The sequence below is a fragment of the Peromyscus maniculatus genome, chromosome 15 (assembly GCF_049852395.1).
Source record: "Peromyscus maniculatus bairdii isolate BWxNUB_F1_BW_parent chromosome 15, HU_Pman_BW_mat_3.1, whole genome shotgun sequence".
Lineage (NCBI taxonomy): Eukaryota > Metazoa > Chordata > Mammalia > Rodentia > Cricetidae > Peromyscus > Peromyscus maniculatus.
This window is the reverse complement of record NC_134866.1, coordinates 62,428,263-62,572,441: the sequence shown is the minus strand read 5'-3', so window position 1 is coordinate 62,572,441 and position 144,179 is coordinate 62,428,263. Positions and strand designations below refer to the sequence as shown.

At 39.0% G+C, this 144,179-nt stretch overlaps 1 long non-coding RNA gene across 2 annotated transcripts; it reads left to right on the top strand.

Moving 5' to 3' along the window:
* The first annotated feature begins 38,883 nt into the window (after positions 1-38,883).
* On the top strand, positions 38,884-130,908 carry LOC143268693 (uncharacterized). Of its 2 annotated transcripts, none has more exons than XR_013044797.1 (3): positions 38,884-39,079; positions 52,334-52,432; positions 130,680-130,908. It is a non-coding gene; the product is annotated as an uncharacterized LOC143268693 (long non-coding RNA). The 2 variants fall into 2 exon arrangements; XR_013044798.1 differs by lacking the exon at positions 38,884-39,079 and adding an exon at positions 39,650-41,584.
* Positions 130,909-144,179: the final 13,271 nt, after the last annotated feature.

Genomic DNA, 144,179 nt, shown 5'->3' with positions numbered 1-144,179 from the left:
ATTGTCATAAAAGTGCTTCGCATGTTATCTATAGACTCTGATAAAAATCTTTAAGATAACTTATTAAATAGCTCTCTTAATAAGAAAATAAAGAATGCATATGCCCAATCACATCTATAAAACTTAAACGCTGTTATTGGTGCTCACAGAACATACATAGCCTTAACTATACTAAATTATTTGCATTATGTAATTGAAATGAATAAACATGATTTTGCTGTTTGTCATTCATATTCAACTATGCTCATCTTTTAAAAAATATTTCTTTCACTTTTTTGAGATTATAATATGATAAGAACATTTATTTTTACCTTTTCTCCCTTCAAACCATCCCGTACACCCCTTCTTGCTCTCTTCCAAATCCATGGCCTCCTTTTTCATTAATTGTTGTTATATGCATAGATGTGCAGGAGTATATACATACATTTATTCCTAAATATAATCTGCTCAGTCTGTATAATGTTACTCACATATATACTCTCTGAGAAGACCAGATTGAGACCTCACTTGTCACTTAGCTCATGACCATGCTTGCATATCAGTCAAATCATGCTTTCCTCTTGGAAAATGTTCATTCCCTTCAAGCTGGAGCTGCAGATTCCTACCTCACAGCAGTGTCTCTGTGAGCAACAATTATGTCATTTGTAAGTTATTAAGAAATGCCTACTTTCCCCATTAGATGATAAAGTCGCTGACATGAAAATAGCTTTGGTATGAGTTTGTAACTGCCTCCATAAGTTCTCTTTGGACCTTGTAAACAATGACTCTGCCCTGATTACAGTCTCACAAGGATCTGACTTTTTTTTTTTTTTTTTTTTTTTTGGTTTTTCGAGACAGGGTTTCTCTGTGTAGCTTTGCGCCTTTCCTGGAGCTCACTTGGTAGCCCAGGCTGGCCTCGAACTCACAGAGATCCGCCTGGCTCTGCCTCCCGAGTGCTGGGATTAAAGGCGTGCGCCACCACCGCCCAGCTAAGGATCTGACTTTTATGTGCTTTATTTGAATTGATTAACGCTCATGTTGACAACTAGGAGCTGCCAAGACTGAAGCCAAATTGTACATGCACAGGTTCTGTTTGCATTTCACCCCATTGGACCTTCAACACCCCATCCCCACACAAACAAACCATATGTGGATGTCTCTGGAACCTTATAGGGTCATCTAGGGGCCTCCCCTTGGCCAAAGTGGAATTTCTTGGAATCTTGTGATTTGAGATTGTCAGAACAGTACTGCAGGTGATTTGATATAACTCAGATTGTTCAAATCGATAAAGGCCAGGGAAAGATGTTCTAGGCTCATGAACATACTGTGAATAGTCCTGTCCATTTTTATCATTATTATGTATTTTTAGTTACTCCAACATGAAATGACAAGGCACAACACCATACAGTGTGAAGCGATCTAAGGGAATGAGGGTCAGATGATTCCACCTTGGCACTGATAGACATAATCTTTGACCCCTAAGGTATTTGTGGCCACCAGGTGATCCTATGAGTCGTGATGCAAACCACAAGGATGACAATTCCTTGAGCCACACTAGTCAGGTAGTACTCTCCAGTGCGTCCACATTAAGGCCCAGCCTGCATTGCTCTGGAGTGTTCAGGACTCCCTTAAGCCTTTCTGTTTGGCTGATGTCACAATGTGTGCTTCACATGTGAAGCAGAATTCAATCAAAAGCTCTCCTTTTCCATCTAGAAATTGGTACTTACTACACTGAGCTGTAGCCGTGATGTCTGAAGGTAACATTCCATGGGGGATACAATGAGATGTGCTGAATCACAGTGAGATCCAAAACAAGTACATTGCTCTTTAAAATGACTCCAAAAAGAGCATCCTTTGTAACAAACAAGACTGTTACTCATGTGATTGTAGAAACCTTCGAAGTGTTAATCCAACAGGAAATAGTCTTCCCTTTTTCTCTCCTAGTCCGGCAGGACTAAGGTCCCATGGAAGCCAGGGATCATCTTTAAGCAGAAAAGTTACTGGGATAGTGGCTTTTGTGTTACAAGTCTCACAGTTAAGGAGACATGACTATAAGCACACTAATCCAGCAGTAGACTGGTTTATTTATGTGATTTTTCTCTCTGAACCATCTTGGTAAGCCAAGGTAATTCGATTAATTGAACATTTTTGTTTCCCTTACTTAGAGTTTTGGACTCTAAAGTTGTTAAAGAGCAACTTTGTGTTCCAAAATATCTAAGAAGAATGTCCTGTAGCTAATTTTCACTCTTCTGGCCAGAGCAGCCTCAGTGTCAAGACCATGCTATCAAGAGAATGGAGTCAGAATGGAGAATGGAGGCTGGGAGAACTTATTAAAGACACGTCACCTCTCCTTTGGAGAATACTGAATTAGGGTGTACCATGAGCTTGGTTAGAATTGCAACTCTAAAAGTTCAAAATTGCAGTCACTTGACATTTCTGGTCTATGATTCACCAAAATGTTTTGTTCCTAGATATTTGTTTCAAAGGTCAAGGAAAACCTCTGAGTTTTCCCTTTACCATTTATCACTTCACAATCATCTCAGGGAAACTCACTGTTGTTCCTCGGGACTTCTGACATTGCTTCCTATTGCTCTGCTTCCTTTACTTTGGCTCTTCATCAGATAGCATTCACTTTCCCCACGTGACCCTGGTAACTGTGCTTCCGAATGGACCATCGTAGGTTTTCCCACCATTTCTAGGCCTGAGCACTTGTGTCTATTGACAGAATTGGGTTCATTTCCTTACTTTCTAGCATGTGTTGAGTTTGAACCACAGAAGGGACATCAGTAAGAGACGATAGGGTGTTAGGAGGAACATGATGCTATGCCCACCATCAGGCTGTTTCACAAGAACAGTAAACCTTTGTGGAAAATCCAGTTCACTTGTGTTGCCCTCCATTTCAGCGAAATTTACAGCTCCGCCCAGGTTCTGAGTCCTCCTCATTGTCCCCACCCCCTAAATTCGGTGTCTGATGGGAGGAGCCGGTACTTCCTCCCTGCGAGGCCAACACCTGTCTCACCCCGTCCTGCTTTACACCTTAACCTTGATGCTATAGCCATGAGCACTTTCTTTACGAAATACTTTTTAAATTCAACCATGGTTGGATCATTCCCTGACTATCAAAATGTTAAAAGAAAAGTAATTTATATTATAGAACTCACCATTTTAAAGTATACCGTTCAGTGGTCTTTAGTTTATTCCTAGTATGAAACTTTCACAGTCTGATTCTAGAATACTCTTGAGACCTTGAAAGGAAAGCCAGCATCAGTCAACAGGCATTCTTGGGTTTCCCCTGTTCTGAGTATCTGGCTAACACTAGTCTGGAATTACACAATATCTGCCCTTTTCTTTTTTCAAAAATTTTCTGATATTCCTGTGTTCCAAGATGTATCTACATTGTAGTGTGCATTTTTATTCCTATATTTAAACTTGTGATATTTGGTTTAATGGATTGATCACATTTTGTTTAACCTTTCATTAATGGATGGACATTTAATGTCATTTCTACCTCTGAGCTATTGTCGATACTGCTCTTATGAACTCATGAACAATTCTTTTGAATGTAGAATTGCTGGCTCACAAGACTGAGAACTGATGAACTCTTTTCCATTATGATTTTACTATCTTACACTCTGCCAACAACAAATGAGCATTATAACTTTTCCACATTTTAACTTCATTTGTTATTTTATTTTATTCTAGTAATAGCTATCCTAGTGGATACTATTTGTGATATTTAACATTCAGCTTCCTAATTGCCAATAATGTCAAGCCTCTTTCTGTCTGCTTATTAGCTACTTGAGGAAGTTCTTGAAAGGACTGCCAATTAAATTCCTTTGTTTATTCTTTTACTGTGTAATTGTAATAACTTATTTTTGTAGTGCTGCGTGTTGAACACGGGCTGGAATATGCTATACAAGTTTCCTGCCACTGATACATCTGGCCTTTAATTGGTTTCCTGTTACTGAATTTCAAATATTTTGCCCTGTGCTATTATTGACCAGCCCCCCTTCTTGATGACATCCTTTAATAGCTGAAAGTTTTCAACTTTCATGAAGTCCTGTTGGTAACCTTTTAATTGTTGTTTTGGTTTTGGCATTGTATGTAAGAAACCACTCCTTAAACTGGGGTTATGAAGATGTCTGAATGGATCTTCATCTACAGAGTTTCATTATTTTTATTATGTAGATCTTTTGTTAACCTTCATCTGATTTTTGAACATCATATCATATGTTGTGGTGACAATCTGTTATTTTTCATATGGTATCCATTTTTTTCAGAAGATATTTTTGAAGATGCTGTTCCTCCCAGTGAATGACCATTCTTCTAAACATGAACTGACCATAGGTGCATTGACACTGTTAATTCCGCTCTGTTGATATGCATATATGTCCTTGCCCAACTTCACTTTCTCCTGATTGCCTTGGCTTTATGACAGGTTGGGAAACTCAGAATTAAGTTTTCTCCATGTTTGTTTTCTAAGAGATAATTTCAGCTATCCTTGGCCCCCTGTCACTTCATACGACATACAGAATCAGTCTTCCCATCTGTAAAATAGGCAGTTAGAATTCTGATGAGATTTTGTTTTATCTGTTATCAGCATAGGGAGTCTGACTTCAATACGTCCAATATTAAAATCCACAATCTATATCTCTCGATATATTTTCACTTATGAAGCTCTTCATTTCAATGAACACTGCTTAAGTTTTAAATGGAAAAGCCTTGTACTTATTTGGTTAGCTATTTAAGTAGTTCCTACATTATTGTATATGCATTTTAATTTATTTTTTACATTACTCATTGGTAAATGTAGAAATAAAGTTGATTTTCCCTATATTTATTTTATATGTTACAGACTTGTTGAACTTGTTCACAACAATGCCATTTTAAATGTTGACATACAGAAGCCTCATCATTAAATATTAAATTATTCATAGTCATAAATGAGATTTTGATATTTTCCCTAGAACTGCACATTTAATACTTACAACATGTTATTGTGTGAAACAGGCTAACAAACACCTTCCTGGTCACCTTGTGTAAGTAAGGCATCCCCTGAGTGCCCTTCTGTGCACTTCACACATGCGAATATTTAAGAGCATTGTTCTATGATGATTCCTGTTTTGCAGATGAGGAAATTGGAGCCCAGAGATGTTAAGTAAGTCAGACAAAGGGACATGGCTGGAAAGTTCTAGAAACAGCATTTGCAGCCTGACAACCTGGTTCCGGTGTCTGTATTTTCGTCCACTGTGCTGTATTGCCCAATGGAATGATCTGGGACTAAATCTGCGAAGAGTTATTCTTGGTGGCTGAAGCAGTAAGACTTTTTTTAGTGCTTCCATCATCCCTCTCCAGTTACACGGAACTTAAACCATCAGATGCCCTGAGTGTGATCATGCGGGCAGCAGAGGGGAACAGGAGAGGCAGAGGTTTGCACTTATCTTAGAACAGTTTAGGAAAATTATAAAGTAGTATTTTGAATCTCTGCGCATTTGCCCTTTCCTCCTAACAGTCACTCACATAGGTAATGTACTGTTTCTCTTTTAAGATCGTTGTTGTTTGCCTCTGGTTTTTTGCAACTCCAATATGGTAAGTGTACTTGTCCTGTGGTCTGTGGGCTTAATGACTGTCGTTAATATTGGAAATATTTTTAGCAACTAGTACATAAAATATTCTTCTCCCTCATTCTCTCTTCTACTTGCGTTAAGTTTTATAAATATTACAACTTCCCAAGTTGTCACACAGTTCTTGATAGTTCTGTATGTTTTCGTCATTCCTTTCCACTTGATTTCAGTTTAAGAAACACCTCTTGACCTTTTTCCAGTCCATTGATGACTTCTTTTGGTGTGCATGACCTGCTCCTGTCTATCAAAGAGTCTTCATTTCTCTGATTGGTCTTCTCTTAGCAGCTATTATCTGCCAGGCTCCTTAGCTAGAAGTAGGGCTTCATGCACACTTTTCTCCTCAATTCTGAGGCTTTGTATGGCTTTCACTGCACAGATCTTGTGCATGCTGTCATAACTGCAGTGGTTGCTATGAGTTCTTACATGCAACTACCATACTGAATCTGGAAAATGTGTGGAGGTCGGCCTTGACTCTTCTGTTATGTGTGTTCCATTTGGAATACCCATAGAGGTCAGGAAATTGGAGAAGGACAATTGGGGAGATTTAAGAGAAGAGACACAGGATGCAGTGGTATAAAGAGTTAAAAGAGAATAATGGAAACAAAAGTATTGAAAGGGATAAGAGGAGAAAGGGCAGGGTTGAGGAGGCAATGCTTAAGGGGATAAGTAATGCAAAAGACATTTTTAAAGAGTCATATGGAAAGCTACTGCTCTAGAAGTTTCCTAAAATATATACATATATAAAAATAAAAGAGTTCAACTGGAGTTACTCTAAAATAGGACAACAAAGCCCTTAGCAGACACCATAAGATAAAAAATAAAAGCCCAGTCACAGAAATGAGGTTATATCTTTGGGATTTGTTGGCCAGTGTATCCCATAATCCTCCAGACATGACAGACTATTGACAATAGTCTTATTGATCCTGCTCCCTGCCCCTCCCCCCAAAAAAACCTTGATGGTGAGACCATGCTCCTGAAGACACCACACACATGAATCTTAGAACATGGAGAAAATAAGCTGGTGCTGACCGAAAAGTTTCATCCTACTGACTAGTTTTCTACTAGAGGAGAAAAGCAATCACAAATCTTAGCCGACTGTGAATCCTGTGAGCTACAATAGCTGCTGGCCTGAAAAGATGTGCCCCCAGTTACAATAGCAGCATTAATGTCATAGCAGTAACCAGCCACTTTCTGATGAGATTGAAGGCTCACTGAACATGATGGAACTTGTAACTGTCACTGTTATATAGGCCAAGAACTGAAGGTCGATAGGTCATATTCCCTAAGAAAGCACATACTACTATTCTTCTAGATGGACATAGTATTAAATCAACTACCAAAGACTATCAGAGTACATATAAATTAGCAACATCTCTCAACCCTATTTAGAGAAGGTTCATTTTGTAGTCGATAGTGATTAATATGGAGAACCAAAAACTGCTCAAAGTACAGCAAATAAAAGACTGAAATTCTTAGCCCTAAGTGGGACATGTGTATCCCGAATCCCCTTCCCAAGGCTCAGAGATCACTCCAGAAGAGGGGACAGAAATATTGTAAGAGTCAGAGGTAGCAGATGACACTGAGCTTCTTAAAGTTATTTATTTAAATTCTCCTGGTGTAGTATATTGCTCTCTGTATCTTTGGGATCCACAGTGGTGCTTCGATTTATTTTCCCCCTCTAGAGCTATCATGTTTCAGTATGTATTCATTATCTTGTGGTCTGGCATACACCTGTGCATTGGAAGATGTAGGAACCTGTTTTATGTACTTTTAAGATGGGCCTTTACTTACAGTGCTTCAAAGATTATGATTGGTTATACTGGTGAGGCCTGGATGCTTCTGGAGTCTTTGGTGAGCTTGCTTGTCCCCTTGTTCGGCGGAATAGAGGGTTTTGCTTCTATGCCAACAGGACCTAGCTTGGCTTCTGGGTCTTAGAAGACACATTTGGAGCTTGGGTACATGTGGATGGATCTAGACTTAGCTTAACATGGGCCAGACAGAAGCCTTAGTTTTTCATTGCAGGCATGATGCCATGGTCCTCTATGGTAACCCGATGAACAGGTTTCATAGGCTCAGTTGTAGGCCTAGGTCTGTGGAGGCTGGCCTAGAATTGGGATGGCCTTGGATCCTCAGCCCATGATGGAAAACCAGAGGCCTGGGTCTTCAAGGACTGATCCAACACCTGAGGCCTCATGGGTCAGCCTATTTCTGGAACTGGCCAGAATCTTGAGGTCACAGGAATGAGTGAAGCCATATAGCAGACCTAAGTACTGTGTTTACAGGGTTGTTCTTGCTCTGACAAGAGCTTCACATCTGAATCTTTATTTTACTGGTCTCCTGCTAGGAAATGCCTATAGCTTAGCCTGGAGCTTGAGCCCATGGGAACAGACCTGAAATGTAAGTCCATAAGAACCACAAAGCTCTTTAGAGCTAGCCTGTAGCTTAAAGTTTGGGAGCTAGCACAGTTCATTTGCAGGGTTGGAGCCTAGAGCTATGAGAATCAGCCAAGTCCTTAACTTCTCTGAGATGGGTCTGTTGCTGGGATCCAGAGTGAGGTCTAACAGTGATTCTTAGCCATGTGATTCTGATTCTAAATTCACATTTTTTGTTTTGTTTTAAATAAATACCCCTTAAAAGTGGTAATTTCTGAGGTTTTTTTCATTGAAACAGATAGGAATATGTGTATTGGAATCCTGAAATATGCGATAAAGTTGGACATTGAAAAATTAACTAAGAATAGAATATAAAGACAGAGGGAGAAATATTTCTATCTTAACTATGTAACCACTGGATCTGCCGATGAAACTACAAACAGCACAGCAAGGCGGGAGAAAACTTATTTTTTCCCCATAAACTAAATTGATCCATATTTCTCATTTGGGTGATCAATACAATTTATTATTTATTATCATATGTATAAAGAATTCTGCTTTAATTTTTCTTTCACATGGTAGTGTTTTTATAAGAAATAGTGTAACACTGGATGATTCTGATAGTTTTTTCCTGTGACTTATTTTGTATAGATATTGTTATTTTGCATGTAAGAATGTCTTCAAGAGACCACAATAATGCCAGTTTCACTGAGACATCACATGTCTTGTGTTCCCACCACGGCTGCCTCTTAGTACATCAATTCTTAGTGAACGAACATCATTAGATCAAATGACTATAAAAGGTCTTAAGTGGAATGATTTTGATGTGTTCCACACATTTCCCCTTGGTTTTTGTCTGCATTATATAATCACTGTGCATTTGGCACAGTATGTTGCTTTTGAAAGAGCTTCTAGTTTAAGAAAGCATGAAGACAGGATTTCTCATAAAATCAGAAAGGAGACGTATATGTGTGTATGTGTATGCATGTGCATCTGTGTGTATGTGTGTGTGTGTGTGTGTGTGTGTGTGTGTGTGTGTGTGTGTGTGTGTGTGTGTGTTGCAAAAACTAAAACCTCCCACCTTTAGTATATACTAAAAGTTAATGCTTAGCTAAGGCTTTTTGATGAAGGACTCAACAAAAAAAATAGCATTAAAGGCTATTTTACATTATATGTCTTCTCATATGGTGAGGCTAAGAAAATCTATTTACTAAGAAATTAGAAAAATTCTTAACTTTATTCTTTGTGTGTCACACTACTTTTAAGAATCTTAGTGGTTTAACAAAGGCACTTATTAAAGGCTTTTATTTAGAATTTTTAAGAATGGAAACAAAGTGAAACAACTATCTAAAACATGCATAAAATGTTTCAAAGTATCATTTCCTGATTAATTTACTGAACGGTAAAGCATAGTATTTATTACATAGGCTTTTGAGGTTGTTCACGTCACGTGTGCCATGAGGTAGAAAGAGCTGCCAGTGTTGTCACTGCTCATGTTTTCTTAACTACCTGATGATTTCATTTTTCCATGGTAGAGGCATTTAAACCTTGAAAATCACTAAATGTTAGTAATTGGGACTGAATAACTATTTTATTGACTATATAATCTTGATTAAATGATGGAGAAAATGTTAAACCTGCAGTTTAAATTTAACTTTCTTCATATCCTGTACATTGTGAATAGCACAAAAATTAAAGAAATATTCTTCCAATATTTGAAAACTAGTCTTTAATTCATCAAGGTTGGTCAAACACATCATAGAAAAAAGAATACAAAGTCAGACATATGACCTTTCAGTTCCTACAGTCATGTATTTATTATTGGGAAATTAGATATTACCTCAAATGCTTGTGACATGCATAATGAGCTTGTATGCATGGTTAGATTCATTTGGTTTTCCAAAATAAGCATTGCTGTATAGGTAAAAAGGGTTCTAGAGTCCATGAGAGCTGTGGAGATGGGACTGCACTTACTGGGGCTCTCGTGCTCAGTTATACTGATGAGAGCAGGAGAAGGAAATTTCATGACACAGAACTACGTCCTGTGAAAAACAGCAAACCAACAAACTTCAGGGTTGCCAAACTGCTGCCTATTTTTCTTAAAATAATGTCAACTTCTTGTCCCCATGACTTTAAAGGGGGGTGTAGCAATGGGACATTGGCTCTACCTTCGAGGCTTCTCCCACAGCTGTTCTGGGGAAGGATTGTGGCATTGGAACAGTATCCTGAAACCTTCCTACTTAGAGTTTTGCCAGCCTGCTGAGCTATCTTTCAGGCTCCTTGTCTGTGATGCATGGCTTTTATCTATTTGAAGACGTGTATTCAATACTTGAGGAAATTTTCAATTTTAAGTTATAATAAGCTGCTTTTATACATTTTGGATCTCTTTTTGGGGAACAATTTCTTCTCCTCTAGTTAATCTTCTTTGTCAATATTCAGCTGTCTTTCGCATTTGCTTTATCTAATATATGGCCACACGGTTCAGAACGGGAAAAATACGGGTGAAAAGCAGCAGGTTTATCACACATTGGGTCACGAAGCTGCAGAGCTGAATGATAGCTTTGGCAGGCATTTCTACTACTTCATCTTTTCACATCTGAGCCGTGCAGAGGGTGCTGGGAACATGAGGACAAGCTTCATTCGAAGGGGCACCTCCCTCCCCTGGAAAAGAAAACTAGTTAGTTCAAAGTTACTGATGAAGATGTATCATTGTAGAGAGGACATTCTTCCTAAGCAGTATTGTTTGTGTTGTAGGAAACGGTTGAAGCTCGAACCAGAGCATTCTCAACTCTGCATAGATATCCATTTTAAAATGTTATACCATGTCCTTGGAGGAGAGAGCCGTTTGCTCGCTGTATTGTGAAATACTCTGGCAGTTATAGGAAGTGGAGAAAGTCCTCAGTGCTGAGTTTTCCTCAGAACTCCTTTCTAGTGTCTGGGAGTTTTAAATGTCTATTGGACTGCTTATAGGCTATGCCATGGTATTAGTGTTTCAGACATTTATATGGCTCTACTAAGAACATCCACATCATTCGCGAATTTGAGATGCCTTTGTATAGCTCTGACTACTGCAAACTCAATGAACTAACATACCTGTATTAATTATTTCACACCAAGTTGGGGTTATTCTCTTGGATTTTTACCTCTAGATCTCAATCTTGCTAGTAAAGAGATGAGCATTTATAATTTTCTCTTTGAATAAGTGAAATGCAAAGATGAAAATAAAAAAACAAATTTCAAAGGTATAAATTATTTCAAATGTGAAAAAATTCAATCTCATGCTATTTTCTACCTTAGTCCATGCCTTTTCTTAGCACAGTTCATTCACTTTTACCAGTTCTTATTCTAAACATTCTCAGATGTGTCTATATGTAGATGTGTCTGAGGAAATTGTAATATGAATCTGATGTGGCTTTTTTCTACATGTGCAATTATAAGGTTACTGAAAAATTAGTTTTGGAAATGTGTCCTATAGATTTATTTGTGCACAGTATGTAAGGGTTAGGAGGCTGTTTACTGCAGTAAAATAGAGAAAAACAAAACCAAGATTTATCAATAAGGTGCAGGCTTAAATAAGTTATGGTGCATATATAAATGTAGTTTGCTGCACTGTTAGAAAAATGTGGAGGCATGAACATATACTGAAATGCTAAAATGGAAATATAACAAGAATGAATTGTTACGTGAAAAATGTTAGTGAAACAGTGTGTCTAAATGCTAATCTTCATAAGAAATGGGAAATAATAAAGATTTTTTGGAATGCCCATATTTTTCTTTAACACACACACATACACATATCCTCAAGGAAAAAATCAAATGATTAAATTTGAGAATTGGAAAGGGACATTTTTATGGAAATCTCAATTTAAATGATGGAACAGATAAAAATTGAGAAAAATGGCAGATAAATTATGGTATGTCTACATAATGTGATGCAATTTAGTGTATGAGACTTAAACTTCGGGGAAAAAACTTTCAAAAACTAATTTATGGAAACAATGAAAAAAGTGGTCAAGAATGAAAATACTTTTATAGGGGCAATACGTATGTGATGCCATAATAGAACATATATATGATGGCTAATCACATTGTTTAAAAGAGGGACTAGTGGTGATTTTATTTTATTTATTAAATCATCCTTTATTTTCTGAAATGTATCACTTATTCCATATTGCTAGTGAAGGCAGAAATTAATCACTTTAAAAATTTTGATGAAATCTTTCTAGAAGAGAGTAATTGAAGAAAACAACTCCAATTTGGTGCCATTGTTAGTTGGGAGGAGGAGATGTAATTCGTTCTTGATATGAAGGTGACTTCTGCTCCTCCTCACCCCCTCCTTTTCCTATACCAAACAATTTAAGGCTAAATACTTACTTAGTTCAGTAGACTCAGTAGACCAGTAGCTAGAGTAAGTGACATGACAGAATAAATATTTACATTTATTACCCCACAGCAATCATGTTTTTCTAAAGCACATTACAAAATGCACTAGAAGACTGGCCTTATTCTATTAATTTTAATTATTCATGGATATGTTAAGCATCCTAGTGAATAAAATATGTTGCATTCCTGTAAGGCTAAAATTGGTTGAATTAGGCAAGAGGATGAAGAAATTTAAAGGTCAGTTATCCAAAATTTTCAAGAAAAGTATGCTATAAACAAAAATAGTTTAATCCAGAAGGAAGAGATGATTGTTAGCATTTACAGTTCAGTGGTTTGTTTCAGTGTGTAAGAACAGACTGCAAATTGATCCGACAACCGTTCTCTTTCTTTGTATTTGTGTAGTTTATGTCTTAATCTCAACAATGTTCAGTTTTTCATATTGAATTGAAATTGAGTTGAATTTCTATTTTTCGCTCTACAAAATGAATCTATAACTAAATACTGCGGTTTTACAACCTAGTCTTCTTCCCAAGACATTCTTTAGAGCTCTTTTACCATATCCTAATTCACTGACTATTATCTTTGCTTCAGATCTGGTTATAAATATGCTCTTACTTGTTACCCTTATCAGAGTGTAACCTTCCATATCTGAATGTTTTATTTCTACCAGTTTCCTATGCTATAACTTAATTCCTTTGGAAAATATAAGAATTGCTTAAGGAGTTTTATAAGAAACTCTACAACCTGAAGCAACCACTGTTTCACAGTGATGAACACCAAGAATGAAATATATTCTGGCCACACTATTTTTTTTTCTGGAGCTTTGTTCTTTTCATTAGAAAAGCTCTCTTTCAGTGAGTAATTCTTTAATGCATGCCCTTACAGTTAGACTGTGAAGCCTGTGTGGACAGAGGAATTAACCATTTGGTGATATAGAGTTATTCCTGGTTCAGAATATTCACTGAGTGAATGACTGAGCTGTTCTCCCCGTATTTCCTAGAAAGTCATGTTTAGGACTCATCCAGTGCTCTAAGTGAGTCTTTAGTCAATTTAGAAGTTTCCTAGACATTCTGTATTCTAATATTTCTTGTGTTCCATAATTTCTCATTAGGACTCAAATGTCATTTTTTAAGTTACAATGTTTGATCACATCCTATTGTACTTTCTTTCTGTGTGGGCTTTGGTTTGGATTTTTTTTTTCTGAATTTGAATTGAGTTCTCTATTTTTGTTTTCTGCCACGTACTATGAATTTGGCTGGATTAAGAAATGCCCAGAAGATCCAAGTGTGACAGTGCATGCTTAGTGTCCGAGCACCCTGGAGACTAAGGTTGGAGGACCCAGAGCTACAGGCCATCCTGAACTACACAAACCCCATTTTTATGAAGTGTTAGAATAACGAACAGTAGGTGAGGACAGAAGACAGAATAGTGATTACAGAGAGGTTAAGAAGTATGTAGGGAGGTCCATCTGAAGAAATATACACAGTCCAAAACTATGGGGGTGTTTATTATTTAAATTTTAATACAATTAGTTGATTTAACTGTACATAAAAAAGCCTGTATAAGAGCAGAAACACTGTCAGTTTTGGTTTTTGAAATATCCCAAGAACTCTTTGCTTGTCAGATAGAGTACACACTGAGCAATTTAATCCATATTTTAGTGAATGAATTAATATAAATATTTTTTGTCAAGTATGACTTATCTGGGGATATTAATTAGAGCATTGTGAGGACAGAAACTATACTTCAGTATGGGCAGCTAGGTGCAGACAGTGGTTGGCCATGAGAAGAACTGTGGAGAAGATCATGTTACCTGACAGATTGCTCACTACCCTGCTCTCCAAAGCAAAGCAGAACACAAGCAAATGCCATGGTTAGCAAAGGCTGTGTGCTGCAGACTCTTAAAAGTCACCTAATGTGTGACAGACCACCGGTGAGAGCAGTTCAGATGGGCCAGCAAATGGCTTGCTGAAGCACTTGTGAAGGAGAGAAGTCACTCCTGAAAGCTGTTCTCTGACTGCCACACTTGTCCTGTGGAGGGCGCATACACGGGTATACACACACACACACACACACACACACACACACACACACACACACACACACACACACGTCACATGTAATAAAGAAACAAAAGTAAGTTTTGCACCACAATTCTGATGACTACTTTGCCGTTATTCTGGTTACCAACACCATTATCACCACAGCAGCATAATCATCATCGCCATCTCCATTCCGGGCACCATTAGAATCACACACACGACCTGGCTGACCATTAAAAAATAATGCACGTATACAATGTATGTTTAAGACATGCATTCATAACTATTGCCTATGTCACTCATATGTTTGATAAATAAAATCACATTATTTGTATAATTTTAAAATTTGCCTTTTAGCCCAACTTATTTTTTAGATGAACCATGTTTTCTTATACACTAATGTACTTGGTTTGTCTTACCTGCTAAGTACCTTTCCATTGTAAAAAGCAAAAACTTCAGCTTGTGCTATACTGCTCACATTTATCTTTTCAATTCTGTTTTTCTACTCCAGTGACCACTTGAAAATACCATAGAAGAAATCATCAAATACACTAGATTTTTTAAATATATATGTCATTTAATCCATCTTTACAGCAAGTGCTATAAGTTGCCTATTTTGTTTGATGTCCCCCATTGTCTTGAGTCAGTGAAAGTCTACCTATCTTGATATCATTAATTCTTCCTTTGTTCTCTAAAGGTAGGTTCACCCAAGGCCCATCTTTGTCCCCTTTCACCTCACACATCTTCAGTGATTCAAATCTGTATTCAGTTTGTTTCCAATTGTCCACCAGACACCACCAGCTGGATGCCATACTTGACCTAAATTTGCTCTTCTTCCTCTCAAATGTGTTCATCTTTCTTTGCTTCCTATTTAACTGGCAGCAGCACCTTCTTAACAATCATTCAGGCTCAAAAGCTTGGAATGATTTATAAGTCCCTTGGGCCTCATCAGTTGCCAAGACCTGCAAATTACTGTTCCATTCATTCTGCCAAATTGGTTCCCACTGCTACTACCCTAGTTTAAACACCATGACTTCTGGGCTTCTCACAATAGCAGAGCTTGTTTTCCCACTTCTAAGTGTCTTTCTGCTTCCTAGGCATCCTGTATCCTGCTTGATTAATTTTCCTAACGCACAATTCTATTCATAATATTTCCCTGTTTGAAAGCTTTTAACAGCTTTCTGTTGCCTATAAAATAAATTCTATCTGCTTTAAGCTGGAATTCATGCTTCTCTGCAAACTGACTTGTTTACCCCTTCAAACTTATTACTACTTTATTTAATATGTCACATATGCCTATCAAATGAAGTATCTCACTGTGTCTCTACCTGCTTGTATACTCTAGGCTAATGTGCAACAATCAGCCACTATAAAATCTCTTTCTTAAAACGACTCAAATTTATTTCCCACAAAATATATGTAGTACTTTCATCTAGGCAGAAATTTCTTTGTTTACTGGAGCCACTTAAATGCAGATTATGGGAGCATCCATGCTCTTCATTGTTGCTGTTTGGAAATCACATTAGGGGATTCTACACTAACATGTTATAGCATGGAAATGACACTTATCACTTCAACTGACAACTCACTGACCCAAATTAATCACATTTCTAATAGATTCTAAGGCACACTAGAAAATTCAAACATGTAAAATAAGGACTCCAGGTACTGCTGAGCAATACTAATGACCATTCTAATCCTTATATCCATTTCTAGCATTTTATCCCAGACTATTGCTCATCAAACTTAAAATGCTTTTCATTATCTGCTTTCCTCATGTACATTGTCTACCTAATTCCCGGGTATGGCTCAAATTTCTTCAATGAGTTCATTCTAGGTTTTCCAGACATATATTCTCCCTCTGCTCAAATTTACTATAGTCCTTTACTGTTGAAATAATTATTTATGGCTTGGCATTTCAATCTTATAGACCAAACTGTATGCTTTATTTACAATGGAATATATGATCATTAGCAATGAACACATGGATTCATAAATTCAGTTAGTGTATTGTGATCACATAACTGTGTTTAAGCAGGGAGGAGGGAGGGCTGACTTTTATTACTTATTTATGAGGAGAATATTTTATTATTCTCACTATGTGTAAGGTTGGACTCTACACACATATAAAATGTGTTTCTACATGTACGGTGTATGTATATTTATATATCTTATGTATATACATATAGTTAGCAGATCTTAGCTAGTATGGTACAAATATAGAGTAAATTAATTATGAATCTGCCTTATTCTCACTCTGAAATTGCTGGCATTGCTATTATAACTCTTTTAACTCTTCTTTTTCTTTTGACAAATGGTCTATTTTACCATTGCCCTTGTATAGTAATAAGATATACAATCTAGGGGTGTTTTATAAGCAGAATATTTTATAGAATACTTATAAAAATCTGGGCAGAAAAGATAAAGTAGTGGAGTCCAGTTACCTTACCTTTCCTATCCCTTTATCACAGTGCTACTGGACAGGTTGTCTGTGTGTAGTCCTGTGGTAAGGAACAATGTTGGGTTAGGAGTCTTTGGAGGAACACATCCAGAAGACAATCCATTCATTCTGCTAACTTAATTCCTAATACCAAATCAGTTGGCATGTATACTTGCTCTTTCAATTACTGAGGTTAGAATCAGCATTTCTCAAATTGTACACCTCGACTAGGTTGATCAGGTTTTCATTCACAGCTTACGTGTTACATTATCTCAAAAAGCCTGTTTCATTTCCCAGACATTTTAACAATACCTGAGAGAGAGAGAGAGAGAGAGAGAGAGAGAGAGAGAGAGAGAGAGAGCAAAAAACTCAATTAAGTTTGTATGGTGATTTTTCAAAAATGTCTAAAGGTTTTAATTCTTCAAGAAAAGCAAAAATAAATTTGTATCAATTCATATGAAAAATGATACAGCAAACACAAATATCTATAAGTAAATCATTATTGCTGGAGCTTAGATTATTTGAAAAAGCTTACATAAAATGAAATTAACAGTTGTGTGGAGACCCAGTTTGGAATGGCTATATGCCAACAGGCTATAATGCCAACCACTAAAGAATGTCAAAGACTTCTGGATTATGGAGAAAGAACTTGATGTTGGAAGCAGGAGAACTTAAAGGCATCCTCAACATTTAAGAAAGATTCAAAGGTGATAAGATGGAAGGAGCGTAGTGAGAAGAAAACAAACAGAATTAGAGAGAGAAAAATACATTGTAACAAACAGTGCATATGAGCAAGAAAGCTTCTTGGAGTGGACAGAGTTAGTACAACTGGGAATTTGTTTTTTCCCCTAAGGAATCCTAATATGTAGCGGGGAAGAAAAAAGAGTAAGCGTTAGACAGATGTTTCCAGCAGAGTGAAAAGCTTTGGGTTACCACTGAGGAAACAGGCTTGGGAACTGATAGAAGAGACACACAACATTCGCGAACAGTCCCAAGAGTCAAGGTGAATTTTAAGGGTATAAATATTTAGTAGCTTCTATCTACAGATCTATACTGCACAAATACAGAGCCAAATTGGTAGATACTTTGTCTGGTAAGTCCAAGGTTAATGAAATATAGTAAAAAGATATGTGCAAAGGAGCTGAGACTATTTGAGTCTATGTAGGGAATTAAATGAGACAGAGAAGGAGGAGAATGGATTCATGAGCTGTTCCAAGTGGTATAGAGAAGGGCCGCTGGAGTCAGAAGGGTGTGCTCTAAAAGAAGAGCTAAATTTATCAAATCCAGGTTGAGTTTTGTTTCCTGGGTAGGTCAGGAAGAAACTTGAAAAGGGACATGGGGTAGGAAGAATGGAGGCAAGCTCCCTGGGACTGAAGTGGCTATTGATGGATATGGAGGCATATCAGGGAATTCTTCCATAGGACAATAGTATTCAGGATAATGATAAGCATTCAGACAAGAGGTATCTGCCTCCAGGGTCTACTCACCGGTTGTGTGTGTGAGTGAGTGTGTGTGTGTGTGTGTGTGTGTGTGTGTGTGTGTGTGATGGGCGTGGGTATCACTTGGAGGCCAGCCGATGCCACATGAAAAGAGGAGAAATGTTGTGAGAAACTGATTTACTTGCTGCTTGTTGCTTTTGGACAGATATCATTATCTATATAGTTGGTCTTAAACTTGTGATCCCTTTGCCTCTCTCTCCTAAGTGATGGTGTTACCAGCCTACACCATAATCCCATAGCTCAAAACTGGTCTTTGGAGTATGTATTAGTCAGCTTCCTATAGGAAATCCTTGAGTAGATAAACTTAAAAGGAAGAAAGATTTACTACTCCTCATAATTTGAGTGTGTATTATCTCATATCTGTGTGCTGGAGCCTGTGATTGACAGAACAATATGACGAGTGTGTGGAAAGACAAAGCTGTCTGTCCTGTGGGATTGGGAAGCAGAGAGAAGGGCCAGGGAGACTGGAGAAGCCACGACACAGGGACAGATGGAAGACAATTTCAATTAGAACAAGGTGTGAGAAGACTCTTCTGTGTTTGTAACGATGACTGAGGAGTTAGTATGTGTGCCCTGAGATTAATTTAAAAAGAAGGAGACCAAAGAACAAACAGACAGACAAACAAAAAAAGATATGTAAGTGGTCGAGTACAGTTCCTCACTTCCTTCTGTGATGCTCTGAGTACTTTGCCCTCAGCTTATTGTACCACTCAGATGCACTTGAGTCAAGGGTTCAGTCTCGGCTGAGAATCGGGAGGCGGGCGACTTTGGAAGAAACTGCTCCCTGGAGTCTTGTCTCTTCTACCCACTCCCACTCTCTCCCCCACTGCCACCCGGCATCAAATTTCCCTTGTCTTGTCTTTCAGTGAAAGTGCTGAAAGGGTGAGCTAAAATAAACCTTCCTCCTCTAAACTGTTTGTCTCTGGTATTTCGTCACAGTGATTGAAACCTCTTTATATCAGCCTAGAATAATCATCTCAAGAACTGTGAGGTTATCCTCAATTTCGTACTTTTAAGTGATGTAAAAACAGTCCAAATCATGTGGTTCCTGGGTTTTATATGATCACACAAATTCATATATACGCACATTAAGTGAAAGGAGAAGTAATGTCTAGGAAGAAATATGACTGATGGGAGGGGAGAACAGGAAATGAAGAGTGGGGACCAGGTGGGAGTGAGAATATGTTCAATGTTCAGTGTAGACCGGCAAGACAAAAAGGTTTAAAGTCAAAATAAGCACAAGTTAGCCCTTTAGAATCTGAATGATTTATATATACAAGCCATTTGTATTTAAAGTCTGCTAATAAGAGTTTAGAAAAACCGTAAACTCATGAAAGACCCCAAACTATTGCTGTGCCTTAGAGCTCTTTGACAAGAAGATACCAATTCAGTGATGTCATCTTGGCATGGAAGTCTTCACCCTGAACTCTCTGTTTCCTCCAAGTCACATATGCATTCCACGGTGGATGACTGGAAGGGAGGTAACTTGATGGGAAGAATTCTTTCCACTAAGCATCACCAAATGGAGCCTGATGTGTGCTGCCGAGTCTTGTGGTCCTCCCTCCTGCTATATGACCTTGGACTTTTCACAGCGCACAGTTGGTAGAGCAGAGAGTATGAGCAAGTTTTGCCTGCGTGCTGGTAGTAATTCTAGGATAGGGAGAAATGGTTGTTCCTGACAGACCTCACATTTCTAAACTTTAAGGCCTAGTTATTTGGGTACTAGAATCAGCTAAAACCTTTTTGTACAATACATGACTAGAAAAGGACTGAGTTCATTCTAATGCAGTTATAAAATATGAGCAGCAGAAACAATTTAGCCAAGAAAATTAAATGGCATCCAAGAAATAGTAATGTCTTTATTCTAGATCACGGTGAATAAAAATTTAGTAGAAAAAGATTGTAATTAGCATTGTATCTTCATATATTTTTAACCAAATTAGTGTTCTACCATATTTCCTACAAATTTATGTTTGGCCATCATCATTTGAATGATCAATTTATGTCAACATTTGGAAAAACTATGTTACTTTGGGGAACGTATAGGGCTCTTGAAGGAAGTCTATATACTTTCATTTGTTTTTAAATATAAGACTCAGAGGAAAGCTTTAAGACAATTCATGAAATTAATTCCATTCATACATAGGTTTAAATTAAATAAACAATTGAACTTTTTGTTCAAAACTTTTGTCATTTTATCTGGAAGAATACTTTCTCCTAACTTCCAATATATATGGTTGAGTATATTTGGGACTAAACATTTCATTTAGAAATATAATCTATGAAATCACTCTAGGTATATAGATTCAAGTTTATATATACACTTTCATATATGTGTTGTCAATATTATTGTATGTATTGTGATTATGTAAATGTCTGAGTGTGTACTTGTAGCATATAAATGTATATTCAAAGGGAACATAATAATGATATTTCCTTATCTCTTTACAATAAGAAGAAATATAAATCTTGTATTCAGAAAGAGTTCCAACTCCATTCTGGGACTGTGATGGCTGCTTTCTTTAGATTTGAACATGTATTGTTTTTGCAAAAAGCAAGCCAATTGGCCATAAAGGATGGATAAAGGAAGCCTGTAGTCACGTGTATTCTGACAATAGCCATCAAGTTATTCCTAGTTGACAGGTACTGGTTGGCAAAGCTTAGGTTTCTCAAGTGGAGGCCAGTGTAACTGGACAAGGTGAAAAGCCACAGTTCATGGTCAGATGGTGAACTTGTGTGTCTTTGCATCACATTTTCAGTTGCTCACCTGACCTCAAATTAAAGCATATAATTCCTGATTGGGCTTATATAACATATGCTGACTATTTTAACCAAAAATCAGCGTTATTGACAATTGCACAATTCTAGCCAGTATGTTTGGATTTGCTTTGATAAGACAGCAGCAAAGTCATAAATCAACTTCTTTGCTCTGCTTTCAATTGGTACTAGAAAATATGCTTGTGCTCTAATTGTTAGACAGACATTTTTCTGCATTTCCTTTAGATTTTTAAATTAGGTTGAATTTTCCATAAAGAAAAATTATTGTTTCTGTTTTTTAAGGAAATATGTGACTAGGTCACCATGAAGGTTTCTGTCACGTTTTTTGAAAGTTTGAATCCTTTGTCAGTCATTTACCACTCTTCCTAAGAATAGAATGCTAATAATTTCTGCCTGCAGAGAATCAGGAGGACTTGGTAGTAAAGGAAAATGAACTATGGAAAAGAACTAAATCCAACACTTTCAGATATCTAATTATCTCAGCATAATTAACTGTTTGCTAGATTTAGTGCCCAAATCCTTTTTTTTTTCAACTTAAATTTCATAGTCCTTTGATTGCACAAATATGATAGTCTATCATGTATGTGAGCTACAGAGAGCATATAAGGAATAATTAGATTCACCTGGATTTCTTTCTTTCTTTTTAACTTCATCTCCACCCCCTAAGCTTCAAATGCAAATTTAAAATATTGCTTCTCCACATACAATCACACCATCATTATTTCTTCCTTCTTACTAAATCGCAACCTAGAAGATGTGTCTAAATAAAAACAAAGAAATCACACATTTGAAGATAATTAATGCTTTTGCTTGAAGAAAGATGTATCCGTTCTCATGACATGTTTCCATGTCCACAGCAATCAGCATTAGTCACTTAGGTGCCTTCAACTCCTCCATCAAAATTCACATTTTTCTCAAAAGAAAACAAGTACTAGTATATAATTCATTAAATTTTTTTGAAGTTCCACGAAAGAGGGGAACAATTCACCCATTGAGCTTTCCTCCTGACCACTATTGCAAGCATTTGTGAAGCCATAGAAAAGGCCAGTAAATGGGAAAAATGCAAATATTCCTCACCCCCCTTTGCTGTTTTGACACAGCAATTAGATTTGTACAGAACAGCAAGATTGTTCCAATTCTATTCTCCCAAACATAAGTCTTAAAAAAAGAGGTTACATTTGTGACTGTAGCTCGTGGAGCATCCAATCTGGCATCCTGAAAATCCATATGTAAGCCACACTTATATCTTAAACCTGTCAAACAAATAAATGTACAGAAGCAGTAATTTATGTACTTTATAGACTGTTTTGCCCTTTTAGAGCAAAAGCCTAATTTTCAAGTGTTGCTATTTTAACTTCTGGCAGAGCCCGAGAGATAGCTGAGGTTCAAAATGTGAATTTTACAAGTAAAATGTGATTCAAAAATTGATTTGCCCTGTTCTCACTACATGTGAGACAGAGAGGAGGAATGCTGGGGCCTGTGAGCTTCAGGCAAGGGGAAACATATTGCTAAGTACAGAAGCCGCGCAGAACTTTGCGGGTTTTCAGTTTAGACGTGAACTTGAGCCTTTCTCAGTTCAAGTTCTGTTTGGGGCCGGCAAAACACGACTTTCTGATTCAAAGAAAAGGCTTAAAAAGGCTTATAAAACAGACTTGCAGGCTTCTTGTACATCAAATAGCTCTTACACAATGGCATTTAGATGATTTAAGTGTAAATGAATCAAAGACATATGGATTGCATTTCCCTTAAAATACGCATGGGCTTTAAAATGAGGGGAAAATACACTTGCCAAAATCTTTTTGGGTTATGCTGCATCAAAAACATTTGGAAAGGACTTTAAATGTTTGGAAGAACCCCAGACATTGGGTTCAGCCACCCCTGGAGATTAAATCAGTGTCCTTCATCCAATGATAACTAGGCCCCTGTTTTGCAAAGACATTTCTTTAAAAAATGTCAAGTTCCAAACCTGACACTCCTGAAAACCCAATTTCTCGATGCTTGAATTGCTAATTCAATGCTAGGGTCTTATTATGGAGTCTTCCCCAGAGACCGGGAATCCATTTTGTGTTAGTCAAACTACCAGAAGCATATTTCAGTTTTTATCCTTTTTTTTTTTTAAGTGTGGTTAAAAATGTAAGTTCTCTGTGTCCTGGAGGTAAAAAAATTAATGCTTCTAGGAAGCCAAAAGGAAATCGAGTTTTCAAGCTGAATGAGAGGACTGAATGATCAGGAGATAGAAATGGAAAACTTGTTTGTTATAAATGTATTCAGTCAGGAGTTCTGACATCATACGGCTGTTAGCATACTTAAAAAAAAAGAAAAAAACAAAGGAAGATTGGGGAAAATAGGAAAGAAGAATGAAAGGAAGAAGATGGGGTGGTAAGATGTTCTTGGAACTGAAAAAGATTTGAAAATGAAATGCAGAAACAAGTTAGATTTAACGGAAGCCGGTGGTTTTTGAAGTAACTAAACACCAGTAAGGTCAGAACACAAACTACCCCAAATCTAAATAGACTGATGTCCAGGAAGATGGTAAGCAGAATAAATGAAAACTGCCTTGGCAAAAGTGATTGACAAGGTACCGAAAGGAACGAGAAAAGAGGAAACACGCTGTTAAAGGAAACTCTGTTAGAAGGCAGAACTAGGAAAGGATGGAAACACACAGGGAATACCAAAAACTGATAGAAAAGCTACAAAGACCAAGAAAAGCGCAAGAGGACAAATGAGTGAGGGGCTGCTGTTTAAGTCTGTGCTGTCGACTGGCTTACATGAAAAAGATCCGATTCTGCAAGCAGCTCTGATGTGAGAGAAACAGCTTCCAAAATTGTTTAATGACCTCCTGATAGGAAGGTTAACAGGATTGTCATGCAGTTCACTGGAGGATGGACAGCGGCTCTCAGCATGCCCCCCAGTCACTGCAATCCCAGTATTCTCCTACACAGAGAAGAGTAAAGTCATTGTGCCACGCAAAGGCATTTGTTAGAAAGTTGGGACACTTTTAATGAGGGAAGTTCAGCATGAAAAGGAAATGAGGAAGGGGAGAAAATGGGCACAAAACCTCAGGCTCCTTTAGCTTCGTTCTGCCCTTGTTTTAACTGTGGGAGGGTCTGGCTGTGGGAGGCTGAATCCTCCAGATGTTTGCTTCTGCTGTGGTCCCCTCTCACTTCCGACTGAGCTGAGCTGTCTACCGCCTAGGTGACTAGGAAGTGGTTGTCTGCATGGCATGTTGCTGCTCCTCTGTTGTGCTCTCCAAGCACTTTCTTAGTAAAGCAGAATACTTTCCATGTTCTCCTCTGTAATCCAGACCTCTAAGCAACACTGTTACGCGTTGTCAGCACCCTGTGGGGAGTTGAGTGGGAAGGGTCTTTGTAATAATTTCCCTGCCTCAAGAATGGGCAGCATTCACACCAGCTGGACATGGGAAAGAGACAATAGAAAGGGAAAACAGAAGTCCAAGAATCCTCTGAGCAATGCTTATCAGTTGTCATTGTAGGAGCACAAATTTTAACTTTTCCATTTGATGATCCATAGCTTTTGTTCTTACATTCCCTAACTCTTGAAACACCTTACCAATAGGTAATTCGGACCAGTTTACATGACAGAAGATCTCTAAACTCTTGGTGACTTTACTGCTAGTGTGGTAAGCCGCTTTCAATTCTGTAGTCCCAATTCTAACATCCTGTAGTGGAATTTTCTAGGACCTCTTTTGAGTTCCTTTCTTGTATTGTTGTTTATATGGTTGTTGAGCAGAGTTAAAAATGATCATGTGATGCATTTTTGTGCCCATGGCTGGAAGTGATGTATAACTCCTATAATATGGCTTAAGTTGTAACTACAAAGCATGCTGGGAAATGTAGTCTTCATGGGTGGAAGGAAAAGTATAGCTAAGCATTTAGTCATCTGCCATGTTTACTAAGGGATTTTCCACCTCTAATGCAAATTAACCCTTAGCTGGTCTTCCTTTCCTGTCTTTTCCATGTATTTGGATGTGCCTGAATTCACAAACATTACTTAATGAGGAAAGTGAGACAGAATTTTGAGTATCCACAGCTATGAGACGACAGTACCAGAACTTAACACAAATTTGTCAGAATCTCATTGCATTCTCTCTTCAGATCTATGCTTTGGGAGTGGCACCAGGAATAAGATCAGAATGGAAGGAGCCTAACTTGTCTTCCCTGGACCATTGGAGTCCTCAGAGATACCAGAATTTCATTGGCATCCAAGTTTTGGTTCAGGAGATCCTGCACTTAAATTGGTGAGACATTCCTCCTGGGGTTATGGAGGAAAACCCAAGGTGACAGTGTCTCACACCAGGGAGATGAAGAACACGGAAGAATGCCCCTCCAATTTGGGCACAGGAACATGGCTTGTCAAATGCTCCCAAAAAATGTGTGTTTCTCTTTTGACCAGAAGGGTGAAGAAAAGTCAAGGGAAGACTGTCAAGAAAGAGTGAAACTTTTCTTTTTTCTAAAAAGAGCATTTGAGATTTTATTGATTTTTAACTTAACAGAACCACTTGTCAGTAACAATTAGGTCATGAAACTAGGTTTCTGAAGGGACAAGAATATAAAAACATACATTAAAAAATGGCAAAATATTTCATTTGAAGTCACGCTTGCAATGCATATACACCAGATTTCTTAGACTATTACAAATTAATAAAGAATATCATTTAAAAGATGTCATTGTTCACATATATAAAACATCTAAATTTTTTATAAAATATTACTTCCTTTAATTTCCTAACTATATTTTTAAAATTTTTAATTCTTTAATGTTCTTTGAAGGGCTGTATCAGCCAGCACGGGCTTTCATGATAACTACCACTGACTGGGTAAATTAGATACCAGTAATTTATTTTCCTACAGTTTTGGAGGGTAGAGGCTGGGGATCAGGCTGTGGTTCTGAGGAGGGCTCCTTTACTGGCCCACCTCATTGCTCTCTCCTGTAGCGGACAGAGAGCTCTGAGAACTCTTCCTTGCCTCGTGAGGGTCCCAGGCTATGAAATCAGTAGTCTAGCCTAATAACCTTCTTCAAGCTTGACCACTTCCTCAAACACCTTGACTCCAAATCCAGTCTCATGGAGAGAGGAAGAATTGACAGGGCTGGCCTGCTTGGCTATCCCAAGCAACGCTTCAGAGATGCCACAATTGAAATGAGCAGGTAGATCATTCTAATTGGAGTTTCATGTATATAAGCTTACGTCTATTTAAAACAGACTCCAATTTATCCTTTTCCTTAAATTCATGAAAATTCTCATAAAAAGAAATTCATAAATATTATAATTATTGCTATATTTTTAGAATTCATTCAGGTTTTTAATTTTAAATCTTAAACATTTTTTACAACTGTGTTGGATTTTACTTTTGCTTGCAAGTAGTAGATATTTTTCAAACTATATGATTTAGTCATGATGAATAGCATGTTCTAAAAAAGCTAACAAACAGGCCTTGTAACAATAAAACAGTCTTTGCTTACTGACTGAGGACAGTGGTGGGACAATCTGTAGGTTTTTGGTATGCGGAGCACTGCCTCTCTAATAAGCCACAATTCTAAAAGCTATTACATATGAAAGTTTTCTGGTCTTGACCTGATTAGTTCATGTGTCATAATGAAACTTATGTCTAGTCTTTGCATTAAGTTCTCACTATTTTGTTCTTCCCACAGCTACCCTGGACTATAAAAAGAGAACCTGGACAGGATATCTGTTGTTTTACATTGCTTGTTTCTACGCCCACTTAGAACTATCCCTGGGGAAAGGTTAGCCTTGGAGAGATCACATGGTGCTTTTTACCCATGCATTCTGGCATGGCCGTACAGCAGAAAGGATGTTCAAGTGAGCAGTGGAGACTCGGGAAGGGAAAAAGGAGTCACAAACGGGCCAAGTGCAGCTTAGGTGGTATGCACTAAGGAGGTGCTGAACGAAGGCAGCTTTGTGCTTGTGTGAACAAGAAGATGGACAGCCCTGACAGTGGATGGCACACTCTTGGTACAGCATCCATTTGACAAAAAAGTGAAGCCAGAGTTTCAGTTTCCATTTGTGCCTTTAAATTAACAACTGCCTAGCATGATTTGGGCAGGCCCCTGTTGAGGATGAAATTCAAATCATTTTTTTAGTAGTCCATTTGTAAAAAATTCCCTCCTGAATAAAACAAACAATAATCTCAGAAACCAAACACAAATCCATGTTATTTAGCCAAATTTCAAATCTAAGTAAATTTAAATCATGGACTTTCTAAATTTATATGTGGGATAGAATTATGTATTTTCCTTATGAAGTGAGATCAACAAATCTTTGAGAAAAGATTACTATTATGGAGGGCCCAGAGCTAAGACCATGAGTGTTGCCCACTTCTCACTGATAGACTTCTACCACCACTGTGAGGGCTGTTGTAATTTATGCCCAAAGGAGAACACGATGATTTTTCTCTTCAGAGCCAAGGCCAGCTACCTAATTTGCAGAGCAGTGTGTAGAATGGAATCTGGGGCCTGATATGGTAGGAAATTCAGTTTACCCTTCCCACTAGCTGTTGCCTAAGGGTGAAGTCACTCTGTTGAAAGGGTCACTCTGGGGAATTCATAGTTTCTGTTGGTGTAGTGTTAGACTCTTGCACCAGTGTTAGCGAGAGGTTCTGTCAGCCAAGGGACCAGACACATACCTGTCTGCTCCTCTCTGACATGCCGAAATCATGGGCAACTGTAATCAGAGTTAAGCTCATTCTAGTGGCATCTGAAAGTTTTTCATATTTCCTTTAGATAATCTCACTTCAACCATTCCAGAAGAGACAAGAGTGCTGGACGGGAAGAGATGCTGCCCAAGGGGAAAAGGGAAGCAATCTTGTATACGGATAGCTAGATGAGCAAGGGCCCTGGTGGTGGTTAAGCTGGTGATGGGGATAGCTGGAGTTGTTTAGGATGCTGTCTCTTCATTCCATACGCATTTTAAAAGGCTGACTAGGTTTCAGGTGCTGTGCTAAATGATACTGATAAAATGTTGGACAAATTCAGATATGTTCTTGATGTTCCATGGATTTCTCTGCTACTAGGGAAATGGTGGTCAGATTGAAGAGGTTTTTGAAGGTCACTTATAGTCAGGAGTTCTCTGGCAGTGTGAGACTTTCAAGTTGGAAACATCTGTCTTTTGTTATCTCAACTTCCACTGTTTCTACACTTATATTTAAATTATTCCTTTCCATGCAATTATTTACTAGTTCTTGGCTTGATCTCTCTAATGCTAAGGAATATAAATTTCTAAGCTTATTTTCATTCTTCATTCCATTCTTTATTAGTAGTCGTAGTAAGGACTAGAACAGGCTATGGGGGACACTTTTGCCAAGAGGTCACTTGTAGTTGGTTGGATTCAAAGCATATGACTCACTACTAAACCTTGCTACCTAGTCCCAGCACATATTTAGTGCAAACATACCTTGCAGTTAGTGCTGTCCAATATAACCACATGAGGAAATGATTCTTAGGAAGTACTCACTCAAACAACTTTGAAAAAATAAAAATTATGACTTACTAGAAACAAGTCTTTGCTATTATAGTGATATAAAGCATTCCCTTTTGATCATTTCCTATAATATCCAAGACTCATTCTATAAAGTGAAGAATGGGAGCTGAGATTAATTCCAAGGTGGGAAGGATGAGTCCAAGTTTAATTTTGTCCGTTTCCATAACTGCAACCAGGTTAAGGTTTTTGCCATTTTTTCCTTCCATGAATTTGGGTAATGATAGCATTTGCTTCCTGGTATTATTGGGAAGCTGGGTGGGATCCTACAAAGCCTTTCATATCTAGCATATAGCATGTGCTCAGTGTTCGGGTGACAGAGGCATGAGAACTGTGTTATGGGAAGGCTGTTCCCAGCTTTACAGGCAGGTTGAAGTCAGCCAGAGGCAAGAGCACACCCCTCTTGTGAGATTAAAGCAAGAAATGGGTTCTCTCTTAGAGAGTCTCCTTTAGCCATCTTGGAAGTGTGTGTGTGGCCCTAAGTCTGGCAGGGACAGCGCTGAGCAGAGCTGTTCGCAGCAAATCTGTGATGATGATCTTCTCATCTGTCTCCTAAGCTGTGGGCGGCTCCTTCTTTGGGAAGCAAGTTATAATCAGAACTTGGAACAGGCTTCTCCCCAAACAATGCTCTCATTGCCTCTGCTGCCATTTAATTAATGCCAGCCTAATTTTATAGAAAGTATATAAATATGATTTATGCATATTTGCACCTATATTTTGCCACAAGGCTTGCCACGAGGTATATAGTCATGCAAATTATATCCTTCTGATAAATACCATTGGCCTGAATGCCTAATGTTATTTTGATGGCCCCATTTAAGGCACATAGCAAACACATGGATAGACTAGACAGCACTTAACCGAACCTTCAAGTTACCATTAAGGACAACCAAGATTTGAACCAGCTGTCTATTCCAGATTATCTTTTGCTGGAGGAGTTAGATTTTAGCAGATAGGATGCAAGGGTCTTTTCCTAGTGCTTTCTTCCCAGCTTCTGTCAACCTAGCTGAAGAAACTCCAGAACCTCTAGGCTGCCCCTTGAAAGTTATGAAAACATGAGCTGCACGTTCTGTTTTTGCTGTTATCTCTAGAAAATGAAATCAGACCATGATGCAAATACACTCAAGTCCTGAGAGAGTTGCCTTGAAGGACCATGGGGCGCAGCAGGGAGGAGCTGCTTTTTTCTACAATGTCATTTTCGGTGAGTCTTTGAACATGCGTGTCAACAAGCAGATTTTATTAGAAGAAACTCTGAGGAATTGGTAGAAAAGCCTCTTCTTTTACCAAACACAGATTTTAAAAAATTGCAAAGGAATTAGCATTGTCAAGTGACACAGAGTGCCATCATAAGCAGGGGGCTGGACACCTGGTTTTGCTTAAATCCTTTATCTGATTTAGCAGAACAACAGCAGCAAATTGTTTTCCAGAGCATTTTTGATCCCTTTGCAACAGTGTTACTGCAAGAGGCCAGCCTCCAGAATACCCAGCGTTTTCCATGTGGGTCACTTTCCTGTAGGCTTCCCAGGTCATCCAGGGTTGTGCTTGTAAGTGCAGAGACAAAGAAAGCCTGGGCCCCTGGAGCGTGAGATGTGAATTGTTAAGAGGTGACTACAGCACAGATCTTAAAGTTCTGTGTTCTTGAAATCTTCTATGGAAATTACAGAATCTTAGACATGAAAATGAAAGTTTTCATGTTTACCACATTTAACCCAAACATTCCTGCCATTTTCTTCCTGAAATTTCCAGATAGATTTCACTTTTTACCCTTGCTCTACTTCTTCCCAAATTTTAACTCTAAATGGTACCTAAAATTTGCTGCTCAGTAGGAATATAATGGTAATTTCAGGGCCTTGAGTTGATGGATACATCTTGGGCTAAAATTTCACTGTAAGGATAATTCTTGAATGGCCGTAAATAGTCTTTTTTCCCCCGTTTTTCTGATGTTACATAAGATACAGGGCATCATTGTCTTCTTCATTCTTTTGCCAAAGTGTTTTCCCCAGAAGACATGACTTTAAATATTCCTCAAGCCTTTTATTGAACTAATTTATATTCATACTTAGTATCTATGTGGAAGGAGATATATAATTTTTAAAGTAACATTTTACCTTTAATTTGAAACTGTCTCCTAAATTGTCAAGGTAGGTGTCCCTGTGCTTACATGTGGTGATGTGGAGACATGAGCAGATCAGATGGCTTGCCCATAGCTCGCCCACATATTGGTGCCATGGCCACTGTAGAGACTCGGGTCTCCTGATCTCTGTGTACGAGACACTCTTTACTACCCTGCACAAAAGTAAACTGTCGAATTAGACAAACCTTGAAGTAGGTGGTTGGCCAATGTGATGAGACAGCTGCGGGGAGCGAAGGACCCTCATTCTCTGCAGTTTATTACGGCATTCCTGGACATCTGGCTCCCCGGACAATCTCTGGAATTAGCCTTAAGTTATAACGGTGATTTCAAGCATGCTGGAATATAGCATCGGAGACCTGGGGAGGTCCAAGTAGTGGACGGGAATAGCTGCAGCTATTAAATATCTAGGTCACCCTTTATATAGGGATGTAATATATACTCCAGCTTCTGATGTCTGTGCTGACAGAAAGAAAAAATTCCATCCTGCTAAAATGTAGTCAGATAACAGTTTGTCTTTCCAAAACATTATTAGGTATTATTACAGAACGGGAGCACCTTTCATTCCTGACAAACAGGAAATGTATGCTGCACTACTGGTATGTCAATCAGAGTGATAGCATCAATTTTATGGTTTTTAATTCATCCCCACCTCCTGTGGAGCCTTTTGCTCATCCCAAATTATGAATCTTAAAAGGTACATGATTAAGAAGAAGAAAAAAAAATATCTCTGCCTGTGTGAACTCCTGTGTGAAGAACTGGCAGGTAGCTATTTAAGAGATTTGAAACCGTTGGCTGGTTGCTCAGAGGCTGGACAAGCGACTTTCCGGCAGCCTGCAACGCCTTTCCTGCTTTCACTGTGGTCTTTTGCTAGCAACGACAGTGTATATTTCTAATAGATTGCCTCCTTTGGGTATTTAAGGAATAAAAAGAAAATAAATAACTTAATAAATGCTACAGTTGTCAGTCCATGACATTTCTGAGATCTCTTTCAATTTATGTTTTCCATGCCTTTTTCTTGTACTGGGATGTTTTCTTGCTTTTTTATATATTAAATAGTGAATATGTAGCCAATTTCAGAGCCTATCTTTCGATTAATTAGGGTCATTATTCACATAAACCTTTTTTTTCATCCATTTATTCTTCAACGTGAAGTGAGGCTGTGTAAAAATAGTGTATGCAAATACACACACACACACACATACACACACACACACACACACACACACACACATACACACGAGACACAACTTCACAACAGGGGATTCGGGAGCCTGGGGTGTCTGAATCTGTCCTCTCCTGTTCCCCTCTTGTTTCTGGTGAGGTGCCATTTTTCTTGTTTTTCCTGTGTAGCTCCACCTGGTCTCCATTTGTTACCACAAACTCTGTAAATATCACACACTTCTTTAAGTTTTGAAAGTGGGACCTGATCATCACTGATTGGAAGGTGAAGCAATAATTAGAGTTGGTGGATGCCAGTGTCCCCTCCCGGTGCTGACAATAAACTGAACGCCTCATTGTTGGCAGACAAGTCTCTACTTGCTGATAGTACCGGAGCTAATTTATAGATCTTTTACAGGAACTTTCACTGTATGGTTGCCTTCATGTTCACATCTCACTTGGTCATTTCAGCCTGAGCTTTCACAGCTTTGGATGCTTCAGTGCCCCAGCATGAGTGTGTGGAACTTTCAAGTGACCCACGTGGTACTTGCTTGTACAGAATTTCCCATTCTGCTTGTGCTACACCTTCTTTATGATTCAGAATTGAACTATCCCGGTCTCGGGTGAGAAGGAAACGAGAAAGTAACCAAGAACTCATAGTTTCCTGGTGGGCCCCCAGCATAAAACACCAACCTTGAGAGGGAGCGAGGGGTAATAAACGGGTATGTGTAACTGCTTAATGCTTCTTAATGCTTGCCTTCTAGGAAGGGCTTGCCTTGGCGGAAGGAAACGCCCCCAAGAAACGCTGTCTTTTCCAATGGGGAAGACGAAAGGCATCTGAGACTCTGTCAGAGGCCTTCCTAGGCAGGGCTCTTGCCTCACCTGTGTTTGTGTTTGTGGTGTTAACGTTTCCAAGGCGTATGTGCTCACTCTATGACCCCGAGTCCTCAGTCAGTTAGACCGCAGTGCCCTAGACACAGAGAGCAGAAAGCTCGGCAACCTGAACTACCTGCCTTGTGCTCACATAGATGGCGCCTGGCAGACGTCAGTTCTGAACCTGTTTTCTGACTCTAAACCTACTGTTCTTTGATCTATGTCTCCATACTAGCTAAGCCTCTCACTTGCCCCCAGCTTTTTGGCTTGACTTTCTATGTACCATATTTTATTATAAATTTATTAATGAAATGATTATATTTTATAACAGGGACTTGCACATGGTGCATTCTACCTGAGTAATTTTGATAACAATATTAACCTGCTTTCCTTTATGTGCAATTTAAGAATATGAATGTTTGTAATTATTTCAAAGACATATCTCTGACAATGGAAAAATTAGTTGGTTGTTATGGATAAAATGTTAATGTTCCCTCAAAATTCAAGTTTAGAAACCCCAACCTTTGGTGTGGCTGCTGCATTTGGAGATGGGAACTTAAGGGGGTGACTAAGTTAATGGAGTTATAAAAAGCCTTGACTCGATAGGGTAATGTCTTTGTAAAATGTGCCACCAGAGAAAGAGAAAGAGGGACTGGCTACTGCCACACACCCAACAGGCGAAACACTGTGGGTATAAAGAAAGAACTGACTTCTTTAAGACAATTTTTGTTGGAACAGTATAGTTATAGTCAAGAGAAATGAAATTAAAATGACTCTTCAAATATATGGACTTTCAGTGGTAACACAAAAGTTACGGTGTTGGACTGCTACACTCTGTCTCTTACTTCAGTAGGCCAGGAAGGTCACCCTCACCTAACAAGAACCATCTGGAACCTTCAGCATGGACTTTTGAGGGTCTAGATCAGTAAGAAAACAAGTTTTTTTTCTTCTTTAGGTGCACACTCTAAGATGTTTTGTTATAGCAGTCTGTATATGTATATTTACGAAGTATATGCAGTCCCGTTGAGATTAAATCTCAAGGTTGTTCTATCAGTGTGGTCAAAATATCCTCAATGCAAAAACAGCAAAAGAAAAATTGATTGAAGAGCCTATATTTTGTAGAATTTAATGTAGCAGTAGCTGTGACTGCATTTTTGACTAATGGGGACAGCATAGACCTCCAAGAGATGAGCCCATGCCTTTAAGAATAAACACTTTTCTGGCAAGTAGGGTAGAAGAATGTGCCCCTTTTACAGAGAGAGCAGTGGCATGAGAAACGTGCTAGAGCCTGGATTCCAGAGACTCTTCCAAACTGCTATAGCTGAAGTCAGAGCCCACGTGGAGCATCTGGGAAGGCAAGGCTGGAAGACTAAAAGCCAGTCCACTAAAACATTCTGTATGCTGAGCTTTTAAATCAGACTTCAGTGTGTAAGTAACATGGGTGACATCAATGACATCTGGGGCTAGGGAGATGGTTCAAAAGCGAAGAGTGCTTACTTCTCTAGTACAGAATGCCCTTTGGTTCCCATCAACACCAGCAGACACCTTGTACTCACCTTGAGTCTTGACTCCAGCTTTAGGGAATCCAGTGCTCTCTCCTGAACTCTGAAGACACTCCACTCAACATATATAAACACTCTTCTCTGACTCTGTCTGTCTGTCTGTCTGTCTTTCTCTCTTTCTCTCTCACATACGCACAAAACCAAACAAATGTGCATATAATTAACATAATTAAATATAATAAACATAATTAAATATTTTTGGAAAGGAAATTTTATTTACAATTTCAAAATTTACTCCAGGAACATTGGAGATTGTACTAGAATCAGTCAGAGCTCCAGGGCTTCAGAGAGTACCTCAGTGATGCTGGACCATAAATACCTTGCAAGTGGCTACAGAACATTGCCTTTGCTATTACTACCTCACCTAAAGAATTCAGCACAAAATTCCACCTACTTTATAGTTCAAATAAACTTTTGGTTTTTCTTTTATTACAGAATTTATTATCTTCTTTTTAAAACTAAACAAATAAGCACCCCCATACCTAAATTTTATTTTTGTGCTTGGATTTCATACCACATAGATGACACCCATGTAAAATCAGAGTGACTCCACATAGGTAAGCTAGTGCCCTGGTGGAGAACCTAGCCTTGTCTACTGATTCTGAACACTATTTGGTTTCATTTTTGTGAGGTACCACATTTTGCAATATTTTTAGCTGAATCTACTAAAATTACCTTAGTTTAATGTTTCAGAAAGCAGTAAAAGGAACAAATGAATATATCCTCTGAGTAATTATGAATGCCAACCCTGAACTCAGCATGATTGCTAGGTGTACAAAGTCATCCTTTCCTGGCCAAGATGTTTTAGATTGGAAGTAATTGAACTACGGGGAAAAGGTTGTGATTTTGTGATAGTCACTGGGCTTGCATTTTGTATGTGTGTCTAATGTACCTTAGAACTATGAATGAATCTTACCCTTAAACTCTCCTGAGAATCCTTTAGAAAAGGTGGAGAGATTTGTCTCATAATCAGTGTGCCTTTCTCTCTCTTTCTCTCTCTCTCTCTCTCTCTCTCTCTCTCTCTCTCTCTCTCTCTCTCTCTCTCTCTCTCTCTCTTTCTTTCTGTCCCTTCTTTCATCTTCAAGCCAATGACATTCTCAGTTCACTGGAAAGACCCTTTTGTGCAGCACACGGGGGCCTGGAAGGGACTTTACGAAGATGCGGTTATCGTGACACCAGCAAGGGTCCAGCTTCTTGTGCACATATTCTCAGTCTGGGAGTCTTGTTACCCTAGTTACCCCAGAATGTTTCCTTCTGACTGCATCCTTTCTATCTGTAAGTAACTCTTTTACTCAACAGGGAACAAGGGGCCAGATGGCATGCAGACATGTGCTTAAGGCTGGGCATGTCTCATTTGTTCTCTATTCCGTGTGACTTTCTGTCACTCCTTAACTAACCACACAGAAGGGACGCACCCTGTGGGCTGCTTTTTGCTTGTATATCTGACATATGATTATAGCAATGTGTTTTTTGTTAACATTATTGTTATTATGAGTTTCTTTTTTGTTATACTTGTTTTAATCTGCTTGAATTTTCTGAAAGGTGAGATAAAAATAAATTCAACAATATAAACAGGTCAGCCAGAAGACAGACGTATAAATACAATGACTCTTGTCCCTTCTAATGAATAACCTTGAGTTTATTCCAAAAGCAGCATTGCAGTTCAAAAATAATTTTATTTAGGAAGTTCTTTCTGGAAAGTTTCCTTGGGACCTCTGCCTGTCAGCCATGGCAGTCACAACCCTTTGAGGTTTGAGCTTTTTAACAACTCAGTGACCAAGTAAGTGTTAGGTGCTTACTAAGCGGCAGGCAGTACACCAAGGCAGACATGGTTTCTGCCTTTGAAGACATTTAGGATCAAATCTGAAATGAGCGTCTGAAAGCTGGCAATGCCTTTTCTGATAAGTACAAGATAGGACTCCAGAGTGACAACTTTAACTACCTCAAATGACAATTTTAAAGGAGAGATTTAAAACATTTTGAGTAATACAAGCATCTCTAGAACAACTCTCAGGCATACTACCCAGTAAGAAAATACTGATTTTTCACATACTGTGTGGTAATATGTATTATATCTACACTAATAGCACTCAGTCTCAGAGTATAGAAATTGGACTGTTAACTAAGTGTGATGGCTATTCTTGGTTGTCAACGTGACTGCATCTGGAATTAAGTAAAACCTAGGTGGCTGGGTACACTTGCTTCTGTGGAATTTTTTCTTAAATCATTTGAAGTGACTAAATCATTTGAAGTGATTAAAAGACACACTTTAATCCATATCCTTTGAGGTGCGAAGATATGCCTTTAATCCAGACGTTTTGAGGTGAAAAGATCCACTATTAATCTGGGCCACACCTTTTGCTGGCAGCCTATACAAAAGACATGGAAAGGAAGCTTGTTCTCTCTTTGCCTGCTTGCTCTCCCCTTGCTAGCAAGTCCACTGACTTAGGGAATTCTTTGGGGAATCTGGCATATCTAGTTTCATAGACTGAACAACTACTGGATTCTTGGACCTTCTATTGGCAGACAGCCATTGTTGGATTAGCTGGACCACATCTGTTAGCCCTTCTAAAAAAATCTCATAAAATATTCATTCCACAAGTTCTGTTCCTCTCCAGAGCTCCTACTAATACAAATTTTGGTACCAGAAGTGGTTTTAGAGCAACCGAAGTATAAGGGTAACATTTTTAGGTGTATGGAACAGTCTTTCCAATTTGCAAACACCTACAATTATTGAAGCTTTTCCAGTTACTGAAGCCTGTCTAGGAGCTTGCGAGTACTGAAAGCCCATGGTGTGAACTATTTTACAAACTTAAGGAGATAAGTACATTTTATTATACTGATTCACTAAATGTGAAAGTCAATGGATTTGTTGATTTTGTATATAAAACTTTTGGCAACTTGTAGAAAAATAAAGATAATATTGATTCTAGTTGGTTGCTCCTAGCATCTCTGGATAAATTGACAAAGGAAAAGTATAAGCTCCATGATAAAATCAACCAACTTTAAGCATTTTAGAATATGGTGAAGGCCAAGAGTAAACTCAGTGATAAAACTGACTGCTCCAGATGAACATAAATAGTCTAAATGTTTCTAAATGTGCCCAGGGAGACACCTTCTCTCCAGCAGTCACAGAGCTCAAGTTGTAGGAAATCAAACCAAAGCCCTGATTATAAGGTTGGCTGAAAATTCATGTCCCAGCCTCAGAGAGTGTCCGCAGTTAAAGTAAGGACATTAATTGGTAATAAGTGGAATCTGGTAACTTGGTATTAAGATGTGTAAGAAGAAGACCTTATTGAAGCTGAGAACTTTGAACCATCAGATTTTCAAGGGTTTATCTCACCTGAATAAGTGGTTTCCCACCCTGAGCAGGAGATGTACTTCCATCCCTATCCCTTGAAATTATGCTTTTAATGCCTTTGACTGAGGAAAATTAACTCTTCATTGTTTGCTAAACCAGCAGTGACTTTCAATGAAGAAGACACCAGGAAAAACAATACTGATATCCCCCAGGGCTCACCAATAGTTGCCTCTAGATGTAAATCAGACTTAAGGCAAAGCAAGCTTCTAGAAAGGAGGTAGTGCAGTCTGTGAGAAGGTGTGCTACACTACTAAAGAAATTAATGAACTTGTTCATTCACTCAATCAGAAATCTGGGGAGTATGTATAAGAATGGGTTTTAAGAGTGTGGGTGGGATAAAGGTGGAAGAAACCTAAAACTGGATCAGGTTCAGTCATTGATATGGGACCTCTGAGTGGAGTCTACATTTATATGGAAGCTTACCCAGTTAAGAAAGGTATCAAAGCTTGTTTGAATGGTTGGTTGAAGCATCTATAAATAGATGGCCTATGGAAAAGGAGTTGAAGATGTCTGATATCCCGTGCCTTGGTGTTGATGAAGGGATTTTAAGGCTCAAGGAAATTGCAATGCTGGAGTGGGTATGCTGTATGAAACCTAATTCTTTATCATGGGAAGGTCTGGAAGACCTGCCTTCACTAATCCTATAAGACACAAAAGGTAAGAGGGCACCAGCACATTTGAAAGGCTTTGTTGTCTCCCTTTTCCTTGTGCCAAACATGAGGTTTAGATACACTGCTGATCAGTTTGGTAATTAAATGTAATTGGTTTAATTGGACCACAAAGTAGCAAGGGCTAGGTGGCAGCACCCAAATCACCAAAGGCAAGGTGATCATAGTTATTGTAAGGGCAGCATAGGCAAAGCAATATCCATAATGGCTTAATCTATAATGATCAGCACAGGCAAAATGATTTTTTTATTGCCTCATGACTCGTATAGACCTTTGGTACAGGCTAATCAACCATGGTGTTTCTGAGCATGAAATAGATAAGAAGCTATATTGAATCATGGCAAAAGGGAATCTTGGGCTGTGAACCAGTTTCCAGACTTGAGTCAGTTTAGACCCAGAACCCCTTGAATGGAGGGTAGGTAGGTGAGATGCCACTGATGAAGAACCTTGGTACCTGTGAGTTTCACCATTATTCTTTATCCAGCCCTTCTCCAGAGGGACCTCCAGACTTATATAAGAGTAACTCAACAATGGAGTAAAGGAAACAATTGGACTTTCTACAATCTCTTGGATACTGGTTCTGAATTGGTGCAGATTTTAGGAGACTCCAAGAAACACTGTGCTTCTCCAGTTAAAGTATGGGCTTAAGGAATTCAGGTGATTAATGGAGCTTTGGCTGAAATCTGACTCACAGTAAGTCCAATGGATCCCCAAGCTCATCCTGTGGTGATGTCCCCAGTACTGGAATGTATAATTGGGATAGATATGCTTAGAAGTTGGCAGAATTCTTATATTGATTCTCTGACCCACAGAGTGAGGGCTATTATGGTTGGAAAGGCTAAATCTGAGGTTCTCAACCTTCCTAATGATGTGTGTGACCTTTTAATACAGTTCTCCATGTTGTGGTGACCCCCGACCATAAAATTATTTTTGTTGATACTTATTAACTGTGATTTTATTACTGTTATGAATTGTAATATTAATATTTTGGAGATAAAGATTTGTCGAAGGGATCATGACCCACAGCTTGAGAACCTCTGAGCTAAATGGAAGCTTTAGAGTTGCCTCTGACAGGGAAAATAGTGAATCAAAAACAGTACCCCTTCCCTGAAGGAATGGCAGAAATTAGTGCATCCATCAAGGAACTGAAAGGTGTGTAGAGATGGTGGTACCCACCAGATCTCCCTTTAACTCTCCTAGCTTCTAGTGCAGAGGACAGATGACAGTTGGAATCTTGGAAAATGACAGTTAACTATCAAGAACTCAGTCAAGTAGTGACTCCAGTTGCAGCTGCTGTACCAAATATGGTGTCCTCACTTGAGCAGATTAACACATCTCCTGGTACATAGTATGCAGCTATTGATCTGGCGTCTGCCTTTGTCTTGGCACCTATCCATAAGAACCACCAGAAGTAGTTTGCTTTCAGTTGGCAAATCCAGAAGAATACCTTTACAGTTTTACCCTCAAGGGTAAATCAACTCTCCATCCCTGTGTCATAATTCAGTTAGAAGGGATCTTAATCATCCGCCACTTCTATAAAAGAACACATTGGTGCACTATATTGATGCCATCGTGCCTGTTGGACAAAGTGAGTAGGAGATGGCAAATCACTTTGGACTTGGTATCCTAGATGCATCTCAGAAGATGGGCAATAAATCATCTAAAACTTTGAAGGCCTTCTACCTCATTGAAATGATTAGCAGTCCAATGGTGTGGGGCATGAAGAGATGTTCCTTCCAAGGTAAAGGATGAGTTATTGTACCTGGCCCTCTCACCACCACAAAAGAAGTACCATGTTTAGTGGGCCTATTTAGAATCTGGAGACAGCACATTCCTCACTTGGGTGTGGTACTCTGGCCCACATACTAAGTGACTTGGAAAGCTGCTAGCTTTGAGTGGGGCCTGGAAAAGGAGACAGCTCTTTAACAGGCCCAGGCTGCTGTCCTGGCTGCTCCACCACTTAGACCACATAATCCAGCAGACCTGATTATACTTGAGGTGTCAGTGGTAGACAGGGTTGCTGTTTTAAGCCTTTTGGTAGGCTCCTGTAAGCACATCACAGAAGAAACCTTCAGGATTTTGGAGCATGGCTGTACTATCATCTCCACGCTAGTCTCTGTTTGAAAGGCTGCTCTATTGGGCCTTGGTGGAAACTGCACATTTGACAATGGACTACCAAGTTATATGTGAACTGGGGTGTCTATCATGAGGCTGTTATCTGACCCACCAAGCCATAAAGTAGGATATGCACAGCAGCAATCCATTATCAAATGGAAGTAGTATATATGTGATTGTGCCCAAGCAATTCCTGAAGGCAAAGCAAGTTATATGAAGAAGTTGCCCAAATGCCTATGATTATGACTCCTGTTAACAACGACATCTCCTGCCAAGCATGAACGTATAGCCTCCTAGGGTGTGCCTTATGATCAGTTGACTGAGGAAAAGAATACTAGAGCCTGGTTTGCTGATGGTTCTGTGGGTTATGCAGGCACCACGTAGAAGTATACAGCTGCAGTATTACAGCCTCTTTCTAAGACAACCCTGAAAGAAGAAGTGAAGTGTTCAGAGTGGGCAGAACTTCGGACAGTACATGTGGTCATTCATTTTATTTGGGAGGAGGAATGGCCAGATATGGGATTTTTCACTTATTCATGGGCTATAGCCAATGGATTGGCTGAATGGTCATGGGTTTTGAAAGAGTGTAATATGAAAATTGGTCAGAAAGACATCTGGAGAAGAAGTGTGTAAATAAATCTCAAAATGAGCAAAGGATGAGAAGGTACTTGTTTCCCAAGTAAATGTTCATCAAAAAGTGTTTGCAGCTGAAGAGTAGTTAAATGATCAAATAGCTAGGATGACCCATACTGTGGGCAGCCACCTCTTTCCTCAGCTATCTCTGTCATTGCCCAATGGGTCCATGAACAAAATGGCCCTGGTGGCACAGATGGAGGTTTTGGATGGACTCAACAACATTGACTGACACTCAGCAAGGTTGACCTGGCTACAACTGTTTCTGAGTGCCAGATCTACCAACAGCAGAGACCAACATGGAGTTCTGGATATAACACCATTCCATAGGGTGCCCAGCCAGCAACCTGGTGGCACATTGACTACATTGGACTACTTCCTCCATGGAAAGAAAAATGCTTTGTCCTTATGGGAGTAGATATTTATTCTGATTATGGTTTTACTGTTCCTGTAAGTAATGCTTCTGCCAAAACTACTATCTGTGGCCTTACTGTATGCCTTATTCACCATCATGGTATTCCATATAGTATTGCTTCTGACCAAGGAACTCACTTCACAGCCAGAGAAATATGACTGTGTGCCCACAATCATTATCATGTTCCTCACCACCCAGGAGCAGCTGGTCTGATAAAATGATGGAATAGCCTTTTAAAGACACAGTTATAGTACCAATTAAGTGGCACTAGCCTTGAGGTCATGGGCAGGGTCTCCAGAAGGCAGTGAATACTTTGAATCAATATCCAATATGTGGTGCAGTTTCTTCCAGAGCCAGGATCCATTAGTTCAGAAATCAAGGGATGAAAAAGGGAATAGTTCCACTCATTATCACTCCAAGTGACCCACTATGAAAATTTTTTCTCCCTATTCCCTCAACTGTAGGCAGAGTTTTCCTGTGTCCTGGCAGCCGCTCCCAAATAACTGGCACAGAGACTTAATATTAATTATAAATGCTCAGCTAATAACTCAGGCTCTTTACTAACTAGCTCTTACAACTTTAATTAACCCGTTCCTATTAATCTACATTCTGCCACATGGCATTACCCCTCTTTAATCTTGCACTTCCTGTTTCCTCTCCGTGTCTGGCTGTTGACTCCTCTGACTGCCCTTCTTCCCAGCATCCTCTTTTTGTCTCGAGTCCTGCCTATTCTCTCCACGTGCACCTGTTGACCAGTCAGTTTTTTTTAATTAAACCAATCACAGAGATATTTATTTACATAGTGTAAAGGAATATTCCACAGTTCCCCCTTTAGTCTAAAGAAAAAGGAAGGTTTTAATTTTAACATAGTAAAATTATATACAACAAAAACTGTTATCAAGTAAGACTTATACTTATGATATCCAGTCCATTTGAATTTGGAAAATTTAAAGAAAATACTATCTATCTTATCTATGTGAGTCTAAAGTTTTATTCTTTACCTTTTTATTTACCTTTTTATCATAACTAAGGAAAACTTTAAGTCTGGTTATTTGGTTTTTAGCTCCATCAAAGACCCCAGAAGGGTGAAATGTTACCTAATGACAACAATACCTGGCTGCCTGACAGTCACTCTAAATTCTTCCATAACATTGGGGCATCCGTCTCTGGCCTATAGGCCTGATGTATCTGACAGACATTTCTGAGAAGCAGGGTATTTTGAAGGGCTGTCTGACCTTGTCTTGGCACAGTTTGGCAGTTGTTTTCTTTTGTGTCCCGCTGCTCCAGTTTGGACAGTACACTGTCAGCAATTGGGGCAAGGTCAGTTTCTTTGTCCAAATGGCTAGTTTCTGCCATAAAGAAAACAAACACCATATTGAATTTCTTTGATGCTCATTTTCATCTTTTGAAGTAAATTGGTGTTGTCAGGGGCAGACATGTCTCATTGTCATGAAAAGCTTTAGGTTATTAAACATATTAAATGCCATATTCTATAGGTCTTTGAAGTGTTTGAAGACCATCTATCTATCTATCTAAATATATCTGTATATGACCTTGAAGACATAGTTAGCATCATTATAAGTTTGACTGTTATAGATGACTATTAACCTGTATTTCTGAACTATACATTGCATTTTTAATGAGTTGCATAAGCATAATACCCCAAACAAGAGTAGAAACATACATACAGTACAACAAAATTAACTTTAAATTTGTGTCAATAAAACAAAATCCATACCAATGTCAAATATTTTGAGATTAGTAGTTGCTTCTTTAGTTTAAAAGTAGATTTAATAATCTACCCTTTAATTCTATCATTTCTATATCATGTCCCCCTTTTTTTCCTTTAGAAAGGGATCTTTGAAATTAACTCTTTTGTTTAGGGTTTTTATTCATTTATTTATTTTACTAAGACCAATAACAATTTGTAACCAGCTCCCCTTAAAGTATACTAAACATTCATAATTCATCTTTTGGGAATGTAGGTGTCAATCTTTAGGCTACTTACTGATATTTGGGGATTTGGGCATCTATGAAAGAACTCTGAGAAAATCAGTTAGGTCTTGACTGGAGTCATTTGTAAGGCTGGACCATCTCAGCCAGCAGCCTTGAAGGTCTTCTGGATACAGAACTACAAGGAAATGCAACAAACAAAGGCATTCTGAGATGTTGGATCATCTGGGTCATCCATTTTCACTGGTGTTTGGTCCCCTTGTTCTGAAAATACATCAACTTTTATAGGTAACATACATTACAAGTATGAAATGTGTGGTGTGTACAAGTCAGTTAAAGATGATTTTTTGTTTTATGTTAGATCAGGTAAAATATATGTTACATGTTTTCTAGGTTTATTTCTTCATGTCTGTAGCCAGGATTTCAAGGAGTCTTCCCCAATCCAACCTAATCCAATCAATCTGGAATAAATCCACAGCCTCTCATTTCTTGTGGAAATAAAAGCATGACCTCTTCCCCAAAGTAACATAGTTTTTGACTTCCATTTTGAAGTGGAAACATTTTTAAAACACCACATATAGATTAGTTTAATCCAGCAGTTTTCATAATCCAATATGTCTTAGCAGCTGTCATTTCTTTATTAACAATTAGAAAATCTAAAGACAACACAATAACATACAGAATTGTTATTTTCCATCTTTATGTGGCTTTTTTATATCACTTTATTCCCCCTTTAAGGACTTTATTATTTTAAAAATATATATTTTTTATGATTGCCTATACCCTTTTTTTCTCCCAAGGCTTTGCACATTTTTAAACACACTGTAACCTGTTTAAAGGATCTATCTTTACTGAGCATCTGTAACCTTTTCTGTCTGCATGAACAAAACCCCAAACCAGCCATGTAGCATGATGGCGGAGCTCACACTGGAGGCTCAAGTCCATAGGCAACAGCTGGGAGACACCTCTCTGTACTGTGGCCATGAGAGAGATTACAGGAACCTGCCATGTGGCTTAGCTCACAGTGTGCTGGCAGCTGCCAGGACATGTGTCGCTATACTACAGCCAGAATGTGAGACATGAGACTAGGAAGCCATGTATGTCTCCATTTTTGTGTGTTTTTAAACTCTTCTAAGCTTCCTCAGGTCTTATGTGGATGTAGTTACCCCATGTTGGGCACCAAATGTAGGTGAAATTTCTCTGTGTCTTGGCATTTGCTTCCAAATAACCCCATGGAAACTTCTTATTAATTATAAATGCTCAGCCAATAGCTCAAGCTTTTTGCTAGCTAACTCTTACAACTTAAAATTAACACATTTATATTACTCTACATTCTGCTGTGCGACATTACCTCTATTTCATCTTTCACCTCTGGTTTCCTCTCCACGTGTGACTGGCAACTCCTCTGACTCGTCCCTTCTTCCCAGTATTGTCTTTTTGTCTCAAGTCTTTCCTAAACTCTACTTGTCCAGTTCTTGGACAGTCAGGTTCTTTATTAAACCAATCACAGTGACATATATTTACATAGTGTAAAGGAATATTCCTCACATAACCTTAAGTTCTACTGACCTAGAAGTTTTGGTTCCAGAGTGGGAGCACTCCTGCCAGGAGACACATGAACATTCCATTGAACAGACTTCACCCTAGGCACTTTGGGCTTCTGATGTCCTTAAACCTACAGGCTAAGAAAGAGTTTTAGGAGGAGTGATTAATCCAGATTACCAGGAGGTATCAGATTACCATAATGGAGTTAAGAAAAGATTATGTCTGGAATGTAGGAGATTCATTGCAGTGTCTGTTGGTGATACCCTGTTCTGTGATTAAAATCAATGGGAAAATGTAACAACCTAATCCAGGCAGGATGATAAAGGAAGGAAGGCATGGGTCACTCATCCAGGAAAAGAGTCAAGACCTGCTGAGGTACTTGCTGAGGGTAGAGGAAATACAGAATGGATGGTAGAGAAAGGTAGTTATAAATACCAGCTAAAGCATGTGACCAGGTACATAGAATAGAATATTATAATATTATAATTGACATGAGCATTCCTGTCATATTTTGTTAAAAGTTTGTTTGTTCTAATATTTGTGTTTTCTTTCTTTGATTTCTTTATCATCAAATATAACATCAATGAAGAGAATATCAGTGGTCATTATATGTAAGTTTGAGACACTAATACAATGTCCCTTAAGGGACATTTCCACCTTTTCTAAAATTTATAATGCATTTTCAGTTGTACAGGGCATATTTATATCATGCTAGGCATAATAATAAACTGGTTAAGTACATAATCCATTTTCAATTGTATATGGATGGTTATATCATGTTAGGTGTAATTATGACCTTCGTTATTGTTTTCATTAGGAAATTAAATAAGACATAGAAAGATATGACTGTATGCCAAATTGACAAAGGGTAAAATTGTTATGATTATTCTTGGTTATCAATTTAACTGAGTCTGGAATTAACTGAAACCCAAGCGGTTGGGGACACCTGTGAAGGATTTTTATTAATTAAATAATTTGAAGTGGGAAGACCCCTTCTTAATTTCAGTCTTTAGAGGTGGAGAATGACACCTTTAATCTGGGTCACACCTTCTGCTCAAAGCCTAGATTAAGGACATGGAAGAGGGAAGGTGCTTCTTTGCTTGTTTGCCTTTTGCCTGCAAGTCCATACCTTTGCTGACATTGAAGCCTACTTCTTTGGGATTCTGGTGTATACTGAAGACCAGCTGAGAAATTCAGCTTTGTGGACTAAGTAGCTACTGGATTCTTGGACCTTGCACTGTTTTTTGGACTAGTCATATTTATAAATCTTTATATCTATCTATCTATCTATCTATCTATCTATCTATCTATCTATCTATCTACCTACCTACCTACCTACCTATCTATCTATCTATCTATCTATCTATCTATCTATCTATCTATCTATCTATCTATCTACAGATGATATAGATACAATCTGTAAGTTCTGTTCCTCCAGAGAACCCAGACTTATACACTAGGTCTGAAGGTAATTTTTCTCTCCTGAAAATGAATGATCTCTAGAAGTTTTTGTGGTTTGGTATACCTTATTCCATGCAGTCACACTGTAGCATAACTTCATCACTTTATAAAAGTTCCCTGTGGTCTGATTTTGTAGCAGAGATGAGAGTTTAATGTGTTTTTCCCAGAGGCCTGAGGCATATAGGATCCTGGGAAGGGCTGCACTAGACTCTCTCAGTCTCTAGTTGAGGAGCAAGGGGAAACAGGGCAAAGTTCTACATGTAAAGAATGAGGGAGATTCTGAAATATCAAATTCAAAAACAAAATCAAAGGAAGAAAGAAGACCCAAGGCAAAGCATTGGCTAGGCAGAGGGGGAGGCTAAGTGGCAGAACCTAAAAGGTTGCCTTAAAAAAATGTGGTTTCTTTTCATGGGGGTTGAGTCAGAAACCAAAAACCAACAGAGTGGTAAGCTCAAAGGGAATCTTTTAAAAACTGGCGTTCCCCTTATCCCATCAGTTAAACAACTAAAATAAAAAGAAAGTCTAGCTGAACTCTAAAGGTTTATGTATTTACCTCTTCCGCCCTTGAGATTTATTTGAAATGAAAATGCAATGCTCATCAAATAGAATATCTGGATAATTGACTGACAGATAAGTATTTAGAGGTTGAAGTTGACTTTTTTTTTAAATTTCTCTCCTGAGCTTTCTTTGTCTTTATCAAAAATAGAGATGTTTGTAAATCCAATTAGTAAGTAGATCCAAAAATGTTTTTTTTTTCTGTCAAATGTACACTCAGTAAAGATTTATAGGAAATTTGTATCAAGACTTTCTCAGTCCATCCAAATAACCACAGTCTTGAACTATGACATTTTAACTCTCAGCTACCTCTCCAGTATCATGTCTGGCTGTGTGTCACAAAGCTTCCTGCCAAGACTATAACAGGCTGAATCTGAAAGTGTAAGCCAGGCTCAATTAAATGGTTTCTTTTATGAGAATTGCCATGGCCATAGTGTCTTAATGGGCTATCCCAGTAGGAGCATGGAAGACAGTGGTGTTGAGGGTGACTTGAACTGTGGGAGCCTAGCTACAGAGGTTCCAGAGGAGAATAAGAGTAGTATGTGCTCCAGAGTGTGATCTTGTGATAGTTTGGCAAAGAATGTGGCTGCTTTCTGCCCTTGTCCAAAAAATCAGCCTGAGATTAAATTGAAGAGTTTTGGATTAATGGCACTGGCAGAGAAGAATTTAAAACAGTCTAATATTGACTGTGCTGCATGGTTAAGTGGCCAGTCTTATGTAGACCTATAATGAAAAGGTACAAACTGACCCAAACCAAACAAACAACAACAAACAAAACAAAAAACAAAAATAAAGCCCATAATGGAAAATTTGAGAGAATGAGGGCACTAGGAAGTGTAGTGGAGCTAAGTCCAATGCTCAAAGAGCTAAGTAGATTAAATAAAAGCCTGATACTCAGTGAAATAAAAGAGTGGTGACCTTAGGGTAAATTCCCACACAGCTAAGCTTCCAGTCTGAGAAAAAGAATTAAGGAAAAGCTTAGTGTGGTCCTTGGAAGCACATACCTTAAATCTCAGCACTCAGCACTTGGGAGGCAGAGATAAACTGATCTCTGAGTTGAAGGCCAGTCTGGTCTCTAGATCAAGTTTCAGGATAGCCAAGCTTAGGCAGGGAAGGAAACTGCCGATAACAGAATGATGGTGAAAAAGTATTTGAATGAGGAAAACCATGTTCTAGTCCCAACAAGCAGAACTTGGCATCTTTGGCCACAGGGTTCTAGCTTTGGCCAAATGATCTGACTACAAGCCTATGGGGGCCATGGGTAGACTGTGGTGGATTGAATAAAAATGGCCCCCATAGGTCCATAGGGTTTGACACCATTAGGAGGTGTGGTCTTGTTGGAGTAGATGTGGTCTTGGTGGAGGAAGTGTGTCACTGTGGAGGTTGGCTTTAAGGTTCCAAATGCCCAATTCAGGCCCAGTGTTTGTCTCTTCATGATGCCTGCCAATCTGGATGTAGAACTCTCCGCTCCTTCTCCAGTACCATGTCTGCTTGCATGCAGTCATCTTTCCAGCCATGATAACAGACCAAACTTCTGAAAGTGTAAGTCAGCCCCAGCTGTTCTCCTTTATAATAGTGGTGGTTATGGTGTCTCTTCACAGCGATAGAACAGCGCTAAGGCAAAAAGCGTCCAGTGAGGACTTCACACCACACACACACACACACACACACACACACACACACACACCCGACAAGGACACAGGAAAGAGCCCTTCCATCTGTTGAGGGTGTCGCAGACCCCTTGTAACTTACTGTTTCAGGCCCAGTGTTTTCTCTGACTTTGTCACCAGACTTCACGTTTGTGGCCATATCTCCTCACCGACAATAATTTTGTCCAAGTGAGACGAAAACAGTGCAGATGAATGTCCACACTCATAATGGGTAAAAGGAAGACATTCACAATCTATGTCTAGACTGTTATGCTTTCAGTTTTGAGTGTCCTTTGCTCCTAGACACAGTCAGGAGTAATTCGTCCCCAAATGGATGCTTTCTTTTTTTCCCCATTTTGAAAGGTTCCTCTGTAGGTACTTTTCCACTCAGCCAAGTTCTGGAAGTTTGACACCACTGAGGGCTCACAGCCTTTCATACTTTGCCGTTGTTGTTGTTTATTCCACTTGACAAATTTATAGCATGAGGTCACACTCTATGTGTGAAGCTTTACTTTCCATCTGCTCCCCATTTTCGCTCTATTATTAGGCTAGGCTTCTGGTATTTTGATCCTGCTTCATTTCCAGGACCCTTGTTGACGTCAGTGGGAAACCTAGGCAGAAGACAGCATGATACTCAGCATGGCTCCACAGACTGTTTCGAGAAGCACACTTGGTCCCCTTGATTTTGGACTTCCGTTGGATGAACCCCTGCTTATTTCCTACAGACAGTGGAGCCTATGCAGAATATTTAATGCGACCTCCAGTGCAGGATGATGTACTTGTTCCACCACCTACGTGTATTGACTTTCTGCTAAAAGGCTTTTAACATAAATTTTAAGGGATTAACCAAATACATCACAAGCTATTGCTGAGAATGCAAGGTTTTTAACTATGTTTCTCCTACATTGATTTCAGTTAATATATTTTAACCACCCCCTCATTTTACTGTGTCTTTTAATTTGTTATTCATTTGTTTCAAACTAGAACTTTACAGAAGCTCTCTAGGCCCACAGGAACTGAAATAGTTTGCTTTCATTATCTAGTAGACCTTCTCCAGTCAGTAACCCTGGCAGAAACCACAAAACTGTACAAACTGGCAAGTGTGGGTTTGTCTGTTCTCTATTGATTCTATTTCTGGAAAGAAACACACACACACACACACACACACACACACACACACACACACACACACACACACACCAGTGAACAAACCATGTGATTGTACCCTGACCTTAAGCAACCATCAGAAAGGTGACAGGGACCCTTTGCAAGCACATCAGGATGGGATCTAAGGTTTTTCTCCTTGCCTTTTATGCATGACTTTTGATAGCTTTGACTTTGAAGTTTAACTGAGTATTCTGCAACCAGAAATGCAGAAGACCATTATTTCTAAAATATGAGATTAAAATGTTGGAGTGCTATGAGTCAAAGTGTTTAAACATCTAATAAGATGCATAGTAAAATACTCATATAGGCTAGTTTATAAAGACTTCATTTTTTTCTTCTGAGAATTGCAGAGCACCTCCTCCATAGAGTTTTAAAGGAAAAAAAATACAGCTGTATTTTTCAAAGTCTAAAATTCTGACCCTTGAATTGTTTTCTTTCTTTAGTGATCAGTACTTATACTCAGGTAAATACGATGTAGGGTTTTTATTTACTTGTCTATTTTATTAATTAATTTGTTTATGTTGCATGGCCGAGTGAAAGAGTTATGGTCTTGACTTTAACAAGGTCCTTGGACCTTATTGGTTTTTATCTGTTAAATATTAAATGACCAAAAGACCTCTAGTGACTGTTCTAGTAGTCAAAATAAAAGCCAGCCTTTGAGAAAACAGGAGGACTCTCTGTAGTGGAGAACTTAGGTGGTGGAGAACAGAATTCTGTGAAAATGCACACACACACACACACACACACACACACACACACACACACACACACACGTACACACACATGCATTCACACACATATACACCCTCAACAGAAAATCCAAAATAGCTGCTCTCCCCTCCTCCCCCAACAATGACAATGCAGCCATCTGTTGGGTGTTCCACTTCACTTAGCAGCTGCTCTCAGATACAGAAATCTGCATTCCTGCAGCTTGTGTGGTATGCGGGCAGCATGTGTGGGTACAGGCCTTGGACACTCCCACCCAAAGGAATGGCTTTCATTGAATGAAAATGATCACAGAGCTTTCTGATTCTCCTATCTCCCAAATGCCTTCTTCCTGGCCATTGGTGTTTGGCCTATGTCTACTCTTTCTCCTATTAAAATGACGGCTTTAGACATTTCACATCAAAGAAGAATCTAAAGCTGAAGAGAACAACCAGGGAAGGGCTTTGGTGAAACCCTTGTCTTGCCAGAGACTTCCTCAATGAAGAAGAGGGAGAGCAGCAGCTGGAACATAAACCAGCATTTGACTTTTATTTTCCCCATACCCCCAGCAAAGTACTGAAGTACTGAAGAACACCCATTGTTTAAGTGGAAACCAGGAGCTTTTAAAAGCAGCATTAATCTTAACATCAAACCAAATGAAAATATATACAGTGAGTCTCAAAAAAAAAAAAAGCATAAAAATGAAGTTTTCTGAACATTCCCCTCCCTGAGCCAGCCATTTTTCCCATGCTGAAATATGTCTTCTGTGTGTAAGTTATATAAAGTGACATATCTTTTTCTTTCTTGTCCTTTTTTTTTTTTTTTTTTTTGGCACTTGCAGTGTGGACTTGGGGGTTGAAAGGAGCAGCAATTGCAAACACCAAAGGAGAAAGAGTTCTGTCCTGCAGGCTTCAGAAAGAGAACCTTGTGTAAAATTGGATCCTCTTTTGAGTACATAATTTAGGACATTTGTTACAAGATTACTGTGGTTTTCTATAAATGTTAGTTTGCTGTATTATTTTCCATGAACTAGTTTTCTAAAATGCAGAATATTTTGCCCCCCAAACATGGAAGCACTAAAGCTCGATGAGGCACTGATTCATGGGGTGTCACCCAGAAACAGCTGGTCAGCCATCTGCAGCCCCAGAGTCCTCTGATTTTTACTATATTCAGCTAATTCTTTATGTAGAGGGGAGGAAGACACATAAATCCTAGGAGAGAAAGCATGGCTCGTGTGAGAAATGATGACTAACTTCTGCCAGAGAAAGGGCTGGTATCCTGATGTGATGCTTAGAAACTGGCTTCTTCTGCACACTAGACTCTCAACTCTTTGCTACCTGTGCATTGCTTTCTCTGCATCCTGTTCTTTGGGGCAAGGAAAGAAATAATGATATACATTGATTGCTTTGTGGGAATTGGTCCAGATAAAAGCTCCCTGGAGAGCCATAACCGACCATTTCAAAGCAAGCCTAAGAGTCTGCAAGACCAAGGATAAGGCTGGTGTTCTGATCTGTGTATTTGCCCTCTCATCTCTCACGTGCACTAAACTAGACCTTTTAACAGTCGTAGATCTTGTGGTCAAACGTATTGGTCATGACAAATATTAAAAGGATTTTTTTGTCAGAAACAATAAATAAAATAGTAAATCTGTAGGCAGTGCTCATTTACTTTAAAATTTGGTATTAGTGTATTAAAGTGGTGCACGACCGGAATAACATTTGGTTTGGTTTGGTTTTTCTTCCTGAATAGGCAGAGGAAGGTGATGTCATCCCTTTCTCGTGCTCCCTGAGGCCATTCGTTCAGATAACAAGGCAGATGTTGGCAGGTGCCCAGGTATGTGCTGTTCAGGTACGTGTAATTGTAGCTTTGCCTTAACCTGTGTGTCTCTGGGGAGCATTTTTGCCATATCGTCAACTATTTTTCTTGGATCATCAAAGTCTTTTACCCTGTCTCCTCATAAGCATGGATATGCAACACACACACACACACACACACACACACACATACCTTTCTCATTTTATTTCTTTATCTTGGATTATTAACGTCAAGGTTTTAAATTACTTTTGTTATGTACACCATGACAAAACAAGATCAATCATCACTATAATAAAAAGGCAGGAGAGATAAACTTTCATCACTGCCTATAACTTGTATGGAATTACTAAGGTTCAGACATAATTTACTGACCATCTGTAGTTTTTCTAATATGTATCTATATAAAGAATATATGTTGAAGGAGCTCAGTTGGGAGAGCATTAGGCTGAAGAATATGTGCTAATTTCCTAGAACAAAAGATAAGAACACCTCTGATAAGGCAGAGCATTTTGTATTGTAAACCCATCTGCACTGTAAACCTCTGAGTTGTTTTTTTTTTATCCATTTCTATTTACTTTGCTCCTCAGTTCAAATGAACAGTGTTTTCACCTCAGCAATGCATGGATCACGTGTACCGTCCTCCAGGCTGTCAGTCACAGGAAAGATACACATATGCCCAGAGCATACATGTGTGCTTCTTCACAGTGTTATTTGGGGAAAATATGTTGCATGTTCTCCTGGCTCCCCTAGTTTTACATCTTGAATTAATGCAATTTATTCTAATTTATGACAACTGTTTGAGAGACTCATTCTCCACTTTCCCATGTATAAAGAGGTTTTTTTTACATGGAGGTGGAATACAGTAGGAAAAGGAATTGATTTGGAAAATCAGATTGATTCAGGTCGGGAAACGGAGTGGACTCTGTATTCTTTTCGAGTCAGCACTGTGCACCAGGGCTGGTGGTGAGGGCATCTCTTGTAACATTTTCTTTCTGCCTCTTTAGAAACAAGAATAAATTTATGGAGAGAAATTTTCCCTGCTTCTTAAAAAAGCCTTATACAATCGAGCTAATTGCCTCCCCTCCTCTCTGGTTCTCTATTCTTGTATTTATATAGCAGCTATCACAACAGTACCTACACACACTGATAGGAGAGCTAGTTACAAAGTGGCAGAAAGCCTGGAGCAAGAGGAAAGAAATGGTGTTGCTCTTCCTAGGGCAAGATTCCGGTCAGGTCAAAAGTCAACAAGAGGAACTGTCCTTATTGGACCCAAGCATTGCCTCAGGCACAGCAGGGTTTTAAGGAATCCTTGCTCATCTCCATCACTAGTGTCCATTCTTCTCAAATTCCTTGTTTACGACAATGTCCTCTCCCACAATGCTCCACCCTCTGCCATTCTTCCTGTTGGGGGCTCTCTTCTGAAAGGACCAAAGAGTGGAAAAGGAGTCTCCACAGAGAGAACAGTGAGGAGATCTCGGGAGCAGGGGAACCTCCAGGTGTCCACTGGACCACTCATGAAATTCCATTTCCTGTTGACTTGTGGCATTTCCCTTGACAATTCTATTTTGTGAATTTGTATAAACACAGCTACTAACCTGGAAAGTCACAAGCCACAAACTGAGAACTTACTATGTTCCAGATATGGTTCTCAATCATATGTGCATGTGTGTATATGCAAATTATTTAATCCTTATAACTTTTGTATATAACTTTTCTAATGCAGCTTTTCTCACTCAGTAACTTAGTGAGAACTGCTATTTGAACCCTGGGCCATCTCATTCCAACATGTGTGGTTTTCACTACTGCTCTGTTCTGGCTTGCAGTCATTGTAGTCTGAAGTACGCTTTGAAGTGTTAACACGTTAATTGGCAAATGGGGAGCTTTGTGAAGTGATTGGATCATGAGGGCACTAGCCTAACTGGTAGATTCCTAATTTGATGGCATTGGAAGGTGGTGGAAAGCAGGAGATCTGGCCTGGCTGGAGGAAGTGGGTCACTGGAGGCGGGACTTTAAAGGTCAGCAAATTCCTGTCTTAGGCTTTCCTGGCACTTCCTGTGAGCTGCTGTGTTCCAATGTCCCCACCATGTCACTACATGGATGAAAATGAATCACCATACAGCCACACAGAAACCGTGGTACCCAATGGTGATGCAGAAAAACTTCTGAAGCTAGGAACCAGAATAATCCCCTCCTCCCTTACTCTGCCTCCTGGGGTCACAAGGATGAAAAGAAGCAGATGACCAGCACAGACTTCTTCTTCAAAAACAAGCATATAAGTCTCCCAGGGATTCAGAAATCAGACCTAGAAACACAATGCGAAGGCCTGGTTTCTGGTTGGTCTAAGGAGAGAGGGTCGCTTTGGCCCACAGTTTGAGGGTGTGATCTGCCATGACAAGGAAGTCAGAGCAGCAGGGGCTTGAAGCAGCTGGTGACACTGCCTGTCTGTGAGGGAGAGAAACCTGCTCAGTTTGCTTCCCTCCTTTTCAAAAAAAAAAAAAAAAAGACTTTTTTGCTTAGCAGAAATGTTGCTTCTTTCATATCTTGTTTCTTTAGAGCTTTATGTCATTTTTTCTTTTTTAATTTTATTATTTATTTTTTACCTTTATGATCATTGTGGATTTCACACCATGCATTCCGATTCCACTCACTTCCCTGTCCCCTCCATCTGCCCTCTGCCCTTGCAACCTCTCCCCCAAATCAAAAGCAAATTTAAAAACAGAAACAAAACCAAACAAAAATAAAAACAACAACTGAAAAAGAATCTCGTCGTGGAAGCTGTACCGTGGCCCGTTGAGTCACACAGTTTACCCTTTAGTCCATTCATCTTTACTTGCAAGTGTTCATTACCATGAGTCATTGATCCGGCTGGAGGACTCTAGTTTCTGCTACACCACCAATAATGGGCTCTCTCTGGGGCTCCTCTTGGACATCCCGTGGTTGTCCTGTGTCCTAGAGATCCTGTTGTTTTGGACTTGTAGTTCGTCCCCTTCACATACTCCAACAATTCATAGATTTGGTGGATATTGGGGTGGACCAATGCGTAGCCCTGGGTCCAGGACTGGGTGGTAGCTGGGTAGGTCAGCTTCGTGGCTTTCTCGTCATCACTACCCAGGAGAGCTTTCCAGCACTACCTCTGCTAGCTCACCCAATGCAGCCTACAGTGAGGTGCCGGGCCAGTTCTGCTCTTGGGCCCTCAGATGCTGGGGCCAGCTCTACTGTTTTGGGCAGGGAAGGTGCAGGGCCCTCTCTCCTGATTTCTTTAGGAGGAAAGCCGGGTGAGGGGTGAGGGGATGATGGGGTCATGGGTAGGGGGTTCAGCTCTCCTGCTCTATGCCCTCAGGGCCTGCTCACCTGCAAACTCAACAACAGGATGTGCTCCAGTGTGTTGTAGCTGGTGTAAGGCAGAGCTGGTTCTCTGCCCCCCCCCGGGGGGGGGCAGCTCTCTCACCTGCCACAGGTGGCAAGGGGCAGAGTGAGGAGGGCATCTTTCCCTCACCCATGCCACAGCGTGGCAGAGGAGGAGGGCGGGGTCAGCTCTCCTGCTCTCACACCCTCAGGGCTGGCTCACCTGTGTCCCTGACATCAGGGTCAGCTCTAGTGTGCTGCCCAGACAGGAAGCAGAGGCTGCTTTCTCCTGCACTGCAGCCCGTGAGGGTCGGGGCTAGCTCTCCTACTCTTGTGACCCCAGGGTCAGCTCTCTCACCTGCCATTAAGTCAAAGAAAGAAGAAGGAAAGAAGGGAAGGGAGGGAGGGAGGGAGGGAGGGAGGGAGGGAGGGAGGGAGGGAGGGAGGGAGGCCAGAAAACCGAATTCTGTGCTGGAATGAAATGGGACACAAGAAGACACAGGCCCCGTGATGAGCTAATGAGAAGGGCATTCACTAGTGTCAGTAAGTTGTTGGGTATGCACATGGGAGGCATTTATTCAATGGTATTTATGAAATCTGTTTCCCCATTATATAAGCTATATGAAGACGATATATATATACACAGGAACCTTGGGACTGAGGGAACTCAGGCTTAGAGAGGAAAATGTCTGGCTCTGAGTCACCCAGTTCTTGTAGGCAGATCAAAGACTCCAAGGCTGCGTCCAAACCTTTCCACATCCTTGTGGCACACGACTCTGAAGTTTATGCAAGCATCTGGTGGGAACACAGCTCCCAGCTCTACGTGTGCCGTGGTTTTGCTCCCAGCCTACTCCTCCTGCCTCACCCTGACTCATCAGCACACACAGACATGGGGTAGTCCTTCCATTTCTCTGTTCTGTGCCCGTCATTAACGTTCAGGCTGGGGGCACCTGGAATCTGAGCAAACGTCCGTGTTCAGATGTGAGAGCTCTGTGCCTTCCTGAAGCTGAGTGTCACCTGGGTGGTACACGTGGGTAAGCTCGAGGCTAGCAGCTGGGTGGACCAGTCGCTTTTGTGTTGCTATGGTAACAATGCCTAATAGCAACAGCTTACAGAGAGGAGGGCTTATTTTGGCTCACTTTAGAAGTATCAGTTCGCCACGGGCCAGAAGGCATGGTGTTCACGGCAGTGGGGAATGTGGCATTCTCACTCCATGGCTGACCAGGAAGCTGAGAGTTGTGAGCTACAGCCCACAAAGAACTGCCTTTAGTAATGGCTTCTACCAAGCAGGCCTCACCTTCTAAAGGCTCTTCAGTCTTCCAAGACATTGCCAACAGCTGGAAAACAAAAAAGACTGTGGGGACATTTCACACAAGGGATGGAGACTAAAGTGTGTTGGCCTTTTCATGATTTAGTTTAGGTATTTGCATGGAGTGCTGAGACTGCTAGAGGACAGCATAAAGAAAATGCTTCCTGGGTTAGGTATTGTCAGGGAATCTCTGAGAAGGACTGCAATCACTCATTAAAAGATGCCACATGTGGACAAATGAGACCACAATAAAGTAAAGAAAGCTTCTCAATGAGTTTGCGGGGATGGCACAGGGGGTTAGATGAAAGGATAGGACATGGGTTTGAGTCCAGAGACGCCATGGAAAGTCACATGTTCGAGTACACATCTTTTTTTTTTTTTTTTTTTTTTTTTTTTTTTTTTTTTTTGGTTTTTTCGAGACAGGGTTTCTCTGCGTAGCTTTGCGCCTTTCCTGGAGCTCACTTGGTAGCCCAGGCTGGCCTTGAACTCACAGAGATCCGCCTGGCTCTGCCTCCCGAGTGCTGGGATTAAAGGCGTGTGCCACCACCGCCCGGCCCTCGAGTACACATCTTAATCCTATGGGTTTGAGTCTAGAGACGCCACAGAAAGTGAGGTGTGCCAGCACACATCTTAAGCCTAGTGTTCCTTCAGTCATTTGGGAGGTCAAGACAGAGTCTTCGAATGGGGGGCGGTGGTGGGGGTAGGGGTGCTGTCTGACTGGAATAAGCATTGTCAAGTAACAGAGAGCTTCTGTCTCAAATAAGGGGAAAGGTGGGCACTGACACCCCAAGAGGTTGACCTCTGGCCTCCACACCTATCTGTGGAATTCAGGTACCCACACTCATGCACACATTCAGGAATACACATAACATAACGCGAGCATGCACACACACACACACACACACACACACACACACACACACACACACACACTTGTAGAAAATGAAAAGAATCAGCAAAATGAAGAGGCAGCCTATAGAATGGAAAAAACATCTCACCAGGAAGTTAATATCTAAAATATATAAAGAACCACACAAGCAAGCAAGCAAATAATCCATACATCAAAAACTATCCGAAGAATAATTGGTCAAATGGATTAAACAGATATTTTTCAAAAGAAGAAAGTTCAACCTCTTTAGCTATTGGAGAAATATAAATAAAACCACTGTGAGATTCCCTCTCAGCTCAGTAAGTATAGTTCTCACATATAGCTCACATATACATATGTGTGTGTGTGTGTGTGCATGTAACAATAATAATCAAGAAAAAGAGGCTAGCAATGTGAGAGTGGGGGGGTATGGGAGGGTGCTGGCGGAGGGTATCTAAGAGAAACAGGAGAGAGGAAAGTGATGTGATTCTATTTCAACTAAAAACATAATAAAATAAAATAAACAAATGATGGTAAGGATGTGTTTAAAAAAGAACCCTTATATTATCAGTTGGGATGTAAATTGGTTATGCCACTATAGAAATAAATCAACACTGTGGTGGTTCCTCAAAAGAAAGAAAGAAAGATAGAGAAAAGACGAGCAAATACAACCATATGACCCAGCAGCTAAGCCATTTAAGTCAGTATGTCAGAGAGACATTTGTACAGCTATGATTGTGGCTGCATTATCCACAGTAGCCAAGAAATGGAAACAGCATAGACGCTCACCAATACCTGAATGGATGACTTAAATATGTTACACATATACAGTGGAGTTTTATTCAGGTATGAAGAAGAGTTAAGTCTTAACATCTGCATGAAAATTGATGCTTTATCTTGTATGTAGACTCTAGGTTTGTGAGATTTTTTTTATACACACATACACAAACACACAGATATGTATTGAAAATAAGTGAGGTACTGTGAGAAAAGAGGAAAATTCTAAGGGGAATAGGGTACTATTTTTGTAATTTTCTTATATTATGTACTTGATATAAATATGTATCATGCAGATAGATGGGGATGATTCGTGAATGAGCAGTTATGGGAAAAGACAGAGGTAGGAATGAATAGAAGAAAAGTACAATGATACAAACATATGCCCTGAAGTGTGAACTCAAAGGAAAAGAAGAAGCCAGGACTCTGCAGCTGTGGTGATGGATACCGAAGAGGATAGCCTTCAGTCATCAGACAAGTGCTGTGTACCGGATACTTGCTTCATTTACATAAGCAAGATGAAATAGCATTGGTGAATACATTGCCCCAAATCTCAAAACAAGTTGCAGCTGGTTTAATTCGCTGTCAATGGGACTCCAGCCCTGACTACTCTGTTACAACACAGGACCTACTTCAAGGTCTCTAAGGGATAACTCAGAAGGCTATCCTCAGTCTCCCACTTTAAATCATTCAGGACTTCACTGTGCTGCTCAGAACGTGCCCAATCCCCTGATCACCTCCTTCTGCTTTCCTGGTGCAAGGTCCCCTTTCACTTGGGACTGTTTCTCACCATTCTCCCCAGATCTCTGTTTCTCCCTTCTCATCACGAATCTCTTACTTAACAGGTCCCATCTCAAGCAGAGCAATCATTCTACCTGTCCAGTTCAGGAACACAGGGCTTATTCTTTTCATTTCCATGATTGTCAGTATTCCAAGTTTCCCAATGCCTAGTGTTCCTCTCTTAAAGTATTTTTCAACAGGTCTCTTTATTACAGGTATAGTTAAGGAAATAATTACTCCTTGCTTATACTCTTTGCATTAATCAGCCTTCCTTTGCTGTGACAAAACACCCAAGATGGGTATCCTATCAGTTGTCAACTTGATAAGATCTAGAGTCACCTGGGAAATGAGCCTCTGGGCATTCCTGTGGGAAAGTATCTTGACCAGGTTAACTGAGATGGGAAAACCCACCTACTGTGAGTGCCACTGTTCCCTAGTCTGGGATCCTGAACTGTGTAAAAATACGAAAGTGGCTGGTTATATGAATTCATCATCTTTGCTTCATGACTTTGAATGCCTGAGAAACGCTGCCTCATTTCCTACTGCTATCTATGACTTCCTCCATGGTGGACTGTAACGTTGAACCGTGAGTGCAAACCGACCGCTCCTTTCTTAAGCTGCTTTTGTTAGGGGATTTTATCACAACCGTTGGAAAGACTACTAAAATAATCCTGAACACACAAGAGGAGAAACAGATTATTTTGGCTCGGGTTTTCATAGGTGTCAGTCTATTTGTAGTTTGTTCCATTTTTCCTGGGCCTGTGATGAGACAGTGTGGCACAGTGGACATGATAGTGGAACAGAGATGTTCACTTTGGGACGGGGGAGGAAAGGGGAGGGGAGGGGAAGGAAGGGGAGGAGAGAGAGAAACCCGTCTTCAAAGGTACAGGCACAGTACACAGTGACCTATTTCCACCAATGAGGGCCTACATTCTAATGGCCCCCTTTGATTTTGAAAACATCAGTGGGTAGACCCCTTGGTAAGTCAGTGATCTTACAGTGTAATTCAATTACTTCTCCATGGTCTCACCAGCTAGAGACTAAGCCTTCAACACCAGCATCTGCGAAGGATGTTTTATATCCACACCATAACAATATAAATTGGAATTTATATTTATATAATATAATATTATATTATATTATAATATAATATATATATATATATATATATATATATATATATATATATATATATAAAATGAAAAAGGAATTCAACTAGTTGTACCTCTGACCGTGTGATAGATCTCCTTGACTGTTGATCCGACTTTGCCATTTCCCTGTTTAGATGTTTTAGTGGAGCCTGTAAAAATAGTTCTATGGGTAAAAGGCCTTGCTATGAAGCCTGACAACCTGTGTCCAGTTCCTGGAACCCAGGTGGGAGGGGAGAAGCAGCTCCACGAAGTTACTTTCTTGCTGCCATGTATATTACATAGCATACATGCCTGGCCACACACACATCACATACTCACATAAAATAATACTACATTTAAAAATGTGGATTCCTTACTAACAACTGGGCAAAATGCCATTTTCCAAGAATAGTTTGTAAGTACCTCTAATTGGGAGACCAGATAAATCTCAAACCTTATTTCCTCCTGCTAGTCAATGGGAAACACTCACGTTCATTGGGTAAATGAATGAACTGATGACAGTAACTTGTTTAAACTTACCCATTTAAAGGAATTAGAGGTGAATGTGCAATTCTCTTTTTTCCAATTTCACTAACCTAATGTAGCTAGCGATACTCACAATATTCATAAAGTCAAAATATTAATACTGAACAATCAGAATGTGTGCAAGCTATAAGCCATCTTGTCATGAACACCATTGATCCTGGCTGAACTTTTCTTTAGTGAGTAGGTCTTCATTAGAAAAAAAAAATCCCCCGAGGTACAGGCAGAACTGCCTCCACTCATAATTATCTGACACTGGACACTGTCGTAGAAGCCCCCTCAAGCTCCAGGGAGTTTTGTCTCCGAGGCAGGTTAAAGACAGTGAAGAAAGATAGAAGGTTCAAAGAAAGAGCCTATCTCCATATAATGTCTGGCTATGGGTCTCTGTACCTGCTCCCATCAACTCTTTGCTTAGTGGTTATTGTTGCTTTATTCCATGATAATGGGTAACAAGTTGATGTCTTTACCTTTGATTGAACTGCCATGTCTGAAATGTTTTTCACAACCACTCTGCAGTGGAGAGATGTGGGGAAATGTGTTTGTCTTTCTGGGTCTGGGTTAGCTCACTTAGGATGTTTTTTTCTAGTTCCATCTTTTTGCTGGCAAATTTCATGATGTCATTCAGGTGCCTCCCCTGAGGCTCACATACTCTGTGGAAGAGGGGGAGGGAAGACTGTAGGAATCAGAGGGGATAGTAGACATCAGAGTAAACGTGTCCCACTGCATCAACTAAGCAGGCATCACGTGGGTTTACAGAAACTGAAGTGGCAATCACAGGGCCTGCATGGGTCTGCACCATGTCCTCTGCACTTATGTTATGGTTGCTAGCTTTGTGTTTTTGTGGACTCGTAACAGTGGGAGCAGCCATGTCTCTGGCTCTTTTGCCTGCTCTTCTGACCCTTTTCCTCCTATTGGGTTGCCTTGTCCAGCCTCAATATGAGGATTTTTGCCTTGACTTAGTGTATCCTGTTTTGTTGTGTTTGGTTTTGTCTCTTGAAGATCTTTTTTCTGAAGAGGAATGGAAGGGGAGTGGATTGGGGGAGAAGGAAAGTGAGGGGCAGCTGGAAGGAGTGGAGGAAGGAGAAACTGTGGTGAGGATGTATGAGAGAGAAATCTATTTTCATTAAAAAGAAAAGAAGAAGAAGAAGAAGAAGAAGAAGAAGAAGAAGAAGAAGAAGAAGAAGAAGAAGAAGAAGAAGAAGAAGAAGAAGAAGAAGAAAAACGGGGTGGTGGGGGAAAGGAGCCAGCTGTAAGAGGTGAAAGGCTCAGACTTTCTGTCGATCTGACTCAGAAAACCACCTTTGACATCTGCTCATCCTTCAGGGTCCTGTGGGAAGACCTCGGCAGGCATACACATAGAATACATAGAATGCACTCCTCTTTCTGAGCCCTTAGCTTTCTACCTGTTTGTTAGATGGCCACTTTCTACCTATTCTCTCTGTCTCTGTCTCTCTGTCTCTCTCTCTCCCTTTTTCTCTCCTTCTCCCTCTCCATCCTCCTTCCCTTTCTCCTTCTCTCTTTTTCTGCTTCTTATGTGTGCCCCACCTTTCTCGTGGCTTCTCCTCTGTTCCCCTCTCTGAAAACCATCTCTGTTCCTTAACTGAACAAAACTATAATCTGCCCCACATGTTTAACTCATTCACTAAGTACATTTTCATAGCTAAGAATTAGGATTGCTTTGATTATTCATTTTTCTCAAAAACAAAATTATACCAAGCCAAAGAATTTCTTACTACATGCAGGGGAGGGGCTTAAAAGCTTATTTTCTAAAGTGACGAGGAACTGTAATAACTGAAAGAAAACCCCTCCTGTGGTCTGAGAACGTAAATCAGTTTCAGAAAGGGCAAATGAAAGGAAAGCCTGCTGTTAAAAACAAGAAGGGGGGGGGGACTTGGGGACCAAAGGTGAAAAAGGGAAAATATCACAATAGCAAGAAAAATATCTAGAAAAATACATGAGGATCCAGAACTGTCTCTCTGGTCCATGGCCTAGACTCAGGTGTAACTCCAATACAGTCCAAAAATATTCTGAAGTGCACACTGTGCCACTTTATAGTCTTATTTCAGTCAGTTGAGAATGTTATAAAACTGATACTGAGGACATAAAGTGATATAAATGACATATTTTATAAATGATATAAAAACTGATGCTGGTGTTAGCCTGACTGTGCTTCCTTTCATGTACAAAGCATCTTCTTTTGGGGGAACATTCTTATATTTTGCTACCTTCCCTTTTTCTAGCTATTGTGTGACACCTAAAGCCAAAAGCAAAAGGTAGAAGAAAAGCAAAAAAGTGAACTCATGCCCAGAAAGCTTCAGAAGGATTTGGATTCCGTTTACCACAGAAAGAAGTCTTAGCTCGTCTCCTGTTGTAGGTACATCTGCTTTTTCATCCCCAACAAGCACAGCAGAATAAGCCCCACCTTATGTGGTGGAAGTAATGCACAGCAGAAACCTCCTTTGTGCTGCTGGATATGAATGCTAATGTTTAAGAGTTAAATATAGCACAAAGCAAGTGTGTCAGAAGGGGAAAAAGCACAGAAGCCACCAGCTTGATTTACCCTGCGAGGGGCTGGGTCGGCGAGGCAAAAGGTAATCCTTGAATACCAGAATGAACTGAAGAAGTGCTAGGCTGGTAAGAGGAGACAGCGTAGATACACGGAACTCAGTCACATTGACCTGATGTACTAAACACCAAAAGAAATGCAAGAATATCACATCACCTGGTAGGGTACAGACAAGGTATCTAGAATAATGACACAGACCATGTGCTGATTCATAAGTTGGGTCAATAGGAAAGATGTCCCCTCCTGTTAAGTTTCTAGTAAATGCGGTGAGTCATCATATGTATAGATTCTATTATTCTGCCTAGCTCCCATTGCCTAATTGTGAGACACCACTTTGAAGACTTCTAGAAGAAATGCTTTATGGGTATGTTAGCTATTTTTATTACCACAGTGACAAAACACCTGGCGAATGCACTCAGGAAGGAAGGAAGCTTTCTCAACAGGTGATGAGAACTCTTTCAGGGTTTGCGATACTGAATGTCAGCTAAAACCGAAAGGCTACATACGGCCTGTCACTTACTCCCTGTTAACCACACCCAAGACAGTTCATCTCTTAATCTCTATGAGTTCAGTGCTCTTATAAAAAAGAAATCAGAGTTACCACTCTATCTCTTGAATATGGACATGAGCTTTTTGGAAAATGGTTTGATCAGTATAGCCCATCTTGGTGAGGAAAGCATTGTAGGCTGTGTGTGAGGGAGCTGGACATCCTCTGCTTGAAGTCAGGAATAGGGGCAACATGAATACTGGTGCTCATGTGTCCTTACCTTTTTCTTCAGTCTGAACCCTCAGCCATGGGAAGAAACCACCCATTTTAGTTTAATTTAGTACTATGTCCCATTCACAAATGTATTAAATGTGGTAACTGACTAGCCTGTACACCACGTTTACCTATGCCGTGGAGCTTGCTGAGGAGAAACCTCACTGTTTCTCCAGAAACTAGAGCAATTGACTGAATCTTTGCCTGAGTACAGCTTGGTCTCAGGAGCCACCATCTCTTCAGCTAGTAGATCTGTCCCCAGGGCTTAGGACAATCATTGACACTCAGGAAATGCTCAGAAAATTTTTGCTAAATGAGCAAGATTATGTCCAGGTAAATGAATGCTTTAACAAGTCTTAAAATGCCACAACAGATGATAACTCTTCCAGCACTTGCAATACTGAATGTTAACTAAAACCGAAAGGCTACATACAGCCTGTCAGTTACTATCTGTTAACCACACCCAAGTCAGGTCATCTCTTAATCTCTATGAGTTCAGTGCTCTTGTAAGAAAGAAATCAGAGTTACCACTCTACCTCTTTCATTTAGGCATCATGAAAATTTAAAAGTTAGTGCTTGGATGGATGTGGTAGTACTTCAATCTAACCCAAGCATTCCAGATGCTGAGACATGAGTGAATTCAAAGTTAGCTTGAGCTGCATAGAAAGATCTTGTCTCAAAACTAAGATAAGGGGAAAAAAAACCTGGAGCAGGCACTGTGTTATTGGCCCAGTAAAGGAAAAATAGTAAGTAGCCAACAAATCCTAAATGTCTTGAAACTGGGTTTGAGTTCTGAGTACACAAAGCAAAAGATGAGAGCTTTTCCCCAAAGTCAGAGTAGGTGCAAAGATCGTTTGCTGAAGTGTACTTAGCCAGCTACTACTCAACAGAAATGCAACACTTTGATAAGTCCTCCCATCGAACTAGATTTTGTTAGGCAATGAGGAGAACTGAAGACGGTATCGTCATCTCAAAGAAAATCAAGTTGGTAACTCCTATTTAAAGAAAAAAATCAATGAAGAATCCAAATTGAGGCTGTGATCTGACGTGAACTTTGGCTCAAGACACCAAGACAAGGATATAGAAGAGAATAAGCATGAATGTGTCTCCTTTATCGAGGACAGACTGCTCATGTGTCTGGAAAGTTGAAGGCCTAATGCCAGAAAAGATTGTCAAAGCTCATGGTGGATCCCAGAAATACAGTGGTGGTGACAAGAGGTGTGCACAGGATGTGCTGTTTGAGGCTTGAAGATGTCTTCTCGGTTGCAGGACACAAAGTTTCCCCAAGGGAATAACAAAACGGGAGATTACCATGAGGCAAGGAAGTTGAAATGCAGGGATGGCACAATTCCTAGAAGAAAGACAGAGGCCAGGGAAAAGCATGAGGTACGCATGCTTTAAATCCAAACCACTTTCTGGAGAACTGCAACAGGACAGGACAGAGCATTGGGGAGCACGCACCTCAATACAGTGAGTCTGTAGGGCCACGGAGTTCATTCTGCTCCTAGGTTCACAGTATCCTTGAGTGACAGTGTCCCTCCGTGTTCTGCTGTGACACTCATGGCTCAGAAGGTTAAGCTGACTTTAGAGACATGCGACACAGAAACTCGGCAGGAGCTGACAAGAATACTGTGTAGAAGAAGTAAAAGCAAGAGAGGCAGGAGGAAAAGGAGGAGGAGGAGGAGGAAGAGGAAGAGGAGGAGGAGGAGAATAACAAAACAACTACGGGAACCCCAGAATAGAACACTAAACTTAAATGAAGAATACATGACATTCCTTGGACTCAGGCAAAGCTAGTCGATCCAGTGATGTTTACAGACAGCAGACCCGGGAAAGGTAGAGAAAAGCAAGTCACCCCCTTTCCCCACCTGGGTCTCTGGTGCTCCTCTAAGAGGTTGGAGTGTCCACATCAGAACTAGGTTTCTGAAACTGCCTCTGCAAGGCCTCAAAGTGGTGGTTCTCAACCTTCCTAATGCTGCCACCCTTTCATACAATTCTTCAAGTTGTGGTGACCCCCAACCATAAAAATAATTTCTGCAGACAAATTTCTAAACAGTCTCATTAAATAAGAAACACAGAGCCAAATACAGAGGTAATAGCCAAAGAGATCAGAGAACTGCCTTATTTTATCACCTCATCACCACCGCTTCCCCAGAGAGGGTTTCTTCCTGTCTAACTTGTGTTTTTATTGTCTTCCTGTTCTGCCTTCTCATTGACTTTAAGCCCAGCCACACGACTTCCTCATCACTGCCTGTCTATACAGACCTCCAGGTCTCTATGGTTGGTACTGGGATTAAAGGCTCATGTCACCACGCCTGGCTGTGTCCTTGACCACACAGAGACTCTGTCTGTCACGTGATTAAGGGCATGTGCTACCACCACCTGACTCCTGTTTTTGGCTAAGTGACCTTGCTATGTGACCTCTGATCTCCAGGCAAACTTTATTTATTAATATACAAATAAAAATCACCTTTCAACACAATTAAAGTATCACTACAAATTTCATTGTTATTTCATAACTGTAATTTGCTACTGTTATAAATCATAACATAAATATCTGATATGCAGGATATCTGATATATGACCCCCCCAAAGGGGTCTCGACCCACAGGTTGAGAACTACTGCCTTAATGGGCTGTTAAGAAGGAAACTGATGCTAAGAGTTACTTGAGGCAAGCTTCTGGAGGGCAGAAAGCAGGAGCCCACAGTCAAAGGAGGAGAAATACCACTGAAGTCCATGAACACAGCCCAAAGGCAGAGTGTGTCCTCCTACAGCTAATGGTCTGCTGCTGGGCAACTGCCCCAGGAGAGATTCAGATCTCACGGTAGAAGCACAGGACAGTCTTGATGTGCCCAGCAGAAATACGATGAGGGGAAAGATTTCGAGTCTAAGGTGTGGGCTTTGTGATCAAAACTTTACAAAGTGTTCTGGGATGATAAAGGGCCACGAGAGCATGGGATTTGTGTTCTATGGTGCTGGCACTGTTTTCGCACCAACTTTATACAACTGTGCTGTTGCTCGCTGCTTGGTTTAATCGAATCTCTACTCTTCCCCTTGTTGGAATTCTGCAGATATAGACACTAATAGAATGGCTTGCAGTCGAGGTACTCTTCCCGTCCCAGGTCTTGCCTTCCCGCGTGGCTTCAGGCATTCTCAGATGCCAGCACTGCTGTGATGTGCAAGATGTCAAGCACATGGCTCATGCATGTCACTTCCATGTGGTGCCACTTGCTGGGAATTATCATTTTTGATCTCCGCTTTACCAAATGTTTGAGATCCAGGAACCCAAGAATTGGTGGCCAGACTGCGGGCCCGTGTTTGAGTGACAAGTAGGAAAAGCTTAGGAATACATAGACTAGTTCTAATAATGTCAGGGACTTTATCAAACATAAGATGAAAACTGGAATGCAAACATCCACAATCAGTCTTGAATTTGTTAAATTCCACTAAAATACAGATTCATAATCAGTCTCCAATTTAGTAAGTCTGACTACAATAAAGGACAAACCAGTAAAATGTCACATTCGAAAACTGGACTGGGGAAGAAATAAATGACTGAGAAATACCTTTAAAAATGTGCATTGTCCCTAGCAATTAGAGAATGCAAATCAAAACAAGGTTGAGATTTCATCTTCCTTCAGTAAGAATGGTGAAGATCAACAGAACAATGCGCAGCAGATGCTGGGGAGGATGTCGGGTGAAGGGAAGCCTCATTTGCTGTTGGAGGGATTATAAACTGGCCTAGCCACTCTGGAAATCGGTGTGGAGAGTTCTCAAAAAGCTACAACTGCATCTCCCGTAGGACCCAGCTACAACACTGCTTGGCATATGCCCAGAGGACTTGGCGTCCTATTTTGCTGACACTCGCTCAGCCATGCTCATTGTCACTCTATTCACAATATGTAGGAAATAGAAACAACCTAAAATGGCCCTCAATGAACAAACGGATAATGAAAATGTTACCGTGGAGTACTGTAAAGAAAAGTGACATCATAAAATTTACTGGCCGATGAATGGAACCAGACCCAGACAGTCAAACATCACATGTTCTTTCCCATATGTGGATCCGAACTCCAAACCTTCCGAGGTGAGTCTATAATAACCACAGGAACCGGGGCAGTAAAAACGGGGCTAGGGAAGAAGGAGCAATGCAGAGGGAATCATATAAGTAATGTGAGGGGGGAAGAGAAAAGTGGGAAGAAGGGTGCTTCATGTAGGAGCAGGGGAGGGAAGTAAATACAGAAGGAGAGGGGAGGAGGGAGGTAAAGAAGAGGAAGGATGTCTGAAAACGTCATAAGGCATCATATTGTTATCTACTTTACCGAAGTTACATATAGTACGTGTAAGTCTGCATACACACACACACACACACACACACACACAAACACACACACACACACACAGTTTATTTTATTTTTTAATTTAATATAGATTTTTTTATGTCTCCTATCTTGATTAAGGTTCCCCTCCCTCTACTCCTCCCAGTTCCTCCCCACCTCCCCTGCCATCCAAATCTACCCCTGTCTGTCTCTCATTAGAAACAAACAGGTATCTAAGAGATAATAATGAAACAAAATAAAGTAAAATAAAATGTAATAATATAAAACAAAACACATCGGAACAGGACACAACTAAGAAACAGAAGGAAAAGAGCCCAAGAAAAGGCATAAGAAACAGATATAGATGCAGAGACCCACTCATTTGAATATCCAGGAACCCCACAAAAAACACTAAACTGGAAACCATACTCAAAGGATCTTTAGGGGGGAGGATAAAAATTTAGATTTTTTTGTATTATTTAAAATAATTTTAAATTTAAATCTATTTTGATCATATTCTCCTTTCAGATCCTCTCCCTCCATCTACCTACCCAACTGTAAATTTGTTCCCAAACACAAATACAGTCTCAGATAACAATACCCCAAAATAAGAAAACAAAATAAAACACCCCCCCACAAAAAAATCACCCAACTGTAACCAAATAAAAAACTGTGGAGTCCAGTATCTGTTGGTCACCCGTTCCTGAACACGCGTTCTGCCCTGGAGTGGTTGATATACCCATTGTCACTCCATTGTACAAAACTGATTTTTCCTTCTTCTAACAGGTATATATGACATGTCAGTTAACCTTTACCCTAGTGGCTAGGTTTTCATTTATTCATTTATTCATTCATTCATTCATTCATTTCTTGAAAAAGTACAACAAAATAAAATATAATAAGATAGAACAAACAAAAACCATCACATCAAATCTGGACAAGACAAACCAACTGAATGTAAAAAGCATAGGAATCGGAGACCCACTAGTTCCTATATGCAGGAATCCCATGAAAACACTCAACTCAAGCCATGCTGTATGCTCAGAGGGCCTGCACAGATGCATGCAGACCCTGTGCGTGGCGCTTCCATCTCAAAGATCATCTGAGCCTTGCTCATGGTGATTGACAGGGCCTTGTTTTCTTGGTGTCCCCCATGTCCTTTGCCTGCGATACTCCTTCTGCCTCCTCTTCCAGGGGTCCCTGAGCTCGGAGCAAAGGCTTTTGATGAGGACATCCCATTTAAGGCTTCATGCTCCAAGGTCTCTCACTTTCTCCATGTCTGGCTGTGGGTCTCTGTATTTGTTTCCATCTGCTGCAGGAGGAAGCTTCTCTGATGATGGCTGAGCAGGGCACTGATCTCTTTAACCAGAATTTCAGTAGGAGTCATGTAGCAGAAATCCTAAATGGTCTTATAATAAAACCTGAAGCCAGATCTTGGGGTGAATGCTGAAAGATCAGAGGAAACAAGCCACAGCCACTTCTCACCTCGCCGACTCCACGAATCCTCCTCTGACTGAATGCTTCTGAGTCCTCCGCCAAAAGCTCCCTAGTTCCTGTCTCCTCACGCCTCACAGGCCTTTCTCTGCCCAGCCATTTCACTTCCTGTCTCAACTTTCCTAGTGCTGGGATTAATGGCGTGTGTGCTTTCCAAATACTGGGATTAAAGGTGTGAGCCACCACTGCCTAGCTCTGTTTCTTTCCCAGACTGGATCAATCTCACGTAGTCCAGAGTGGCTTTGAGCGCATAGAGATCCAGAAAGATCTCTGTCTCTGGGTGCTGGGATTCAAGGAGTGTGCCACCACTGCCTGATCTCTGTGTTTAACTCTGTGGCTGGCTCTGTCCTCTGATCTTCAGGCAAGCTTTACTTCTTAGAATACAAATACCATCACAGAGTTATAGTGTTACTACTTTTTTTCTTTTTTTAGACCAGTATTGATTGTTTTGACTCTAGGTCCCTGGGCTATCTAGTCTCAGGCTCTTGGTCACCTGAGCAGTGATAGTCACTCCCTCACAGGTGTGCCTAGAGGCTGGTCCCCTAGGTCACTTGAGTTCTTGTTCTGAGTCAGCATTTGCCATCACATCTGCTCATCATGTTAGAGAGAATGTCCGACATGCTTTGTCCTTCACTGTCCCTTCTCTCTCACACAACAGTAGAAAAATCAGACACTGTGTTCAAGATACAAAAAAAATTTAAAAATAAGTAAGACATGGAAGCCACTTTTCCATCCCTACCATAGTCCCTTATTTTGCACAGATTTACATTCTTACTTTTTAATCACTAAATCATGTAAAGAGTTTTATATTATTGTTGTAAGTAAATTAAGACTGAAACATTTCAAGTGCACTCGTGGTTTTCTTAACGTTTATTGGAAGGAAGACTCTTACTCTCCAGCTCTTCTCCCTGCCGTTAGTTAGGTTGCTCGTCCACGATGTGGCTGACCTCCTCACACAGCGTGGCCCTCTCTTTCCCTCTCATCCTCCTGTCTATGAATCTACAATAAGAATCTTGAAAACTTTAAAAAAAAATACCAGAGAAAAGAAAGGAAAAAGAAAGACCTTTCCTGGATGCCATAGGAAACTTACCTCGTGCCATTTCAGGGTCTGTCTTAACCACTGAAAGGCCTGCTGTGGTTTGAAGGGTAAGAGGTGAATTCATTTGGCTTAAATTGGGTAATTTGACTTAAGAAATGCAACAGCAATACAATACAAAACAAAGTGAAACTGTACTCCACCTGACCCTGTCCCCAGTTACCATTTCAGTGCCACCGGACCGAGGTAATTCGGTGACAGTTCCGCAGGCAAGCCTCATTTGGCATGTCAGCGAAGAGTCAAAACTACTTCCGATTTCTTTTCATTCTGGGGAGATGGATTTACGGGACATTCTGCTCTTTTTTTTTCACACTGTTGGGGAAATATATCAATAATCATGTCTCTATAATTGCTTCTAACGTTTAAAAAATATTCATTTAAAACATTCATTGTAAAAATGAATTTTATTATATCTTCATGTATATGTGTGCTATACATTGATCATATAAACTCCTATTCTAGCTTGCTTTTTTTTTTTTAAAGACAAGGTTTCTCTGTGTAGTTTTGGTGTCTGTACTGGAACTCACTTTGTAGCCCAGACTGGTCTTGAACTCACAGAGATCCACCTGCCTCTGCCTCCTGAGTGCTGGGAATAAAGGCGTGCGCCACCCTACCACCGCCCCCTACTCCCTACCCCTGGTCTTCTAGCTTGCTTTCTATTGTAGTAAACACCACAGCCAAATGCATCTTGGGGTGGAAAGGATTTGCTTGACTTAACACTGATCACTGAAGGCAGTCAGGGCAGGGACTCCTGGAGCAGGGCAGGAGAGTGTGTGAACACTGTTTAGTGGCTTGCTTCTCTTGAGTTGCTTAGATTGCTCTTTTTCGTTCAACCCAGAATCTCCCAGCCAGACTTGGGCAAGGCCCATTCACATCTGTGATTAATCATGCAAATGACCCATGCACTTGTCAACAAGACTATCCCATGGAACTATCTTCTCAGTTGAGGTCCCTCTTCCAAGGTTGTGTCAAGTTGCGCGCGCACGTGCGCGACAGACACACACACACACACACACACACACACACACACACACACACACACATTCCAGCACCAGCACACCTCTGTCAAATATCATCTTCCTGCCTCCCAACTCCTTTCTGTTGGAACTCTTCTAAAACAGTCCCCTCCCACTTTCATGTCTCATTATTATTTTTCAAATCTAGATTTCACATATGAAAGACAGTATGCTGTATTTGTCTTTGGCAATCTAATTTATTTTGGTCTGCATCATGATCTCTAGTTTCATCCATTTTTCTGAAAGTCACATAACTGAGCTCTTATTTATGGATGAAGAAAATTGTGCTTTGATGTGTCGGAACATTTTCTAATTTGTGCTTCAAACTTTTGTAAGTAGACTTACAGAGCAAGCAACCAAACTCCTGCTGATTTCTATCGAGGACTGAAAATTCTAAGACTCTAATTCTCTTTCAAATGAAGCGAGGAAACCAAAAGTGAACATCTTTGGATTAGGAAGAGCTAATTGTACTGAGGACCCTGTGGGCTTGTAGATGATGTTTTGGTTATGTAGCCACCACTGAAAGGCTACAGTAAGTTCTTGGACTAGTTGCCTACTTGAGCAACAGAGCCCTTGGAGATGTTCTGATGGCAATATGAAAGATGCTCCCATTCCAACTGGAAGGTTCTTACCAGCATTCTCTCTGAAGAATGAGTAGAAGGAAGAAAGAGAGCAGTAGAGAAAATTAGACCAGAAGAAACAGTCCTGCAGGGCAGCGATTAAGTTCAGTGGTACAAGAGGTGAGTGACTTGACTTCTGTTGGCACAGACATAGATTTCAATTAAGCCAGAAAGTTGGGCTGTGTTCAACTTCTTCCTAATCCCTTGAATTTAAATAATCACCATCCTCCTTTACCTGATTTCTAAATTGCTCTTTTTTCCTTTCCTCTCCTCTCTAGTTCTAAAAGCATCACCTTATTTCAAATATTTTTGTGTAATATATTTGTTTCCTTGACTTCGCTATGTCTCTGTCTCTGTTTCTCTCTCTCTCTCTCTCTCTCTCTCTCTCTCTCTCTCTCTCTCTCTCTCTTCCTCTCTCCCTCTCCACACATACATACATACACACAACTTACTTCTATTGGTGCAACCTTTCTATAGTTTCTTTCAGATTTTGTTAACCATTTGACTTTAAAACAATAATAAAAATAACAATAACAAACCAAAAGGTAGCCTTACCAGTTTCCTGTTACTTAATGGGCCAAGCCCAATTTTACAGAAATGTCTGGTAAGTTCACATCTTGGGCCCTAACCTAACCTTACAGGTTAGGCTCACCTTCCTCCACAGGAACCACTCCACAACCACATGCTTCTAGAACAGTAGCCAGAAGCAAACAAACAAAGGCCATTTCAGTTCTCTGAACTTGCCATTTATCTATAGCTTTATGCAAAAATGTCCTCTCTTCTATACCTTTGCAAACTCATCCTTAGACTTCTTTTTGCTCAAATGTCACATTTCCATAAAGCCTTTTCTGTAAAATCTTTGCCTCTTAGATGAATTTAAGTGGTCTCTGCCCTGGCTGTTCAAGTCACACGGCACAGTCTCTTTTATATAACAGCACACACTGCACAGAACACAACGCCCTGGTCTACAGCACCAGGGTTTGGAGTCCACAAGCCCTGAGCCTACTTTTCTTTTCACCACCAACTAACACAGTTTCTGGTACTGCCTTTACCAAGAATTGTCAGCGAATGCATGGACATTGCCCCATAATTGTTCCGTTCTCCAATTAAAACAAATAAGCAGACACTTTAGCACATTGTAAAATGCGTTTTAAGTGACCTGGTACTCTGCAAACATTGTCCAGCATCTTCTTGGGAAAGAGAGAAGACAGAGGGTTCCAAGACAAAGGCACTGGGTTTCCAGCTCCCCCTTCTACTGAGTACCACCTGTCACATGACAAAACTTCATGTCAAGAAATTTCTATGCCAAAAATGTTTGAAAACTACCATGAATGGGATGACCTTGCCTTCATCAGGGTCCCCCTTCCTCTCATTGCAAAGCAGTAAAAACTAGCTATTTCTAGTTGAATATGAAAATGTAATTAAAGAGTGAGGAATTTAGAACTCAAAGGTTTATTTAATTTTCAAGTCAAGCTATAGAAAAAGGCTTATGATTTTTCACCAGATCATCTTTCCAAGAAGTGTCAGTGATTTTGACTTTTTTACTCTTCTTCAGCAACTGGCTCTATCTGTTGGTTTTAGTGGGTTATGAACAACCTGTGAATCTCACCTTCATCATCCGTCCAATTAAAAAGAGGAGTTTTACATCCAACTGGCAGTTAGAAATAACATTATTAAAGCAGTGTCTAACTCATGTGGCACTGAGATCACAGGTTCACCAATATTTATCTTTTCTTCCTATACTATAATTCTTGTCTCCCACTCATGAGTGGGCACACTGAGTAGTATTTACCAGGAGACTATGAGCAGAAGCAGTCAACATCATTTCTAGGCTAAGACTTCTATAAGGAAAACAGGCTCTATCTTTCTTAAATAGTCCATTTAGAATAAAAATACAGGATAGGTAAATAAGATAGAATAAAAAATGCAGTAAAAAATAAAAATACTGTAATGATGAAGTAATTAGATCAAAGAATCCCAGGTCCCTGCATCACCATGTGAAAATAAACTGTTTGTCAGCCAAGAACATCCTCTTTAGGTTATCATGTGGGCAAGAAAGACAATTTATATTTCAGCCATGACATAGTTGTTTAAAAATTCTCAGCTACTGTTTTGTATCTTGATCTAATTAATTCAGTCACTGTATCCCTGAGATACAGTTGGGTACATGTTATATCACATTTCTGTTAATGACCTCTATGTCATCTGATCTTCATGGCAAAGGACACTGGGAAGCAAGCCACAATCTGTAAGTTTTGGATTTTCTACAGTAGTCTCATTTACATCTTCCAGTCATAAGCTGATGGCAGTACCAATTCTTTTCATTACGTTAAAGATTTATTAGCGTTGAAGATCATTCATTGCTAAGGAAAACTTGAACTTTGTGAAAGTTAGAAAATAGTCATGGCTTTTGTACTGGATGATATAGAAGAATGAGGCATTTCTCTTGGTAGTCTCTGAGTATATAAAAAAGGTTCCCTTCTATAGGGACATAGCTTGATAGACAAAGGAGGGTCTAGGAAGACTTTGATATTTAGAGAAGGGAGGACATATGAATCATTTAAATGGAAGCATGTGGACAAAATGTTAATATAAAAATATGTAAAGCTAGTTACCAACTTTACCTTGAACTCTAAGGCACAAGATGGGAACAACAAATAAATCAAAATATTATAAAACTCTTATTTTCAAATGGGTACCTTAATGTTTTTCACAAGGAGGATCCAATATAGTGATCACCTTATATGTGCTATAAACTATATGAGTTTGATAGGAAGAGTCTAGATGTTCATACATGTTAGGAATATGATTGGAATTATTTGGAAAAGTAATGAAGAGATATTGAATTAGGAAATTAACAGTGGGAAGAGGAAGACAGTTTTCAATATGCAGAAGAACAAAAAAGAGAGAAAGAATTAGGGCTAGTATTTAGAGTGTGTGTTCATAGACTGCACACTCTAGGGAGAGATTTAACAAAGACTGGAATGCCATGGAAAGCTCATGTTATTATTGTTTGTTGAGACCTCACTATCAATCCGGCCTCAGCTCACCATCCTCTTAGCACACGAGGTCTCTTTCACATGCCTTCCCAGACACATGTTCACAAAGGTGAGCTTGTTTGAGCTCCCTGAGCTTCCTTAGGTTTACATACTGACACAAGTTTATGTCTTATATCTATCTTTAGGTTAAAAATAGAACACACTTACACAGTTCTTCCTATACAATAGATAGTACTTTAGGGCATTTAAAATATATTAGCTCAATAAATGTTCAAGCAGCCATGAAGGAATTGCTACATTATCTTTGTTTGACAGGGAGTTAATTTGTTAAAACTCACACAACTATGAAAATGGCTAGGTCAGAATTTTAATTCAGAAATTCTGGCATAAAAATATCCATATTTTTAATTGTTATGGAACTCTCCTTCTTCTAAACTCACATAAAGAAAGAAACTTGAAGAAATGGCAAAGAATATCTAATGTTGTTTATGCATGCTTAGGGACATAACTAACTGTTATAAACCCACTCTTTCAGTGATTTGTTCCCCCTCAGTCAATGGCCAGCACCTCTGCAGTCTTCCGTACTAGTTAGTAAGGGAGTACCGAGTCAGTGGGCATTGCCGTGATGAATGGCTTCTCTAAGACTCGCTGAAATTGAGTTGCCACAATGATGCTATTGCAGGATGACACCTTTAAAAAGTGATTTGGTCACAGAAGATCCAACTTCAGGAATCCTGTCTGCCCCACAATCACTTGAGTAGGTAAGCGGTTGTATGAGTAAGCTATCCTGTGTTCTGCCTCACTGATCCTCTACCCTGTTATAAGTGCAAGAAGGTCCTCACTGTTACGTTCCCTTGTATTGGACTTCCTAGCTTCCATGATGTGATGAATACATTCTTTTCTTTCTAAATTGCTCATTCTGTCACATTCTCTTATAGAAGGAGAAAATGGAGCAGATAGTATTTTTTCTGGACAGGAGTATGTTAGAAAAATCACATGAACTTATATGGGGATGAAGATAAGGTGGGATCAGTGTGAGGTTCCATTGCAGGAGAGGAGATTTTAAAGCATAATAACATGCTAGTGTCTCACAAAGAAAGCCAAAATAGTTTGTCAGCTTGGGCTCTCACATCCGGCCTTTTTCTTTATGGCTGGCCTTCAGCCAGAGCAAATCCTCACAACTGACAGCTGTCAACTGTCACAGGTTACAGACTAAAGTGACGAAGTACTCAGAGTAGTGGATAAAAATACTACACACCAGAGAGTCTAAGCAGATTCCTCATAGCTAGACTCTGAGCATTTGGAGTAGACGTCCATCTCTCACAACTATATCTCAGAACAGTTTTGATGCCACAGTAATGCAAACAGCTTGAAGTAGCTCATTAGTGTTACTTTCTAGTTTATCTGGACCATTTAACTGTAACTGTTTTTTTCAATGCTAATTCATAGGCACAATTCTGCTATGGTTTGAATGTCTGTGTTGCTCCTAAATTTTTATGTTAAAATCAAACTCCCAGTCTGTTGATATTAAAAACTAAGGTCTTTGTCAGGTGACTAAGTCATTAAAGCCTTATGAATGGCATTAACGCCTTACAATACAGGCCTGTTTTCTCCTCTGCTTTCTAACATGTGAGACAACATAGTAGTTAACATACATAAACTATGGGGTATCCCAACCTCAACCTGCTGGTGCCTTGATCTCAGATTTGCCTGTCTCAAGAGCTACAAGAAATAAAAATATATAAATTACCCAGGCTAAGGAAATTTGTGAAGAAGCATGAGGCATTAGGAGACAAGTGTATATATGACTATAGTCCAAGTCCACTGTATTTTATTCATGCCATAACACATTTACAGTGAGATATAATCAGTAAATTAGTAAGACTAACTGACATCCACATAAAGCCTGGTTTCAATATGAGGGATGAACAGGGTGATGTCAGAAATTATTTTTTTTCCTGATAAGTCCTGTTTTTTTTTAATTGTCTGTTTCTACTATCAATAAATTCTTCAATAACACATTCAGAAAATTTATGATTTATAACATGAACAATGTGATCACTCTATTGTTAGAGAAAACATTAGGGATCTTGAGTCTCAGATTGGAGTCTTGGGCTCGTGTTCATTTATGTGATGTGGTGTGGTCCATGGTCTGAAGGGACTTAGAGATTCTGTCCAACACAGACAGACTATATCAGCCTGTTTACAAACAGCCTAGGGCTCTTCTCACTCACTTCGTCTTCTTCATTTTCATTTTGATTATAGAAAGATGAGATATTTAACCAATGAAGTCAATTAGAAATATATTTGAACAAACAATATAATCTAGCAAAGTAAACAGGCTGTGGGCTTCTCTCCCCAACATTGGACCCAACTCCTCAGTCTTCATTCAAAGAGTCTAAGTTTACTTGTAGTGATGATGTATCAAGTTCAAGACTACATTTCTCAGAGTAATTTTGCGATGAGATTTGCAGTACAACAAACTTCTGTTTAAAGAAATGTGATCAAAAGCAAGTGGCCCTCTCTAAAATTTTTGTCCAGAGAGGAAGAAGCATGCCTTTCTCCTCTTAGTCTGGGATGTACTGGAAAAACTAGAAGAGAAGGAGACATCTCCACCCATACCATGAAACAGGGAAGAGAAAGGAAACCTTGGCTTCCAAGTGACCCTGCAACCGCTGCTTAGTTCTGGATTGTTTGTCCCTAGAGAATTCTGCTAGAAAAAAACAAATATCTCTTTCTTGTTTTTTGTTTATTGCCTTGATTTTGTTGTCATGTGAACACACTGGTTTTTGTTCGTTTGTTTGCATTCTAACACACTTAGTTGCTATCTGACTTAGAAAGAAAGCATAAAATTTCCATATTTCTTAATATTCATGAGGAAATATAACCCACAACCTGCTTTGGATATCAAAATCCTTGTCTGACCAAATTTCTTATATAAATGGATTGATATGTAAATGTGACTGAAGTGTATCTTCCATCTCTAATCATCATATCTAATATGATATACATACTAGATAGAAATTTTTCCATATTTTTCAGATAGTATAAAAAAAGATCTGTACAGATACAGTTTTTAAAATATTTTGATCCAAAGCTGGTTGAATACTTATCTATTGAGAGTAGACTATGGAAAGTTCAGAATGGAGAACACTTAATGCTGGGAAACTGGGCTGTACTGGGCAGGAATGAAGGGGAGAATTTCCTTACGCTGCCTGTAGAACTTTTACATGGACAATTTGCCACTGGGAAGAGTTCTGTTCCTCAGAAAATCAGATGTAACTTATATGCAGCAGAGGTGATATTTCACATGTGAAGAGTGAAACACACAGAGTATGTTCAGATAATGCTTAGCTTTCTGAGCTGACTCTAAAACAATATGTATTCAAGTGCCAACACTTCAGTTTGGACTGTCTGGACAACTTACTTTAAAGAAAGGCTTATTATAAAGTAGTATGCTATCATTTGTCTACAAAATGCTTTCACAACTTCCCAGAAGAGTTTCAGCTCATTTCAGCAATACGACTGGGTAAGACTACCCATTATAATATGCTAGCACGTGAATTCATTATGTGCAGCGTCTAAGCCCATCAATGTTGATTTGAACATTTTGTTGACTGGGGGCTCATAGATCTATCTTAATTCAAAGTCTGAAGTTTGGACTTTCAGGAATGCATCATGGACACATTGTTGCTTTACCTCCTGTAGAATCAGAGGGCTTACACTTGGGTATCTAAGGGCTTGCTAGGAGTGGGAGCAGATGGTAGGTTTTATATGTTCTTTTTATAAATGCATTTTGAGCAGGTTTTTTTGCATGAATATTTCATTTATGACAGGGTGCTGCTTAGTTATATAAAAAGTAAATACATAACGAGTGAGGGGTAAGTATAGCAGCAGTGGAGTGTTGAGGCTAATGGGTGGAGAGGGTTTTAAAAATATGAAGAATTCTCGTTTTCAGAAGAGCTTTGCAAACTTCAGGAGCTTCCATTATCCCCGTTTCTCCCCCTGTTCTAAGTGCTTAACCAGGAAAAGAGAAGGTTTTGTACTCAAGAAGTCAATCATTTGATTTCCAATTTCTATTTCAAACAATATTTTTATTACTTGAGAAGAGAGAAAACAGTCCACACGATGTAAAAATAGCAAAGGCAAGTACCACAAATAGCAGCTTGAGGCTGGGAGACCTGGATGGTGGGGCATACAACCACGAGCAGAAAAAAGAGGCATGGAAAACAACAGCTGCCATAAGCTAAAATGATGGTCCTTGATCTTCCCAGGGGACAGGTGGCCAAGGCATGCCGCTCCTCATTGTGTGAAATGCTATAGTCACAATGTCCTAGGCCTAGGAAACTGTTGCCAAACTTACCCTGCCTAGAAAAAATGTTGAAGTCAATTTGAGAAAATACATTAAACCCACTTTCCATGGGATTGTTTTGCCCTAGGACAATACTAGATACTATTCAAGTAATTGACATGCATTGTTTCTCATTTTTAACTCGATTTAAACATACAGTGCTTTAAACAAATATACAAATAAACACATCAAAATAAACGAACAGTCTGTAACTTGAGCTAGTGTTTCCAACCTTGTATGGTAGAAGTCAGACACTTGGGAGATTTTGTGTATCACACTTGGCCAAATATAAACAAATGTCTTGATCTTAAAAGGCAATTGAACGGCATTCACATTTGTCATGATCTACAGACAATAAGGGCTATAAGAAGCTAACTCTCCACAGCAACATCCTCTTCTAAACGTTCATGGAGATAAGAACTTTACTTCCCCCAGTATTCACAAGCGATAACATAGTCCAAAGTTTGTGAATACCAGTTCGGCATGAAATTGCCTCCACAAAGCTCCTCCTTGACTGGACCATTTTTTTCTTTCTTGAACAGCTTTGCTGCTACTTCACTTTCATTACCAGAACTAGCAGCTGACTTTGTTTGCAGGGACGGTTTTTACAAAGAAAGTAGGTTTTTATCATGTCATGAGAATAGCTACGTAGTAACTTGACCACAAGCAGAAAATATATAAACCACTGCGAGAAGATATGTGGGCCAGTCATCTAGGCATACTCCAGCTAAGGGATTCTTGCTAAACACTGGTCGCTTGCCACATGTAATTCAATTTCATGCCTCAGCAAAATTACAAACTGCTACATGTCATGAACCCTTGACTATAGCTTGAGGGTAGTCAAAGCAGCAATAGTAAGTCCTCTTTCAGTAACATATTTATTTGTATTTTCTAAAGGTGTCAACTAGAACCACTTGCATGCAGTAGATTGCATTTATAGGTTGGTTGATGATCTGATTAAGTGTTTGATTTAACAAGGGCGGAAGGGATAACTGTTGGGTTGACCAATGGAGCACCCCACATTGACTTGCACTTTGGCCCCCTCTAGTGCTTCTCTAAGAGGCGACTCGGAAGTTTGAGTTGTGAGTAGCATTAGACTAATGGGCGCTAAGCAGTGTTACAGCTGTTGTGAGGAGAGGGAAGGATTACATGGAAAACAAATGTGGGCTGCATAGAAGGAATGGATGAAAATGTTAGGATTCCTTCTAAACTTTACTAATCTTCTGGGAAATTTTTTTAGACATTTCCAGGGAGTTGACATTAGCAATAAGTTAGTAAGTCAAGTAGCCATTTTCTCTTGAGGCTAGAGACTCATGTTTTTAAAACTTAGGAAAACACATGGAGATTATTTTGCTTTTGTCATAGATTTGGGGTTATCCATAGAACATTTGTTTTGTTCACTGAATGATGGAAGATATGCATACAGTACTTAAGATAAAAATGACAATCCTTGTGTCCAAAAGGAAGGCATCTGATGTTCTTGAATAAAGCTTTGCTTTCAGTTAACCGTCTTTAATAAAATTTTTAAACAATTAAAAATTTAAATGCTTTTAACAAAAGTCTTAATATTTATTAATTTACTTCTAACATCTACAAAGAAGACACTGAATTAGATTGGTGTTAGTCATGTGGTTATTTAGCATTCTGGAATCTTACCTGTGTAAAGATCCGTTTCAATACAAGTCAAGGAAAAGTGTCCCTTCCCGTGAAGCCTTGCGGAGGAAGAGCACAAACCGGGCACCTAGGGCATGCTGCCTTCTCTAGCTTCCTGAAATCAACATTGCACATTCACCTGGCTCTCCAGCGTCTTAAATTTAAAAATAATTTGTCAGTGTATTAAATAAAAATGAAAAACCTATTTGTCTCAATGTCCATAAAGAGTTCTGGATATATGGAAATACTGATTGAATGCATAAAGTAAGTAACTATATCAAGGTTTATTTTAAGATGTACTTGACTCTAAATTTCTATTTTTTTCTATAAAATCAGCCCTTACCACATTTAATTTTCTTCTTAATAATCTACAAACTTGATAGATTCTGGTAACAAAAAAAGATTTAATATTGAAATTTTCTCAATGTTCTCAAATTTGTATAAAACCAAGCAAATTTTGGTAATAAAAATGTATTAAAACTTTATTTCAATTTTAATTCTCACTGGTTCAGTGTTTGTTACTTCTAGGCTTAAAATCTTAAGGCTAATATCTATTTCCATGGCTGATTTGCATGTTATGTGAGCTGCTCCATCCTAAAGCACAGAGGGAAAGACAAGTTTTCTAAAATTATGAAGACTGATAGAAATAATTAATATATTTAGTTATCGATTACAGTGGAGCGCGATAACTCGAGAGTTCAGAACCAGAGGCAATGGAAGATTCCGGATCAGAGACTTAAGCCTAAGTGAGAACGGTGACCAGGAGTTAGAGACAGGATAGTGAGATCTGCAGGTTTGACTGAAAAGTGGCAGATGTGGCAGTAGAGGCAAAAGGGGAAGTAAAATCAGGGCTAGTCAGTGAGGGAACTTGAAACTGATGGCTAACGTGGTAGTTTACAAGCTATGGACCCACCAAAAACTTAATTAAAATACCCTTCTCTATAGTCTGAAAACACGCCATAAGAAGTGCGCTTAAAATATGTTTATGAGATAATTTCCCAGAGTCAGTTTTCCAACTGGTGTTTGGACAGTGATTTCCACTGCTACACAAAACTACTGAACTCTCCTCATAAATTGTCACTATTTCAACATCAGCATGAATAATGCATATGCGAGATCGCATAGGAAGAAGAATTCAGATTTGCAAAAGAGGAACAGTGCACGCTGGAAACCCTAATTGTGGTTATTGGGCAATGTTGTCTGGTCCATAGCTCAAGACTTTGACACTTACTGACTTTAACAGGGTTGTGCAATCCTTGGACATAGGGCTTTAGCTTGGCTAAAAATGAATGCATTTTACCTGATAGTTTTCTCAAGAAGATGAGGGCTCCCGATGTCTAACTTAATATTTTGACTGAATTCCACCCCAGATGCCTCATCTCTCCTGCACAATGGAAGGCTTGTGTTTGGGGTTGATTAACAGAGGACACAGGATTAGCCCATAGTCGACTAAATTGTAAATGACTGAAAAGAAGCTCGTTTGTGTCTATTTATTCATCCTTATTAATAGATTTGGGCACTTCGAAATGCCTCAAGGAAAGGCTGAAGTGCAAGTAAATATGTCCATGAATGCTCCCATTAAACCCCGGGATATTCAAAACACACAAAGCTGGGGGAAATTAAGGCCACTAAAATCTCAAGAAATCAGATTTTCTAAATTGTATGTATAACTCCAACTTAAATTTTTGCCTCTTGAATAACAAATGTTTATTAGTCAGCATGAAGGTCATATAAAAGTTCAATGAATTATTTGCTTCAATGTGCTTTCAAAATCTATGAAGAGAATTTTGTTTAATAATTTTCAATGACTTCCTTCATATCAAGCCACGGAATTTTGAAGATGATTATTGAACCTTTCCTTTTTTTTCAACAAGGTTTATGTTGGAATAACTCAGTAAAGAACAAAGACACCTGCTGAATAAAACATCCACTAGTGATGATTCAGAACACCAAGGTTTAGTCATGAGGGACGACAACTCCTTTTACATTACTTGGATATGAAAATATCATGGAATAAAGTGAGTGATAGATGAGCAAAGAAAATTATGAATAGTAATATTCTGATATTCCAGTTGTCCCCACATCCTTATATAGTCAGGACACACTCAAATTATCTGAGCCTCATTTTTCATATCTATGAAATCAAAGTAACATGAAAATCCTGTTCCACCTTTTACATGCTATGATATTATTACTCTGTGGCATAATGAAGATTCTTGCAGGCTCTTTTTTTAAAAACAAAGTTTTTTTCTTAAATTGTATTAGTTTGTTTCATGGCTAAATTTAAAATAACTATAATTGACTAGAAAATTGGACACTTATTTTTCTTATTACAATCTTTTCTTCAGTAATTTTTCTTAAAATGATGGCAGCTGCTACTATTTATCTTTATGAGTAAAACACAAACAATACTTGATGCAGCATAAAGCGTTTGAGTCAGACATTCTTAGTTTAACACATTTTGATGGCTCTATGACTTTTGGGTGAGAAGGTGATGCTCCAGTCTGCTGTTTCATTCTGTCTGAGCTCAGCACATCTTGGAGCCTCTCAAGGACTCATGTCTTCATGATCAGTTGACTCCATCTAATAATCACACAGCAACTCAACCACTAATACATACTCAGTGTGTCACTCAGGAGTTCGAACCTAGATGTCAAGAAAACAGGAAAGTCCCAGAGTTACAAGTCTAAAAACTAGGGAAAATGGGGTAAGTCCTTGTAGTACTTCTCAAAGCATATAAGTAAGTTTATAGATGATAATCAATAGACTCAGTAAAGAAAATAATTAGGACAATATTTTGTATTCTAAGTGCATAAAGAGTAACCTGCTTCAGCCATTAAAGTCTTCCCTAAAAGCACATAACCAAATCTTTTAAAATATATCTGTAAGCTGAGAAAAAAAAGTATATTTATGGTAATTTGTTGTGTTAAGTTAAATTTCTTCTGGTAAATATATTCTCACTAATCTTACATGATTGCTCAACTCAGGTAAGACACTGAAAAATTTAGAGGGTAAATACTGTCCTTATCATAAATGATTAAGTTCCCATGTTAATGTTTCATATATAATTTTACAAGCAATCTTTGTACTCTCTCTGAGTGTCTTAGACAGCCAATGTGACCTGAATTTGATGATAGCTGTCATAATGTCATGTGGTCTTGACTGTGCTGACATACAAAGGCAGAAAAGGGAATCTCACCTTTGGCACCATGGTTTTTCTTTGGTGTAGGTAGACTGTGAGCCAAAGTTGCCATTGCTTATCCATTAACTGCAGCCATCTTTTGCATGTACCATTGGGGAAGCAATGGGTGTCCTCTGTTATCTCAATACTTTGGTTCTTTACTTGACAAAGACAAACATGTCTCAAGTTGTCTATTGAGTTCAGTTTGGCCTTTTGCTGACAATTCTGTAAATGCAAAGCAAATAATCTAGTGGCTGTCTTGACTTGAGGGTGTATTCTGCATATTAACTATTGGTGAACTTCTTTCTTATCAGAAATCATAATGCTTTAATTATTTACCTCTGTGCACACTGAAAGATGGCCTTTGCTTTCAATAGCTATTTGCTTTTAGGCATATCCCTTTAAGACACATAAAGATAAAGTAATAGAGTGGATTATTGCACTTTTCTGTCAAAACAAGATTTCTATAAGAACTCAGCATAAGACATTGCTCTTTATTTTTTTTTTTTACAAAGAAGCATATCATTTTCTTTAACAACCATGTAATGACATGATTATTAATAACTATAAATAACTGGTCAATGTTTTCGAAAAAGGTTCTATGGAAACTTTCTCTTTATGATTTCCTTTCAAGAATATGTTCAAAACATACAGTAATGCTCTTTATTTATTTAATCTTGTTAAAAAATTTTACATTCATGTCATTTTTCCCCCTTGGGGTTTCTCTAAGCAACACTTATTAGACTTAATGCTTGTTTAAGTTATCAAGGTGCTTGCCAGTTATCTTTGCTTAAATACAGGTGGAAACCAGCACACAGCTGGGTGAGAATGTTTTGCTCCTAGTCATTGACTCAGCTCTTAGGCTTCTGACAACAACAAATGCCAGTTTCCTGTAAAAAAAAAAAAAAAAAGAAAGAACACAGATGCACATGGGTAAATGCTGCTCTTTGAACTTTTTCAGGGCTATTCTGGAGACTTTCTTTGCCTTGGTAAAATGAGTTACATGATCTAGTCACCTAGTAGCTTCCAGACAGGTACAGAATTCTGAGCCTTCATTTACAAACAAGGAAGCTCTTTCTCTACCTTCATTAACATGTCTTTAAATAAATGCTGTAGTTCTGATTTGTCCATCTTTTTCAACAACAGGGTAGTTACTGTTTTTTGTTTGTTTGTTTTGTCTTGTTTTTTGTCAAAATGCCTTAGTGAGATATTTTGTAAATGTATCAAACAAGACAGAGTCACTCTTAGAATGTGTGACCAGTGCTTCTATGTTCTCTATTTTAGGTCTTCATCTTTTACCAAGCTCAAATGTTGTACAGTCATGATACTTAGTTACGGTAGAGAACGTGACTCAAGGGCTTACTGAGAGAAATATGAGAGCGTTAAGTGGTGAAATAGGCAACAATTTGGTGCAGAGGCCAGCAGCTGGGGAACCTGGTAGTCCCTGGAGCTGAAGAAGAGTGTAGGTAGAGCTAGTCAGAACTGAAATTTTGTAGAAGGGATTAGTGGTGTAACCCAAAGAAGGACAGAACTACTGTCCAAAATGATGTGTAAAACAGGTGGATGTGGAAAACCAACCATGAGGTCTTTGCTGTCTGATATTTATATTCTCTCTCCAGAGCCTCCAAATGGTGAGTGTAAGACTGGGAGAGTCATGAACCTGGGGAGTCAAACAAAGAGCAAACGCCTACATCATAAGGACAGAGCTTTTCTTTGATTATGGTTTTAATTTGATTTTCTTTTCCTCTGGATTTATCAGCAGGACCATAGATTAAAGAGTAGGTGTTTTACAATAAAAACAAACTAATATGACCAAACTATGTAAAACTTAGGGTTTTACACTGTCAGTCAGCTCTGTCAGGTTTCTACAATATTAAGCAACCTCAAATTACTGTTTATAAATTATTTTTTAATGATCCAAACTCTCCCCTCCATTTTTTAAAGGAAAAAGCTTTTTATAAGAAGTACCTATATTAGAAGAAAAAAAATTGGAGATCACTGATAATAGCCCACTGATCCTCCACTGAGACGTCTAACCTCTATTTTTATCTAGAATTTACAGATCTAGTCTCAAATGTGTGGAAAAGCTCCTGTCTGCCGCCTCACTAGGCTTACATGTGTGTGCCACTGTGTCTGGGTCCATCTTGATACTACTTTCCAGTCTGTGTATTCTTACCTTAGCACACATTTGACAGTTTTTCAACTGTTCATCTTTTCCGTTCATCAATATTATTTAAGAAACACTTAATACATGCCAAATACTGCCACTAGACACTAGAAATATGAGGAGTAAGAATAAGTTTCCTTTTCTCTTGGAGATTACAATTTAACATGGGTTAGGGTAGTATATACTAAGCAAATATGTAAACAAAATAAACTATATATGTATATTGATATAATAGATACAAAGCAATTGACTCTATATTTGTAGTATTTATAGAGACATATCTAGGTGCCCCTTTCATGTAATGTGCATACACAGTTTTAAAGCATAAATGTAAAGAGAAATACTCCAGGAGACCTGTGATGACTTCCCACAGAATATCTATCATGCTAAAATGACAACCATGCCTTTTAAATCGAATTTTCTCTGAAAATTTCTCGACTTCCTCAAGTGGAATCAGTGTCTTCCATGCCACCTGTGGCACTATGTGGTCTTCTTTTTGCCCCTCCTGCCTGGCATGTCCCCGCATTGCTAGTATCTCAAGAATGCGTGATTTTGAGCTGTTTCCTAATTGAAATCCATCTCAGTTCATGTAACCCCATGAGCTCTCCGTGAATCACCCAGCTAAGGGTCACTCCTCCTTCCTCTGAAATCTTGCTGTCCTTGGTCATGTTTGTACTTAGTTCATGTATTATGTTGTGGTTGTTTGACTTACATTTTACACATTCATTTAATATATACGTAAGAGCTGCCTATTGTTTGCTAACAATGAGAAATAGATCTCTTTAGCAAAGCTTTCATTTTAGCTTTTTCATGAAACATAGCTCCTAAAAGTGAGATAACATTTGTATACCTTTGTAATTTCATGTTTTGAACAAAGATGCCTTGAAGTTATTAGAGAGATGCTGATTGAAATTTAGTAACGTTTTTGAAGTTATGTTCAGCTCTTAAATGTAGTCAAGATACTGAATGTGTGAAAAAGCTATACTGACTAAGAAGGAGAGAGAGAGGCGAGGAGGGAGACAGACAGACAGACACACAGAGAGAAACATGAAGTAAGATGGATGGGTGGTTGGGGGGGGAGGACCTGGGTTGAGTTGGAGTTGGAAAAGGGGGAGAAATAGGATGAAAATGCATTGTATGAAATTTTCTGAAACTAATTTTAAAAATTGCTATGTTGTTCATTTATTCAAATGCCTACACAACTTCCATTTACTTTAATTTTTATTGAAAATAAAGTTTTTTTTTCATACAATGTATTCTGATCACAGTTTCTCCTCCTTCATTTTCTTCCAGATCTTCCCTACCTCCTTACCCATCCAATGCCATGTCTTCTTTCTTTCTTAAGTAAACAAACAAGCAAATAAAAACAACCCCCCCCCCAAAAAAAAACCCAGTCAAAAGTAAAACCAAATTTAACAAACTAAGAAACAAAACAAAAAGAAACAAAGAAAGAGCATGAGGTGCTGGGCTTCCACTTACTTCTGTAACTTAAATACAGAGTAAAGCTACTGAAGAATTTATCTTCTAAAATGCACACACAGAACATCTGCACATAACGAGCATTGTGAGAATATGTGCAGGATATTGATTTAGATATAATATATGTTAAAAGAAGGCATTATTACTGGTATTGATATTTTACTTCATCTTTCATTAATTTAAAAAGACAAAGGTTTGAGGGGAATTTTGAATCTTTGATTTAATTTGCCACTTCATAGTATATGTGTGTACTGAGGTTTAGTCTCCTACCAATGCTGGTTCCCACGAATGTTCTATAGAAAACAGAAAGACCAAAAAGGAGAAGTAGGCACATTACATTTTGCTTAGGTCTGCTGACAGATTTCCATGATGTCAGCCCTATTTTCTCTTTGTTCTAAAAGCAGGAGCTTATGGGCTTATTTCTGTATTTCTTTAAGTCAGTTATCATTCATAATCCTGAGCTTCCTCCAACACACAGACTATAGATTTTCTGGATCCACTTGTAATTGTGAAAATTCAAAGAGAGGGTTGTATGCCTTTATTTTTCTTTGTAGTTGAGGAGTGACCCTAGTTGCATTCTGACTGAGCTCATGGAAACAGTACTGAGAAGCTGGCTATAAATAAGTAGTTTTGTTTACAGGAACTTACTGTGGAACTGGACTCCTACCACCTGCCATTAGTTGAAGGTGGAGACGTGAGAGGAAAGGGTTCCATTCCTCTAAGATAATTAAGATTACAGACAAGCCTCCTGCCCCCTCCCTTAAAGTAGATACCTTTCTCTTCTTAATGCGCGCCAGGGATGTTTATAATGTTTTATTTTTTCTCATTATACCTCGCCTTACTATAAGTTTTTTAAAAATCCACTGAATTTGACTAAGGTATCAAATAAAACTAGGATGAAAAGAGTATGTGGAGGCAAAATATCTAGAATTATGAGAATAAGTATTACAAAGTTTTATACTTACCCCAAATTCTTAATTTAAGCCATTTAAGAAACTTCAATCCTGTGAGCTAGTGGGAAACTGGAGTCCATATGGAGTTTCTCAAATGGTCTTGCAAGTAGGTGGGATATAAATATCATGACAGCATTTCTGTCATGTCCTTTCCATGGTCAGAGATTTCATCTTTTCTGTCTTTGGTGAATGGTGTGTCACAGCAGAAATCATCGGTGCATTTATTGAATATGGCCATCATTCAGCTAATAAATAACTGAAGCCAGACACTTGTTTTTCTAAGTTATATTTTGTAAACTTAAAATGTCATTAGAAAAGTAGGCAAGTCTACTACTAATTTAAGGCTTATTGAAAACTTGCTATTAAGGAAACTAAGAAATGAGTAGGCAGAATTTTCTGTACATCCTATAAACATGGAATAATGTGAAATAATAGTCCAAAAGATAGTCTGGGGAAAAAAGTCTTTCTCTCTTCCCATTTACCCTGCTAGCCCACACTTACCAGTGTCAGAGCCCACGCTGACTCTGATGGTTGGGAACACATCTCTAAGAAGAACTAGTACTGTATTCTGAGTCACATTTTCTATTTTTATGTAAAGTCCTATTTAGAGCTTGCCTACTATTAGACTTGTCCTGATTTCCCTTAGTTACTGTCTTTAGTCAGCTGATTATTTGCAAAATGCACTTTAGGAGTTAGAGATAGTTTTTGATGGATGCCCAAGGTTAGAGCAACAAACAAGTAACTTTATAACATAAAAGCTTTAGTCACTTAAAAAATATCTAATTCATTCAATTAGGAAACAGAATTATATTTTCTTACTGAAAGTAGGAGAGAATTATTTAGAAACTTTCACCAGAAACCATCTGTCAAGGGATATAAAAGAACTGAAGTAGAATTCACCTCTCTGCTCACTGCCTTGTTTTCATTAGTAATTATAAGGAAGTGGATCCGGAAATAGACACGCGTGATAGGAAGACAGGACTGCAGTAGCCAGTACTTTCAGACATCCCCACAAAAACATGCACTCAATATTCCACAATCATCATACCCTGGCAATGTCACAGTGCTGCCTCAGGCAAGGTTCTTCTGTCCTTTTTGGGTAAAATATGCTCCTCCTCCTATAAATCACTTTTCTTGAAGGGCACACCGAAGTTTCTTGGTTTCAAAGCCATGCTTGCCGTGCTGTGGGAAATCCTGCTCCTGCCAATGGAAAGCCACCTTACTGTTTGTGGTCGGCTACAGAAATCTTGAGTAGCACAATTCCTGGCAACCTCTGTGTTCATGCATGGAGCCCTAGAAACACAACCACAAGTGATTTACTAATCAGTCAGTTTACATGTCCTTGTACCCTGAGAAAGAATTCAAGTGTTACTGTTACTTTCTTGATTTCTTGAGCTGCTGATAGAACTAAATTTACTATCCTCAGTAAATTTAGTTATACTTGTCCTTTCTAAGTCCCTCTTGGCTTTCCCTTTTTCTTCTAGGTTAGCAAACAATTAGTATGTTTATCAGTTTAATTGATGTTAAAAGGTGAAAATAAATTATAAACTTTCACTTTGAGTGTTCAGTGGGGGGTTAATTTTACAAATGAATTGAATAGATGACAGCTTGAATACAGTCCCTATTTAAAAAAGCTTAAAAATAGTGACAGTTTTCACTTCCGGCTACTACTATAATTTAAAGGAAATCACCATTATCCCACACACTTGTGAAATTAAGGACAATGCAGTCTACTCAAATGGCCAGAATCAGGCATCTGAATTAAATATTTCTATAGTTGTGCAGCTTGGGAATCCTTACTGAGAGAAGCGATCTAGAGTTTCCTACCATCTAGTCAGCAATTCTAGAAATTCATTGCTGTAGAACCACTGTGAGGAGAATTCACGAACCCAGGTACACAAAACAGAAACTATATAAAAGGAGACTTTATATCTAAAACTCACCAAAGGACAAACAACATGTCAGAAAAGAAACTTACCCATTTGTTATTTTTCTATTTACTTATTAGTGATAATATAATAAATTCATTTAAAATGTAAAGTATGATGGTGTTAATATTATATATTTGGTGGTAGAGGTATATTTCAAGATCCACTAAAAATGATGGTGATTCTTGTATTCAAAAGGAAAGGAGAGAGGATTGAAACATCCATGATCTAATCTACACTCCCCTGGTGCTGGGATTCGATGGAGACCACCACACCAGACTCTGCCCTGGAACAGGGGATTGGGCTCAGGTCCTTGTGCTTGTATTGCAAGCATTCGACTCTCTGAGCTGTCTCTCCAGACCCACTTTCCCATGTTCTTGGTAGAAAGTGGTCACCAGAGCCGACTCCCGGTCAAGGGTAGACACTTACACAAGTGTCTGAACACCTGAAGTCAGGGACCATTGGGGGCCATCTTGATAGTTCCTACTACTCCTCCATTATCTTCAACAAGACAATGAGAATGAGACACAGTAAATACCCTGTGACAAGGACTGGCCTTATTCCCTTCTAGTGTGGACCTCATCTCTTGTCCTGGGTGGTTTCTTCCAGAAAGTTCCTTTTTCTTTCTTTCTTTCTTTCTTTCTTTCTTTCTTTCTTTCTTTCTTTCTTTCTTTCTTTCTTTCTTTCTTCCTTTTTTTCTTTCTTCTCTCTCTCTTTCTCTCTCTCTCTCCCCCTTCTTTCTTCCCTTCTTTCTTTCTATCTATCTTTTTTTCTGGAGCTCATTGGCCAGCCAGTACAGCCAAATCAAGGAGCTCCAGATTTGGTGAGAAACCCTCAAAAGATTCAGAGAAGTGAGATCAAGGAAGAAAACCAGGATTGACCTCTGGCCTCCATACCCACATGTACATATCTGTATGCACACCTGTGTGTACATGTGCACACATCCATAGGAACATGTACATACATCTCTCTCACACACACATGAACACATACATGTATGCATATATGTAACAAAACTGATGGGATATCACATCAGATATTAAGTAACCAGTAGAGTATGACCCCGAGGGAAGCCACCTGGAAGATTTTGAGCTGTGGTGTTGGAGTCTAGGGTAGTGTCCAAGTAAAGATCAGCAGTCACTGAAGTCCTCAGTTCAACAGCTAGTGGTGAATGGACCCTTGTCGGTATCCACATGAGTAAACTTGGAAGTAAATCCTTCCCATGTGAAGCCTTAGTCTGAGACATCAGTCCCAGGAGACACTTTGGTGGAAACAGTTTGAGAGACTCCTACGAAGTACCCATATTAGCTGGGTTAGATTCTTGACTCATAGAGCCTGTAAGATAATAAAGCTTTCTTTATTTAATCTCCAAAAAAACCAAAAAACAAACAAAAAATCCATGATATGAAGCAGTTTTGACAATTTCACTCTCACCAAATTCTGTCTCTGTCTTATAAGAAAATAAATAAAGCCAAGTGGTGGTGGCACATGCCTTTAATCCTGGCACTTGGGAGGCAGAGGCAGGTGAATTTCTGTGAGTTTGAGGACAGCCTGGTCTACAAACCAAGTTCCAGAACAGCCAGGACTGTTACACAGAGAAACACTGTCTCAAAAAAAAAGGAAAGAAAGAAAGAAAGAAAGAAAGAAAGAAAGAAAGAAAGAAAGAAAGAAAGAAAGAAAGAAAGGAATAAAGAAAAGAAAGAAAGGAAATAAATAAAATTATGCTTCATTTGATCATGTATTAAACATTGAATAATTGATTTTTATTAGATATCAATTTTTAAAGTTTTGTAGCTCAATTCACTAAGTATGATAACTGATAATTTATTTCTGAAAGAAATTAAGAAGCCAAGTTTAAATCTAGAGCTAATTTTCAGGAAAAGTCCTGCTTTCTCAGCTTTTAAACTTTAGATTAAACTATTGTCAATTCATTTGGGAGAGAATACACAGAAAGAAAATGAAAAACTACAGATAACTAAATTATTGGTAGGTTTCTTCAAGTAGAAAGGGACTCATTCTTTAGAACACAGTAGAAATTATTTTCTTTTCCAAGAATATTGTTAGTTCTTTTGAAGACAAGATAAATAGAGTTGCTGCATTATAGCCACATGTCTTGGAGGAAACAGAGAGTTAAGTGGAATATGTGATTAAGGCCTGTGTATATTGTAATCTCCATGAAGACTCTTCTTCCTTGTTCTCCCCCTCCCCCTCCTCTAGAGTCTGAACAGAAGATGGAGGCTGGACGGGATGGAGCAACTACTTCTCCAGTTAACTGATGCTTTTGTATAGAGCAAGAAATTAGTGACCTTAGCAGGTTGTACAATAGAATCTTTACTGTGTACTTTACCAATCCATCAACACTTTCCAAGGATGAGGATTGGGTTGGGGAAGATGGAATTTGTTCCCTCCCTCCTCCCCTCCCCCCTCCTCCCCTCCCTCCCTCCCTCCTTCCCTCCCTCCTTCCCTCCCCCCCTCCCTCCTTCACTCACTCACTCGTTCATTAATTCTATGAGGAAGTTTTATGAACAGCGACTATTTTGCACCATAGAGTTGTAAACAACATCAATATAACTTGACACATTTATGTGAGTTAAGCTATAAATATTTAAAAATTGATCTCTAATTTATTAAATATGGTATCCACAAAATTTCTGGACAAATTAGTTGGCAGCAGATAAACTTAAGCTGAGTGTATTCACTGTAATTACAGGAAACAGTGGGTTGTCTGAAAATTTTGGATTCACTACAGTTTTCAAATTTCCTAACCCAATGTACACAGAAATATATGTACACGCTTATTTAGTTCTTTTCTTTGCAGCTACAATTAACACATGAGGTGCACTTTTGTTTCTTATGCATGTTAATGAAAAATAATAGTCTATATCATTGAGGAATGAAGTGAAAACGTTGTCTAGCACAGAATCTGGTGCAGAGAAAATGTTCAAAAAACCCCTTCTCAGCAATTGGATGATATATCATATATATGTGCATCTTTATAAAGGTTATGTTGTAAATTCAGGGCTTATGAATCAAGAGTGGAATGATTTGTAAGTAGTCATCTGAAGTCACTCAGAAACAGCACTGATTGTGTTGGAGAACTCTATCCCAGGCATGAGCCAGCAAGCCAGTGTTGTCTGAGAGTGAGTTCTGCAGTCAAGAGGGATCAGATCTTTTAACAGGGGAAACAATGCTCCTTCCAACTCAGCCTCTGTCTTCTGCTGTAACTCTAGTGAGAAGTGGCAAAGAACCAGGGAAGAAGACAAGTCATTGTTTAGGCTAGCTCCCCCACTCCTTCCAACATATTATAGTCACCGATTAGGCCAAATTGTTGGGTGACATTTCTCTAGCTTTTGTGGGCCTTTTTAATTTGGGGAATGCTGTTCAAAATGTAGGGTAGAATTTACACATCTAACACTAGGTTAAGGGTCCAGGTTAGGTTTGACCCCCGAAGCTTAAGCTCCACTATCATTGCAAGAAATTTACTTCATTGGCAGTGAAGAAAAGATCATTAACCTGGGTATGAAATACTTTTTATTTAGTAGAGGCTATACTGAAAGAAAAGGTTGACTAAAGGATATCAAAAATATTTAAATATGTAATATTTAGAAAAATAATTTGTAACTTTATGTGATAAAATCCCTGAATTATCTCATAGCTTTATTGACAACCAGTAGATGAAGTATTTTCTTGGTGTTGTAAATTCTCAGAATGGCATAGGTTTCTTATTTTAGCCAATAAACCACCTGAAGATAAAGCTATCTTCATATGGCTAGCAAGCCCTAAGAGCCTAACACACTGCTTATTGTGAGCAAGTACTCAAGTATATTTTTGAAAAAAAATCAGTGAAATCACCACCTCAATTATCAAAATATGTTGGAAAATAGATATTAGTTTATACAGAAAGCAAGAAGAAAGATAAAAAGAATGTAACTTTGCATTTTGACAAATAGCCATTTTTGGTAACTGTCAAATATTCTGAGGCTGAGGAGATAGCTCTGTGGATAAAATATTTCCCTCACAGATGTGAAGAAATGAGTTAGAGTCTTCAGTACCTATGTAGAAGCTGACCAACCAAGGTTAGTGGCTGTCTAAAACAAAGACAGGTGATCTATGAGACAATCTGGTTAGCTAGAGACTGTCTCAAAACGATAGTGGAAAGTGATCAATAAAGACGCTCATCATTAATTTTTGTCCTACACATGCATACAATATACATGTTTTTTCCTCCACACATGTGAATATACATAGATAAGTAGCACACACATGGAAAACAAAAAATATTTTTAACATTTTTATAGTCTACGTAATAAGTAAGATCAAGAAACATTTGTCTGTCTGTGGCTTATTTCATTTAACATAATTTCTCCTAGGTTTATTCATGTTTACACAAATGACTCTTTTCATAAAACAGTGAATGGGCCTTTATCAGAGACTAGAAGTGTGGGGGATTTGGGAAAATTTGGGCAAAGGATACAAATCTTCAGCTAGACTTGAGAAATAAGGTTCAAGAGATAATACTATATGCCACTGTTGTGGTGATTGCAGTTGGTAACAATATGTATGTGAAAATTTCTCTGAGCTGAACTTCTGTGTTTGTAGCAAGCGTTCTCAAATGTAGTCAGACTTTCCTTTATGGGACCGCCAGCTCCCCAATAATAACACAGGGACTTAACATTCATTGTGAGAGTGTGGCCTTAGCTTAGGCTTTTCCTCTACTAGCTCTTATAACTTCAATTAACGTGTTTTTAAATCTAAGTTTTGCCACATGGCTCAGTTACCTCTACTCCGTACCTTAAGTCTGACCTCTTCAGTGTCTTGAGTGAGTCTCCCTGCCTCTCTTCTTCCCAGAGTTTTCCTTCTCCCCAGAAATCTCACCTATTCTCTTCTACCTAGCTATTGGCCATTCAGTTCTTTATTAAACCAATCACAGTGACACATCTTCACAGTATATAAAAAGACTATCCCACAACATGTGTTTTTGCAACATAAAATATACATGAGTCATTTCTAAATAAAGTAGTCTGGGTCAGCCATCTTACAATGTATACATGTGTCAAAACATGATGTTGTGCATCATAAGTATAAGACATTTCTATGTCCATTAAAATTAGGGCTTGAAATGTGGCTCAGAGGTAGAGTGCTTGCCTAGTATGTACAAGGCCTACATTTCAGTTCCCAGTACTGTGCGAACTAGAAACAAAGAAGTGAATGGTCAGTGTATGATACAAGGTTAAACCATTGTCTGCTGAATTAATGAATTTAGTGTTTCTAAAGCAAAAGTTAGCTTACATTAGATTGGATGAATTTGTGAATAATGTGGCTAAAATGGAGTTGTTCACCTCTGGGAAGTACTGCTGTAATTTCTCCCACATCAATGGGAAGCAGAGTACAGGCCCAAGCGGAGTGTCTGTCAATCACTCTAAGTGCCAGTGTGGAAGAGTCATGGTAGAAGTGGGGTTGGCTGAGGCTGTTGGAGAAAAGCACAGCAAAATGCTGCACTTTCTCTGACCTCGTCTTTCAGGACCATGAGCCTGGTCTGCCTGGACATGAAATTTCTCTCCTGTAATCTTTGAGAGGGCCATCAGAATGTGCTAATGTTATCAGGGCGATACTCACACCACAGGAAGTGTCACTCTCAAATAGAAGAACACACGCAAGCAAAGAATAGTAGCACCTTCAACTTGAAAGCTCATGTTTACCCGAGGAGCACTTTCATCTGCAACCAAAACCCTGGAAAATATTTTTAGTAACAGTCCTGTCATACACCATGCCTCTGCCTTCCTGAGGCATTTCAAAATACAGATGCACTAGGGGAAGACGTATATTAGGAGGTAGGTGGAAGGGATGCTCAAGAGCTTCGTTTTTACAGAAATGCCTGATGTTTAATGTTAAGCTTTTCCTTGTTTTATTTTCCACCGTTTATTCCTTCTTGGGAAGTTCCTTTGACTCACTGAAAATTAAAGTTTTCACGTGCACTTTTTAAAAACCTAGATCTTAAATCTAATGAGATGACAGATTCATCAACAGTGTTTCTCAAAATCTCTATGTGCTCTTCCACTTACCATTGAAACCAGCGTGAGCCCATCTCTAACTTGAAGAAAGACGTGCTCACTGAGTAGACTTTTGCCTCACTCTGTAACTTGAGGGACTTGCATGACTCACAGTCCTGATCATCAGAAACAACCTCTTTGAAAGTTTTTTTTTTTTTAAATCTGATTAAGGGTATATTGTTTTCGCCTCATTTTCATTTTTGACACACGTTTCTGATTTCAGTTTTCAAGGCTTCTTTTGATTATTCTTTCCATTATTTTTCCACGGTGTCATGTTTCATTGTTGACCTTTGGGTTGCTCTTTTCCTATGTGCATGCCCTGGCCTAGTTTTCTCTTCTCTGAGACTTACTTCTGGGTCTTCAGCCTCCACTCGTAACCTAAGGTCCATCTTAGATGCCTTCTGTTCACAAACAATTGTGTCTCAAAAAAAAAAAAAAAAGAAAGAAAGAAAGAAAGAAAGAAAGAAAGAAAGAAAGACAAAGGAAAATTGGCCTTTCCTCCTTAGAACTCTTCAGAGATGCAGTTTAAATTAATGCTGCTAATTATCATTCATCTGTTGTGTGAGTTACTCTTTTGTAAATTGTATTTTCCCTCCTAAGCTGGGGATTTCTCAAGAGCTTTAGTTATGGCTTTACAGTGCAGCGCTCCCATTAACACTTGAGGCACAGTAGCTGTTTTGTATAGTACAAGTTCCACAACTGCACATCAAGCAAAGAAACATTTATTCATAGTGCCTGAAATAATTAGAATTACATTTTAAAAAAGCAAATGGACTAGGTTTTTCTTTATGATGGAGGTGGCATCCTAATCTTTCAGCTCTTCATTTTTTTTCTATTGAAAAGGGCCTGGGCCTATAATTCAATATCATTTTTTCAAAACAAAAGGTAAGAAGGTTGGTGAACACGACTCACAAGCCCAGCTGAATAATGGAGTCATTCCTATAGTGACATGTTTTAAATGAAATGCTTTCCTACCTGCTGCATCTACCCGGAGAAGAAATATGAAGGATTTGTCCACCTACGACTTTGTCTCTTAATAAATTGTATGAGAAACTTTTGTATGCTCCTTGTCTAAAATAGCACACCAGCTCCAGCATTTCCTTAAACGGTGTGCTGATTACTTAAGAGCATTGCTTACATATTATTTGCAGTTATTTTTATATGCTGGAGTTTCTGCTGTGGGACATTACTTCAAGTGTTTGGCCAACTTGGGCCTCTAACAAATAGTGCTTGTCAATAAATATTAAACAATCATATGAATATGGAATTGGAAATGTGAATTCTATCTATACCATGGGATTTATAACCATCCTTTCAAAGTACCTGGGATATGGAGGCTAAAAGGTCTATAGCAAATCCTGTATTATTCATTGAGAACACCCACAGAGGACCATGGCAGGAAACTTTTGCAATTGTTGAGGGGTTTGACTTCAGTTTGTCATTTTATCAGAAAAGAAATAAACACTGATAAAGTGTTATTCCTGTCTTCAAAGCTGTGTGTTACTCAAATGATCTGAGGACATTTGAGGACATTTGCATTGTGAGACTTTATTTTTATTTGTACTGACTTGTTTAAGAGCAAACAATAAACTAGTTAAACAAAAAAGGAGCCATGTATAGAGGAATGGATTTTATCCAGTACAGCCTGAGTGGTAAGAGCTGGGAAACATGGCATTGTTTCAAGGCTTAATCAAAGTCAGGGATTCAGTCATGGAGTCAGATCTTCTGGGCTTTGTCATCAATGGGTTTTGACCCCAGTGGTAAGCAACAGCATGTTTACTGTTCATGGAAGGTGGAGAGCAAGGAATTGGAGCCAGGATACTCGGTTTTTATCACTAGTCTCCTACCTATTGCTCTGTGACATGGGGCAACTGTTCCACCTCTCTGAGGCACTTTCCTCACTTGTAAAATTGGTGTATCTATACTGCCTCCCTCTAGCTTATTGTAAGGACGAAATGGGTTAGGTCTCTCTCTCTTTCTCTCTCTCTCTCTAAGACATGGTCTCCTGTAGCATAGATTGGCTGTAAACTTGCTACTTCACAGAGTCTTGCTTTGAACTCATGATCCTGTGTTTCCTAAGTACTGAGGTTGAAGACATGTGCCACCACATTGTAAAAAGCATTCAAAATACCTTCTAGCACAAATTAAGTTGTATCTCATGTGTTGGGTATTATTTCTAATTCAACCCTCATACCCTAAGTGGTAGTTTGTGTATGTTCAGCGCTCAAGAAATCCCAAATGGAATCTAGTGATATTCAGATTCATGTAGAAATTATTTGGAAAGTCACATATGGGAGGCCAAACTGCTGCGGGCCGCAGGAATATCATAAGAACTCAGCTGGTTATGGCAAAGTCACTACCTGGAGGAATCAGGGAATTCCTCCAGAGGAAGCCAAATCCCAAGGAGTTTTGGGTGTTACTTGGCTTGTTATATATCAGCTGTATTCTGTTATGAAAATCATGTGTGCCTTCATAGTTTTCCCAATTGATTTTTCCCTAAGAAGGGCTAACAATGTAGACTGATCACTCTCTAGACATACACATTCCAGGCATTTGGAGAACAACCTCAGAAAAGGCTTTCTCTGGAATCAGGTATCTCTCCTAGCCACTTTCAAGGACTAAAGGAGACATCACCCAGGTGGTCACCCAATTTCCGAGGATTAACAGTGATAACAACCCACAGGCGAGTCTCCTGACTTAAGGTAAAATCCACAAGGGGACACCGCCTAGGTCAGGTAGACATTAAATGATAGCTTTACACAATTTAGCTCAGACCCCTCCTTTCTTACAGCCTTACTAACTTTATAGACCTCTAACTACTTACTTAACCACTTCTAGGAATATTTAGATAACCTTCTGTGCTAACAGCATGCTCAGCCAGAACTCCCAGTTCAAGCCTCCCTGTAATTATCATTATTGGTAGCATCCGGCCAGGTCCATCACCGGATGGAGGAAAGTACCTTATCAGAGATACCTCTGTACTCTCTAAGAACAGACTTAAGCATCCAGGTTACCTGTTTGAGAAGGCCTGGCGGATGTGTCAATTAAGCCTATTCTTATCACCCCTCCATTTGACCCTGGAAGCCTGGCTTTGCACTGCTAAGGAAATACTGCTTGTAAGTGTATATATACCAGAACTCCCAGGGCAGGAGAGGACAGAGAAGAGAAAAGAGAATGGAAGAACTAGATGGGTAAGAACTTGAGAGGAACGAGCTGAGATGGGGAAGAACTAGATTGAAGAGCTAAAAGAGAGGACTAGAGGAATGAGATGGAAGATGAGGAAGAGCCAGATGGGGAAGAACAAGATGAGGAAGAGCCAGATGAGAGAGAAGGAAACGGGAGAGGAGCTGATAGGGGAAAGAACTAGATAGATGTGAACCTAGAAGGGACAGAACTAGATGAAGGAATTAAGATAGAACTTAGAGGGGACAGTAGATAAATATAGAGAAATCAGGTAAGAAAGGAGCTAGACATGAGAACAGAACTGAAGCTGTGTATAAAGGATGTTATGCCAGAGGAATTAAAGCGAATGGACCAAAGAACTCTGCGTGCGTAGACTGATTTACCGACCTTAAAGAATAGATTCTCAGCTGGTTGATAGATCCTTCCGCGGACCCTGGAAAGGAGACTATTAGGGGCTGGACCCCAATAGTCCCCAACACCAAACCATCTCCAGATTATACCACTCCTGAATCTAGTTCATTTCACCCATCCTATGGTCTGAGTAAATATCAGTGTAGCTTAGACTTACTCTAAACTGGGCCCCCTCTTGTTACTTTTTTCTAATTGTGCTGAACCAAAAAGTTCTGAACTTAAAAGTTCAATATTCTCTTCACAGAGACTGTGACACCCGTCATAATGTCTGAGTAACAGAAACCATAAAGACCACCTGGGCATCTGTGATTTTTCTGAAGAATGAGGATGGAGACAACCTAGGCTTTATTCTGAGGCTTTGATCTCACCTCAACCATAAGTAGAACCCAGGGGGACTTCCAGTTCTGTCTGACTCATCCCAACTCATTAACACTGGATATGGTCTTAGGCTACATGGCTGGACCATGAAGGCAGTCACATCCATGCTAGACTCACTGCTTCCACTAAATGTGGTGTGTTAACATCTATCCCATCTAATTCACTGTCAGTCTTTTTATTTTGTTTTCTTGTTTTGTTTTTTCCTCTCACAAAATGGAGCTTGAGCCATACTGCAAAGTCTGACTGTAGCTTATGTTTCCCCGAAAGGCCCAATGCTCCTACCTGAGGTTGGCGGTCTAAGTAACAGAGTGTGATCTCCTATGCACATTACTGAATAACAGTTTCTGAGAGACTGTGGAAAGTATGCAATATTGGCATAATAGATCAAGTCTTTCATCAACATAAAAGGAAAGGAATTACAAGGTACTTGCTGACAGGGAATTGTAGCTTGATAGGGCACTCAGGGGGCAGATACACTAAAAGCATTTTGGCACAGTGAAGTGTATTTCCTGGACAGATGTGTTCTTTCCATGATAGAAGGGCCTTGCATTTCTCCGGAGCTTTAACATGCCGGTCACAAGTAAGCTGAGGCCGTGTTGTGTCAGCCACTGTTATCACAGGAAGTCCGGCACTGTCACCCTCTTAAAGTGATAGTACGTTAAGAAAACCAGACCAGTGTTGTCTTACGAGGAAAACACACTGATTCCGTTTTTGTTGAGTGCTTTTGCCTCTCAGCTTGGTAGTTAATAGGCGAACACAAGCACTTTTTATGTGGTGTATGTGCTTGTAAAATCTTGGCTGTGCTAGCATACAGCTTTCTTTCCTTTGTATAATTTATCTTGGTAATTTCCAAATAGTACTAGTGTTATGAACATTTAGAAAGATGAGCTTGCTTGAAAAGGATGGATAAGTTTCTTCTTTCCTGGAATAGAAAAATAATAATCTGCAAAAATTCCTTTTAACTTTTTAGTGGTACCACAAAGTATAATTTCTGTGTCATGGATTAAAAGCCATTTCCTCTACTTTCCAAACTTATTACAGTATTTCCACTCTTCCCCCGTGTTGTCCTTATTTCTTTCAGCTCTGAGTGTGTTGATTAAGGTTTCCTTCATCCAGAGAGCCCCTTTTCATCATAAGCTCTAGTAAAAAGGCTCCACACACAACTACATGATCCCAGGCTGCCCTTCTGCAGTGGGTGAAAGGTACAATGAGCTGATCGAGCACCAAACTACAAATTGATGCAGGCGGTAAGAACAGAAAACTGGTGTTCTGCCCTGAAACATCTGCACAAATGTGGACAGTATGGTTAGAAACACCGGCGGCAGCCAGTTGCCGGAATAGCCAGCACTTCCAGGAACAAATGCATTCCTAATGAATTTGTGGACACTGCATTTACCGCAACAACAGCAGCCTTCCTCACAGGGGCACTCCACAGAGCTGCTGCGCAGGCTGGATTGACCCTCTGCACACGCTGACGGAGAGTGGGCTGCCAGCGAGTGAGGGGCAGAGAGCCTTCCAACGCATCCTGGAAAGGCCTCTGAGAGAATGTTTTAGTGTTTAGAAGACGCACTCTTCTTCTCTGTGCCAAAACTCTGTGGGTTTTTTTTGTTTGTTTGTTTGTTTGTTTTTTTTGTTTTGTTTTTGTTTTTTTGATAAAGGATTCAAAGAGTGAAAAACAATTATTTGGTTTTCTAATGACAGTCACGCAATCCCTTCCAAGACCCACAGTACCTGGGGAGATTTTATTTCATTCTGGGGTAACCCTAGTTTCCTGATTGTAGTATAAACACACATTTCACTGCCTGAGAAGGGACTGTGTTTTCTTCTCCCCGCTCACTTACACGATTCTGCTGTCTGCATGTGTATTACACGAGATGTAGATTAGCATTAAGACCCTCCCCGCAGCACACAGCTTTATCAGCTTGGGTCTTGGAACTAACGGAACAGGGGTCACAGTTTTCCTCACATCTAGCTAAATCCTCACATCTAGCTAAACAGAAGTCATCAAAGAGAAATATTTAATCCCTTTGAGCTCATATTCTGACTTGTCCCTGGGAGGTAATCAGTTAGAAGTTACCATGTCCTAAGTTTATAAAATTTCAGACTTCACGTTGGTGGAAACACTGACTAGAAGCAAATGTTCCTGAGAAGCATGTTGCGCTGTTACCCGTGGCCAACTTGCCTAAGGTTTAAAATTCCAGGCTGAATTAGTATAACATCACTACCTCGTTTTCTTCTATACAAGACCCGACCTTCCCAGAAACACATTTTTAACAAGAATACTTTGGTTATGGTAAAAAATTGTAAAAGTCACAGGTGGTTCAGCTTTCTTTTGATTTTTGAAATTAAAGATTTAGTCAAGATCTGTTGCTTGTGAATGATAAACCAAAGATGGGATCAGTGAGGGGCCCTATGAATGTTCCTCGGGGTTGTCACCACTGTCACCCAAACGCAGATAAAGAAATCTGTGTCGAGACCAAATGCAGCTAAACATTAAACCCCCAAGCAGTTATTGGACGTGTAGTCTAAATGATCCATACACTCTCCAGAGATGTGCACTTACCACTTCCTCTTACCAGGGCTGGCCCCGCTTCCGCAAAGTTCCACTCACCACACCTACTTTAGTGACCACTTCTGGACTTCACACTTAGGTTCTGGGCTTGTTTGTATTGTCTTTACCATTTGATGATGGCTCTGCCATTGGGGAGTTGGCTGATTTGCTGAGTTGAATCTGCTCCCCAAGAGCAATGGGCAACGATCTTCCAAATGAGAACAAAGGAGTGCAGCAGATGAAAATGTCTGTCAGATGATAAAGGTCTGACTGATCGCTGAGGCCTGTCTTTGAAAATGGTAAGAGGGCTAGCTCCGCTGTCTTCACTGTGTCCAATACTGGTTCCTGTGCAACTGAGGAACAGATCTCTTCACTGGCCGATGACTTAGGAAACCATTTCTATGGTTTTTTTTTTTTTTTCAATTCTATCAGGGGCAACCAGTCAAACTAAAAGAAAACACAGCAGTCCAACATTGCCCTTCTCAACAACTAATCAAATTATTGAAAATTACATAAATGTATTTGAGCTGATTTATAATTTCAGGGTATAAATGATACCCAAGAAGTTTATAATACTTTGAAAGGCAGACAATTTTTAATATATTTCATTAATTCCAAAATGTCACTGTGTCTTTGCCTTGATTCTTCTCAACTTGATTGAGTATTTCATTTCTAGGGTACTGTGTTTTCAGCATGTAAACAGTAGGTTTACTTTGTATATTTATTTATACTGTCCCACATTTCCTTTTGTGTGTTTGTATGTACATGTGTGCATGTGTTTGTATGCACGTGTGTGTTTATCTCTGTGTGCGGGTGCAAATGTATGGTGAGTGTATTAGTATGTATGTGCATGATATGTGTGTGGGGGTGGGTGCATGTGTGTTATATATGTGTTTGTAGGGGGTGAATATGTGTATGTGTGTGCACGTGTGTGTATGTGTGTACATGTACCAATGTGGTGTGTATGGGTGTGTGCATGAGTGTGGAGTGTGTGTGTGTTGTGTGTGTGTATGCAGGTGTACATGTGCATATGGGTGGCATGAAGGCCAGAGTTCAACTTCTGGTATTGTTCCTCAACAGTTACCCATATTCCTTTTAGTGATACATCTATTAGTGGGACCAGGGTTCCCGGACTCACCAATCGGCTGGTTGGTGAAATCTCCATATCCTCCTGGTTCCATCTCGCTGGCTTCTTCTACCTCTACACGTGGATGTTTGCGTGTGTGCCAGGGATCGAACACTTGCACAGCGAATTCTTTGATGACGGAGGAGCTATGTCTCCAGCCCTTCTTTGTGTCTTTTTGTTAGTCTACACAAAAGATCATGTAGCCCAAGTTAGTCTTTCCGTTTAAATACATGCATTTGAATACCTTGCTGAGAACTTGCCTGACATATCTGAATAGAATGTTGTAAGAGACATTTTTCTGCACTTCACTGAAAAAAAAATGTCAGAGGACACACAACTTTGAGAGACAACATAAAGTTCTTAGGTTATATAATTTGCCAGAAGAAGAATTTTTATTAATCATTTCTTTTCTAGCCTGCAATGAGGTCTGAGCATAGACTTTTTAAAAATTTGGTGTGTGTGTGTGTGTGTGTGTGTGTGTGTGTGTGTGTGTGTGTGTGTGTGTGTCTGTCTGTGGAAGTCAAAAGACAGCACTGGATTTCCTGGAGCTTTACTTGTAGGTAACCATGAGCTACCCTCCTTAGGTACTGTGAACTAAACATGAAAGCATGAACAAGTTATTGCACAAATCCAGGATTAAGGAGAAGGTGAAGAGAAACTAATAACATCTGTGATATATTAGGCCCCCTGACAGGAGCTATGATCACAGAGAAAAACTGTACTGCCAGAGGCAGAGGCATGGTTCCTAAGCAAGGAAGGATTCAGGCAAAATAAACTGACCTCTGTCCACTTACCCAGCTGTCCTCTATCAGTGACTCTCATTTGCTGAACAGCAGTGGAAACCAGTGGGTAAGGAAGCCCAGTAGGGGGACTGTGAAGGGGTCCTTCTTCAGTTGTAGAGCAGGATGGAGAAGCTGGGATGAGGAGACAAATGGAAAATGGCACCATAGCAGTTGAACCAATGTATCATCAAGTTTGGGAATGACCTAGCAGCTCCTTGTATGGTGCAGTCTGAGAAAGACACAGCAGCGTGGACCTGGAGGTTGTCTAGTCCAACACTGGCTTTTTCATACTCGAGGCAGAGACTAGAGAGTCATAAACACCAGGGTCACACAGCAAGGCCTCCAAGACATAAAAAAACCTAGTTACTATCATCTGACTGAAGCATTTGTAAGTGAAGATGACTATTTTGAACATTCTTTGACTCTCTGGCAAAGAGGTTATCATAGAAAATATAGCTTCCATCACTTAGTCTCTCATTGAACTCTCTGCCCTTGTAGCTAAATATGTATATGAGTTTCTTACCCTGGGTACTCAGGCTAAATGAAAGTAAACTGCTTCTCAAAACTAGAGAGTCACTGTAGGAGAATAAAACTGTACTGACTACCAACTTTCATGTTTTATTCTGTAACATCTCTCTTGCAATATCATGTGTTGACTCTTTAATTATCATATCTATACTAAATAGTTTTAAAAAGAGAACAGCCCTTTATATCTCAATTGTATGAAATAATCTCACTAATATTGTAAACATTATGCAAAATTTTAAACTTTCATTTTTAGTAAAAGTATGAATTTTTCAGAAATTTACCTAATAGAAAATTTATTTGGAAAACAGCCATTCATGATGGAGTGATAAAAAACACAGACATAGCCGGGCGGTGGTGGCACACACCTTTAATCCCAGCACTCGGGAGGCAGAGCCAGGTGGATCTCTGTGAGTTCGATGCCAGCCTGGGCTACCAAGTGAGTCCCAGGAAAGGCACAAAGCTACACAGGGAAACCCTGTCTCAAAAAACTAAAAAACAAAACAAAACAAAACAAACAAACAAACAAAAAAAACACAGACATAGAGTGTGAATAACTCATTTCAGGTAAATCTGTGGAAAAGCTAAAGAGGTCTCTGTGAGGAGATGGATGGGGAAATTATGTCTGTTAGATGAGACAGATAACAAGAAATCACAGGAGGGAGAAGAAAGGCCCACATGTTTTCTCTTCGAAGTTAAATATGTATGAAATGAAAGTGGGAGGGGGGAGACATTGGGGTGAGGTTAGACCAAGAGGATGAGGAAAATGGACATGCGAGGGTAATGGCGAATAAGTGTTGAGCAAAACATATGATGTACATGTGTGAAAGTGTCTTAATGAAAGACATTCTTCTGTATGGCAACTAACAATATAAATAACCCCCAAATACCTGAGCTTTTACTATATTTAATTTCAAAGTCATAGCTGTGTCCTCTCACTGAGTCTCTTAAAGAGTTATCAGTTGTTTATTTCTACTACAATGAAAATGAAAATTTATATTCCTCGCAGCACTATTTAATTCCAGGGAATCCAGTGATACATAACCAAGATACACTTGCCTCCTTTGATTCTTAACTGTGCTAAGCTATCTCTAGAATTGCTTCACTAATGTCAACCTTGACCTTTCAAGGCACATACTTCTGTTTCAGTTTGACAGAAAAGCTCGACGTTCTAAAGCCTAAATTGTTGGAGACTTAATTCAATGCCTAGTGGCTGCGTGGTCGGCAACTGTGTGACACAACTGTTGGTACTTAGGGTCCACATGCCGTCTTCGAGTCACGGTAATCGATTCTGGTTGCCATTGGTCAGAGAGAAACTTTATTTTTAGAGGAAACTATAACATTTTTGAGTGAGGTATTTCTGAAACTCTGTGAACAGAGGAACAAATAACCCAAATGACACTAATTCACATTTCACTGTTAACCATATCACTTTGTGACTTGATTTTCAGTTTTTCACCTTTTCCTGTTCCCACATGAAGCTGACTTCTCAAGAAATGCACAAATTTTCTCATCTGCCCACTCCTCAAGGAGCAGATCATGAATTGAATCAGGCGGTGTGACATTTCTATTGCCCACTTCTAACGGTTTCCACAGACTCTTGGAATGAAATCCTCTGAGATACAGTGTTTATTCTTGCTTCTTGATATTTATGTTTGCAGGGTGCTATAAATAAAAGTTCAAGCTCATTTTGAAATGAGCTGATGAATAGTACCACCCAAACATTTACATTTTAGTTTTTAGAAGAAAGATGTCATTGTGTAAAGGTGTAAACCCCAAATATAATCTGTCGTAGGCAAGAAGTAAAACTTCTTTCCTTTACTTTTATCTCCTTTTTTCTGAATATAAGATTCTTATTGGATTATTTCATGTTTTTTTGAAAAACATCATTTCATTATGGGCCTAAGGGAGGCTTTAACTAGTGCTACACCTGACCTTCTTCCCAGGGGCTTGAATTACAGGTACACACCAGTCAGCAGTTGTGATATGGTACACCTTTCACAGACAAAATTCCTAATTATTGATCTTGGAAGTGAAGGATGTGAGTAGGAGAAGAGGGATGAGGTGTGTTTTCCCATCATTTGTCAGGCCTGATGATAACTTTGTTTTTTGTCTGTGTGGTCTTTCAGCCCACTGCTTTCTGATGCTGCCCAATTCCTTTATACGTTTTCTTTAGTGCTGTGTGTCTGGGATAATTGCTTGTGTATGTGAAGATTATCGATTCATAGTGAGACTGAATATTTTATTTTTATCATAAATATTAGTTAAAATACAGAATAAGTTTCTGTAATAGAGAGGCCAGAAAGAAAACTAGAACCTTCAAGAAGGTAAATTTTTGTCTCTCCCATGTAAGTCTTCCGAAGAAAATTGTCAGTGTGGAAAGTTTTGAGAAAGATTCATAATGGTGAGCTTACTATACTATCTTTTACATGGAGCTTTTACTTTTCAGTTAAAGAAAGAGTTCTTGTTTGTGTCTTTTGTTGACCAATATAAAAGGGTGAAGAGAAAAGAAAGTGACCAAGACAAAATCGTTTTTTAATGATAGACCATGATCAACCACCCAGTTGCAAATGTAAAATATTTAGAAGGGATGCTGTGTAACAAAGAATGTTCACTGAATGACAATGGAGCCAAGTTATATGACAAAACTTGTGTCCCACCCATGTATAATAAGGAAATGAACTTTCTCTCTTATAATAAGCATCTCTTAAACAGCTGAGCTAAGCTTACATACTATAGACAAAACAAATATAATTACAATTGTCTACTATAACATGTAATATATGAAATTGTGAGGTAAAATAATTAAATAAAAATCGGCTGAAGCTGTATGAGAAAATATTTTATATTTCCACTAGGTGTAATAGTTTCTTTAGGCATTAGGGAACTAATCTCTGGATGAAATTATCAACAGTTAAAAAATTCAGGAGTATATGTTTAATGTTTACTGAACATGTGTAACAAACTCAGTTTTCTGAATGAAAAATAAAAGGTATAGGTGGTTAGCTGGATATCTGATTTATTTGGAATTTCAAGAAAAGCTCCACAACCCAATTTAGATACCATTATTTTCTATATCAGTTATTATGCCTTGATAATTCTTTCTACTATGATGAACTCAGGAAAATTTGTTGCTATTTGAAATATTTTATATTTTGAAATATAAAGCTGATCATTGCCTACTACAGTTATAGTATCACAGCATGAGACAGTTGTTTCCTCAATGTACTGACCCCAGTTAGCTATATATATATTATATACACATACATACATATATGCATATGTATATTGCATCATTTCTTAGCTATCCCTCTGTCTTTGGATGAACATGATAGTGCATATGCTGGTGTGGTACACTAAATTTCATTTCCAGAAAGTTTTTTTTTTCCAGACTGACCAAGTAGAAGATTTCTTAAAGTGAGAATAAGAAAAATGCTAGTTATATTATTTGCTGAGCTGTAATGGAATAGCTTTGTTGCTGATAAATTTATAAATAAATAAATAAATTTATGGTATGAAAAAAATAAATGGAAGAAGTGGGAATATTGCAGACAGAAGCAGTGTACTAAACAATGACATTCACACCTGACATCCCAAATAGAGGAACTCACACATGATCTTATCTCTTTCCTCAGATATTCCTCAACACTTAATTCTGGAATTGAATCTTGGCATGTGGTCTACATGAATGCCTGTTGTATTTCTTTTCTCTCAAGCTTTTCAATCTGTTTGAATATAGACTATTTCAAGATCTCGCCACCCATTTCCGGGCCGCTCACCACAGTTTTGTGTGATGCTGTGCCCCCTGTCATGGTGTGCTCCTGCAAACGCAGCATTTGTGTTTTCAAAGCCCCAAAGCCTGTTTCAAATATTCACAAAACTGTATCACTAATATGCAAAACTGTTCAGATACCTGCTAGAATTTGACTATAATAAGATTACCGGATCATCGAAAGAATATTATGGACTCAACTATTTTGACTGAAATTTATACTTATTGTTCTAAAACACTTTGAAGACTTTCCAGGGGAAAAATAATGTCTTCATCTTAGGAGAGGCCATCTATACCCTGGCTTTTTTTTTCTGTTTTGTCTCACCAGTTTTAGCTCCTAAATATGAATTTCCCCCCAGTGAAACCCATTTTCTAATTTCTTGGATGTCTCTTATGGCGTCCTGCTTCCAGGCCGTAAATATCATCTCTTCTCTTCATCGACTAAGTTTTCTTTGACTTTATCTCTGCTTTGAGTTCACCTGGGGAAAAACCCAGCTGACTTTCCCTGGGTATTTTCTGCTGACACCAACATTAAGTGCTCCTCTGCTGGGCACTGCTGTGTCCTGCTCACATTTCTTTTATCGTACTGTTCCACCCTATGATCTCACATCACACTAGGTTGTATTATAAACTGCAGTTGTCTGTCAGTCTATTTGAGCTGGCATTCATTTATTTTATTTGTTTGAGTTTTTTTTTTAGACAAACTCTTCTTTTAATCTGATACTTTATTATTTTATCATACAGCAAATATATTACTATTAACATTGATGATACAAAGAAACAGTGGATAGTCTAACACTAACAAGTTAAACCAATGTCATAGAAATGTCATTGATATTGATACAGGGTCTTGAAGATGATGCAACCCAGGCTACCAGGATATAAACTGTGGTTCTCCTGCCTCAATCTCCCGAATGCTGGGATTAAAGGTGGGAGTTGGCGTTCATGGTTTCTCTGATTCTTAAAGAAGGTATTGTTAATGTGGCTTTTATTTCTATTGCCTTTATATCTGTCATGTCTACAAAAGACAATGGGTGTTGTTTGAAAGCTTGCTTAGGAATTAGTTGAGGTTAGGTTAGAAACATGGTGAGTATTTTAAGCATTTACAAGTAGTGTTTTTCTTAGAGGAATCCATTCAACACTTTCCTAATTAACTTAAGGAGACACACTAAAACATTCTGGAGCCCATGTCAAGCTATATGTTCACTTTGCATACAAGGGACTTCAACTCCTCACTGGAATAATTCCTCATTTTATTGGAATAAATAAAAATAAAATAAAAGAGAAAGAAAGAAGTTCATGTTGATACTTAGTATTTGAATTTTAAAAATGTTCAAAAGAAAAACCTGTATCTGTATAATGTAATAAAATCATAAAAATTGATTCTATTTAGAGATCTAAATCAAGTTCTTTTACAAATAAACTAAATTTTCTATTTAGAAGACCTATTCCAAAATCCCAATGTCCATTTAGAATAGTATTTAGCAAACTATGCAACTAGTATACCAAATTTTTTATATACTACTCACCAGAAACAATAAGATTACCAGATCATCTAAACAAAACTACAGAATTAACTGTTTTTGACTGAAATTTCTGCTAAATTCATTATTTTCTTTCTTCAATTCTAGGTTTTGTTGAGAATGACTACTTTGTTTTATTACCAGAATATACTTGAATTATCTTCTGTTTGTGCTTACTAGAGAAAAGGTCATTTTATCTTAAACTTTTTTCCATTAATTTTGTTCTTCAATAATTTCATACATGAATAAAATGAGTTTTGATTGCTCTTTCTTCCCAGCATCATTCTTTTAAACTTGACATTCTGAGTCTGAGGAAACAGCCTGGCAGGTAAAGTGTTCGCTGTGTGAGCATTAGATCCAGTGTGTGGGTGCCCAGAACTCACTTAAGGAATTTGATGTTAGGCCAGGCATGGTGGCACATGCCTTTAGTGCCAGTGCTTGGAAAGCAGAGGCAGGAGAAGTTCGGTAAGTTCAAGGCTAGCCTGCTCTACATAGAAGCTCCAGGACAAGACTACACAGAGGGACCCTTCTGAGAGAGAGAGAGGGAGGGAGGGAAGGAGGGACAGAGAGGGAGAGAGGAGGGAAGGAGGAGAAATGGGGTATGAGGTGGTGGCATGCCTTTGTAACCCTAACAAGGAGGGAAAGGCAGGGAAGGCTCTAGGGTGGCTTCTGGGCTGTCAGTCTGGCTGAAATGACAAGATCTCCATTCAGTGACACACCCTATCTCGAAACCGTAAAGTGGAGGGTGATATAAGAAGACACCCTCCGTACCTGCCTTCTGCACACAGGAACACACACAAGCACATACACACACACAAATAAAATCCAAAACACGATACCAGTTTCCCTTTGGTTCACATCATTGATCTTTTCCTTACATAACAAATACCAAATAGATAATCATCATTTTACCCAAAACAAATCATGGATTAAGAACTCAGTAATTTTTAAACTATATTGTTTGTATTTCCTATATTTTTTAAGAACTAGGATTCCTAAAAATATAGCTGTATGGGGAAAAAGAAGAAAGCCCCTCCCCCCCCAAAAAAGGAGAGTTAAAATGCATTTTTATAGAAAAGGAAACTCAGGTCTAGTCAGTGTTTCCCCATGAGTTCTTCATAAACTTCCTCTCTCTGCCACGTTCAGTGTGAAATAAACATTAGCCGTATACATTGAAATGGTTCTTTAATATTCTTGAAAACAGCCTCCCACCTACCTTCCTCTTTGCATCCACTTCCTCCTCTATCTGCCCATCTGCTTACAGGTGTTCAGACAAACTTCAACATAACACTTCACCGAGTCTTCAGCCACACCAGGCTGGGCTGCACAAAATAGACCGAACTCCATTAATACATAACATTCCAATGATACATTTGGAATAACTTTATATTTTTAAAACATAGTTTTGATTCAGACTTATGAGCCTTTCAAAGATTTAAAAAGTGACTTTAAGTTTTCACCAGAAGGTCATGTGCTTTAGTATTTCCAGGACCATATCTATTCCAACAAGTGCACACACTTATTAATTTCTCTTTTTAAATAATGGCATATGATGGAAGATTTCCTCCTGAATCTTAACTCATAATGTAGTCTCTCAAGTAACTCATTTCAATTTATTACACATTGAAATTATTAGATATATATTCCTACTCTATTCATAAATGGTGCTTTGAACATGGTAGGAAATTAACAAACTGAAAGTACTAATTTCCTGATACTAGACTATAATCAAAACACTGTCATATGAAAATATTTTATAAATACTTTAAAACATTTTATAAATCGAAGTGCTGGGATTTATAAGTGAACCAAGTACTTGTGTCTGGGAGTTCACAAGAAAATCTGCAAGAGCAACAAATGATTTTGTCGCCTTTCCTGCCATCCTTCTCCCGACTCAGTTCTCAGAGAGGCACTAGAGAATGACACTTACTGACATTCGTTCACCGATGAAAAATAACCTCAGTGATTTAATACTTATGAAACACACATTCCAGAAAGCAATAGAAATTCACCCATGTATATGAGGGTATATTTTCATTGATATGTTGTTTAATGGTAGGATATATTTGGATTTTTTTATGTGTTTACATACTCACTTACATTTTTGTCTCATGTTTCTTTGTTTTTATACTGGTGTAGTATTTAAGAATATGACTATTCCTCAATTAGTTTAGCCAGTCTAATATAGAGTCCCAGCTTGTTTTCTATTACTTTGTGTCTTAGGTAGGGTTTCTGTTGATGTGAAGAGACACCATGACCATGGCAATTCTTATAAAGGAAAACATTTAATTGGAGTTGGCTTACAGTTCAGAAGTTCAGTCAGGAAGCATGGGGGCATGCAGGCAGCTATGGTGCTGCAGAGGTAGTTGAGAGTCCTACATCTGGATCCTCAGGTAAATCCAGACAATAAGCCACCAAGACTAACTTGAGCTTCTGAAACCTCAAAACCATCCCCAGTGACATACTTCTTCCAATAAGGCCACACCTACTCCAACAAAACAACATTTCCTAATAGTGTCATTCTCTTTGGCTTATGGGGATCATTTTTATTCAAACCAGCACTTTCCACTGCCTGACCCTCATAGGCTTGTAGCCATATCATAATGCACAAATGCATTTAGTCCAACTTCAATAGTCCCCATACTCTATGACAGTCTCAAACTTGTTTATTAGTCCAAAGTCTCTTCCAAGACTCATGGCATTCTCTTATAATCCCTATAAAATCAAAATGTAGAAGCAGATCACATACTTCCAACACATAGTGGCACAAGATATACATTACCATTCCAAAAGGGAGGAAAGAGAACATAGTGAGGAAATACTGAATCAAAGCAAGACTGAAAACCAGCTGAGCAAACTCCAAACCCTGCATCTCCATGTCTGACGTCAAAGTGCTCCTCATATCTCTAGTTTCTTTTAGCTTTCTTGACTACAATATACTTCTCTTTCTTAGGCTCGTTCCATTCCCTGTAAGCTTCTCTTCTGGGCAGGCAATCCATGACTTTGGCATCCCCAATGTTTTGAAGTCTCCAAGACAATCTAGGCTTCACTTTCACAGCTTCTCAAAATGCCTTCTCTAGGCCTCCATGCATTGACACCCCTGATGCATGCCTGGCCCCAACAGCCTTTATTAGCCCCGGAGGGAGATTCCACAACCCCTCTCTTGTATCCTTAAATCCAAAACAACTCGGCTGAAGCTGCCAAGCTCTGCTGCTGGTTGGGGCTGGACCATGGCCCGCTCTTTCAGTTACATTTTCACCAGCTTTCTGTTTTCTATGGTTTCCTTCATTGAAACTCACTCTGTGGACCAGGCTGGCCTCAAACTTAGAGATCTGACCGCCTCTGCATTCTGAGTTCTGAGATTAAAGGCATGTGCCACCACACCTGGCCCTAAGCTTTTCTTCAATTTCTTTTCACTTCTCTTTAATTACTTTTCACAAATTGGAAGTTTAGCTGGGAGGAGTCTTGTCTGAGTTCACTTATACCTTTATTTCACTTAGTTTCAGGCTTTTCTTTAATTTGTTTATACTTGTGATGCCCCTTTTCTCCTCAAATGGTACATTTTGTATTTTTTCCTTACTCAGCTTGTTCCTTTTCCTTATAAATTTTCATAAGCTTGGCCACTAATAACCAAGAATACAGTCATTACTGGGCTGTCTGGAAATTTCCTTTGCCAAATCTCCTAGTCCGTAACTCTTCAACTTAGCCTTACTCAGATTTTTTGGACAGTGGTAGAAATCAGGCACATTCTTTGCCAACATATCACAAGAACAGTCTCTAGGACACATCCTAGTATTCTTTGCCTCTGAAACCTCTTGAGCCAGGCCCCACAGTTCTAATTACTCCCCAGAACCACTGTCTTCCATGATCCTACTAGTATGGCCCATTAAGGCCCATAAATCATTAAAAGCCTTAAATCATCCCAGTGCTTTCCTTATCTAAAATCCCCAAATCCACATTCCTCCAAACAAAAGCATGGTCAAGCCTATCATAATAATGCCTCAGTCCCTGGTACCAATTTCTATCATAATTAGGGTCTTTATTGCTGTGAAGAGATACCATAGCCATGGGGACATTTTTTAACACATTTGTTTTTATTGAATTTCACATCATGCATTCCAATCCTACTCATTTTCCAATCCCTCTGTATTCTCCTTTACCCTTGTAATGTCCACTCCCCAAAGGAAAACTAAAAAAGAAATAATAAAAATAAGATTAAAAAACATACAAATAAGAATATTGATTACATTATATGATGAACATTTGTGAGTAATGCTGTTTGGACAAAAGGACAATAGCAGTTCCTAATTCCAGTAAAATGAATGAAGAGACAGAGGAATGAAGTATTTTTTATTGTGTGTTTGTTTTTTAATTAATATTCTTATTTGACCAAGGGAACTCTTATAAAGGAAAACATTTAATTGGAGCTGGCATATAGTTCAGAGGTCTAGTCAGTTATTATCGTGGCAGGGAGTGTGGCTGCAAGCAGACAGACATGCTACTGGAGAGGCAGCTGAGAGTCTGGATCTGTAGACAGCAGGAAGAGACAATGAACCACCAGGCCTGACTTGAGCTTTTGAAACCTCAAAGTCCATCCTCAGTGACATACTTCCTCCAACAAAGTCTCTTCCAAGACTCATGGCATTCTCTTATAATCCCTAGAAAATCAAAATGTAGAAGCAGATCACATACTTCAAAGCCACACCTACTCCAACAAGGCCACACCTCCTAAGAGCACTACTACCTACTCCAACGAGGCCACACCTCCTAAGAGCACTACTACCTACTCCACCGAGGCCACACCTCCTAGAGCACTACTACCTACTCCACCGAGGCCACACCTCCTAGAGCACTACTACCTTTAGGGCCATTCTTACTCAAACCACCCCACTGTAGTAAGCACTGTGACCAAAAGCATCTTGGTAAAGAAAGAATACATTTTGTTTTACTTGACTGAATCATAGTCAGTCAAAAAGGAAGTCAGGCAGAAACCTGGAGGTGAGATTTCTAGCGCAGACCATGAAGGAATTCTGTCTACTGGTTTGCTTTTCATGGTTTTCTCAGCCTGCTTTCTTATATAATTCAGGACCGCCTGCTTAGCGATGGCATTACTCATAGTGGGCTGGGACCTTCCATATCAAATCATTAACCAAAACAATTCTCCACAGCTTACCTACAGGCCAACCTGACAGGCACATTTTATTAACTGAGGTTCTGTCATCCTAAATAAACCTAGATTGTGTCAAGGTGACAAAAAAAATCTAGTACATTTGACCCCATGTCAGCTTGACATACAAACAAACATATAACTATCAAACCATAATATTTCCTTCTTTGCTTTTCCTTAAGATCATGTTAACATTGATATTATAGTATAAAATATAATATGGCTTTAAAGTCCCATAGATTTTAAAACAATTAGCACTTTAAAAGTCCAAGTTCTTTTCAAACTCAAATGTCTCTTTAAAAGTCCAACATCTCTCGCCGGGCGGTGGTGGCGCACGCCTTTAATCCCAGCACTCGGGAGGCAGAGGCAGGCAGATCTCTGTGAGTTCGAGGCCAGCCTGGGCTACCAAGTGAGTTCCAGGAAAGGCGCAAAGCTACACAGAGAAACCCTGTCTCGAAAAAAACCAAAAAAAAAAAAAAAAAAAAAAAAAAAAAAAAAAAAAAAAAAAGTCCAACATCTCTCAAATGTGTGCTCTTGTTAAAAAAAAAAAAAAGTTAAATACTTCTTACTCTAAGAGGAAAGAACCAGGGAAGAATTAAAATTAAATAAAAGCAAATACAAACTTCAATAATACAAATAGCTCTGTGTCCAGTACCTGGGATTCACTCATGATTTTCTATACTCTGAAGAGTTTGGGAATTTCCACTTCTCCAATTCTGCCATTCACAGCATGAACAGCTTGTCATATAGGCTCAGACCAACTCTACTCAATACCTTCTGCTGTCCTTGATGGCCATGCTACAATCCTGGTGTCTTCAGCATCTTGAAGTCTCCAGTAATGAGGCTACACCTTCATCAGTGGCCTCCTAATCTCTCTGTAGAGGCTCCAATCCTGTTACGTGGTACAAAGTCTCAGCTTTTCTCTATGATCCCTTCATTACTTAGGTCTCTGCTGCAAAGCACATTTTTACCAATGGCCTCTCCTGGCCTCTCACAGTGACCAGCTCAGCTGAATTCCATGACCATTTTATGCCTTCAAAATCAGGACTATGTGGAAAAAATTATACACTGCCAAGTTCAGGATCCAGCTTGAATTGCAACCTTTGTTTTCCAGGCAAAACAGCGTCTATGTGCTGATCATGAAGAACTAATTTATAGAGTATTTCATCTCAATGATCCTGGTCTCTTTCTAAACTCAGCTAATTGCTCAGCTTCAGCTAAGCAACATCAACTGTCCAAGTAAAGCAAAGGTTTCACATCAGTAGTGCTGTCTCTTCGAAATCATAGATGAGTCTTCAGGCCCTCTGGCCAGAAACCACAGGTTCGTAATTCAAATGTGTCACACAAACAGCTCTGATAGAATTTTTGAGATTGTCTCAAACTTCTCTTTGAAACTTATACGCCAGGTGTCCTTCTGTGTTGCTATCAACATTCTTATCTCCAAGACCCTACAGAACAGCCTGTTAAGTTGATTATTAATAGCTTTTCAAGCCCAATCTTCCAAAGACTTCTACAATCCTCTCCCAAACAATATGTTTGTGTCTGTGTTTGTACCCTCTCCTGGTACCAGTTTTTTCTCCATAGTTTGCTTTTTGTTGCTGTGATAAACACATTGACAAAAAAAAAAAAAAAAACACCTCAGGGAGGAAAGGGTTTATTTCACCTTCCATGTTCAGATCATAGCCTACCATGAATGATGTCAAGGTAGGAAGGTAGGAACTCAAGGCTTGGTTTTTCATGGCCTGCTCAGCTTCCTTTCTTATACAGCTCTACACCAGCTGCTCAAGAGTGGCACTGCACACAATGGTCTGGGCCCTCCACATCAATCAATCAAAATAATGACCCACTGGCTTTGCCTACAAGCCAATCTGATGCGTACATTTTCTTAGCTGAGATTCCCTCTTCCCAAATGACCCTAGTTTGTGTTAAGTCGTCAAAAAACTACCCAGCACACATGAACATATTTTTATGATTATAAACGCTGATTTAATGAGTACTGCTGCTCCATATTTAATTGGCTACAAATAAAGAAATACACAAGATCATGAGATGATGTCAGACACTTAAATGCTGGTGTGTGTCACTAAATTTCCTAAACAACGTCAACAGTAGCTTATATATCTGTATCCCGCCAACTAAAACGATTTTAATCTAATCACTATATCTATATCACCATTATCATTGTTCATATGTCTACCAGCTATACATCTACCTAATCTATATATTTCTCTCTATAGTTACCATTTCATTGATTCCCTTGACCACTGTTTAAAATGAACAAAACAACTACACTTGTCCCATCAAGACTATTTTATTGCAGACAGAAGTATGCTGATTCGTTTGGAAACTATTATAATATTTAGCAAAGGTTTAAGCACATTCTCATTTACTTAAATCAAACTGTTCACTTTTATGCTCTCCCAAAGTGCAGAGAGAAAAGGTAAGTGCTCTGTTTGACACCACTTGTAATTAATTTGTCCTCTGAGGTAGAGGTGAGTGTGGGTTAGTAGAAATTCCCTTCATGTATGTCTATTTATTATTGGAGGAAGCTAAATTCCTGTTATGTAGAGAACTTGGATAAATTGTGATTCTGAACTTGGGCTATGATAAAGTTTTCAGTACAGTAACAACTAAGTAAATGGGTTGGAAGTTATTTCATTATTCATAGTGCTTCTCAAAACTTACACAAATCTTTCTCTGTTCCAAAAGATGAACACCCTAATTACAGCATTCATTTGACCTGACCCTAAGTTTTATACTCCAAAAACATATGGACACTTTCAATGAAGCAGCCAGTAATAAAATATGAACTCTACACCAGAATCCTACTGTAAATAGGGAAACAGGGGTTCTTATTTCTCCTGCAATTTGCACCTTCATGTACTTTGTTCATGTTCACTCTGACAGTACTGCAGGCTTTGCACATGGGCTGTGAGGAGTTTATGCCCATCCTCTCAGGAAATTTTTTTTAGCAATTTTTTCTAATGTGCAGTGACTATACAGTATAGGTGATTATGGTGCACACACAAAGACACATGAATATCTCTGCATGAAGGTACACAGGGTATCAAGACCCAAGGGTTCAGGTACATTTGGTAGGCTAGTTTCAATTCTCTTCTTTCATATCACTTCAGTGTCTGCTGTGCTGCACCTGACTCCAGACATTCTTCTGCTAAACTTGTGATGTTTGCCTTACAAAACAAACAAAACACCAATTACCCATTTTTCTTTACATTGAGCTGTTTTGTTTCCTGTAAGCATTTTAACGTTTACAAGAAATTGGATGTAACTATTCTAAGTGAAAACCAGGAATTGTTGAAATAAATGACAGGAGTCCTTCTTGACTAGTTTAGATATCAGTTTTTCCTTTTCTGTGGAAGACATATGAATTCAGCTTTCTGTGTATTGAAGTAGTCTGCACCACGTTTGCCTACCGAAAGCATCCAGCCTGTGTTGTTCCTTTGAGGCAGCAGTTGTGAACGCTGTGCTTGCTGTCACTCCATTGACCATTAGTGCAGCAGGATCTGGATGGGACTACTCACTGAATACTTTGTTTCCTGACACACTAATAAAGAGATTTGAAATGATTGTTTTGAGAGGGGAGATTTTGTATCCTAAAAATCTCTTCCCTTTTTTTCTGTATAAAACTATGTAAGAGATGGCTCAGAAGTTCAGAGCAGGAACTTCTCTTGCAGAAGACCTGAGTTTGGTTTGCCCCACCCATGTCAGAGGGAGACAAACGCCTGTAACTCCAGCTTCATGAGACCTGATAGTTTCTTCTGGTATCCTTAGATTTTTGAACTCACTTACACACACCCACACACATATATACACAATTAAGCATAAAAATTAACCCTATAAGCTATGTAAAATCATCCCATTACAATCTTAATTAATATGTAAACTGTGTTGCTAGACATAAGATGAGTATGATTTTTATCAAAAAAGTAAAAATAAATTAAAAAATAATATTTGACTAGTTACTATTGTCTTTCAAATGTTCTGGCTTTGGGGACTTTTTTTCTTTTTTTTTATTATTTATTTATTTATTTATTTGGTTTTTTGAGACAGGGTTTCTCTTGTGTAGCTTTGTGCCTTTCCTGGAGCTCACTTGGTAGCCCAGGCTGGCCTCAAACTCACAGAGATCCGCCTGCCTCTGCCTCCCGAGTGCTGGGATTAAAGGCGTGTGCCACCACCACCCGGCGGACTTTTTTTTCTTGAAGAAAGAAAAAGACATAGAAAAGTAATTTTAAATTGTTGATATTTTAATGGTATGATTTAACTTTATTTTATGCCCCTACACCACCAAGTTTCACTCAGAACAGTGTGTGTGTGTGTGTGTACATTAAAATAACCCTTTTACCCTAAATGAAGATACATATTATTCCACTTGCTGTTGTACAAAATCATGACAATGTGGGTGTTTGCTACAAAGCAAAATGGTAGAATTGTTGCTGGGAGACTTAGGATTCTGACCATTTAAAAGGTGTCATCAGTTTATCTTCTGCAAAGAAGTCCATAACCATCAGTGTAATTTCAATCAGAAACATGTTCTTTCATGACATGAGCACTAGGTAAGCAGTGAGGGTGAGAGCAATGTCAGAATTTAATGTTTCTAAGTTTCCTCTAGAAAGTTTCCTCTATGCACTTTTTTATGTCATGCCATCTACAATCGCAAGTTCTGCTTAAGGAAAGGGAAGTCCTTGGCATGGTGAGGGCCACATGGGTCTGCACCAGGTCCTCTACATATGTGTTACAGCTATTAGTTTAGTATTTCTGTGGAACTTCTGACGGTGAGAACCAGTGGGTCTGTGACTCTTGTGCCTGCTCCTGAGACTTTTCCTACTCTTGGGTTGCTGTGTCCAACTTAGATATGGAAAATTTTGTTTCCTCTTATTGTGTTTTATTTTGTCATGTTTGCTTGTTATGTTTTAGAAGCCTATGCTTCTCTAGTGAGAGACAGAAAGGAGAGATCCAGAGGCGAGGAGAAAGTAGGGAGGAATTGGGAGGAGTGGAGGGAGGGGAAACTATAATCAGGATAAGCTGTATGAGAAAAGCATTTCTTTTCAATAAAACATTAAATTATAGGTGCTGGAGAAAAAGTATAACTTGCAATAAAGCTTTAGACTAACTGAAAAAAATGGAGAGAAAGCTGGTATGAGAACAATTTTGTCTTCATTCCCAAAGGCCCCTAGTGTTGGTGTTTCCAAAAGAAAGAGCATACACAGTGAGTTAAAAGTCAAACATTCAATGAAGTAAAGCTGACACTGTATATTTCGCACTTGTTGCTGGTTATCTAATATTGAAATACTGTTCATTCAGTAGCATGAACAAAGGAAAACAGTTTTCATTCTTAACTCTCAGCAATAAGATGGACCCATATATTAGGGGAATCACAACAAGAAAGTATGTAACACTTTGACCCACACTTCAATAGGGTTGCCGTCTCCAAAATGGAAAGGTACCAGAAGTTTATATATCTATTTTCATGGCCATATATAACTGATCAACCTCTTTTCTTCTTAACCACCCACTAGTTTTTATAAGTGCAAAGCATTTGACAAATCTTGAGATTCCTGGCAGGTGAAACCACAGAAGAATTAATATCCGCATACTAGTAAGCACAAACTACATTCATCAAACTGATTGACGAGAAATGACAGATAAGTTAACTGCTTTTAGGTTTAGTTATACAAAAAGCAAAGAGAACTGTCATGGTTAATCTTGACTGTCAGTTTGACAGAATTGGAAAATCAACATGGGAGCAAATCCACCGACTGGCCTATGAGGGGTTTTCTGAGAGAGATTATGGGAAAAGACCCACTTTAAATCTGAGTGGTACCATCCCATGGGTTTGTGTCCAAAATAGAATTAAAAAAAAAAAAGAAAAAGAAACAAAGCAGCAACATTCATATCCCTCTGCTTTCTGAGTAGGAATGAAAGATGGCCAACTTCTCAAACTTCTGCCACGATGATGGACTGTATCCCACCAAACTGTAAGAAAAAAACAATCCCTTGTGTCTTAGTTAGGGTTCCTATTGCTGTGAAGAGACACCAAGACTAGGGCATCTATATAGTGAGGTGAGTTTGCACCAAAGCAAGGCTGAAACCCAGCAGAGAAAATATCAACACCCATTGTCTTGAACGCAAAAGAACACATTCTACTAGCTTTTAACTTGGCTTCATGTGTATTCTCAGGAAACTGGCAGAATACAGCTAGATTTTTAGCCAAAGTGTCACAGGAACAGGCTCTTGTATAGGTGTAGATCTCTAGGGATCTTTGCTTCCTTTTAAAACCCATGAGCTGAGCCTCTACTATCCACATTTCTCTCAGACTTGCTAACTTTCAGCTCACATAAGAATGACTATTTAAGTTCTGCCTACATCACTTAGTAGGTCTTCCTGTCCAGCAAACTCTTCCACAAAATAGTGCAAAGCCTTAAAATCCACACAGCCAGGTTTATCACAGCAACAAAACCACTCCCTGTACCAAGTTGTGTTCTAGTTTCTTTTTCTGTTACTGTGGGAAAAAAGAACAGAAGAAACACTCGGGTGAAAGACAACTTGGGAGAAATGTGTTAATTTGGCTTGCACTTCCTGGTCACAATCCATCACTGAGGGAATTTAAAGCAGAGGCTCAAGGCAAGAAACATGGAGGGATGTTACTTGCTGGATTGCTTCTGGCTTACTCACTGACATGTGCTGAGCTGGCTGTTTGATACACGCCAGGACCAATTGCTTACAGAGTGGTACAGCAGACAATGGAATGAGCCATCCTATATAAATTAATAATCAAGACAATTCTTCATAGATATGCCCACAGACCAATCTGATATAAGTAACTCCTCAATTCAAATCCCAGGTAACTTTAGTCTGCATCAGTTTGACAAAGCTAAACATGACCTATGAAATGCAAATCACCAATATTGAGTGGAACTGAAGCACAGAGAGAGAAGAAATTGTCTTAATAGGTGCTCAGGAATCAATTATATAGTAAAGATATTAACAAGGTTTACTAAAGATTTTGAAGTATGAGAGGTCCACACTGAGAGTTGCATGTCAAATGGATTTCCTCTTAAAAAGTTGATCCCTGCTTCAATTTAGAAAAGTGCTGTGTGAATAGTGACAAGAACAGGACTTAAAACAGAAACAGACAAGTGAACACACACACACACACACACACACACACACACACACACACACACACACACACACTAAATCAGGAGATATTAGATACAAAGAAGCAAATGGTAACTGATTTCATGTAGGCACAGTCTATCATCTTGCTGAATTGAACCAGGCAATCATCAGGGCAGATCTGGGAATGTAGACCAAGGATTTTTAAAGTTTTGCTATCATTATGTTTAAAATTTCCAGTTAAGGAAATGAGATAGGAAAAGGTAATAATACATATATAGTTATTGACCTCTTATTGCCACACTGCTGTAATTCCTCCCCTTTCTTCAAAGACCATCCTTCTTAAAGACTGGATGACCACCTTCCCATTCAGGGTTTTATATCTGTCACCACATTCACGTTTATAAGACACCACTTTAGTAGATTGTAAAAATTTTTATTGACACCATCACCATTATTCTATAAGCTGTTTTTCATTTTTTTTTAAATTTATGAGCAGTTGCACATATAGATCCAACTCATTCTAAAGGTTCTATTGTTTTTCTGTTAAGTGAATAAAGATTCCTATATTTTGATACCTACTTTGAATGTTGTAAGATTCATTTTGCACAGACAGTTTACCATTAAGATGGTTAATATATTCAACAATGCACATGGATTTTGCTAACTTTTCCACAAAATATAAAAAGATCTAGATTATCTTTAACCCAATCCCACCAGCTGCATCCACATTACTGTGAAATACATTTGTTAACTAACGTTAGCCAGAACTTGTTTGTAAGCACACAGTTTGCTCGGCAGTGTTTCTGACTTATTCCAATCTTCTGTATTCCTTATTAAATCATTTATTTTTTGAAAAAATCAATATAAGTTTCAGCTTTTTATACTTCTACTATTTGTAATTGGGATGAGTATCGCAATTGATGATATATTACAGTTTAATTAATAGTGTTTGCTTCTTTCTTGGTGAGTCAAACAATTTTTAGCATCTATCTATCCCATGACATATGGTGGTTCACTCAGGGTCTCTAAGCAGAGCTATGTTCAAACTCTGTGAGTACAAAAGTATTCTTCCTTCATCTTTGCTCCCTGATTCTTAGCACGTTAAATCTGACAAGCGTTTCCCCCAGCACTTTGGAAACACTGTTCCATTTGTTTCTGGTGTCTATTGATGCTGCCAGTCTAACTGTCACTTCTTTGGAAGTCATTTATCTGTTCTTTCTCATAGCTTTTAAGATTAAGACATACATAGTTTTGATTTCCCCATAAGCTTTCTTTCTTTTTTTTTTTTTTTTTTTTCTGAATCTTGGAGACTATCTTGGGGTAAGTAACAGATACAATTGAAGGCTGCGACAGTCCAACAGTTCTGGAGATAGTTATATCAAAGCATGGTCTGGTGACAGTGGCAGGGTTGCTGGATGATAAAGAGCCCTGATGAGGAGGAGGGTGGTCAATAAAGAGAATGGACTATTAGTTTCATCTGGGATGGATTCAGGGACTCACATAATAGGAATATGATTTTCAAAGACAACACTTTACCTGCTTTACACATGTATTTGTGTTTTTATTCTCACTTTGTAATAAATCTTACTCAACTATCAAATCAACCTCTTACTCCAGGCCTTGCTTCTGCTCAGATCCCAAGGTTCCTCATAGTTGCACCCAAAGCATTATGGGTAGCACATTCACCAGGAAGCACCTTCATGTCCTTGAACCCAGTCCTTGTTATTTCTGGAACTAATATTAAGCTAAGAATATTTTTAAAATTTAAACTCAGAAAAACATTGTTTTAAAGATGATTTTTTTTTCTCTGTAATCAGTTATCTCCATCTATCATGCCCATCTAATTTTTGGACTGTTTAATTGTATCTTCTTTTAATAATAAGTCTCACACAAAGTCATGATCTACTGCCTATGACAAATTCAAAAACACGGAAAGCTCTCTCCTGTACTTCCTCACTGTTCTATGCTGCCCTGTGTTGGCATGTTCAGCATCTTTCTCACACACTGAGTGTACAAGGCAAATCACAAGTCAAAAGTAAACTGAAATGAAGTTTAAAGAAAACCATGTTGCAGACCACATGACCACTCATGGAAACCTTGCAATTTGTTAGAATTAAGTATAGTTAAGCACATTGCCTCTGGGCCATAGTTTGTAAGGTTAAGGACAATTACTGTTTTAGATGGAAGCTTCTTCAAACAAAATCGAATATAAGACAGATACTCGCTCCTCTTCATTTGGGTTGTTTGTGTTTGTGTTGTCTTGAGTTTGGTTCTGCAGGCAAGCTCTGTTGCCACACGCTGGTTTCCTTTGCCTTGCAGCGGATGTGCTGTGGCAGTGATCACATATGTGTACTTGAGCATGTGTGTATGTTTATGTGAACCTGCTTGCCAGTGATTACCTTGAACTCAAAACATCTGTAGATATTTTATTATTGTTCAGGATTGCAAGACTAATTTATCATACAGGACGTTTGCAAACACAAAGCCCACTAAAATAGAGAAAATGTCTTAATACTCAGAAATAAGGCTGCTGCAATGTGGGTATATGGGCAGAAGCAGGGGACCTTTCCAAATTGTTTTTGGTTCTTTTATTCTCCTAAGTACTAGTCTTGAACATTCTCTACTGCCACTTTTTTCCTATGAACATTTTTAAAAATGTTATTTGTATATAATATATGATAGATCATGCATTCTTATCCCACCATGTCAAAATATAATGACAGCCAGGATATATTAGGGAAAATTCCTTAACTACTTCCCTTTTGCTAATATCAATAGTACTAGACACAAATTATTCTATATTGTACCTTTTTCTTATCATAAAACTTTAAAGATATTCTGTCTGGTAAAAGGATGAAATAAAATCCTGAAAAAAAATGATGCCCAAACCACCATATAGCAGCTGGAAGCAGTTGTTCATTCCACTTTCTTCTTTCTGCCTTCTTATGGTTTATGATGTCCAACTTGCATGCTGCTATGAAAGCTGCTTAATCGTCTCTTCCTTTTCACGTGTATTTGCTCAACAAACCATTCACATTTCTCCTTTTGTCTTGGCATCTGCTTCTAGAGGGTCCGAATGCTTGAGAATATTATGGACCTAGGTGCTTGTGACCAATTATCATAGCCTACTTATTGGGGTCTAATGTATAGTCAAAACTACTTATATTATTATGATTATGAATATTTAACCTGCATGTGTGTGTGTGTGTGTGTGTGTGTGTGTGTGTGTGTGTGTACCATGTGTGTGCCCAGTGGCCTAGTGCCTGCAGGGGTCAGAAGAGGTCATAAGATTCCCTGGGCCTGTGGTTTCACAAGGTTGTTAGATGCTGTGTGAGTGCTGGAAATGGAAGCCAGGCCCCCTGCAAGAGCAACAAGTGCTCTTACCTGGAAGCAACCCTACAGGCCCATCAACACTACTTACCAGATTCTATTAATTGTTTTCCTGTTGTCACGACATGACTGTCACCAGCATAAACGCGAATATCAAGAAGTAAGAATGACAAAAATGAACTTCATCTTTTCAATAAAGCCCACTGCAAACTTCAGTTAGAAATTACTTTCAAGCACTAAAGAAGTTCCAAACAGATGTTCCTTGTATTGTAACTTCAAAACGACTAAGTCAGGCAGCAGGATAATGAACCGGAAACGTGTTCCAGACATGAGGGCTCAGTATCAAGAATTCTCTGGTCACTATTCATTGCCAAACTCTTAGAAGGAAAGTAAGGGGATCCCATTCACTGTACTCCCAAACTACTACCAATTCTAACAGTTTTGTGGTCAAGGAACTTCTGCTTCCTGTTGACAAAACCAGAAGGCTACAAAGTTTTGGCAATACAAAATGAGTTTGCATGTAGCCAAATTATAACCATTATAGTTCTCTGGGAGGGTAAGAACATACTTCAAATGCCTGCCCCCCTTTAAGATACATTTTGAATTACAAAGACCATCAGGAATAGTTTTATTCATAAATATGAAATATATTTCATTCACCAAATATAAAAAAGACTGGAGGGGCTACATACAATAGCAGAAACACAGAATTAGACTCAGCAGAAACATATGAATTTTCAGAATAACTCTTCGTTCAAAGCAAAGGACAAATGAAGAGACACTGAGCAGACATTTTGCTCCCCAAATCTGTTTTCAAATACATGGAAGAGCAGCAACACCCCTCTCTGGGAAATCAACTCAAGCTTGTTTACACTAAATTCTCCTTTCTATTTTATCCAAGTCCAAAGAGCCTCCAGCAGCACCCTGTTCTGTTGAGTCACCCTGGCCCAGATACTGGTCCTGGTTTCTCAGAGTACCTAAATAAGAGCTCATAACTAGCAATCGCATTCCCTCACTCTGAAGTTGTGATCATGAGCTGCTACAGTCCGTGCCCCTCCTGACTAACTGTGGAATCTCCTCAGCCATGTTTCATAGCCTGTTTAAAGACCATCTGAGGTAGGTACTCTATCTGCACAGACTGGAATATTTTTCTATAAATGTGTTATAAATATTTGTTATTCACTTATCATCAGACACAGGGATATCTGTGCTCAGCTCATTATTGGGTTCCCAGTGCCTCAAGCTCCTGGTTATTACTGGTAAATATTTGTAGCAATTAGAGTCATCAATGAGCCACTTCTGAACAAGATGCTCTAGACTATGAGGTCTTTCCAGAATGTTTATTTCCATGAAATACAAATACCGTGATTATATAGGTTGTATTATAATCGTGTTTAGAGATTTGCTCTTCAAGGGTGAGTCGGAGTTTGACCTGCAATATTAACTCAAGTTAAGAGTGGGAGCCTTGCCGCATTGCCAGTGTGGGCGCTCTGTGCCAACCTCACAGCAATTCAGTCAGAACTAACTGCACAGGAGCTCACAACCAAGTGAGTGGCACACGCCTACACCGAGCAAATGCAGAGTCATTTATTTAAAAATGAGCTTTGAGAAGTAGTTGTTCAATGTCTACTTTCATCATTCTTTTAAGTTCAAGGTAAATTCACATTCTTTTTTCTTTTTTTTCCATTCTGAAATTTCTTGAGGAGAAATATTTCTAAATAAAACTGTCATTTTCTTGAAGATGGGATTCTGTTTCTATCCCTCACTCCTCCCCTCTCTTTTCTGGTCAATTTCTGTGAGTCCAAGTCTGTTGACATAGAAGATTCAGATATTGAGAAACTAACTTTCTGTCAAAGTTTTGTCTTACAATGCTTTTAATGTTTCAAGTTGAAAAACCATGAAAAAGCTCCTTCTTTGATGACTATATTAAAATCTTATAGCTGTCAGCATGGAACAAAGGAACCTTTAAATAATGTTTTTGAAGAAGTCACTGTGAAAGTTTGATGTTCCCTTTCCTGTAAGAATAACACCTTTTTCTAAGTTACAAATCATTTTCAGTAAAGAATGTGCTGTACTAGAAATTCAAATTTAGTGAATATCCTGTTATAATTTCTGTGCAAGATTATTACATGAAAATAACCATATTAATGATAACCATAATTGGAATTCTGTACATGCCTTCCGTGCATAGCTGCTTTGTAAATTGGATATTTATACATTTGTATTTTATAATCCTCATGACAATCCTACCAGATAATATTGTTATCCCTTTTTGGCAACAGAAAACTGAGTGAGTCTCAGCTATTTTAAATGTTGCAAACATATTTATAAGTAGTAATATTGGGCTGGACTAGTTTTTGTTCTGGACCATCCTGAAGTATCCTTTTATGCTAAAAACAGACTGATTTAAAGCACGTTATCACTACACTTTAGACAACACTCAGCTGAGTCAGACTAAGTGAGTCCATCCACAGCTACAGAAAACATGATTTACCAGCATAAGGTAGAACCTTAAGCGTAGTGCTGAATGTTGTAGATGAAAGAAAAACAATCCTGAGGACAGTCTGTTTGTAAAAAAAAAGTAACCTCTGTGTTAAAACCAATCTTCCAATCATTGCAAAAGCACATACTAAAGAAAACCTTTTTGTGCGGGGTACAGGATCTGAGACCATGAAGGCAGATGGATCCTACCCTCGGCTGCACAGGGACAGGACTCCAGTGAGCATCCTGAGTCTGAACATAGCCTCTGCAACTTCCCATTTTATGACCACAATTTAAAGCCCTTGGCAGTAACTGCCAGGGAAAGCACAGTTGACGTGGTGGTGGTGATTATCCTCACTCTGAAATTTTATATTTACGGTTTGATGCTCCAAGATACTAGGTAGTGTCTCCTTTGTGTCCTAGAGAACCTGTTGATTATGTCTACGATGGAAAAATAAGGAGTACATGAGGCATTGTTAAGCCATTCCTTTCTCACATGGAAAAACTTTCTTGGTTTGTTTTACAGATTTCACCCCAGTGGTAAGAAATGGAGCTGAATGACTTCACAAGCTTAAGACACTATTTAAAGACTGAAGAGGCAAACATGAGCTGACATTTTCATAACAAAGAGAAAGATAAAAAGAAAGTAGTTACCCATTGTTTAGTCTCTGTTGGAGAACAAATACTCATAACTAAACTGTAGCTGGAATCAAAATGTAGTTTGGGATAAACAAGCTAATGGCCTCCAAGATAAATTACAGTACGCATTTTTCTGTTGTTGGTTTGTCCTGTGGAGTTCTGTGAGGAGGCAGGGTTGTGGGATTCTGTGACTCTGTACTTGTCTGTCACCACCAAGGAGGTTAGCTTTGGCTGGTGCGCTTCAGCAAGTTGTTTGAGTATCATCATTTGCTGGCTATCTGGAACTACTTCAGAATCTCACTACCAGAAATACAAAAACCAGGAAAGAAGAAGAAAGAAGAAAAAAAAAAGGAAAGAATAAGGCAAGAACCATAGCTTAGTTACTTCTCAGTTCTGGGGTTTTTGTGTCCACCCAGCTCAGGTGTTTGTTTTCACAATGGCAGTTTCCTGACTAACCTCAAATTACCCAGCATTGGGTTCCACCACAGAGTTTATCCCTGGAATGATATAGGTTCTAATCCCATATCACCTCTATAGATTTCCAAGAGGAAACTTGTTAAACATTTAACTTCTTTTCATTTATAGTAACTTCCATTCTATATTTTTTAGCTTGTTTTGATCCTTATGAAGATGTGGTTAAATCTGTGAGAAAATTTGACCAAGAAAATGTCTTTTAACAAAGAAAACAGCTTTCTTGGAATAGGCTTGGCTCACACCTCGCCGTGGCCTGGGATGGAAAGGGAGAGCTGGATAAGGTAGTGAGAGAGCAGGTAATGTGTCCACAGAGGGAGTAAGCTCCATTTCAATCAAGGATAATATCGTCACCAAAATGTTTGTTCATTCTCCAGTAGAAATGCTCGCCTGTCATTTCTTAGGACAAAACAAAATGAAAAACAACAACAATAAAAACACAAAAACAATCTTAGGCCTTATCTGTTTAGAATCTGTGGGAAAACATTCCTTAATGAATTTCTAGTGTTCAATAGTTTTCATTCACACTTCCCATTCTGATCTATAACACTGAATAACTTAATATGAAAAGCAAACACCGTGCTCACGACACAAAGAAACCTCCAGGTGTTATATTGAGAAAGACTAGACCTTAACTCTTCTGGCACACTTCACAATTGTCTCATTCCCCTGTAACTTCACAGAAAAGGAGAGAATTTTATTGTTGACCTCTCTAAAACAGGGGTCAGTAATTAAGGCGAGCACGTGCCAAACAGCCCCAGGACTTGCTTTCATTGGCATGCACACTTGTAGGCTTCTCTTGAGAGGATGATCACCAGCTGCGTTTTGCGACATGTGAGAATGCGTGGGTGGGATAACCACTTCCCCACTTATCTTCTGCTTGTCTCACTATCACTGTGCCCCACCTGGCTCGCCAGAGAACAGGTGCTACCAGCCAGGCTTACCACTTGCTTAAGGACATCAACCCTAGCTATACCCACAGGGCAGCCCTTAGTCCATCCTCAGAAAGCCATAAAAGATTATCAAATGCAAAAATCAAACAACAAACAAATGAAAGGGCACATCAATGGAGAACTTTGTACCTGTGGGGCAGTTTTTACAATCCACATGGAAGTTAGACAACTTTTCCGGAGGGCGGAGTCAAAAATAGTTTAGGTGATTTTAACCTACACTTTCTAGCTCTGAAATCTATATCAATCTTGTACTCTCAGAGCCTAGATTTTGCTAAAAGACAATGGCTGTCCATTAGGAGAAATTTCTTATTTTCCTCAGGAGGCACTATTCAAAATTGCTAATTTCCCATCATAAAAGTATTCTGTTATAAACTATTTGGAGATCTGTGAGTTAAAAGCCACCCATCGCCCGGCAGAACTTCTTGGAGCCTTTAGTGCCTGTGCATGCTGAACCCTGAAGAGTGACTTTGGGATGGATGCTGACCAATCATTCTGTGAGTTTGCTTGCCACATCTGCTATCAGCTCCTTCAGTCAGGTTCTGCTTAGTAGCATGGGCAAATGCTTCACTTGGGTTTCTCTTTCATACACATATAATAATTATAAATTATGTAAAATGATATGTTATGATATGAGAAATAAAGATTTGTCTATGATATAGGAACTTTATTGATTCTTAAATGGCTTACATGTTTGATGTTTGGATGTGATGACTATTATCTTGTTCTTATGACAGCAAGACCCATTTTAATTACAAAGTATGAATGACTATTTAAGGTCTAAAGAAAGTTTGTGTGAATACTGCTTGACCTATTGAATTTGCTATTCATAGACAATTCTTATTTACCTAAAAGGGGTGATAAATAACAGCGTAGAGGAGAGTTTAGCATGGCCTTTAAGGACCTTCCTATTTAAGAACAAATAGGATTTTGTAAATACAAAAGGCTCCTTTGAAATAATAAGACTGAAGTTGAATTTCAAAACTACCTAATTAAAATGCTTGTAGCCAATTTTATGCTTCAATTTGTTGTAGATTCAATACAATTTTTAAATGTGTTATGAGTTCTGTGGATGAAGGCAGAAATGCTCCTGACTTTCAGTGATATTTAGTGATGAACTATCATTGTTATCATTGGTCTATAGACTTTAAACCTCTTCCTAGAATATAAAGTTACTCCTACATCTGCTTCCGGTCTCTGAGTATGAGGTACCCTTCTGCTATAGCTGGGAGCTGGCTGTCAACTCCACCTAATGCTATTTACTGCCGAGCACTGACTGCTGATTTTGTTTACTTACATTCAACTCTTCTCTCTGCTTCACTGTGAAATTGATCTTTTAGACTAGCAATGCCTTAGTAGGTAATAGTATCAATATTCATAATACTTCAACCATATCTGTTTTTATACATTTGGAGCATGTACTTTTCAGTGATCTTCATCAACACATAATTTCAAACACAAGAACCATGGGGAGCACTGAAAAGTCTTCAGAAGATATTTTGTAGATCTCATAAGCATTCTTGAATGATGGATAAGGGTCTTTCTCCAAGGATATATTAAAGATAGAATTTAGGGGAAGGAGGACATCCCTTTCCAAGGGAGTCACTTATGCAAGACAGGAAGATGAATAGCAAACATTTTTATATGAGCAGAGCATATTAATATGGAGTTGTTGCTGAACACACAAAAAACTATTTATACATTTTTATGGGCAGTAAATAAAAATAGTTTATATAGAAGTGGCAAATTTTATATGTAAGTTAGCACTTTACTTTGGAAATGACTTGGTACAAGACATGTAGAGTCAGGTATGGTTTCATATGGAAAGTAATACAAACCTAAACTTGGCAGTTAAATCAATGTTACCATACATATATCAAAATGTGAACACTAGAAAACAATTATTTTTTCTGCTTTTTTGCTTCTAACTGTATCTTCAATATCTGAAGGAATACCCATATATAAATGACTAGCTAGGTAACATAGAATTCCTTAGACCTTTGATCCAGTCTAACCATCCATAACGTCCACTCATTGCTCTATCTACCCATCCACTGATCATTCAGTCAGTGCAGAACACTGGACTGATTATAATATAGTCTTTGAAAGACGAAATAAAGGACAGAAACTGAAATATGAACATGTAGCAGTATGGTAAATCTAAGGGTCTCTGGAAAGCTGACAGAGAGGAGATGACAGTGTTACAGTGAGAGCAAAGGTGGATAAGATTTCACTGGAGACAAGCATTATTTTGGCGCGGCTCTCGGGTGATGCCATGAACGGGCCATTATCCCCTGGATTTTCTCTTATTATTGAGATGCACAAACAACCAGAACCACTTCCTTGAGCATTGTGGTTCAAAGACAGTATGTGCAGCTATGTGATCTGCACAAGTATTTCCATCCTCCCACAGTGTGTCATCACATCTCTCCCTAGTCAACACCTACGCATAGGTGACCATGACTCAGACTGTTCCTCTCCATTGCTCAGATTCCCTTTTCACTTCCCTCCTTCCATCCTCCCAGATGCAAATGAGATCATGTGGTGCCTTGCCACAAATGATCTGTCCTTCACTTTGGATGGCGTTTTCTAAGTGATGGAATGTCCAGTTAGTTGGCTGTTTATTTAGGTTAAAAGGTTTCCATAATTGCTTGTTATTGGAGTTGTCATTTTTTTGGTTGATGATTCCATCTTTTCATATATTACATTTACTCAAACCCTTGAACAAATTTATAACCGTTTTGAAGTCATTGTGCTTCTTCCAACATCTCTGTCACTTCTGAGTTTTATTGTCTTTACTTATAACATTCCATATTTTTGTCATTCTTCGAATATCGGGTACATTTTATTGAATTTTGCATGTTGAAGATACCACATTGCACCAAGTTCAAACTATGCTACATTTAAAGTATTCTGGGATTTTTTTTTAAGCAAGCATGTAATTGTTATGGAGTCAACTTGACCTAGTTGAGGCTTCATTTTAGACTTTGTTAAGATTGCTTCCAAGTAGCCCTTACTCTAGGAGTAGGTCTGCCTCATTCTTGAGGAGTGGTCTTTTTCCTGGTTTGAAGAGAATGACTGGGTTTTCAGTTAATCATCCGTTCTCTGGCTGCTTGGAATTCCAGTGATTTTTGGACTGCATCCACTGAAATCTGTGTGCATCTCCAAGTTCCTCAGTCATTGTGGTTCTCAGGCTTCACTAAGATTTACTGTGTATATCTAGGTGGTTCTTTACCCAATTCCTAAGGGGGAACACATCTTTGTTTGACACTCCTCCTACTCATGTTTTCTTATACTAGATATATTCCAACCACCTGAGCAGTTCAGAGTGTATCTTTATTTCCTTCTGCTTGGAGATGCCAGCACCTGGACTGTTTCCCACTTGTACTACAATCTAAAAAGAGTACACGAAGCCAATGAAAGCTGTGTGTGTGTGTCTGTGCTTTCAACAGCAAACAAGCTGTACAATTTCCAAAATTAGTTGATTTTTACTTTGCTTAGATTGTCAAGTGCTTAAATTGTATACTCCTAATATCTAGTAACATCTCATAGCCACGAATCTTGTTCTTTGGAATGATTTTGATGACCAGAATCATTTCAGCACCATAGAATGGCACTTGTTCTGATACCAGAGTGTAACTTTATTTTCTTTTCCTTGAGCATCCATAGATTTTGAGGACTTAATGGAAATTTGTTGTACTCAAATCTTATGATACACTGCCCTTGTTATTAAAACTGTCTTTACATAATAGTTGATGTTCTTTACATTAAAGTATCATATAGCAATCTGGATTTTCATGTATTTCTCTATGCTCAGTGGCATTTTCAGATCACCTAAAATCAAGGCAGGAAAAGAACAAGTAGACAAATAGGCCGATACAGGACAGAGGCAGACAAGGCAAATCTGAAATCTGGGTCATTTTCATGACTATGGAATCATTTACTCTACTGTTTCCCTTGCAAACACTTTGGGGTTTTTCACATGGACAATCTGTATTCACAGTTGTTTTGAAGTCACACCACATGCCTTAAGTTATGCATAACAGTACACTCTACCAAATGACTGCACAGCTGGAGAGTTCACTGGGGGTAGCAGCTGGGTGAGGAGCCTGAAAAGATGGGTGGGTACTGAAGGAGTTCCTTCTTGCTTTTGTACTCCAAGGCTCACTATTAGCATCTTGCAAACACAAAAAAGAGATTAGAGTTTATTGTTCTTTTTCTCCCCAATGGGGAAGCCTTGTATGTTTATGCCCTAGAGATTGCACATTTGAAAGGAACAGCCACTTTTGCTAGGAATTAACCAAATTGACTATCTTCCCAGTTCGAATTCACTGGATAACTATTAATCCTTTCACATTGTGCTCCAAAGACTCAGCCAGAGTATTCTGGAGGCCCGAATTTCCAGGTTTTCTTATCTGTAATACAAACATCAGTTAAAGACATAATATCATTTTCTGCTACTCTCAAAGGGCATCGAGCAAGCTGGCTAGCATCACTGCAACATTTTAATTACTGGTGCTTACTACAATTTGCAATAATTACAGTTCATTTAGTGAGCTGGTTCTTAATTGCAGACACTGCTAAAGTAACAATTGAATAAAAAAATAAAGTGTAATTTTATATATATGTGCATCTTTCTGTTTTATGTGTGTGTGTGTGTGTGTGTGTGTGTGTGTGTGTGTGTGTGTGTGTGTGTATACATACATATGATTGTGAGGGATGTAGCCAGATAAAGAAGTAAGAGAAGCTATATTCTGCTAATCTAATTTCTAAGCAGAGATATTAAAAACAGTTTTCTAAACCTGTCTAAAATTACATCTAGTCATCATGCAATTTTGTACACCATTCTTCTCTTCAGTGACTAGAAACAATCCTGAGATTCTTTCCACAGCAGCGAAGGTGGCATGGGAAAAAGAATGCCTAGGAGCTGAAGAGGCAAAGGAGATGCTAAGATGAACTGAAGTGAACTGAATGACCAATGAGACTGAACACTCTTGAAAAGGAAGAATACAGTCTTCTGCTCATGCTATTCATCATCCATTTCTGGGTATTCTAGAGAAAATGTCCTAAACTGCTGAGAATGCCTTCATTTGAAGAAATACATGTTAGTATTTTGATAATCAAATACATAGTGGGAAGTTTCTCTGATCCTGCCTTGACCAGTGGTCAGGATGAATCTCTCCCACCTGCGGTCCCACAGCCTCTTATAAAATAATTACTCAGAGGCTTATATTAATTACAAACTGTATGGTTTAATGGCTCAGGCTTCTTGCTGTAGCTGGAGTTTTTCTCTCCAGCTCCTGCCAAGCCCCCGCAGTCCCACAGCCCACTTATAAAATAATCACTCAGATGCTTATATTACTTATAAACTGTATGGCCATGGCAGGCTTCTTGTTACCTAGTTCTTTTATCTTAAATTAACCCATTTCTATTAATCTATAAGTTGCCACGTGACTCATGCCTTACCGGTACCTTACATCTCACTTGTCAAGGCGGCGGCTGGCAGCATCTCTCTTGACTCTGCCTTCCTGTTCCCAGAATTCTCGATTCTGTTTGTCATGTCTATAGTTCCTGCCTGGCTACTGGCCAATCAGCATTTTATTTATACAGAGCGATGTCCACAGCATCTTGCTAGCCAGCTTTTTCATCTAAATTAACCCGCTTCTATTGGTCTGTGTATCGTCACATGTTCCATGGCTTCACCTGTGTCCCAATACATGTTGTTCCTTAGACTGAGGGTGGGTTGTCATCTCCCTCCACTCTCCTTTCTTCTCTCACTATTTCTCTTGGATTTTTCCCACCTGACTCTATCCTGTCCTGCCATAGGCCAATGCAGTTTTATTTTTTAGCCAGTGGGACCAACACATATTCACAGCATACAGAAAGACATCCCACAGCACAAATAAATGCACATTCTTGAATACTCTTTGAAATAAGTAGAAAGTATAGAATGAACTTCTGGTACGTCACTACATGTTTCTTCACATGGCTGGCTGAATCAGTATCCTTGGTAGCTTAATCCTGGAGCTAGAAAGTGCACAGAGGACTTAGGAAACAGGAATGATGCTGAGAACCTTATAGCCAGCAAGTTAAGAAATTTTGCCTTGAAACTGTGTCTTCCCACATAGAGTGATTTGAAGAATGCAAATGTTCAAAACTGGAAGGAGTAAGAAGACATATACCTTCTCCTTGCAGGAACACTCCCTGGGAAAGAGAGAGCATCTTAAGATCTGAATTAATTTCATGAATGTTATATGTCAATTCATTGGCTATAATAAGCATTAGTCACATATCTAGTTAATACAAAAAGCTTTTATAAATTAATCTTCAAAATTTTAAGTATCTTGAATATTAAAGAGAGAAATTTCATTTATCTTTACTAATAAAACATGAAAATTTGTTGTCCATTAAACACTTTTCAAATTTCAAATGCCAGTGTGAACTTGAAGATGGTGGATTGTAATCAAAAGATTTCCTGTGTCCTGCCTGGCCCGCAGTCAGAACAAATCTCTCACCCACAGTACCACAGCCTTTTATAAAATAATTACACAGAGGCTTCTATTTATTATAACACTGCTTGGTCATTAGCTCAGGCTTATTACTGACTATCTCTATCTATATTTGTGAGTCTAAGGTTTCATATCTAACTTATCTTTTATCATAACCAAGGAAAATTATAATTATAACTACTCTTCAACTACATCAAAGACCCCAGAAGGATATAATATTACCTAAATAAACAGGAAGAGCATTGTAAGCAACTTCCAAATATCTAGAATGACAGAGACAGCTGCCTGCCTGGTCAGTCATCCAAAGTTCCTCTGTAACATTGGGGCATCTATCTTTAGTCAATAGGTCTAGAGTTTTTTAGTTGCTTCTCCCTGTGTCCTGTAGAATATTTGACAGTCTCTTCTGCGAAGCAGGAACATGAAGAACCATCTCGTCTTGCAAAGTTCAGTGGTCACCTTCCTATGGGTCCTGCTTATCCAGTTTATACAACATATTATCAGCAGTCTAGGCAAGAGCAACCTCTTGCCCAAATGGCTATTTTTGTCAAAATTCCATATAGAGTGCCTTCGATGCCCATCTTTCTCTTTGAAGTAAATTGGCACTGCCAACAGTAAATGTGTCTCATTGTCCAGAAAATCTAAGTTTTTAAAATATTTTAAATGCCATATTCTATAGATCTTTGAAGTGTTTGAAGATTACCTACCCAATTGAAATATATCTATTTATATCTAGAAAACTTAACTAACATGACTATAAGTTTGATTATCATAGATGACTAATTATTAATCTGTATTTCTTAATTATACATTACAATTTTAAATGAGCTATACAAACATAATACCTTAAATAAGAATGGAAATATATATAGTATAACAAAATTAACTTTAAGTTTGTATCAATAAACTAAAATCCATAGCAATGTAAAACATTTCAAATAAGTTGTTACGCTTTAAAAGTAGATTCAATAATCTACCTGTTTATCCTATTCTATCTATATCCTATCCTCCTTTTTTCTTTAGAAAGATATTGACTATGACCAATAACAATTTGTAAACAATCTCTAAACAAAGACAAATATCCATAATCCAGTTTTGGGGAATATGGGTGTAGTTTTCTAGGCTACTTCCTGCTGATTGTAGGCACTGGTAATCTTATGGGGACACAAAGAAAATTTTAGGATTATGGTCAAGTCCTGACTGGAGTAGTCTGTGAGGCTGTATTCTCTGAGCCAGTTGCCTTGAAGTTAATTTTGGATGTTAGATCATCTGGGCCATGGTGTTATTAGAGATTTTTCAGGGGATCTTCATTGATCAAACCAAATTTGCTTAAAAGCAATCCACAGGTTCTCATCTTTTGTGGAAACAAAAGCAGAACCTCTTTTCCAAAGCAACATATCCTTAGACATAAATTTTAAAGTCAAAATGTCTCATATATATATATTAATATATATATATATATATTGTGTTGTCTTAGGGATTTTTTTTGTGATATATATTTTTTATTTTACAATACCATTCAGTTCTACATATCAGCCATGGGTTCCCCTATTCTCCCCCCTCCCATGCCCTCCTCTTACCCCCAGCCCACCCTCCATTCCCACCTCCTCCAGGACAAGTCCTCCCCCCGAGGACTGTGATCAACTTAGTAGACTCAGTCCAGGGAGGTCCAGTCCCTTCCTCCCAGACTAAGCCAAGTGTCCCTGCATAAGTTCCTGGTTTCAAACAGCCAACTCATGGAATGAGCACAAGACTTGGTCCCACTGCCTAGATGCCTCCCAAACTGATCAAGCCAATCAACTGTCTCACCTATTCAGAGGGCCTGATCCAGCTGGGAGCCCCTCAGCCTTTGGTTCATAGTTCATGTGTTTCCATTCATTTGGCTATTTTTTTTCAATAATTGAGTAAAACTGAAATTTATTATATGCCACAGTCACCTGGCTCTGCCTCCCAGTGCTGGGATTAAAGGCGTGCACCACCACTGCCCGTGTCTTTGGGATTTTTAACTGCAGAAAGACATTTGATTATAAAGGTTGCTAAATATAATCAAATGCCTCTCTGCAGTTAAAAATCCCAAAGGCAACACAATCCAGATTCTCTGTGTAATGTCCATCTTTACGTAGCTTACTTTTTAATAGTACTTTTACTGTCTCTTTAAAGACTTAATTTCTTAAAACTATTTCTTTATATAACTGTCTATATTCATTATCCTCTCTCTTCCAAGCCAACATACATGATAAACTGTTTAGGGTTTATTTCATCTAAATCTGTCTTACTGTGAATCTATTGCTTTAAACTGCAGTGGCTAATACTGAAGAAGCCTTGGCTGATGACTCTGCCCACCTCAGCTTTTCAACATGGCAAAGATCATTCACCACCAGCTCTGGGGGTCATGCTCTCTTCCGACTCTGGGTGGCAGTGGGTCCATGCCTCCATCCAGCAGTGTGTAGCCCAGAAACAACTTCCTCCTCCTCCTCCTCCTCCTCCTCCTCCTCCTCCTCCTCCTCCTCCTCCTCCTCCTCCTTCTCCTTCTTCTTCTTCTTGTAAAAATGATCAAACAACAGCTCAAATATGAGGAAGACACTATTTTTGATAACTCATCTTAATAAATAAAAACTCAAGGTCATCTAACTATGGTGGTTCATGCATGTTATCTCAGTGCCTGAGCTGCTAACTTGGTAGTGTAAGGTGTTGAAGGTCAGTCTTTGCTATTAGTGAGCTTGAGGCAAGCCTTGCTATCTAAGATTCTGTGTAAAACTTAAATTAAAATAAAGCACAAATAAGTTGGCTTAGCTATGGTATAAGAAAGAGAAGAGCCACTAAATTTTCATATACTTACTATATACAACTAGGCAATCTTTCATTCATACTATTTCATAAAGTGATAAGATTTCCAGCTAATAAATAGGATGCTCTTTTCTTTCCAAGGATCAGCATGCTACACATTTTTATAGGGACCAAATGTTGTCTTATTCTGGATAGATTTGTGTTTTATTTTGAGAGATGCACCATTTCAAAACAGCTCAGAATATAGAACCATTAGTGGTAGGGTACAGTTTTATTTGGTGTGTTTTGTTGATTTTTTTAAAAATTAGAATATTAGAATCATTGTAATAATAAACATAGATTAATATTTTTTAAAAGATCCATTGCTGTGGAATAATGCTTTTGTACACTAGCTTAATAAAACACTGATTGGCCAGTAGCCAGGCAGGAAGTATAGGCAGGGCGATCAGACTAAAGGAACACTGGAAAGAGGAAGAGCAGAGTCAGGAGTCACCAGCCAGACAGAGAGGAAGCAAGATGACAAGGCAGAATTGAGAAAAGGTACCAAGTCACATGGCTAAACATAAAAAAGAATTATGGGTTAATTTAAGTGTGAGAACTAGTCAGTAATAAGCCTGAGCTAATGGCTGAGCAGTTATAATTAATAGAAGCCTCTGTGTGATTATTTTATAAAAGGCTGTGGGACTGTGGGTGAGAAATTTGTCCCAACTGCAGGCCAGGTGGGACGAAGGAAATCTTCCCACTACATTTGTTGCTCACCATTGGGCATGGATCCACATAGACCTAAGAAAGCTTAAAGACTGGGAACACACAGAAATGGAGCCACACTGGGTTTCCTAGTCACACGGTCTCATGCCAGTAGCAGCATAGAGACTCATCTCCCAACAGTTGCCTGTGAGATGGAGCTGGCCACCAGTGGTCATAAGCTAAGCAGCATGGTGGCTTCCTGCCACAGAACACAGTGCTGTCTCCAAACCATGCAATGTACTGCATGGTGGATTGAGCTTTTGGTAGTACAAAGAAGAAGAAGAGGAGGAGGAAGAGGAGGAGGAGGAGGAGAAGAAGAGGAAGAGGAAGATGAAAAAGTACTAAACCAGGCATTACATGTATTACAGATGTTATAGATACCTGGTGACATCATAAGAGGCTTTGCTATACTATAATAGAACATATTTTGCAAATATTTTGGGTGTGTCACAGATTCATTCTGCTTATAAAAAAACTTTATAGTAAAGAATTTTTTAAGCTAGGGCTCACTTGGGAAGGAAAGAGGAAGTGAGAGGGAGAAGAAATAGAGAACACCAAGGATGACAGAAAACTCCAAAGAGAAACACAATATATGTACATAAAATACATGTATGTAGTAGTTATTTTGTTATTGCTTTGATAAAACATGATGACCAAAGGAACTTAAAGAAGAAAGAGTTAATGAGGTTTCCAGTTTCCAAGGGACAAGAGTCTACCAAGGCAGGGAGGAGTACAGCAAACAGCAATTATGGCCTTAGCAGCAGAAACTTGAGTGCTCACTGTTAGGGTCTGTAAGAAGTCAAAAAGAGACAACCAGTTATAACGCAATCAACAAGAGTGTTTATTATACCCCATGCATGTTGGGCAACTCATCTGTACAAAATGGTAGTGACACCAAGAGGGAGGTTTCAATTCCTTTTAAGCATAGCTTAGGGGAGTTCTTAGGGCATTTAGGTAATTTTATCTACAATTGGCTTATGCAAGTGGCAATCATATTAGTACATTTCTAATTGGTTAGGGCTACCAGGGGTGGGTTAAGGCTATAGCTTTTCCATTCGTGGGCAAGTCTGGCCAAGTCCCAGGCTTTATCCTTATTTGGTTATCGTGTGTGTGTGTGTGTGTGTGTGTGTGTGTGTGTGTGTGTGTGTGTGTGTGTCTGTCTGTCTGTCTGTCTGTCTGTCTGTGTCTGTGTGTATGTGGGGGGGAGGGGGGGGCGTTGTTTGGCCCAGGCCTAGTACATGCAGGAACTGAGGCCTAGTTCTTAACTGAGTTTTTAGGGGCCTGGCCCTCTCACTCACAACCTGATCTACAAAAACAAAGCAGAAACAGCGAAGTGGAAAGCTTGAGTCTTTAGACCCTCCACACCACATCCAGTGACACACTTCCCCCAACAAAGCCACACTTCCTCTACCTCCCTTAACTGCACCACCAACTGGGGATCAGATGTTCAAATGCAGGAGTCAGTGGAGGACAGTGCCATTGACACCACCACAGTTCGCTTCCTGGGCACGTTGAAGTCTCCATAGTCTTTCACAGCCTCAGCACTGTTTGAGGTCCAGAGTCTCTTCTGAGACTCAAGGCAATCTTTTAATTATAGCACTCTGTAAATTTCAAAACTAAGTTCCATTTTTCAACATAAAATGGCACAAAATACATATTTGCCATTCCAAAATAAATAAGGGCACAGTAAGGAAATACCCTACCAAAGCAAGACTGGAACCTAGCAGGGCAACCTCCACATCTACGTATAATAGCAAATAATATTGAAGGTATTTGATGACTCCACCCTTCCAGCTTTGCTTACTGCAGCTTGTATGTCTCTCTTGGGCTGGTTTCACTCCATATATGCTGCTCTTCCTGACAGATATCAGCTCTGGAATCTCCAATATCTTGGGGTCTCCATTGTTGCCTAGATTCACTTCCATA